This window comes from Crinia signifera, chromosome 2 (assembly GCF_055691185.1).
Source record: "Crinia signifera chromosome 2, ASM5569118v1, whole genome shotgun sequence".
Taxonomy (NCBI): Eukaryota; Metazoa; Chordata; class Amphibia; order Anura; family Myobatrachidae; genus Crinia; species Crinia signifera.
In genome coordinates this window covers 36486920-36631098 of record NC_139218.1, presented here as the reverse complement: position 1 = coordinate 36631098, position 144179 = coordinate 36486920, and the positions used below count along the sequence as shown (strand labels likewise).

Sequence of the window (144179 nt, the reverse complement as noted above, 5' to 3'; positions counted from 1 at the left end):
TTTTCAATCTGAGGATCCCATTCTTAAGAATCTCCCAGCATTCAGTGATGCTGTAGTGAAAAAAATTTGGTCCCAATAAAAGTGGTTCAGATGCCTCTGGGCCGACCATCTTGTCTGCAGAGACTCCATCATGTTTAAGAGAGTCAATACAAAGGGCCCAGCCCATAGCTATTACCACTGGGTGTACCTTTTTGTCTCCCTCTTACAGAGGTCTTCCTGAATTATTACCACCCAGAGCGCTGGTATCCAGGTTTGATGCTTTCTCAGATTCAGACTCAGAATTTGTGTCTGAGATTGATGGGTATCCGGTGTATACAGGCCCTATGGTTTATGAAGAAGCCTGTTTAAAACCAGGGACATCTTCTCGTACCAAACATTCTAAGAGAAGGAAAAAGAAGTATATGCACTGACCTTTTGTTTTGTCCTGTTTGTCATATTTGTTTGTCTGGTTTTGTTGTGTCCGTAGGCCACCTTTGAGAGGGGGGCACTGTTACAAGCTGCAGTCACAGCTTGTTCCTGTTTGTTGGTTGATACCCCCATTCCAGGGTTTGGTATTCTCCATGTAGTGGAGAACCTGGTATTGGGGTCCCTTGACCCCTCTTCAAGGGGGGGGTACTGTTAGGATCCGCCTCCAGCGGATCTGTGTTATGCGCAGATGTACATATTCTGTGTGTAGTTTCATGTTCTCCCTGGATTCTGCTCCCTGGGTTTATCCCAGCCTGTGTGTGTGTGTTTACTCGCTGGTGGCATCCAGTGGTCAGCCTGGGCCATTGCAGCTCACTTTCAGTGCTGTGTGTTCTGGACTCAGGTGTCTTGATTAGGCTCCTAGCCTGCAGTGCACACCTTTAGGCAATGTGTAATCAGCACCACATTGTGCTCACTATAAAGACTCTCTGCTCACACACTCCGGTGCCAGTTATAGTATTCAGTTGCATTGTTCAGTTCGTTGTAGTCCACTCTGTCCTGCTTCAGTCAGCGTTCTGTCAGCCTATGTCAGTGTGTTCCTGGTCCTGGTTCCTGTTGGGAGCCTTCCTATTGCTCCACGCCTGTCCTGCCCTGCCCTGCCCGGTTTGGTCCTGCTGTGTCTGGGATTCAGCTTGTCTGCCCGGCTGTACACTCATCTGCCCAAGAGATCTGCAAGTGGTGGTCTGGGACTCCGTCATCTTCTCAGATAAGTCAGGGGTTACCCTGTCTTTCTCCTTACGCAGTTTTGACACACGGTGTCACTGGGCATGATAGTCATTTCTTTATATAACATCTCATTAGCATTGTTGCCATTTCATTATATAACCTCTCATTAGCATTGTTGCCATTTCATTGTATATCATCCCACTTGCATTGTTACCAGTCAGTGTCACCTGCTCAGCCCGTATTTCTTTTGGGTTTCTGGGAGTTCCCCGACATAGGGTATTAGTTAGCTTGTCCCCTTGCTCTCTCCTGGTCTTGGTGGGCGCGTTGTCACTCTTAAGACCAGGTGGCATCGGGGTTGGAGACAGACTAACTGTCTCCTTCGAACGCGGCTATTATTGGCGAAGCCTAGTTCTGCACGCGCCCGCCAACTCCAGTCTGAGGCAACGGAGGTAGGTCGGCGGGGACACTCCCAGAACCCTTACACTCTATCCCCGTCTACAGCCCCTGCACTGTTCCCCTGTCATCCTCCTACAAGAGACTACTGCAGCTGGCTGCCGGCGACACCGACACCTCTACACCGGAGTCCATGGCACAGGTACCGCCAGACATCTGTATGAGCAGGAGCCTCACCTGACACAGGTCACTATGCTCCGGGTCTCTACAGGCAACTGTGCAAGGGATGATGTCAGTGCTGCCGCTGCCCACTCAGCCATCCAATGCTGCTGTCTGTAGCAATGCGGAGCTAGTGACCTGCGCATGTCCTCTCAACCCTTTGAGTGCCAAGGGAATTTGTAAAAATAGGTCTGAAAATTGCCAAGCAAACTGTTTAATTAACCCTTTGAGTGTCAACGTTGCTGTGCGAGATCCTGAAAATATTCGTTAAAAAAGCCAGCGCCGTTCATTTTTGGGTGCAATATTTATCTAATATTGAATTAATTGACTTGGTTGTACATGTAGCTATTTATACTATAAGACCAGTAGCTGTGAGCGGGGCTGGCATTGTTTATGTGATTGGTTGCTATGGTCCCTCCCTGCGATGTGCCGTCACCACTGAAATTGCAATCTCCTGTTTCAGGGCCAAGTCAGGAAAATGACAAAAAGCGGTTTCCGCACTTCTACTAATGGGTCTGAATCAGCTCCTATACAGAGGAGTAACTCTGGGAGGCAATGGAGTCGTCTGCCACCGGGTACCTGCTCCCAATGGGGCACCTCTCCTCCCTGTGAGTTTAAATCAGTTCATTGAAAGCCGTCAATATCGCATATGTGACTGACCCACTCCTAGCAACATTTTTGCAAGTATAACACCCTGTATTAGAACACATGACCTGTCTTAATGGAGCTTCAAAAAGTGATCAAATGGACAGTGATAATAAGCCAGCCAATCAGATCCTCACTGCCATGAGTTTGAAAAATTACAGGTAGTAGCTGATTGGCTGGCTATTTATAACTCTCCATTTTATCACTTTTTGAAGCTTGATATATCTAGTCCAGACACCTTACTGATTGAGATATATATATGGGGCACCAATATTTAACCATAATGCTGACACGTGCTTTTGTGATATATTTATAGAAATGTCATAATTCTAAAACCTCCTGATCCACTCCTACTATGAACAAATTAGTACAAGATGATACCTAAGAAGTTCCGTATTCAATACAAAATTATTTTACACACACACAAAACCATAAACCAAACTACACAGTGGCGTAACTATAGAGGGTGCAGGCGGTGCGGTTGCAATGGGGACCAGCCATTTCGGGGGGCGCAAATCCGCAAGCTACCCCACTGCACCCTGCTCATTTATGTTTTTTCCTGTGCACACAGGGTCCTGTGACATGGCAGGATCCTGTGTGCAGCGCTGTACAGAAGTATACAGCAGTTGCCACTCCCCGCCCTGCAGCAGCACCACCGGGCGCCGAGCATATCATATGGAACCGGGAGTCTGTTTGCGGAGCAGTTCCCCAATGGCGGAAGCAGGGAGAAAGTGGCATGCAGCAATCTGCTAGAGCAGCGGTAAGGACCCGGAGTACTGTAGTGGGTGACCAAAGTTGATCTCAGCGTAAATGTGGCGGCGGGGGTTAGGGGGGAGAAGAGAGAGAGATTTGTATTTTTGCACAGAGCCGCACTAGGGTAGTATTGTGGGGAGATTTGTATATATGAACAGTATGTAGTCGCACTAGGGTTATATTTTGAAGGGGGGGGGGGGCAAGTGGGACGTATATTTGATTTGATCATATAAGAGAGGCAGTGTGCTGTATGTAGAAATGCAAAGTATGAGAGTGGTGGTAGGTGCATGATGTATATATGAAAGAGACCAGCAGTGTGTGTATATATATATATATATATATCTCTTATATATTTAGCCAGATCTGTCACTCAACCCCTGTGGAGAACGTTCCTGTGTAGAACAGTTTCACTTTCATGTGTCTAACGTTCCACCCCCTTGACATCACCTCCCCCCGCCCAGCCAGGGCTACAGTACACGCCCACCATCCACCATTACTCCACAGCCACCATCCACCATTACTCCTGCACATCCCTACCCTCTGCCAGGACCCCCGTGACCCCCCCCTCCCGCGATTCGCGGGACCCCCCGTGACCCCCCCCTCCCGCGATTTGCGGGACCCCCCCGCGACCACCCCTCCCGCGAATCGTGGGACCCCCGCCCCCCCCCTCCCGCGAATCGCGGGACCCCCGCGACCCCCCCCCCCTCCCGCGATTCACGGGACCCCCGTGACCCCCCCTCCCGCGATTTGCGGAACCCCCGTGACCCCCCCTCCCGCCATTCGCGGGACCCCCGTGACCCCCCCTCCCGCCATTCGCGGGACCCCGCTTTCCACCCTCCCGCGATTTGCGGGACCCCCGCTTTCCACCCTCCCGCGAGTCGCGGGACCCCCGCGACCCCCCCTCCCGTGATTCGCGGGACCCCCGCGAACCCCCCCTCCCGCGATTCGCGGGACTCCCGCGATTCGCGGGACCCCCGCGACCCCCCTCCCGCGATTCGCGGGACCCCCGCGACCACCCCGGTATCCGGACTATTGTTAGACAGCACTTACATCGACAGCCATTACATCGACACCATTAAATCGACAGCTCAAAAGGTCGACATGGTTTTAGGTCGACAGCTCATTAGGTCGACAGCTCATTAGGTCGACAGCTCATTAGGTCGACATGTTTTAGGTCGACACTGCCATCAGGCCGCGACCACCCCGGTATCCGGACTATTGTTAGACAGCACTTACATCGACAGCCATTACATCGACACCATTAAATCGACAGCTCAAAAGGTCGACATGGTTTTAGGTCGACATACCATTAGGTCGACATGTCATTAGGTCGACATGTCATTAGGTCGACATGTCATTAGGTCGACATGTCATTAGGTCGACAGCTCATTAGGTCGACAGCTCATTAGGTCGACAGCTCATTAGGTCGACATGTTTTAGGTCGACACTGCCATCAGGTCGACAGTGTCTATGTCGACAGTCAAAAGGTCGACATGGTTTTTTTCACTGTTTATTGAGCCAACATGTGCCGACAGGCGGTATTTCATGCCCTACTATCCACTAGGGCGTGGTGGGAGAATAAAATAGTGTGCCGAGCGCAGCGAAGCACCGTGCCCGAAGCATAGCGAGCGGCTGCGGTACACTTCAAACTGTGTCCATGTCGACTGTGTCGACATTTCGGCCAAAAAAAACAGTGAAAAAACCCATGTCGACCTTTTAACTGTCGACATAGACTCTGTCGACCTAATGGCAGTGTCGACCTAAAAACATGTCGACCTAATGAGCTGTAGGCCTAATGAGCTGTCGACATAATGACATGTCGACCTAATGGTATGTCGACCTAAAACCATGTCGACCTATTGAGCTGTCGAACTAATGGTGTCGATGTAATGGCTGTCGATGTAAGTGCTGTCTAATATCCGTCCCAGACCCGCCACCCCCTCCCGCGATTCGCTGGACCTCCGCGACCACCCCCTCCCGCGAAACGCGGGACCCCAGCGACCCTCCCGCAAATCGCTGGACCCCAGCGACCCCTCCCTCCCGCGAGCCCCCTCCCGCGATTCGCAGGTCCCCTGCATCCTCCCCTCCCGCGATTCGCGGGACCCCTGCGACCCCCCCTCCCGTGATTCGCGGCACCCCCCCCCCCTACTGTGATTTGCGACCCCCCCTCCCGCAATTCGCGCCGCCCCCTCCCGCGATTTGCGGGCCCCCTCGGCACTTCTCGCGATTTGCGACCGCCCCCTTATTCACACATTCGGGGACCCCACCTCCCGCGATTCATGCCCCCCTCACGCAATTCACGGCACCCCCCACACCCCCCTTCCTGCGATTCACGAAACCCCCCGTAGCGCCCCCCTCCCGCGATTTGCGGGCCCCCTCGGCACCTCTCGCGATTTGCGACCGCCCCGTAATTCACACGTTCGGGGACCCCCCCCTCCCGCGATTCATGCCCCCCTCACGCAATTCACGGCACCCCCCATACCCCCTTATTGCGATTCGGAACCCCCCACGACCCCCCCTCCCGTGATTCATGCCCCCTCCCGCGATTTACGGACCCCCGCACCACCCCCCTGCGCCCACCCTCCCTTGATTCACGCCCCCCTCATGCAATTCACGGCAACCCCCCACACCCCCCTCCTGCGATTCGCAGCCCCCCCACGACCCCCCCCTCCTGCGATTCATGATCCCTCCCGTGATTCACGGACCCCCGCACCACCCCCCCCTTGACTCACGGCACCCCACGCGCCCCTCCCGCAATTCACGGACCTCCGCAACCCCCCTCCCGCAATTCACTAACCCCGACAACCCCCCTCCCGCAATTTGCGGACCCCCCTTCCCACGATTCAAGCCCCCCCGCGCCCCCGCCCACGATTTGCGGACCCCCGCCCCCTCCCGCTAACCGCGGATCCCCACACACCACCCCCCCTCCCGCAATTTGCAGACCCCCCAGACCCCCTTCCGGCAATTCCACCCCCCAGCGGACCACCGCGGCCCCCGCTCCCGCATTTCACGTACCCCCGTGACAATGGGGGATCCTGTACCACCACAAGCAGGTACCGCCCCTAGGTGGGAAATCTGGCCCTGGCTGCCGCACTGCAGGTTTCCCCACTGCCCTCTGCACCAGCGCCACAACTTTTATCAATGTCTTGCCCACATACCACTATTATACAGCCTCCTGCTCTCATGCACGCTCACTCCCTCCCAGTGGGAGGAGACGCTCACCCACTGCCGGGAGCTGCATACTGTACCCCACCCTCCTCCAGTTCTAGGGATGCCCATCGACCATCAATGATTTTCAAATAATCGATGGTTTATGGCCGATGTTGAATACTTTTGCCATCAATGTGGGAGGACACTGCCCTGCCTCCTGTTCTCCTGCCCCGTAACTTCCGCCAGTGGAGACCCGCTCACCCTGTGTTGCCCACATTCCCCTATCATGCTTTACCACCCAGCCTCCTGCTCTCATGCACCCTAACTCCCACCCAGTCGGAGGAGACACTGACTCCTGTATTTCTGTGCTGCCACGCTGGACCCTCACCCACTGGCAGAAGCTGCACAGTGTCCACCACCCTCTTTAGTCCCCCGTATGCCCACACACCCCTATCACTACCCAGCTTCCTGCTCTCCTGAACCGTAACTTCCACCACTGGGTAATCGCTGACGCTGTGTTGCCCACATACCCCTATCATGCCTCATATCCCAGCCTCCTGCTCTCATGCACCCTAACTCCCACCCAGTAGGAGGAGACACTACCGTCCTGTACTCCTGTGCTGCCACGCTGGACCCTCACCCACTGCCAGAAGCTGCAATACAGGGCATCTTTCATACAATTCTAACCATATTTCTCACAATACAAATGTTCACAAATTAAGGGGCGTAGCCCCTTACGCCGGTGTGAAGAGCGCCCGTAGGGCGCGATGAATCACCTAGTATATATATATATCACAAACAATAGTGTTAACAAGCGCCCAAATGATAATAGTCCTTCCCCTAATTTATACAAACATGATCAACCAAGTTTTCATCAGAAATAAAACATTTATTAAAACAATGATATAAAACAAACGTATTGAATTTTGGAATGGTAATATTCTCCAATATGTATCATAACAAGTACCCGACGCGTTTCGTCTCTTTACGAGACTTCATCAGGGGTGCAGTACTTTTTATGAATCTTTAAAGACTCTGTAGGAATTAAACAAGGGTGGAGATGCGATGTAATCTCAACCACAACTGTCCAAAATATATTAATAATTTACTGTAGATCTTTTAGGTATTAATTTGTAATCTACTAACAATACATATGTTAATATTCTTCTTATGGGTTGGTGGTGTGAACCATTTTAGATGAATAATGAATAATGCAGCTATCAGTCTTGTCATGCGTAAGCCATGAGTTGGTGGAGAGGGATCACTCAGATCCCTCTCTGGCGATCTCTGCTGTTGTATGCAAGCATTGGAAATTTACAATTTCCAGAGACTGCTGCATACAGGGACATTGCAGCCCCATAAAATTCCTATGGGGACGGCTGTGATGCTGTCTGTAACAGATATCTCGGTACTTATATGTTAGTTGGGCGCCTTGTAGTGTAATACGTGCAATGCGATAGTAGAAATGTATGCATTTTTTGGACAGTATATTTTTTCCCGCTAGTATCGCATCGCATTGTTAACCACACATTGTATGACACAAAAACTTGTAATGTTGCAATATGAACAATGAATGTATTCCCTTCTATTTTAGGTACCCCCCATTATCCATACGACCCCATATTAACCCCCCCCCCAGTATGCACACCACCCCATACCGTTGCAAGCGCAGTGTTGGCCCACTATCCACGTGAACCCGAAGCGTGGCGAGGGGCAGCGGAACGCGTCCTCCCAACTTTTTCATACCCCCACTATCCACGTCGGCATGGAGTTGATATTATATAGTGCGGCGAGCGCAGCGAGCCACTGAGCCCGAAGCGTGGCGAACACAGTGAGCCCCGTGAGGGGACATGGAAAACATATAAAGTAATCCACAGCCCCTCGCTGCGCTCGCCGTGCTTCGGGCTCGTAATCCGCAGGGCTCGCTGCTCTCGCCACGCTTTGGGCTCGGTGGCTCGATGCGCTCGCCACACTATATAAGATCAACTCCATGCCGACGTGGATAGTGGGGGGATGAAAAAGTCGGGAGTACGCGTTCCAACGACCCGCGCGGGGCTCGCTGCGCTCGCCACGCTTCGGGTTTACGTTGATACTGGTGTTGTTTTCTTATTTAACTATCCCTACACAGTTCCAATGTTAACACATGACTGAGTAGAACACTCAGAGGTAAATTTACTAAAGCTTCTACAAATGAAAAATTCTGTATATCAGTACTCTACTGCATTCTAGAAAATGATCATCAGAATCTGATTGGATGTGATTGGCAACATTACAGGTGAAATTTAATAGGATGAGAGATTCAGAAAGTGAGAGATTTGGTAAGACATCTCCAGTTTTTTTAAAGCTGCAATCATTTACACTGCAAAATCAAACTGGTTTTGCAGTGTAAATGATTGCCGCTTTAAAAAAATAAACTGGAGATGTATTACCAAATCTCTCACTTTCTGAACCTCTCACCCTATTACATTTCACCCTACTTCTTTTTATTTTTATACACTTTAGTAAATTTACACCTCAGACTTAAAACGATGAAAAAGTAACAATTTACCTCCACAGACTGCATGTATTATATAATACTAAATAACCTGTGACTAATACAAATCAGAGAACAAACACGCTACAATCTACAATTTCCTACTTTCGATTAAACAACGCATTAATGGAGTTTATCATTTATTACTGCACTTAATTCTTTTTTATGGATTAAAGCAAATCAATTTCCCCTATACACAGATAAATAAAACATAACACAAAATACATGTTTATATATTATGCGTTAAGGAGATGCAACTCTGGGATTTCATTTTCACATGAATAAGTATGTGATCTTGGACATGATTAAATGATAAGAATGGAAACATTAATACGTGATACATTGATTTGCTTGTAATGAATTGAAGATTGAAACACTGAATTGCATATGAACAGTATACATATATATTTTACAGACTTGTGTAAACAAGACAACTTCTAAAGAAACTAAACAGCTCCACCTAGTGGAATACTGAGAGTTTGACATGGACTAAACATTTACCAGTGCACAAGAGGTTAGGTTTAAGATAAAGATTTATACAAACAAATATTTGGACACACTTGCTCTCACCATGAAATGGTTGGAAATCTGTGTGGCTATGTGAATGGGTATGGATGACAGGGGACATGTATCAAGCTTTGGAAAAAGATTTTTTTTTAAAAGAGAGAGTTGTCCAAAGCAAATAAACAGCTTCTAATAATGGCCCTTATTTTGATTCGTGCGGTACGGCCCGCGTGCGGCCGTACCGCCGATGTTTTTCTTCTGCACATGCGCAGAGGTCAATCTGCGCATGTGCAGCCCCCTTCGCCGCAGACGGATTTCGTCCGCCGCAAAGGGGGCGTATAGGGGCGTGAGGGGCTTCATCCCCTCATTTCCCTATGTGTACGCCCCGCGTTTCATGGGCGTTCCCATGCAAACGCGGGGCGTACGCATGGTAATGAGGGCATGACGCCACTCATGGGGGCGGAAAGCTGACGTCGGCGGATGTCAGCTTTCAGCCCCCATACAAGCTACCACACGGACGATTGTCCGTGTGGTCTCAGCTTGCGGGAGCTGCCGCGGCGTGCGGCCCTGCCTTCGATGGTCGTCGACCATCGAATGCAGGGGGCAGCTCCCACCATGGTGGAGGCGTACGCCTCCACCATTTTCGTGCGGATCGCCAGCCGTCCGTGTACGGACGGCCGTGGCGATCCGTAGTGTGGGCGGGGATACGTCTGGTGCGGTCGGAGCCGCATATGCGGCTCGACCGCACCAACCAGAATAAGGGCCAATATCTAGCACAGTCTAGGTTGTTATAGGCAACTTCTCTATTTGATATCTCTCTCTCTCTCTCTCTCTCAAAGGTTGATAAATCTCCCCCATGTGGGGGGGTACTTGGTAAAACAAAAAAAATGGCAGGTCTTGATCCCTTAACGAACTGAGGAGAGCCGCAGAAATCTTTGTTTACTTTCTGCGACTCCTCCCCCCGAATAGCTCTGTTGGCTGCCTAGTAACCATTCAGGAGTCGCTTGGCCACTGGCGGCCAATAGCACTATTTGGGGGGAGGAGCCGCAAAAAGTAAAGAAAGATTTCTGCGGCTCTTTTCAGTTCGTTAAGGGATCGTGACCTGATGTTTTTTTTGTTTTGCCAAGTACCCAGGATGCCTACATGGAATGAAGAGGATATCAACTACGCCGGAGGACCCTGGTGAGTATGGTTTCCTTCACAGGCACCCCATATGGATTACTACTGGACCAGTGAATGGACGGATACCTACCTACGTGTCAAGGTAGGTAAGTATCAGTATGAATGGGCTCTGTATGTAATAAAGTTTTACTTTAATTGTGTCAGTGTGTGCTTATTTCCCTATTTGTACTGTTGTGGAACTACAAGTTCCAGTGGGCCCTTTAATGCCCTACATGCTGGGACTTTTGGTTCTCCAAGTCCCTACATGCGGTGCAGGCTTGCTGGGACTCATAGTTCCACAGCAATACACAATAGTCTATTCTATTTTTAACACTACCATGAGCCAGGTGCCCACCACCCAAGGACACCAGGGACAGCCCCAGGCTACAGCCTGGGCAGGTAAATTCTGGAGTGGGGGATCCCTTCCCAGGCTGACCGGTCAGGGGATAAATGCTTTGGCTATGGGAACTTGTATATAAAATCCCCCCTCTGCTGTGGCATTACCCTGCTGGCTGGTTGGGCCTGGTGCTGGTTCTTGAAATAGAGGGGACTCTACTTGTTTTGAACCAGGACTGGCCCTTGAGCCTGGTGCTGGTTTAAAAAAATCCAGGGGATCCCTACATCTTTTGTTCCCTGATTTTTTAAAACCAGGACTGGCTGTTTGAGCCTGGGGCTGGTTATGGCCATGGGGGGGGGGGACCCCACGCAATTTTTTTTTGACTGATCCGTGCAGGCTTCTGCCAAATTTGGATGGAAAATGAGGTGTATTTTCCAGCCGTATTTGACCGGCAGTTATCGGCTGTTTCCAGCTAATTAGCGGCCATATGCTATAGTAAATTAGAAACCACCATTCGAATGATTTGTGTCGTATTCTGTCGATGGTTTATACATTTGTATTCGTAAATACAAATACAAATGTGCCATGAGTAAAAGTGTATATATTTTCGGCATAGTGAATGCTGAAAATACGTATAGGCAGGGCCGGCGCCACCACTAGGCAGTGCTAGGCATTTGCCTAGGGCGCCGGCCACTGGGGCGTGGTAGTTTGGAGCAGGGTCCTCCAGAGCAGCCTCCCTTCCGCCCTGGATCAGCGCCCCGGCCGGGCGGCACATGTTAATGCTGGGCAGCGCTGAGCACTTGGCTCACCCTCAGACGCTGCCCAGCTGTACGCGGAAGATGTCTGCGCCTGTCTGTGCCGGGACTGAACACACAGCACAGTGAACCCTGCTCCCTCCTGCCCGGTAAGCGAGACCTCCTCACTCCCGCCTGCTGAGCTAGCCAGCACGCACGCCACGCCCCCCCAAAGAAGCACAGCAGCCGTATTAACCGTCCACCCACCCATGGAGTGGGTGAGCGCCGAGGCGCCCCCCTGCCTGGGGCACTCTGGTGCCTGGCACCAGCACTGCGTATAGGCAGTCATATTTGCATATGACTGCCAACGAATATGCCTAAAATAGGGGTATGTGGCTTAGTAAATTTCCCCCATCATGTATAGCTACCACTGACTGCTAATTAAGCCTATTTACTCAAAGCACATTGAGACAGATGTATTAAGCCTGATAAAGGGGAAGGCATACCCTCCGGCATACCCTCCGACATTTTGGGATAAAAAATCGGTAAAGATGTGAAAAGGGGTGTGGCCATGAGAAAAGGGGGTGTATCCCAGCAGAACTGGTATAGAAATCTATATCATTCTGGTGAGAGGCGACTCACCATCTTGCATAGTGCACACATAAGTGAGGAGATTTAAAATAATATTATTGAATAAGTGCAGCCACCTACTTGCTGCAGTGTAGTGATTGCTTCAATGTGCTTCAGGCTCCGATGAGATCCGATCCCCCCCCCCCCCATCACGCGCTGGCCACCAGTTCATATAATCGCATCGCATGCCATACACCCGATGCACAGCGATGCGATTTAAAATTGTATAAGCCCTCTATACGATGTTTAATTGTATAAGCACCCTAATGGGGGCTTACAATGTTAAATGCACCCCCATGCCACCCCCAGTATGAACGCGAACTCAAAGCGTGGTGAGCGTGGGGGTATGTAAAGGTCGTAGGACGCGTACCGCCGCCCCTCGCAGGCTCGCTGCGCTCGCCACACTTCGGGTTCCAGGTCGTAGTGGGGGTGGTGTGGGGGTGCATTTAACATTGTAAGCCCCCATTAGTGTACAATTTAAAATCGCATCGCATCGCATTGTATGGCATTGTATGCCATATACAATGCTATACAATTTTAACATTGTATAACATCGCGGAACATCGTATCGCATACCATCGCATGCCTTATTGTCTGCGATGCGATGGGCGCCGTGATAATACACAAGTACCGCGATTTCATGCAAATTCCTCACCAACAACTGTCATAGATGTCCAATTCAGAGCTGTTTGTTAGGCAGCATATACTCGCAGCTTAGCGAACAGGTCGCTGCCACCCCACCATACGCCCGCCCCAGCCATCTGTACGAGAACACATCCCCTCGCGTGCTGCCGAAGGGGAGAGAAATCAATGATTACCCACCTACCTGTGAAATATTAATAAAACTTTTATGTTTAAAAGACCCCCTAATGTAACCAACATTAATGATAATGGCCCTCATTCAGATCTGATCGCAGTACAAATTTGTTCTCAAAATGGGCAAAACCATGTGCGCTGCATGTGGGGCAGATGTAACAAGTAAAGTGAAAGTTACATTTGGGTGGGGTGTGTTGAAACTGAAATCTAAATAGCAGTATAAAAATAATGCAGCCAGTATTTACCCTGCACAGAAACAAAATAACTCACATAAATCTAACGCTCTACATGTTACACCTGCCCCACCTGCAGTGCACATGGTTTTGCCCATTTTGAGAACAAATTTGTACTGCGATCAGATCTGAATAAGGGCCATACTGTATCTGTTGACATATTTGGGGGTTAAATACTTAAGCAAGAAATTGCATATCATTTTACTATGTTTTCAACCCCAGTGTACATCCTAGTTACTAGAGATGTGCATTTACTGTATGTATATAAGAGATAATGTTCTATGACTAATTCATGTACTAAAAATGAAAGATATGATTCATTTTAAACTGCGGCTATTTTATTTAGAATTTCCCTATTCATAATACATTTACGCTGACAGCTCAGCACAAGCTTATAATACGTTGCTGATGTGATATATCTTGTGTACAATTTCTACGAGGCACGGTAATCTATTGTCTTGAAAGCGGCATAAAACACAGGCCACTCTTTAGACAGTTTACCTTAGATCAACAAGAAATGTGACAGGAAATATACCTTCCCCTGACAGGTGATGAAGATGTTGTAGTGAGACTGCTGGGAAACTCTCCACATCTAGGGCGTAACTGCCATAGGTGCAGGGAGTGCAGCTGCTATGGGGCCCAGAGCTCAGAGGGGCCCACTTTCTCAGTCAAAGTAACATGTGCAATATACATTTTTCACCATTGGAAGGTAAATAGGGGCCCTTACAAACTGTTGCTATGGGGCCTACATATAGTTACGCCGCTGCTCCACATTACTGACCACAACTACCTGACCTGCACCAATATGGTCAAGACAGCTTCAAAAGGATCTGCCCGCTGGTGCAGGGGTAGCGTACACTTATGCCATGCTCTACATCAGGGCGGCCATTAGGAATTTTGGGGTCTGGGACTGATTTCCAGTCTGGGGCCCCACTCCCTACTCACTCCACTTATCGCCCCTGGCTCCTGCTCCTCCATCCCCTCTTCCACTGTGCTGCCTGCACTGCGCTCAGTGCGCTGAACAATGCAGGTCCCAGAGCTCAGGCTTTTTCAACTCAGGACTCCGGTGGGCAATTAAAATGCAGCACTAGCTGGTGAGCCAATCAGAGCTCGCGTACTGGCAGACGCTCTGATTGGCTAACGTACACAAGCTCTGATTGGCTTAAAAGCTGGTGCAGCATTTTACTTGGCTGCCGGCGTCCTGGGAGGGTGTTGTGGTGGGCAAAATGAGCTGCCCGGGCCCTTCCATCTTTCTCAGAGAGCATACCCTCCAACTGTACCGATTTAGCCGGTACAGTACCGTTTTTTTACGGTCTGTACCGGCTAAATAAACGTGCACCGAATGTACCGATTTTTGAGGATCAAGCACTGCCTCAGACCGTCGCCCGTAAACAGACAATCACAAGCGAAGGTGGCGCCGGGAGAAGAGGGGCTGGCTGCAGAGCGAGGCTTGCAGCCAATAAAAGTGAAGGAGCTGGGAGGCGGTGGTTGTATGCAAAGAAGGGCAGTCCGGTCTCTTGATACTCTGCATCTGCAGCTCAGGAAGCCGGAGGCGCGCCGGTCCGCACACACAGCACACAGCAGTAACTGCAGCCCACTTACTTCCATCTACGGGCACATGCTGCAAGCATTTGAGACTGGCCGCAAGAGAACAAAGGGTGACTTGAATCACACGCAGTGCCGTTATCTCACAACACCAGCCCGGCTGCCGAGCACAACAAATAGAAGCTTGTTCCGTCTATCAATGTGCCTGTATTCTCCCAGTCTATTTGGGAACACTGGGGTGAGCTCACCTTAAACATATAAACATTCTACTTCTCTGTTTAAAACATCATCTCTTCTGCCCCAATAGCTAATCAGCCCCCACCAAAGCCATCCCCCTCATTCAATATATATTTTAGTTGTATTATTATTATTATTCCTGTCAGTGACACGCCCTTTTAACAATGGGCACGCCCCCTTTTACCATTGGACACGCCCCCTTTGGAACATGTACCGATTTCAGTCTCTCAGAAGTTGGAGGGTATGAGAGAGGCCGGACCCGGCACAGCTATACCCACAGCACCCCACCAATGCCAAATAGTGAATGGGTGCATAATTAATAACCGAGCCTCTGGGGACAGGACCAAGATCACGTGATCCAGCATTAGTTGTTTCATCAATCCACCCTCACTGATTCGGCCTCTTGGTGACTTATCCACTTTCCTGGGCTTCCAGGAGAGATCCCCGTGATTCCAAAGTGTCCTGAGTGTTCTAGAAGAGCAGGCAAGCGTGGATGACTGTAAGGTGCACATACAGTCAGAAAATGGCTTTTTTGGGGGTTTGGCCACATTTTTTACTTTCCTGCATCCCGCCTTAAGTATAAAAAAAACCCATAAAAGACCTATAGGACAGGAGCAGTTGCATGTTACTTGCATAGTTTCACGAGTATACTGTTAAGGCCCCAAACACAAGTCCAATTTGACCTGTTTTCATCCAATTTCATTGGATAAGGCCAATATATATTGATATATTGGACATCCGATCTGATGCGCGTCCAGGGTGATCGGGGCATACAGATTATATATGCACATATGTGATTGTTAGAGGCCGCATTAGCGGCACTTGCCCAGCGCAGCCGGGTCCTGCAGCACTGATCCTGGCCATGATGCATCACTGCCGATCCCGAACTTCCGGTCCGGGACGGCCCCACGGCAACAGTTGCTAGACGCGTCTCTCCCTGCCAGCAGCACCTCTTCCTCAGAGGTTGCCTAGGCGACGGGGAAGCCAAGCAGCAGCAGGGAGGTAATTAGCCAGTATACCTGTGGCAGCATGCAGCTGCTCCCTGTTACTAATCAGGGGTGGACACACAGGAAGCAGCCTTTATAAGGGATTAATTTGGTCTGCTCCAACGCCGGTTATAGAAGTGTTTGGAGACTGCTCTCACTTTGCTGGTTATCATTTGATTCCTAAATCCGGTCCTGCTGTTTTATCCCTTGATAACTGAATCCCGGGAAGTTACCTCTGGCTACCTCCAGGCTGCTTATTCCCTTTCCCCTGCAAAGCAAGTACAATATCGTTTTTTGTTATACTCTTTATTGGCAGGGAGATTAGCAGACATTTCTTATTAGCTGTGTGAGGTTAGCTTCCCAGTTAGGGCCTGTGCTTAGGCCGTGGCATTAGGCCACACTATTCAGTGTATGTATATACCTTAGTTATCACTGTTAGTCCGTGTCTTGATTTCCTGTATTTGCATTTATTATTGTTATTAGTCATTGCACCTTCCTTGTCAGAGTTTATGTATCCCAGTCCTTGCTTCTTGTACCCCTTCTTGCCTCTAAGTCCTGTTGTTTAGTTTTAGGTTAATTTTTGTAGGCAGTGTAGTTCCAAGCTTGCTGTTCCCTACCGGTAGCTGCCCGGGGCCCTTGGGGTTAAGGCTACACTGCCACTTGCCGACGTAAGACCAGGCGGCATACAAGTACCGGTAGACGTACACAGTCTTATGGGAAAAGGGCTGTTATTGACAAGAAGGTTCGCTTGTATGCTCTGTGAACTTAGGACTGGGTGTCGTGGGTGGCTACCCAGAAGACCTCCAGAGGCCCCTCGGCTGAAGACCTGCTGTCCGGTATCCATAGTGGTCCTTCCCTTTCATCTGTTCCTACACACTCCAGGAGTTCCCCAGGAAAACTCTGCTAGGGTTCATCAACGCTCCCTGGTGAGTGCAATAGTGATCTGTTGGATCAGATGCATCAGTGACACATTGCGGGTGCTTTTTGGCACCCGTGATGTATCGCATCCAATCTGTAAGTGTGTGTCAGCCACCTGCACAACGGGGAAGTGCCCTCCCTGCTCTGCCCCACCGAGAACCCCCACCACGGTGGTTAGCGCATAGCGGGCTGGCAGAAGATTTTAAAACTCCCATTCAAAAGAATGAGTGCCACTGATTGGCTGACAGCGTTTTTTCAGCCAATCAGCAGCCCCCATTCTTTTGAATGGGAGTTTGCATTGGAGTTCATTACATGCGATAAATCACATGCGATTTATCACATGTAAAAAATGGCACATCAATCGCATGCAACCCTCCCGGGAGCTGCCTGGGAGTTGAAGGGAAATCAGGTCTGACTCATATTTTTCATATTAACATACATCCCAACTGCCCCGATTTTCACGGAACAGTCCCATTTTTTTGGGACTGTCCCCCATCCCCACCCATGGCCAGCAATGTACTGTGGTGTGGGGGGATAGTTGGGAGTCTCCGTTTTCCTGCTAAGCTAAACAGCGAGTAGACGCTGCGCAAATGTGGCACCCAACCCTTGGTTGCTCTTTCCATACTTCTTATTTTAGTGCCATGATCAGTGGTGATTGGTAAAGGAATATTTACAAACAATATCCTGTTCCTACATTGTTTTGTACTGTAAGTCAGAGTTTCTTGATTTGCTCATTTGTTTAATTACCATGTAAGGTGCAGAATCTATCACAGCACAGTATTTATTCACTGAAGAGTGGGACAGGGGGCATTACCAGCTGCTCTTTCAGTGCTGGGCATGACCCCTACAGCTGCGAAAATGGCTTACAGACTTACATCTTCTCCCTTCTATATGTGATATCCTGTGACATGTTAATTACTGCCACCTTTGGACACTATAGAAAGAAGCACCAATTACTGCATTACTAATGTATAATCACCTTTAGGACTGAGACTTCTGAAGAAATCAAATTCTGCAAAACACGTAGGTTTCCTTGTATTGTTATTCATTTCTTATCTTCATTCTACACCTGGGTAGTTTTATCTGACTTCCAATAGGTTTCCAGTAAGACATGAGCTGCACTTGTACCACTCCTGATCCACCTTATTATTATTTAATGGTAATACAGATAAGCCACATATTTGTATATGTTTTAAGCATGTACTGTACATACAGTCAGGTCCATAAATATTGGAACATTGACACAATTCTCATATTTTGGGGCGCTATACACCACCACAATGGATTGAACCAAACAATACGTGCTTTAACTGCAGACTTTTAGCTTTAATTTCAGGGCATATACATCCAAATAAGGTGACCGGTGTAGGAATTACACCGGTTTCTATATGTGCCTCCCACTTTTTAAGGGAGCAAAAGTAATGGGACAATCGACTCAAAAGCTATTTCATGGAATGGTGTGGGCTATTCCCTCATTATTTAATTATCAATTAAGCAGAAAATTACTTCCCTGGTGAGGAAAAACCCCTCCACGACAGTTGGCCTGATCAAGAACACTCTCCAGGAGGTAGGTGTATACTGCATGTGTCAAAGCCAACAATCAAGATAAGACTTCACAAGAGTGAATATAGAGGGTTCACCACAAGATGTAAACCATCGGTGAGCCTCAAAAACAGGAAGACCAGATTAGAGTGCAAAACAACATCTACAAAAACCTTTACATTTCTGGAACAACATCCTATGGACAGAGAAGATTATGGAGAAGGAAAGGAACTGCTCATGATCAAAAAACATACCACCTCATCAGTGAAGCATGGTGGTGATCATGGCGTGGGCATGTATGGCTGTCAATGGAACTGGCTTCCTTGAATTTATTGATAATGTGACTGCTGACAAAATCAGGAGGGTAAAGTCTGAAGTGTTTCGGGCAATAATATCTGCTCATATTCAGTCAAATGCTTCAGAACTCATCGGAAGGCGCTTCACAGTGCAGATGGACAATGACCTGAAGCATACTGCAAAAGGAACCAAAGAGTTTTTTAAGGCAAATAAGAGGAATGTTATGCAATGGCCAAGTCACTCATTCACCTGACCTGAATCCGATTGAGCATGTATTTCACTTGATGAAGACAAAACTGAAGGGAGTAAAGGCCTGGCAGAGATCACCAGGGATGAAACCAAGCATCTAGTGATGTCTATGCATTCCAGACTTCAGGTTGCAATTGAATGCAAAGGATTTGCAACAAAGTTAAAAAGTGCAAGTTTGATTTAGGATTGTTTAGTTTGTCCCATTACTTTGATCCCTTAAAAAGTGGGAGGCACATACTGTATATAAACCATTGTCATTCCTACACCGTTGTTCACCTGATTTGGATGTAAAGACCCTCAAATTAAAGCTGAACGTCTGCAGTTAAAGCACATTTTGTTTGGTTCATTTAAATCAATTGTGGTGGTGTATAGAGCCCAAAATATGAGAATTGTGTTGATGTCCCAATATTTATGGACCTGACTGTATATCACATACTGTATATAAACATTTCACTATATATAATTCGCATTACTCCATCATAATGTACAGTACAGTATATCGTATTGCTTTTGTGTAGGACTTCTTTTCACAATTGAAAGAAGTATGGTCCTAGGGACTCCGCACAGTTCATGTTTTCCAGGTCATTTGGCAGGTGCAAAGGTTCCCCTTATTACTCACTGGGCAGTATTCAATGACAATAATCGTGATGTGCAGCGAATCCTGTTTAGGATTCGCTGCACAGTTGCCGTGTTCCGGAGGGCGGGAGCCTTCGCTGCCTGCCCTAGCTGTCACAGTATTCAATGCCGCAGGGGCTCGCTGCCCCTGACGGCGATTCTTAACTGCCGCAGGGAGCCGGGGGACGGCGGCAGGCAGGGAGATGGAAGTCTCCCTGCCTGCCCCAGAATGTATGTGGGGGGGAAGGAGGGCTCCCAGGGACCCAGGCAGCACAAGCTGCCCCCCGGGAGAGCTACCAAAGGACCGGGTAGGGAGCTGCTTGCACTGCTCCCAATCGTGCATATGTAATGATCGGGAGCAGTGAATATATGAATATCTAATGAGCGGCTCTTGGCCCCCTGCTGGCTGTTATGTGTAAAAAAATATATATTTTTTTTTAAATTAAATATATATTCATGTGCTGTAAGAATAATAATACATACATAATAATAAAAATAGCATGCCCCCTCACATAATAAAATTCCAGATTTTTTTACACCAAATAAAAAAAAAAAAACTTTATTTTAAAACTTCACCATAAAAAGATGGCGATTGCTACACGGTGACACACAGCGAAAATCACTTAGAAAGCAATTCGCCATCTGATCATTGAATACACTCACGGCGAATCACATTGAAAAACCCATTGAAAAACCACAGCGAATTGCGGAGACTATCAGACGGCGAATTGTCCATCATTCACTGGTCGCCGTTGGCAAATATTGCACGTTGAATAGGGTGATTCACTTTTTCAGTAAATAGATTCACCTTAGAGTATAAAAATAGCACACATTTGCCGTAGAACATGGCGAATCAGTCTCATTGAATACTGCCCATTGGCACATTTGAAATGATGAGGTGGAGCTAATTATTTCACTTTTGATTCTGTGAGGAGACCTGCAAAACATGTACTGTGTGGAGTCCTGTGGACCAAGTTTGAGAACCTGTTTTCTAAGCCTTGAGAGCTACCAACAGTTAATGTTTTTCAGATCTCCTCACAGAGTCACAAGTGAAGTAATTAGCTCCACCTGTGTATTTTTTAAAATGTTAGTGAGTAATGAGTGCACCTGTGCAGCAGCAAGGGTTGTCTGGAAAACGTGCACTGTTGGGGGTACTTGAGGACCAGGGTTGGGAAACAGTGACTTAGAAAATGCCCCTACACCGCTCCGTGTGTAGGGGCTATAGCAGTGGCGTAACTAGAAATTTTGCGCCCCCGGCCTGCCAAAACAGTTTCTGGCGCCCCCCCCCCCCCCCCCCGCAATATATTAATTACATTTTTTTACCTATATGCTCGTTGGCGGGGGTTTCCATGCTCATTGCCATGGGTTGCAGGCACTGTGCCAACTGAACTCCCCTGACAGAGAAGGGGGAGAGATGAAGGGGCAAGGAGAGGGGAGCAGATGGTGGGCAGGGAGAGGGGGATAGATGCTGGGCAGGGAGAGGATGATAGATGCTGGGCAGGGAGAGGGTGGTACATATGTGTGGAGAGAGAGTGGTGCAGATATGGGCAGAGGGTGGGGAGGAGACAGATGCTGGGAAGGCGGGGACAGGTGCTGGACAGAGGGGGATTGGGGGACAGATAATGGTCAGAAAGAGGAGGACAGATCCTGGGCAGAGAGGGATGGGGGACAGATAATGGGCAGTGAGAGGGGGACAGATGCTGGGCAGGGAGAGTTAGGGTAAGGTGGTGAGGTACAGGGGTTAGGCAGTATTTGGGAGGGTTAGGACTAGACACATAGAAGGGGGCACTTAAATTTAGGATGCCCAGGCGGGGGTGGGGGGTTAGGTTTAGGCAGCAGGTACAGGGGTTAGGGGAAGAATTAGGCTTTGGGGACAAGATTCCCTCCTTTGGGATGCTGGTGTCGGTATTCTGACCACCGGCATCCCAACTGCCGACCATCTGTATGTATACTGAATTCCGCCCATAGTCTACACATATTCTAAGCAAAATGACACCCCACACCAGCAAAGCTTTCATATGTCACAATGACACATATATTGTGATAGATAGATCCTGGGGTTCATCAAAACTTCATACTTCAGCTCCTCTGGCCAGCACAGAGCAGCACTCCTCCGTTAGGCCCCGCCCCCTTTTCCTCTCTCTACCCGGCTCTAGTGTTTCTATGAAATGGCTGCTGATTGGAGGACGGCGGACATCTTTTTGTAGCCCTATGGGGGCAGCCATTTTTGTTAGCTCCGGCTACAGCAGCTACAGGAGTCGGACCAGCCTCTGCCTACGGCAGCAGCCACGATGGGGGGGAAGAGGTTTTTTTTAGATTGACATACACACTGTCACACTCACTCAGTGTGCCAGCTCCCGGCGCCCACGCAGCCCCTGCTCCTCCAAGCAGCAGCGGGGGCTGCCTTACAGTATCTACGCCACTGGGCTATAGCAATAGCAATGTATGGCCCCACACGTCACTATTGCCGAATAAATCTAGTCATCGCCGGTGTCAGGGCTATTTCACACACTCCGGCTCCTGCCTGGCTGTGAAATCCCGCACGGCCAGAACCGTGCTGTGCATAGTAGTTACTAATGGACACGATTGTGTCCATTCAGACAGGACGGCCACGGCCCCGCCGCCCGGTTGCAGCCGGATCCCACCACTGGCAGGGACGGCTGCCGGGCTGTGGCCATCCCCTCCATTCTAAACTGCTGTGTGCTGCACGGCTTCCTGGCCATGCGGGGTTTCGCCTCTCGGCAGGAGCCGGAGTGTGTGAAATAGCCCTCAGGGCCAGTGTTCTCGCCAGAGAACACTGGTCCTGACAGATTGCTCAGTGCACATCGCTAGTACATCGCTGTGTGCTGAGTGATCATCCTGAGCGATCTAGCATCACTCAGAATGCTCAGCATATCTCCCTGTGTGTAGGCCCCATAACCTTAACAGTTATCTGTGGAACTTGTTGCTAAGCTTTAGTTTCTACATACCTCCCCACTGTCCCACTTTCCACAGGAATGTCCTGGTTTTGGGGACGTTCCCGTGTCCCGCGGTGTGCGGGGAACAGTTGGGAGTCCCCCCAGCCTGAAAGGAATAGACGCTGTGCACATGCGCACAGCGTCTATTCAGCTATGCAGAAGGGCGAAAAATGGCCCTTTCTATAGGCCACGCCCCCTTTCCGGGTGTGCGGATCCTAATTATCAAGACACAGATGTTGGGAGGTATGGTTTCTAGGTGACTAAATGTTGGAATTTTTATGGACTCATCACTATCAATCTAGATCAGTGATGGCTACCCTTGACACTCCAACTGTTGTTGAACTACACATCCCAGCATGCCCTGCATCAGTTTTAGCATGGTCAAATAGCAAAACTGTAGCAGGGCATGCTGGGATGTGTAGTTCAACGACATCTGGAGTGTCAAGGTTAGCCATCACTGATCTAGACCAACTTCCTCTAAGAAAGTATCAAGATCTAAGCAACAGAAAAAAGCATACAACTCTAATCTGGTGTAGTTAAACAAAGGGGACATTAAAGCACCATTTAACATGCATAACCCTGATATTTACACAAGGCATCTGGTGCCGTTTAAAGGCTCGTTTCCATCCGTCTGAGGAATGTGAGGGCAAAGTAACCTTGCAGTCTACAGCCTAAACTTGGCACAGTACAAGAATATTGAGAATGTGATTTTATTTTCACTCCATTTATTTACAAATGAAGCCTCATTTTACTGCAATCATTGCATGGAACATATTACTTAAAGTTACTTGGAAACTATTGGGATGACAAAATCTAAGCTCTATTCATCGTTAATAAAAAAATAAAAGTTGAAATGCATCTGTTGAGAGTATAAACACCTTGTAAAACCACATTGGAAAGATGCCAAGAATATCACATATTTATCCACTCTACCTCAGAAGGCTGCCAGCAGAGTTGGAGACAGTGAGGCAGATGCATTGCAGCAGTGATAAGAAAGAAGTGAATCAACCAATCAGCACTGAAGTAACATCTATAATTTGCATAGTATAAAATTATACAGAGCAGCTGATTGGTTGCCATGGACTTCTCCTCCCATCTCTTGCAATCTGTACCATGGGCCCTCCAGAGAAGCTAAAACTTTATCTTTCATTGGGTTCCATTAGTGGTGGTTTTTACCAGTGGGCTGCAGGCCTCCGCCTCCCCCCTGCCCCACCAGTTAAATTCTGCCACTGTGTGAAGCCAGATGCAGTCTGTGAGACTGCATCGGCTTCACTGTGACTGGCAGTGGCTTCCAATTGGAAGTCCGACCTGCCAGTCACCCAAGGCAGTTCCATTGGGAGGTGTTCCCTCTCTCTGTAATGCCTCTAGGGGCTGCTGTGGGGGCAGCAGCCCATAAAAAAAAAAAAAAAACAGCGTGGGGTCCCCCCCACTGCTGTAACCAGCACCAGGCTGAAAGAGCCGTGGGCCGGTAATTAAAAATCAGGGAACCCGACAAATAGGGGTTCCCCGATTTTTAACAACCAGCCCCAGGCTCCAGGTCCGGGGCTGGTTCCCAAAATACGGGGGACAAAATGACTAGGGGTCCCCCGTATTTTAACAACCAGCCCCAGGCCAAACCAGCCAGCAGGGTAATGTCACAGCCAGGGGACACTTATTATATAAGGTCCCGCGGCCAAAACATTAACCCCCTGACCGGTCAGCCTGGCCAGGGGCCCTGGGGGAGTGGGGACCCCCCCAATGAAGGGGTCCCCCCCCCATCCAGGACTTACCTGACCAGGCTGAAGCCTGGTGCTGTCCCCGGTGACCCTGGGCTGTGGTCACCGGGCTGATCTTGGTGTAAAAAAAAGAATAAACTATTGTCTAATACTGGTGAACTATGAGTCCCAGCAAGCCTCCCCCGCAAGCTGGGACTTGGAGAACCACAAGTCCCAGCCTGCGGGGCATTAAAGGGCCCGCTGGCACTTGTAGTTCCACAGTATTGAAAATAGTAAAATAAAACACACTGACACACACTTAAAATAAAACTTTAATACATCCAAAGCCCTTACATACTGATACTTACCTATCTTCTTCCCGTAGGTAGCCCTGGTCCTGATGTCCTGGTCTTCTGGTCCTGTGTCGGCGTTCTGCTCCATGTCGACCGTCGCTGTCCATGTCGACGTCGCTGTCGGTGTCCGGGTCCGACGAAATCCATGGTGGAAGCTGTGGAAGGAAACTATACTCACCTGTCCCAGGGCGACGTAGTCCAAGGGGGTCTTTGCAAAATAACAAACCGAGAACGCGAACCAGACCGAACAGCTGAGCCGCATGGTACTCTGTGTACATCGTGCGGCTCCGCCCCCGAATGCTGCTATTGGCCGCCTAGCGGCTCCTGATTGGCCGCTAGGGACCCCCTAGTCATTTTGTCCCCCGTATTTTGGGAACCAGCCCCGGACCTGGAGCCTGGGGCTGGTTGTTAAAAATCGGGGAACCCCTATTTGTCGGGTTCCCTGATTTTATTTTTTCAATTTTTTTACACCTTGCAGCCTGCACGGATCTGACTGATCCGTGCAGACTGCCTGTACGAATTTGTATTAGCGGCCGTATATACTGTATGGCCAGCTAATACGAATCATTACACCATCGGAGGGTTACAAAGCAGTCGTATCTGACTGCTTTGTACATTCCCCTCCGGAACACGACTTTGCATACGACTGAAACAGTCGTATGCAGTCGTAGGGGAAATACTAATACGAAAAACTAGGTTTTTCATATTGGTAAATTTCCCCCTATATGTCCAAATATATGCCACAATGTATACTAAGACCAGGGCTGGCAATAGAAATCTTGAGACCCTGTACAATGATATTTCTGGGGCCCCCACCTAATCCCAAATCCACACATTTAACCTTTCGCTGCTCCAGATCCTGCTTCCAAGTGTGGACTTCTCTCATTCTCAGTCCTGCTGGCCTGGCTCTTGGCTGCTGCCTTCTGCTGGCCTATCACTTTCACAAAAGAATGCCGAGCATCACGAGCAGGCACGGAACAGACGACCTGCGCATGCGCTATAAAGTACAGGAGCCAGAGATTGAGGCCACAGTGCCAGCAGCGGTGGGTACTGCTGTGCGGCTGCAGCCCCAGGCCGTGTGCACACACAGAGTAGATGGCTCTAAGTGCTGAACGGCAGGGCGCGCACACAGTAGACAGCAGTGGCACACAGTGAGTCAGTTTCAGCCACACACAGATGGTACACAGTAGACGGCTGGGCCGCGAGGGTCACTGACAGGCCAGCTAGAACAGACGGTGGGTGTGATGGGGCATGGAAGCTCTGGGGCCCTTCAGATCGCTGGGGCCCGTCTCACTTGTCCCCCTTGACCCCCCCTGTCGCCTGCCCTGACTAAGACACTCTCCCCTTTGTTAAATTATTGGTTGATATTGAAGCTGTCCTGATAATGCTAGTTTCATTTCCCACATCAGATAGAGCTTCCAGACTCAAAGGGCTCCCAAATACGAATATCCTGACAACAGTTGTCTTCTGTTAGAAGGCATCAAACACCTTGCTCTGTCCGTATATGGGCCCCCTTCTAATCATGTCCGTTCTCCTGCCTCTGCGTGTCATGGTGATCTTGTATAGCTTCCAGTTGCAATTCCTGATAAAGGACTACCTCTAGGGTACACGGCTTCTGCCATAAGTTAAAAAGTCATTGAGATGACCTCTCATTTCAGGAGGGGGTGAAGCCTGAACTGGATGTTACCTATGTAAGCCCTACTTTGGCTTTAGGGCTCTAGTTCCTCTAACTATCCCAGAGATGGGTGTGTATCATTAGGTCGACACTCAAAAGTTTGACACATGAAAAAGGTTGACATGCATTTGGTCAACATGGTCAAAATGTCCACATGAGTTTCTCACTTTCTTTGGTGTCTATTTTGACATAGGTCAACATGGAAACCATGTTAGTGTACCGCAGCCCCTTCGATGCGCTTGCCATGCTTTGGGCACACTATTATATTCTCCCTCTGTGCCCACTGGGATGGTAAAGGATGAACAAGTCGGTTTTAAAAAAAAATCATGAAACGCTCATGTCAACCGTTTTCCATTTCAGCCTTTTTCATGTTTTCATGCCGACCGTTTGCTTGTGTCAACCTTTTGTCCACATCGACCTAATGCATGTCAAACTTTTTCATGTGTTGACCTTCTGACTGTAGACCAATAGTGGTGGACCTTTTTATTGTCGACACTGCCGACCTAATGACTGCATACAAATACCATGGACCCACATGACTATTGTTTTTGTCACATATTTGCCACTCATATATCTCCACCTGTCCCCTTTATAAAGATTGATACATATCCCCATAATCACATATGATCACATGTATGATTATTATAATCCTTTATTTATATGGTGCCACAAGGGTTCTGCAGTGCCTTACACGGGATCTAAACAAATGAGCAAAACAAGAAAACTCTGACTTAACGAACAACTCAACGTAGGACAAGGATTCTGTTTGTAAACATTGCTGCATCCAGTGAACATGACACTGAGATAAGCAGTAGGGTGGCAATATCCAAGGGTATGGTGCCATTGACACAGAAGGCTGCGGTATTCAAGGGTATGGTGCCATTGACACAGAAGGCTGCAATATCCAAGGGTATGGTGCCATTGACACAGAAGGCTGCGGTATCCAAGGGTATGGTGCCATTGACACAGAAGGCTGCGGTATCCAAGGGTATGGTGCCATTGACACAGAAGGCTGCGGTATCCAAGGGTATGGTGCCATTGACACAGAAGGCTGCGGTATCCAAGGGTATGGTGCCATTGACACAGAAGGCTGCGGTATCCAAGGGTATGGTGCCATTGACACAGAAGGCTGCGGTATCCAAGGGTATGGTGCCATTGACACAGAAGGCTGCGGTATCCAAGGGTATGGTGCCATTGACACAGAAGGCTGTAGTATCCAAGGGTATGGTGCCATTGACACAGAAGGCTGCGGTATCCAAGGGTATGGTGCCATTGACACAGAAGGCTGCGGTATCCAAGGGTATGGTGCCATTGACACAGAAGGCTGCAGTATCCAAGGGTATGATGCCATTGACACAGAAGACTGCGGTATCCAAGGGTATGGTGCCATTGACACAGAAGGCTGCAGTATCCAAGGGTATGATGCCATTGACACAGAAGACTGCGGTATCCAAGGGTAGGGTGCCATTGACACAGAAGGCTGCGGTATCTAAGGGTATGGTGCCATTGACACAGAAGGCTGCGGTATCCAAGGGTATGGTGCCATTGACACAGAAGGCTGCAGTATCCAAGGGTATGGTGCCAATGACACAGAAGGCTGCAGTATCCAAGGGTATGGTGCCATTGACACAGAAGGCTGCAATATCCAAGGGTATGGTGCCATTGACACAGAAGGCTGCAATATCCAAGGGTATGGTGCCATTGTAGCAATAATAGACTACATAATAGTAAGATAAGGGAAGGCGAAATACAAAATGGAAGAGGGCCCTACTTGTAAGAGCTTACATTCTATGGGGGAGGAGCAGACAGACAGTGGTGACATAAATGGGGTAAACTGAGGAAGGAGCAAAGGGCAGTGGGTTAGGATGACACCTGGGTGGCACTGATGAAGTGGGTCTTAAGAGCACGTTTGAAGTTTTGTAGAGAGGTGGAGTGTCTGAAGGTGAGAGAATTACAGAGATAGGGAGCAGCACGGGTGGGAGTGGACGGAAGATATCAGTAGGTAGGAGAGGCGGCCTGCATTTGTGGAGCCAAGTGGGCAGGTGGAAGTGGCTAGGTCGATTAGGTCAGAAATATAAATAGGTTATGATTGGGTTAGGGCTTTGTAAGTGGTGTGTGAAGCTTCAGTTGGGTTCTAAGGCAGAATGGGTACCAGTGTAAGGTTTGTAAGAGATGGAAGGCAGACGTGGTACTTTAGATCCAAGTATCAAAAATCTGGTACATGTCATCATGCAAATTAATCTATAATTGGCCACATGTGGTATGACTTGTTTGCAGTTATCATGTCAAGAGTTATTAGGTCAACATGAAAATGTCAACACATCCGTATACACCGCATGCCAACATTGACCATGTTGACATTTATCATGCCTACTCAGAAAATATGTGGTCATGACAAACAGTCAATAGACCTTCTCCCAGCAGAAGATCAAGATACTTCTTCTGGGTCCATGTGGTGCTGTCAGAGCCATTTCTGGTGCGTATGACGCTGCAGTGTTCCATCAAGTATTTCTCCCCCCAATGCCTATCTCTAATATAACTCCCCCCCCCCCCCCCTTTTCCATAGCCTAACCATAAGCCTCCTGGAGATGCCACTGCCTATCCATAATCCTAAAGCTGTCAACATTTCTCATAGCAACATTTCTGATATTAACAATGTGACCCTGTGAACAGTTTAAGGCTGTTGACCTAGTCCTTGTTGACAGTTTAACCACTGTCGACGTTCTGATGTTGACATTGTGGTGTCATCTTTATGAACCTCAGCATGGTTACCGTATTCCTAATTGGTCAGTCTCCTCCTGACCCTGCACAATATAAATATTATATACAGTAGATGGCCAGTGTGATGCGGTGCAGGTGGAGACGTCGGTCATAGTGGAAGATCATTTTGTTAAAGTATCTCATTTACTAAAAAGACTGAAAGAACAAAAATTTAGGTATCAAAATCATTTGACGTTTAAACGTGATCTTATATAAAGACTGGATTGCAGTAAAAAAAAACAACATGTCAATTAAAATGTAAAAAATAATTTATTGGTATGTACAATGATATTTTGTAATAAAAATATTATAAAATATATACATATAATATATACAACATATGTACAGTTAAATACATTTCTCTTCATACAGAGGGGATGCGGTCATTTGGTCTACAGCTTTATGGTAGACACCATAAGGTCGACATGGTTAAGGGTCGACATGGGTCTAGGTCGACAGCCAAAAGGTCGACATGGGGTTTTTCACAGATTTTTGAGCCGACATGTGCCGACAGGCGGTATTTCATGCCCTACCATCCACTAGCGCGTGGTGGGAGAATAAAATGGTGTGCCCGACGCATAGTGAGCGCAGCGAGCGATGCGAAGGGATGCGGTGCACTTTAAACTGTGTCCATGTTGACTGTGTTGACATTCAGGCCAAAAAACTGTGAAAAACCCCATGTCGACCTTTTCACTGTTGACCGAGACATTGTCGACCTAGACATTGTTGAACTAATGACCTTTCGACCTAGAACCATGTTGACATTTTCCCATGTCGACCTAGACCCATGTCGACCTAATGGTGTCGACCTAATGACTGTTGACCATCATGCTGTAGACCAAGTGATCCCAACCCATTCAGAGACTCATTTAGCATAACAATACGTATTAACATTGCAGCCAAACCACTGGCTTATTGCGGCTTTGGCATACAGATTCTTATGACATATGACTGGACATGAAAAGGGCTGACGCAAGGTTGGACGGAAATCAGCCATAGTGTGTATGTTCTTCTGCATTGCATGCATGGGAAAAATGCGCATATTCACAAAACCATATTTATACTTATATACTATACGAGTTAAAAGCCTGACAGCTTCTGCAATGTACTTTTACTTCAAAAGTGATAAAATGGAGAGTGATAAAACGCCAGCCAACCAGATCCTACCTGACATGTCACAGACTGTGTTTGAAAAATGACAGGCAGGAGCTGATTGTCTGGTTGTTTATCACTCTCCATTTTATCACTTTTGAAGCTTAGTGCATCTGGCACCTGGTCTGTTCAGTGGACTCTAGTGGTAATTGGCGGTACTTCACCTCATAGAGGTAAAGAATAGTCAGCCCTATATATAACTATATGCCCTTCTGACGGCTGGCGGCGGGTGGCGAATGGCGATACAATCGCCAGGAGAAGCTCAAATGAGAGCTGCTCCGTCTGTGGTGCTTTACAGCAGCTCAACATCAGAGGTCTTGTAACTATAACTGTGCCAGGCAGCCAGAGGTTTAACGACACCCATCAAGGACTTTAAAATGGCTGCTCACTGGCCTATGGTAGTGCACCTGTATTACTCCACCTACCTGCCATAGATAGTTATAATCATTCAAGGAAAAAATATATAAACTAAAATGAAACAAATTCTCTCTAATTGGACTGTAATGTATACTTGCCTACTTTTGAAAACTAGTTTCAGGGAGATTATAGTTGGTAGTAGTAATTTGCAAAGTGCCCCATGGTATGATCCACCCAAAGGTCGTGTCTAGTTCCATACTGTATATGGAGAGATTGTGAAATGGGATTGTGAACGTGGCACCTAGAAGTATGTGTGTACTGCTACATCTGAGAGGAATCTTTTAAAATGACTTATATACAAATGTAGATGAGCCCCAAAGCAGTTAGTAAGAGCTACTATACTTGGTAATGTACTGAGAAATGGCGCTGATGGTTCAATGTAAATGTATCTATCTCTCATTCCATTTTACCCCAAAAAATGTAACAGTGTAATGTGGACTAGGTGAAATGAGGGAGATTGCTAGACTAATGAGGGAGAGAGGGAGATTGCTGCTATTTCAGGGAGTCTCCTGCGGGATGCAGGAGGGTAGGCAACTATGCTGTAATGCAGTGGTAATATATGCTACCTAAGCATATTTAACTTTTTTACTTTTAATAAACTGTGTCTCCTATAATCATATAAGGCAGCCATTTTATGGCTTGAGACCAAGGCTACTACCTGCACCCCTGCTGGTGTCTGGTAGAATGGCGCAGCAGCTAAACAAAAGCTATCTTCCAATAGTATGTGTAGATAGCAAATCTGCAATTCCGTGCAATTTCAAGTACAGGTTGAGTATCCCGTATCCGAGTATCCGTTATCCGAATTATTCCGAAAACCATACATTACAGAAAGTGAATAAAAAATATTTTTTTTGCTAAAAACTCACTGGGGACATTTGTAACAGCACTACTGGTGACATGATATGTAACTGGCACTACATATGTGCAAGAAAATGATTGCTTGGCATTCAAATTCAATATCTGAGATAGTACACACATTTTGTTTCATGTTTTGAAACCTTGTTTTTTGAACAAATAAAATATATTTGTGTGTATTTTATGTGGTAATAAAATATATTTGTGTGTATTTTATGTGTTTATAAAGCATACATGCAAGATACTTCAAAATACATAATTGAAATATTAAAATATTCCGAAATACGGAATAATCCGTTATCCAAAATTCTCCTGGTCCCGAGCATTTTGGATACGGGATACTCAACCTGTAATTGCACAATTATTTCAGTGGGTCTGGATATAATGAACTACTAATGCACCTGAATCAATGCAGCACCAACCGTAACTACAGTACAGTTTTCATAAAATGATATGCTCAGCTTCACATAATAATGTAAATGTAAACATAGGCAATATTTAAAATGAATTAAATGCCAAATGAGTTCGTTTGTAAAGCGATTGCTTCCATCTCTCTTGTAGAGATAACATACATTATACAGTTCACCATTACTGAGATGTATTGGGACTTGCAATGAATCTCATATGCAGCCAGTCCATCGTCTGATATACGAGATCCTTCAGCAGTACAGGTTACCCTTATACAGGACACTGTGGGGTGTTGTCGCTGCAGCATGAGGTAAAGAAGTTGGAGTTTTCACACGGGACGGGCTGAAAGTCCATTTCCACGTTCTCCGTTAGTACAAAGTCATAACGGCAAAATATTGCTCTGAATAAAACATAACATAATACACTGGTATAAGGACATTTTATAATAAAAAAAAACAAGTTTACACAACTTTTATCAGAAAACATGTATTTGCCAGGAAAACCGCATTATCAACAGTACTTTACACACACTAAGGGGTTTATTCTGCTCGGTACGGTGGGACGGTATACGGGCGGATCGGGGTTTTTTTTCATCTGCCCATGCGTAGCTTTTGCAATGCGCATGTGAGGCGACCGCACACCGCTCACAGACGGGTCTCTCCGTGCAAAAAAACCTGTTCACAAGAGCACTGTCATTGTGGGCGGCATGGGGGCGTTTTTATGGGAGCGGCCGGAATAATGAGGAAAACTGGGCGTAAACATGGGCGTACACGGGGGTGTGCACACAAAATGCACGGTCCCACAACCGCCTCGATCGGCGAACGCACCGTGCATTTTGGACCAAAAACAGGCGGACGCCAAAGATAGCTCCAGACCACCCCTAGAGATACCGTATGAGAGCGGACGCCTGGGTCTGCTAATTAACGCTGATTACTAGTCAAACACATACACCTGAATGTAATAAGCAATGCTGCAGCCTATTAAGTGAAAACCATGATTTCACTACGTGCAAGCCACACACAGCCCTCAAACACATTGGAACCTTATCTTTCTACACTTCTCTACATGTAAAGGTTGGTTTAATTTTAGGTAAGATTCATTCTAAGACCTGCTTATATATGTCCAGGTAGTTATTTTATAACCATCTACAACCAATCAGAAAGTGTTTTGGTATACTTTAAAAAGCAGGACACTAAATTCACAGGAGTCCACATGTGTCAACTTTTTCACTGTAACACAAACATACCAGTTTTTTATATGGGAAAAGACATAAACCACATCTAAGAGCAACAAGGATGTTTTTGGACTCAATTTCTACTTGCACTGTGACGTACGCTCAGATATACGGAAGGTGTCAGTGTGAAAACGGACGAGACCCGTCCGTACACGGTGGCGTACGCTCTGATGTACGCCAGGTATCGGTGGCTAAGAGGGAGATCCGTCCATACACGGTGGCGTACGCTCTGATGTACGCCAGGTATCGGTGGCTAAGAGGGAGATCCGTCCGTACACGGTGGCGTACGCTCAAGTGTACGCCACTCCCCATTGTCGGTGTTTGAGACCGTCCGTGTGCGGCTGTTCTGTGGGCGGACTTTCACTCACCGCGAGCGTATGGGAAACGTACGGTGAAACGGACCTTACGTACATTTCACCGACCTAACCAGAATAAGGCCCTTAATGAAAGACATTCACCAAATGTAGTGTTTTTATTTTAGTTTTAAATGACAGAACTTCCTTTCTCATTGGTTGACAAAAGGAAACAAGAATCATATTTAGTTTTTTTTTTATGTTTTATGCCTGGCCCCTCCCTTCCCATGCGGCATCCCACTATGTAGAGCACAGAGGAGGGGAAGTCAGGGTCAGTCAGTGTTATCGCAAGAGCTGTCTCTTGCGTTAATGATCGCATATGTTATTATTATTATTTTATTTATAAGGCGCCACAGGTGTTTCGCAGCGCCGTACAAAGGAAGGAACAATACAGGGAGACAAGACTTGAATTACATTGCATAAATAACAAAAATAGAGTATAGGTAAGGAGTGCCACAGTTCAATACACATTACAGCTTAAATATAAGTAGTGAGGACTCAATCAACGTACTACTAGAGGCTTGTGTCCAATGATGGAGTATGTGGTCAAATATGGTCACTGAGTGTTTGAGTATAGGAGAGCTGTAAGTGAAATGTGAAGAGAAGTGGGCTTTGACTACAGGAGGGAAGAGGGCCCTGCTCTGAGATGCTTACAATCTAGTAGGAAGGGGAGACAGACAGATTACATGAGGTGCAAGAAAGTGGGAGGTGGCTTAATAGCAGGATGTAAGCAGGAAGGGGTCGGAGAACCAGCCTCCGGACTGTTAGAGCATATGCGATCATTAACAATGCGGTACCCAGCGAAGGGGGGCGTTAGAGGGCCGCGGATGCTAGAACATCCTACCCACAGTCTGTGAGACTGCACTGGCTTCACTGTGACTGGCAATGACTTGCTTTTGGAAGGCTGACCTGCCAGTCTCCCAAGGCAGTCCCATTGGGAAGTGTTCCTTCCCTCCAGGATGCCTCTATAGGCTACTGCGTCTGCAGCCCATAAAAATGGGTTCTGTGCATGCGCAGTACTGAGGATGGTACTGTGCCTGCGCCAGACCCGGGACCGTGAATATTCTTTTATGGACTGTTGGGGGCCAGCGCATGCACGGTACCAAAGAAGCTACTGCGTATGCACCGGTCCCGTGACTGGGGTCAGAACTGGCAGCGTGGACAAGCAGACACCGTCGGCAGTGTTGGGCACCAGTGGGCACTGACGGCGGGGACCAGCGGCAGCAAAGAGGGGGTGGCATCGCGGCCAGCGGCAGCCCCCTCCTCCACAGAATTAAGAGCCACCACTGGCATCAGTGGTCATGTGATCATTGCTTACGGATCCCCTGCACCTGTGATAGGCTGGGAGTACTGTATGGTGCTGCACTGTGATGTCACCATATAGAGCCATACTTCCTGCCACTGACACGAGGAGCAGCAGTAGTATCTGTGTGATTACATCACAATATAGTGGGAACCCCAGAGCTGGTGATAATGAACAATAAAAACAATGACTAAAGCATATATATTTAATAATCAATCCCATAGATACTGCGTCCATACTGTATGCATGAACAAATATGCTTACCTGTTCGCAAGGCTGCGACTATATGCATCCTAGCAAACAGGTCTGAATCAGGCCCAATATGCTATAGACCTAGTTTGGTAAGCAAAGGACTAAACCAAAAAAAAAATGTATTTGAAAAGAAAATAGGTCTATATGTTAATACCCGGATGTAGATGAATCTTGTAAATCGGTCATTTCTATCAATGTTGATTTCATCTGGTAGAAAAACATAAAGTTTCACCTGTTTGATTCGAAAGTAGATCTGAGCCTCATTCTTTGGACTCGCAATTTGTATTTCGGTCCAATTATGGAGCCAGTGGTAAATTTCACAAATATTTGGGAAATTTGCTCCAAATCTTGATCAAACTTGGCCAGCAGACTGACTTCTGTATTCTGCTCAAACGTTGCTGGATCTCTGCAGGTAAATAACACGTACAGTACAGTGAGCACAGCTGGAAAAATATCTTCACACAATACAATACAATGTAGCCTAAATAGCCAGAAATAAATAGGTACAAAAGACAACACAGTTATCAGATACTCTCCATGTCTTTTCTGTTATATAGAACTGTGTGGAAGGTGGTGTGACATAGATACAGTATATAGTGTTACCATATATAATTTTGTTTGCATAGAAATTGAATATTATTTTGATACTATAAAGTAATGTAGCTATAAATTGAATATGTATATCATTTAAATGTTTACAGAATGTAGCAATATTTGTATTTAGGTAGTCTGTGCTGTAAGGCAGAATTGTGGGACAGTGTATATTAGACAGACTGTATTGTAGACAGAAGGCCAAATGCTTAATACAGTATACATGAAACGGATTAATCCCATGTTTTATTAATGAAGTAAGCAATATTATATAGACACTATAGATAATAAGACTATACATAAAATACAGGTATTGGGGCATATTCCCTATAGTCCTAGTTACAGTAATACAGATGGATGAAGGGGGTTAACTACAAATGTAGTTCTACAGTAGGTGTCGATCCAATTAGCTGCGATGATCTAGTGGCTGCGAGGCAGCGGCCACACTTAATTGCTGTCAGAATTACTTTTGTGAAAATCCGTGCTGAAACCAGCCCGAGAAGGGTGTGAGATCTGATGCCGTTGCCGGTTTTGAAACACAGCTGTCATGGTGCATCGCACCCTTCACAGTTAATAGGAATTACCCCATGCTATAAAAGGCAATATTCCCAGGAACAAAGTGGGTTGTGAGAAGGTGCAGTGTGGGTTATCCTAGGTTAGTTCGGGAGATTGAACGAGAAAGGAAAACTGGAACCCTGTATCATGGGGATCAGCAGAGGCAGAACTCTGGAAGGCAATGGAGTCATCTGCCGCCGGGCTCCTGCTCCCAAAGGGGCATCTCTCCCTGGAAGTTTAAATCAGTTATTTAAAAGCCAACGATATTGCTTCTGTGGCTGAGTTCTGAAATATATATACATGTTCTATCTACATATCTATCGATCGATCTATCTATATGCTGAACAAAATATATATATTTTATATAAGGTTATACAGGGATGTGTGTGTGTGTGTGTGGGGGGGGGGCACCAATATATATCTTGCCTCCGGGCAACTGGAACGAACTTACGCCATTGGGGATCAGTATTGAATCCCAACAGTTGAAATACCGACGCCGGAATCCCGACCGCCGCAATGCCGACAAGGGGGGCCGTGGGTCGCTGACCACTTGCAGGCCCGGTGCCTCGCTACGCTTGGCACACTATTTTATTCTCCCTCTATGGGTGTCGTGGACACCCACAGAGGGACAAAGTGCCGGCATTGCGGCGGTCGGGATACCGGCGTCGATATTTCAATAGTCAGGATTCCAACCGCCGGGATTTTGACCGCATCCCATATCATGTACTCACAATATGATCAAATGTAAAGATAACATCAGAATATATCAACAATACTGTACAGTGTGAACATAAAGCTCGCTAAGATCTTATACCCAAGACCAAGAATAGAAAAGCGCTGCATCAAATTTGAGTTTTTTTCCTTTTTACTTCCTCTCTGTAATAAGATTTACTCTTGCTAATAGACAAACTAACTAATTAAAAATAAAGCACCACTTCAAACTGGGTCACAGCGCTCTATGTTTACACTGAGATGTTTAAACACGCCGGTGCAGGCCTTAAATATGCGATGGCACCTCTGGAGTCAGGAGGATTGTGTAAGTAAAGTAATTGCACGTTTAACCCCGAAAAATGCGGCACACTAAATTACCCTCTGCACCATGCCATACAGCAGGGCTCTCGAGCACTCTCATGCTGGGACATGCCGGCCGGCAAACCTCAAGAACAACATTTCTTAGAAAAAGAAACAGACCAGGCAGGAAGGAACGAGTAGATAGTGAGCAGAGAGACTTACTGATTTAGATTTGATTCTGTAACATTTCCTGATTTAGACACCAGTTTAATGGTAATGTAACCCCTCCGTGTTATAGTGTTCGATGTAATGAAGTCCAAGTAATAATGGAATACTAAGAAAAAAAATAGACATAAAAAGTTGCATTAGCGATCAAACATCATATCACATTTCTACTGCAGAGATTCCCAAGCAAACTGGGAGTGGGTCATATGTAACCCACTCCCACTTATTAATGTCAACATATACGGTTGACATTAATAAGGTGTCGAAATGCATTGAGTTGACCACTGAAGGTTGACGGGGCTTAAGTTGACACGTGAAAAAGGTCAACATGGCTAAGGTCAACAATCAAAAAGTCAACATGAGTTTTTCACTTTTTTTTGAGCCAATGTGTGGTGACATGCAGTATTTCATGCCCGACCATCCACTAGGAGGGAGAAGCCTGAAGCATGGCAAGGTGCAGGGATGCTGTGCACTTTTTCATTGTGTCAACTGTGTCAACATTCGGGACAAAAAAGTGAATATTCATGTAGACCTTTTGACTGTCGAATATCTCATTGTCGGCCTAATGCTTGTGTCATCCTTTTGACCCTGTCGATCTTAGCCGTGTCAACCTTTTCCATGTGTCAACTTAAGCCTTACAACCTTCGACCAAATAACAGATACATGTCAACCTTAATTTGGTTGACCAATGGACTCATACCCGTCATATATGCTCAGATACAGATACAGAACTTTGCTTTTTAACTCTACTTATTCGAACACAGAGCTGAATTATAACAATGGATACATTCTGTACTACACCTTATCTCAAGCTCAGTCCTTGAGACACACTAATCTAAAAAATAACCATTCTTGAGCACAGGTGATTTAATTAGTTGCAAGCATGGATATCCTTCAAACCTGGACCAGGGTCATAAGTAGAGAATGGCTGGGGCGGCACTCGCTGGGAGGACTGGTCAAAGGGTGGGAGCCCTCCTCATTTGATGGTCTGCATGGCAATAATAAAGTGTCAATTGAAAAAAGTGACAGGACCTGAACCATTGCGGCAATCATAGAAGCTGAGATCAGCAGTTTAGCAAAGAAGGGGGAGGAGGGGAAGTCAGTTACATTCACTTTGCCATGTGTGCCCAGACTTCCAGCTACAGCACAGGCCTGGACTATTAGGAGGAAATTTACTACGAATATGAATGCATACGGCTGTAATAACCGTATGCAAATTTGTATTCCGGAGGGTAATTTACAAAGCAAAGGAAAAAGTTACCGTGGAAACGAAACGTGTCGAAGTCACTTCCACCCGTCACTTCCGCCTGTGGGAAACCTCTGTGGTCACATCACCAAGCTGTGCAGCTACGCTCCTTCTTCCCCCTTTGGGAGCCGTCTACAGCCAGCCAAACCAAGCTCCCCAAGCCAGCAGAAAACGGTTACACTGCTCTAACTCCGCCGTCCACACAGGACCTGCTCCATGCGGCGGACCCTCACCTAAAGGCTACCAACAATCTGCCTTGTTGGGTTGAGCCGTGGAAAAAAACGTCTCCCCGTCCCCTGCTGTCTACCAACTCAAGCGGAGGGTGAGATAACATATCCACTAACACTGGACTGTACATGTTTGCTGATAACAGACATTTTGGCGTTTACTGCATACTCGCTTACTAAAGCTCCATGTGCACCATTGACTGCTTTATACTAACCATCTGCTTGCTTGACCAAATACGCTGGAATTAACCCCTTATTAACCCGCACAGTGACTGACACAGAGTCAGTCACCACATTAAGCCACTATTGCAAAGTGCTTTATTAATGCCATTTTGCATATTTCAACCAATATATATTAATTTTAGATTTTATTTATGTTTTTTTTACTTTTCTGTCTATGTCATATATGTAATGTGTGCTATTTAAATTGTATACCCTTTATTTTTACATAAAAATGTTCAATATATAGTGTGTCCAGTGTTCATTTTCCTTAGTGGGCTTCACACAACAGAGTATACACCTGGCAGCGCAAAGTGTTTATCTTCTTGATTCCCTATTTTACAGAGCAGTCAAATACAACTGCTTTGTATTTACCGATGGCGTATTGATTCATATTAGTGGCCGTATATATTGCCGTTAATACGAATTCGTACAGGCAGCCTGCATGGATCAGTCAGATCCGTGCATGCTGCAGTGTAAAAAAAAAAAAAAAAAGATAAATTAATTTAAAAAACGGCGTGGGGTCCCCCCCCCACAGCCGTAACCAGCCCCAGGCTCAAAGAGCTGGTCCTGGTTGTAAAAAATCAGGGACAAATTTGAGTAGGGTTCCCCTTATTTTTTACAACGAACACCAGGTACAAGGGCCGGTCCTGGTTCCCAAAATACGTGGGACAAAATAACTAGGGATCCCCCGTATTTTAAGAACCAGCACCGGGTCCAAACAGCCAGCATGTTAATGCCACAGCCGCGGGGAGACTTTTTATACAAGTCTCCCGGCCAAAGCATTAACCCCTTGACCGGTCAGCATGGGCAGGGGTCCTGGGGAAGTGGGGACCCCCAAAGAAGGGGTCCCCCCCTCCCCTCCAGAACTTACCTGTCCATGCTGAAGCCTGGAGCTGTCCTCGATGCCCTTGGGCGATGGGCATTGAGCTAATTAATTGTGTAAAAATAGATTAAAACTATTGTATATTGCTGGTGAACTATGAGTCCCAGCAAGCCTCCCCGCATGCAGGACTTGGAAAACCAAAAGTGCCAGCATGTGGGACATTAGTAGTCCATCAACTAGTCCCCATCATCATCCAGTTCTAATCCGGTCTCCAGTCTCCTTCTTCTTTACCTTGGTCCTAGAGTCTTCTTCAGTACTAGCTTCATTAATGCTCTTAGCTATCTCATTACAGATGCATTTACATAGCCATTCCAGTATACTGGTCTGTGATACTGACCACCTACAGATACCTTACATCCTATTCACCAAAGCCCACTACTATTTACTCAACACTGATGTCTGTACTGTGCCTTAGTAATGGCATTGAAATACCAGCAATGGCCCTAAAATTATTGTGACTGCATGTGAGAGACTGGCCCACTCTTTCCATAGTCTGGAAAGTTGTGAGCCGCCCAGACATTCTGGGACAGATGGCAAGCATTCCACAAGCCTGGCAGATCATAAATGGAATAGGTTACACGGTCATACAATGTGGTAGACATTCCTCTCTTGTGACCAAAAGGGGTGTGTCCTCCAAAGGTGGGGGCATGGCCTCATGGGAAGAGAACATTTACTATAAGATAAGGGTGTGGCTTAACTGGATGGGAGCATGACTTCATAGAAGACCCTGATACATCATCCCGGGGGGGCGTACCCAACATTCCTGGAGGAGATGCTGGGCTGCCCCTCGAGACTATGGCTGCACTGCACTGAGAATGTCACATAGAGAAGCCTGCATTTTGGTGTTACCCCCTGAAAGTGTGTTACCCCGGTGCGGTCAGCTTTCCCCTTATGACACATCTACCTACTCCAAACTGCCCACTGTGCCACCAATTCTCCTCAATCATTACAGTACCGTACAACGGATAGGTCTTCTATTGTCTCCTGTTTTGTATAATACATTGTCATTCTGACAGTGACATAATGTAATTATCCTTTTGTTGAATGATTAATTCCTGTGTTTTAGCGTCTTAACTTTCACTCAGAGGTTTACCGTACGTCTGCCCGGCCTACTTCCTGGCTTGCGCTAATCGTATTTGTATGTTTATCACATATTTACTGTATTTACACAAAATCAAGGTCAAGTTGTTCACTTTGTTCTCCTTTGTTGTGAGAGAGACGAGGGTTTAGTGGATCCCTCGAGTGGCGGGGGATGAATTCTGTTTAATACGCCCCTGCAGCACAGAAAAAAGATTAAAGATCGCTACACAGCAAGAAGTACAAAAGCGGCTCTGTGCTGTGACCACACAACAATATTTAAATAGGTCCCACGGTGAAAAGAAATCCATGTCTGAAGAGCCTGGATCAGCCTTAATTCTACTACAACAAAGAAGTAGGCCAGAGAGGAAGACAAAACCTCTACCCTGTGCTGCCTCTTTCTCATCGTTATTATTCACAGTTCGCATTATTCAGTCTGAAGCAATTAGTGTTCCAAGCAAAATGTTGCCAACTTCCCCAAGCCACTATTATCTCAGCCTGACAGCTTCTATTTTATGCAAATTTAATTTCACTCACTGCAAAATGGTTTCACCGACGCAGTGTCAAAAAAAGCTTTCGTCACTGGAGGATTCTTCGCCACCAGATATTCCTTCCACTTATCGGCATAGAAGCCTGTAACACACACACACATGAATTACGAGAGTCGAGATCTAGAAAATGTTATTACACTGCGTCACATTGATCGCTCTTGCAAAAATAAAAGTGAATACTTCATGAAGATAATTTAGCTCTGTTACTGTACGTATCTTTATACAGGTAGTGAGGATTATTTACTCGCATTGCTTAAAAGGTGTGAATCTGCATTAAAAACAGAGGGGTAGATTTATCAAGCTCGGTGAAGTGATAAAGTGTCTGGTTTTTATCACCGGCCAATCAGCTCCTTCCTGTCATTTTTCAAACCAAGCCTGTAACTTCATAGTTAGGAGCTGATTGGCCGGTGAAAAAAAACAGACACTATGGGGGAAATTTACTAATATGAAAAACATAGTTTTTCGTATTAGTATTTTCCCTACGACTGCATACGACTGTTTCAGCCGTATGCACAGTCGTGTTCCGGAGGGGAATTTACAAAGCAGTCATACACGACTGCTTTGTAACCCTCCGATGTCGTACTAATTCGTATTAGCTGGCCATATATACGGCCGCTAATACGAATTAGTGTAGGCAGTCTGTACGGATCAGTCAGATCCGTGCAGGCTGCACTGTGCAAAAAAAATAGAAAAAATAAATAAATAAATAAAAAACCAGCGTGGGGTCCCCCCCACAGCCGCAACCAGCACCAGGCTGAAGGAGCCAGGGCCGGTAATAAAAAATCAGGGAACCCGACAAATAGGGGTTCTCCGATTTTTTACAACCAGCCCCAGGCTCCAGGTCCGGGGCTGGTTCCCAAAATACAGGGGACAAAATAACTAGGGGTCCCCCGTATTTTAAGAACCAGCCCCAGGCCAAACCAGCCAGCAGGGTAATGTCACAGCTGGGGGACACTTATTATATAAGGTCCCGTTGCCAAAACATCACCCTACTGACCAGTCAGCCTGGCCAGGGGCCCTGGGGAAGTGGGGACCCCCCCAATAAAGGGGTCCCCCTCCAGGACTTACCTGACCAGGTTGAAGCCTGGTGCTGTCCCCGGTGGCCCTGTGCGGTGGCCACCGGGCTGATTTCAGTGTAAAAAAATAGATGAAAAACTATTGTTTAAAACTGTGGAACTATGAGTCCCAGCAAGCCTCCCCGCAAGCTGGGACTTGGAGAACCACAAGTCCCAGCCTGCAGGGCATTAAAGGGCTCGCTGGCACTTATAGTTCCACAGTAATAAAAATAGTACAATAAATACACACTGACACAATGAAAATAAAACTTTAATACATCCATTACACACATTGGCCCTTATTCAGATCTGTGCGGCCGGAGCCGCACACGGTGCTCCGGCCGCACAAACCAATCCCCGCCCACGATACGGATCGCCACGGCCGTCCGTACACGGACGGCTGGCGATCCGCAAGAAAATGGTGGGGCGTACGCCTCCACCATGGTGGGAGCTGCCCCTTGCATTCGATGGTCGGCGACCATCGAAGGCAGGGCCGCACGCCCCACCAGGTCCCGCAAGCTGAGACCACACGGACAATCGTCCGTGTGATAGCTTGTATGGGGGCTGAGAGCTGACATCCGGCGACGTCAGCTTCCCGCCCCCATCACTGGCGTCATACCCTCATTAGCATGCATACGCCCCGCGTTTGCATGGGAACGCCCATGAAACGCGGGGCGTATGCATAGGGAAATGAGGGTATGAAGCCCCTCACGCCCCTATACGCCCCCTTTGCGGCGGACGAACTACGTCTGCGGCGAATTGGGCTGCACATGCGCAGATTGACCTCTGCGCATGTGCAGACTGAAAACATCGGCGGTACGGCCGCACGCGGGCCGTACCGCACGATTCAGAATAAGGGCCATACTGATACTTACCTATCTTGAGCCCGTAGGTAGCCCTCGGTCCTGGTGTCCGGTGTCCTGTGTCGTCCTCCATGTCCATGTCGGCGGTCCGTGTCGTCCTCCAGATCCATGGCGGTGTCCGGGTCCGAAGTAATCCATGGTGGAGCTGTGGAAGGAAATCCTACTCGCCTGGTCCTGTGGTGAAGAGGTCTTCTCTTGATCCGCCGTAGTTCAGGTATTCTTCAAGCTGCCGGCGCTCCCCGCACTCTCCGCATCGGACTGAGAAGACACGCAGAGATATTTCATACTCTGCGCCTCTTCTCAGAATGATTTCAATTGGCCGCCTAGTGGCCAATCAGGAGCCGCAATCTTGTGATGTGGCATTGTGGCATTGCATTGGGATTAGGGTGGCCAATCCCGGGATCGCCAGGATTTCAATCCCGGGATTGGAGTTTCCAATCCTGGGATTTTCGGGATTAGACTGCGCATGAGCAGTCTAATGCCGGGCAGCGTCTGAGCGGGTGCTCAGCAGCTGCCCGGCTTCTCCCTTCCCGAGCAGCGTGGCTCTGCACAGCGTGCCGACGTCAGAGGTCAGGCTGCGCAGGCCACACAGGCTGCCTCCATGCTGTCCCTGGCCCAAACACCCACCCAGCAACAGACCAGACCAGCAGCGGTCAAGGCTGACCAGCGGACCAGCCCGCTCACCATCAACCCAGCTCGTCCTCCCACCCTGGCTCCATCTCCCCTGCTCGAGCACCCACCCACCCGGCTCCCGGCCGCACCATGCATCTGTAAGTAAATATGCGGAGACGCAATTTTTATATTAGGGAAGCCAATCCCGGCAATCCCGGGATTGGGCATTTTTCAATCCCGAATTCCGGGATTGAAAAAATGATCTGGGATTGGCATCCCTAATTGGGAATAATGGGGCCCATATACCTGCAGCGTATTGGGGCAATCCCAGGACCCCCTGATGGTCACGATGGGGGCATATTAAACATGTGTAAAAATCCTGATTTCCCGATCCTAACAGGGATTGTGGGATCAGAATTATTTTCACAGTACATGCTTAATTTCCCCAATCAACCGACAGATCACGAACGGCGGCCATTGATGATCGGCGATCCGTCGGTTGAGTGGGAAAATTAAGCATGTAAATAGAATTTGGATCCCACCATCCCCACTAGCATCTGGTCGGCGGATCTCACAGCTTCCAGTGGGTCCGCTGATTGGAGGATGGGCCCCTCTGGTGTATGGGCCCCTTTGAATGCACATTTCAGAAAAAGAGAAGCTTGGTGCAAGGACACACAAGACCTGACACATGGTGTGACTGCAGCAATAGCATCTGTAGATTGGGAAGCAGATGCCAGATCGACAATCTAAATTGCAATTTTAAAATATAGCTGTGCAGTTTGTCTGAACTACATGCAAAATCAGCCATTATTTACCCTGCATGCACAAAAAATAAAATGTGTGTTGCAACATTGTTTGTTCCAGATATAAAATTATCTTGATGGCTTCCAACAAAGATCCAGCCCCAAAGCATTATTTGTTTGCCAAAAAATAAACTACTTACTGTACCTAAAACTGGACAGGTGAGGGGTGCGTACTCTTTGCAATCCAAGCATTTTCCTATCCTGTAATCTCTGTAATTTCCGCATGGAAAAGTTAAAACGCTACAAGTCTCGTGTAATGATGAGATGTACAGAAACACTGACCGCTGGTGATCACACTTGAAGTATTCAGATCCTGCAACAAAAAAAAAAATGCAAAGTATGTCACATAAACAGAGAGAGAGAGAGAGAGAGAGAGAGAGCATTGGGAGAGAGCATTGGGATGTTGCAACAAATGTACAGTGTGGTTTTTGTAAGGAAAAAAGTTAACAACTCATTATAGAACAAGGGCCGCATAGGCTTGAGTGTATTTAAGAGCCTGTGAATTTGTGATTGTTAAATAAAGCTATTGAAAAGATAGGATAAGGCCAAAAGAAATCTCAGGTGAGTAGCAGTTAGATCTTCCAATCAGGTAGCATAGGGGCGGCAGCTTAGAGAGGGGCATATAGGCAAGTGGATAGGAAGGACTTCCTCTTTGAGTCTGGATTCCCACCCTCCCTTCCCTTTCTCTGTGCTACCTGGCTTACAGGCCTTTCACCAAATTTGATTTGATAGCTTTAATTATAAATCGGCGAGAAGGCGCTCTCAACCAGCACTCAGGTGGGGTGTCAGGTGGTCTCTGTGCGGTGTGCCCCCCCCCCCTCTGCCAGGATGGCGGGCGAGTCCCGACTCAACGCGGTGGGGTGTTGGGCATTTCCTGGAGGTGTTCTCGTCAGGCCATAGGAGGGGTGTGGCATGTCCGTCACAGCACAGGCTGTACCCACAATTGAGGGATGTTAGCGGATTGGGGCGCCCTGGGCACTGCCATGAGGAACATCCGTGGGGGATGCTGGTCTCAAGTGCTTTTCTTGGCCATCCCTTAACAAATAGGGTCATACCAGTTACAATAAATATTACATGACCTTTAAACTTACGCAGTTGGTGTCCGTGTCTTATTTTTAGTATAAGGTGTTTCAGTGTGAGTTATTTCTAGGCTTAAGAGTTAAGTAAAGGTATAGGCCAAACAGCATAATTCACTAGGCGCCTTATACATTCCCCTGTCATGGTTACAGTGGCGTAGCTTGGTTTTGGACGCCCCCCCGACGTTAATGGGGGGGCGCCTCACACCCCCCCCCCCCTACCCGCCCCTCTCCCCCCACCGGCCGCCCGTGCCCCCACACCGCCGCAGGCTTACCTGTCTGCGCGTCCCGGCTCCTCTCCTGGTTAAACCAATTCTATGGAGACGGGCCACGATAAAATGGCCGCCCCATAAAGCAGACAGTTCTCTGAAAACTGTCTGTGGTATGGGGGCGGCCATTTTATCGTGGTCCGTCTGCATAGAATTAATTGAAGCCAGGAGGGGAGCCGGGACGCGCAGACAGGTAAGCCTACGGCGGTGTGGGGGCACGGGCGGCCGGTGGGGGGAGAGGGGCGGGGAGGGTGAGGCGCCCCCCCCCCCATTAACGGCAGGGGGGGGCGTCCAAAACCAAGCTACGCCACTGTAACCATGACAGGTCATTATGACGAATACAAATGTTTGCTGGGCAATTTTGACACCTACTGTATGCAGAGCCAGATTAAGGTCTAAATGGGCCTGGAGCTAAAAATTATCAATGGCCTAATATGCGCAATAATAGGGGTTGCAGCCAGCACCTAATAATGTGGGAGGCGTAACCAGTGTTCTGTTTGGGTGGTCTGCTCATGGGTGTGTCTGTATTTGTGTAAATACTTTCAACTAATTATATATATCTGGAAAAGGCAGGGGGCTGGCATAGGAAAAATGCAGGGAGATATATTGGCGGGTGCCCTCCAAAGGTGCACCCGCAGGATGCCGATGTCCAAAGATACTTGCGGGGTGAGGCGACACTCCAGTCATAAAAAAAAATACTGAAAACCGAAACTTGGTAGACAACATTTCAGCACCTTTTATGTGGTCACCTAAGTTTACCACACCATATACCCCTTATACTCATAAATCATGCAACACAATAGTAACCCCCTTATACTGTACTTGCCTCTTACACATTATGCCACATGGAATGAGCCAAAATTCACACTGACTGAGCCAAAATTCACACTATGGCACAGATTGAGTCAAAATTCACATTATGCCACACAGATTAAGGCAAAATACACATTTTGCCACATGGATTGAGCCAAAATACACATTATTATAGCAAACAGATTGAGCAATAATGCACAATATGCTTCATAAATAGGGGCATTGCGCGCTGAAGGCGTGCATTAAAAATTTACACCAAATTTACACCATAATGCCCATTACATGTTAAGCCAAACACCATATTCTCCATTACGTATTATGCCAAACACCGTAATGCCTATGAAAAATGATGCTACTTAAGTGTTGCTTACCAACATGTTCATTGCCAGGGGTTCCATGCTTATTGCCAGGGGTTCCATGCTCATTGCCATGTGGGATTACATGCTCATTGCCAAGGGGCAATACATGCTTGCAGTAACTGGGGGATAGCCGCCGCCGGGCAGAAATGACAGCCATTGACAGCTTGGCAGAGAGCAGGGGGCTGCCTGGCTGTATTCAGAGCACTGCATGTCCCGGCTATTTGAAATAATACCCCTTTTTACACCAGAAAATGCAGGGATTTACCCGGAAATATGACCCCAAGATCATGCAGGGACATTCCCGGACTGGACCGTTTTACACCAGCCTAGTCCCTGCATTTTTTTATGTGAGGGGGAGAGAAAACAACCCCCGCCCCCCTTTAAACAACCAGCTAGATCTTCGGAACCAACTGACCGATTTACATGTAGGCTTCAAATGATTTTGGTCCCATGAAACTGGGCCATTTGGTTCCAGAGAAATCTGTCAAACAACATGAACAGCCATGAAATGACATTTCAGAAATAAAAAAAAATTGGTTTACCCGCAATATCTCTAGAACCAATGAACCCATATGGACAAGGTATCAGATTGAAGGCCCAGCGATTTGGGTTTGACTGAGATCAACCTCAAGCTTCTGTGATGCCGGAGGGGGAACTGGCAGCCGTTGGAACCGGGTGGAGGTCGGAATTAGCGGGTCCCATGTTATCCTATGGGGAAAACGTTCCAGGTTTGCCTGTCGGTATCTCCGGTTCCCGGGGGGCTACCGACACGGGGCTGGGCTCGTTGAAAAGCTCTGGCCCTCAGTTACAGAATGGGCCTATTTGAAGAATGGGCCTGGAGCTGTAGCTCCATCAGCCCCATTGTTAATCCGGCCCTGACTGTATGTTGACAAATTAATTTGGCACACAAAGGGTTGATATTTGCAGGTACTCCTCATTAACAAGTATTTTGGAGGATATATCGCAAATACGATAAAATATAAATATTTCCATCAGTAGGGTACTTGGGAGACTTTTACAGCCTATTGGTATTACTCTCAAAACCTAGGAGTCAGGGAGGAGGGAAGGTTGACCATAGAGCAGGGAGAGTAAAGTTCCCCATACATTTATGCAATTTGGGACGATTTTACCCGATTCCGATGGATCGGGACGAGAAATCGTCCCAAACCGTATGCTCGTCCTGTGCGGATCGGAGTCGGAGGTCGGTCCGACCTCTGACTCTGACCCCCTCCTGGCAGCAGAGAATAGGGTCGCATCTGATACATCGCTTGCGGTCCTTCTGCTTGTGATATATTGCATGCTATCCTGCCGCCCAGGAAGTTCCTAGATGACTCAGGGGATTAGATGGCTATAGGCTGCTGTGACAAGTCACTATAGTGTATGGCCACCTTAAGCCTGGGTAGGGAGGAACCACCCACAGAACATCGAATGACCATATTCAGGGTGTTTGCTGCCAACGCTTGGTGCAGAGCAGCTTGCAACCCATAGATGTCTCAGGGAACACAGGTAATATTCTCAGGACAATTCTCTCCTCTGCCATCCAGGGCAGTTACAGGTCTCATATCAAATTTTGCTCTTATGGCCTAGAAGTAATTAACATTTATAAATGACATTACCTGCTAATATGGTTCTAGGACAACCTGGCTGATCAGTTCCTCCATTTGGGTAGAAATCAATATGACCTAAAGTTTCCTTATAGCCAAGGCCTAAAATTTAGAAAATAACACGTTTAACTTACAAACTTATATATAGCCTAAATTACACAAGCTGAATTAATGTTTCTTTTAGCACCCTGTACCTGTCACAGTTTGTTTTTCTGCCTGTGCTTCTAACACATCCTGGCCTGTATCACAGTGCTTAGATACAGACCAGAGTGTGATAGAAGCACCAGAGCAGAGAGCTAAACCTCAGGTAGGAAAGAAGAACTTTATGGGTTGTGACAGGAGCAGAGTACATACTTACATAAACAGTATTTACATATATTACAATTGCCTTATAGCAGTGGCAGTAATGGATTCAGTATTGAATCCCGGCGGTCGGGATCCCGGCGTTCAGAATCCCGACGCCGGAATCCCGACAGCCGAAATGCCGACAAGGGGGGGACGTGGATGGCCCCCCCTTGCGGGCTCACTGTGCTCGCCACGCAGCGGGCCCGGTGCCTCGCTACGCTCGGCACACTAATTTATTCTCCCTCCAGGGGTGTCGTGGACACCCACGGAGGGAGAATGTGTCGGCATTTCGGCGGTCGGGATTCCGGCGTCGGGATTCTAAACGCCGGGATCCCGACCGCCGGGATTGTAACTGCATCCTGGCAGTAACATGTGGGAATGGCAAATCATTGAAATTATTGTTTGGTTATTACATATATTAGAAACGTTTGACTTTGTGATGTTGTCTGCTTGCATACAGCACTATGGCTATTCAGGTAATCAGGGAAAGTGCACAAGAACAAGGGCTGCCATAGGCAAATGCATGGGAGGGGGGGGGGGGGGTCTGGCTGCCCAGAAACCCCCCTCCTCTTGGCAAGTTCCTTAAATAATTATAACAATAGCACTGGTATATAATATGATCAATAGAGCTGCCACCACACCATGCAGTGTACGGGACAGAGCAGAGCTGCTGCACATGCCCAGTGTACCAGCTTCTTCTACCACATTTACTGTATTTGTGGCTCTGAGCCCTCAAACATTGCAATAAACCAGAGAGCAGCTGCCAGGAGGAAGAGACAGGAGCCTTACCATGAAGTAGGAGACTGTGAGCTTAGAAAGTGCAGTACTGGTTCTATTATGTTTATGTATTTATGATATGTTTTACCTTTTCCTGACCACTTATTTTTTTTTAATGTTTGAAACAGCCCATACTATAGACCAGTGTTTCCCAACCCTGGTCGTCAAGTACCCCCAACAGCGCACGTTTTCCTGGTCTCCACACAGAATCACAAGTGACATAATTAGCTCCACCTGAGGATCTTTTAAAATGTGCCTGAATAATCTGTGCACCTGCTGGTGACCTGGAAAACGTGCACTGTTGGGGGTACTTGAGGACCATGGTTGGGAACCACTGCTATAGACCATCTGTGCTGTTAAATATTAATACTGTATTTCATACAGTATCCAGTGTATAAAAATACCAATTTTTAGGGCTTTTACCATTCCCCCAGATTCCCATTCTTACTCCAATGCAGACTGGGAAATTTTGGATTACATTTGGAAACCCCCCTCTAAAAAACATGCAGCAGGATTCCATCCCTATGTAAAGTGGCTTTGGAAAGAGGGTTCTGTGCAGTTATAGCAAAAGTGCATGGTTCTTCTGAGCCAGAGCCTTTTGCCATCTTCTGTCCATGCATCATCTTCCCACACATCAATGCATAAGATACTGGGTGACCTTTCTGCATTAACAAGGTTTAAATACAGAAGATGGACATTGGATATACAGACATGGATCTGGTCATTAGGTAGACAGTGTCTATTTAGGTCAACGAGGTTATAATGTCATCAAATTCAAAAGGTCGACATTTAAACTGTCAACACAAAAATGTTCATTTTTAGAGTAACAGGTCTGGGGTAAAGTTTAAGGATAAAGGGGGCATTTCAGACCTGATCAATCAGGGATGAATTCGATCCCGTCTGCCAGGGTTCCATCCGCGAACATGCGCATGTACAAACCCCCTGTGCGAACATCTTTGATGAGTATCACACTCGCCGACGCATTCGTTCTGTCAGGGGAGGGAAGGGGGCGGGCATGGCACTGGAGCAGGGAACACCCAACGTTCTATAGGCGTTCCACTACGAACGCAGGCAACCTTACCCATGTTGGCCCAATGACCCATACCCAATCCAACAATTCTGATGAGCACGTATATTTACCATCGGTGTCTGAGTGAACAACATCCACAAACTTGGCGTCCGTGTAGTGCAATCTGTCCTCCGGAGGCTTCCCATTGTACAGCGGACCAGCGGGATCCAGACCTAACCACCAATGGAGAACAACGAACAAAAGATAGAGTAATACAATGGTCTTCACTGTGATACAATATTGTTCATTTATAACTGCATAGAAATACAATTACAATCTGCATGGTGACAGCAATACATTATTTCATGTTTTATGGATTTGTTATGTTTCCAGCTTAGGCTGGGTGCACACTGGGCCTAATTCAGCTTGTTACACGCAGCCGCTGCATTACGGAATGGGTATGGACCGTTAGGTCAACCCAAGAAAGGTTGATAGGGACTTAAAGTCGACAGGGTCCTTAAATCGAACCGACGGAAGGTTGACAATGCAGAAGGCCGACACGTTCTTTTTTGTTTTTTTAAGTCGTCTAGAACTAGACGTTTAGTTCTGGACACTGTCTAATTGTGTGCGGCAGCCCCTTCTGCATTGTCGACCTTCCGCCGGTCTTAAGGACCCGGTCAACCTTCCGGTGTCGACCTAAGGAGTGTTGACCTTTCTTGGGCCGACCTAATGACCGTATTCCCACAAAACACATACCTCATAACTATCCCGATTTTTGCGTGACTGTGGTACAGAGTAAGGTACAGAGGGACGAACACAGGCTTTTCATCTGGTCTATATATTTATTTACATTATTACCCCCCCCCCCCACCCCCCCTCGCAGCTACCCATTGACCAAGTTTATACTGCCTTTACTCTGTGTTTTGACAGTGCAATATTCTCCCGTGCAGTTTGCAGCCAGTAATGACAAGAGGGAGGGGTCCCCCTGTCTGAAGTGACCCGGGCCCAATGTTCCCTCTAATTCTAGGAAGGCTGTGTGCGGCAAAAGATTTTGGCTGTGCAACTTTGGAAGGAAATTTACATTTTTGTCCGTCACTTATATATAACTGGAAAATGACATTCAGCATTTGTGTTAACTTTACTTCAAAATGATATTAAACATTTAAACATTCAAAACACAGCACACAATGTAGTTAATGGGTGAAACACACATTAAATGAGTCCACAACTGCAAAAAGGGACCACTGCTGCTTTGTGCGCTCTGTTGTAATGTCTGTGCGCACACTCGTTGAGTTGTGTGCGCGCGCACGTGCGCACAGCTTAGAGGGAACACTGCCCGGGCCCCCCAAAGGCTTAATCCAGCCCTGCATCCGGGTGCTAAGGGTATGTAACAGTGAGTACAGCTGTACAAGCACATACTGCTCAATAAACCACACTACCGGATAAGTCCCGGGCTGTGACTTAGGTGGATCTGCTATTTACTCTGCTTATTTCTACCACCAAATAGTACACGCAACAGACAGAAGAGACCACTTCACCAGCAAGTCCCATGTACACATTGACGTGTCATGTGCACTGCACTTGAAGCCAAGACTTGTGCTCTCTGTTGGCGGGATGTATCAACATACATCCGCGCCCTTCGCACGGCAGCCGCCGCGATGCTACCGCATATGTACTAACATATGCGGCCGGCATCGGGCTGCGGTAACGGAGACCCCCGCGATACCTGTGATGTGGGCTGCGGGGGTCTCCGTCACCTCCCGGCGGCTGCCAGCGTCCCCCTGCGTCTCCTCCTCCCCCCTGAAGCCGGATGTCCTCCCGGCTGTCACACCAGGGGGAGGAGGAGGTTAAAGGAGGACGGGAGGGGGGGCGGCGCGCGGACGGCGTACGTCGGGCGGCGAAAGAAGCCCATAGGCTTCTATAGGGTATCGCCACCCTCTGGGTGGCGATACCCTGGCCTGCGAAAACGGGGCGAACCGGTGATAGTACATAGGAAAATGCGGTAAAACGGGGGTTTTACCGCATTTTCCCTTTAGTACATCCCGCCGTGTAGCAGTTACTTACCACAAATGCATAAAAAGTAATTATGCATAGAAAACAGCAATTATTTGAATGTAACAAGGAAATAAATAATGCATTATTTCAATAAATGTGCGTATGGTCTCTGCTATCGCCATCTATAGGTGATAATAGTAATTGCAGGACCAGTGTGAGACTGAAGCAGCATTCAATCAAAAAACTTCTCCATAAAACAGTATTAGTGTTGTAATGGAACCCAAAGACGCACCAGTTATTCTGCCGATAGAACCGTTGTACATTTTTCCAACGAACCCAGAGATATGCGCCCCAAGGCTGACTCCTATCATATAGATGGAGTCCAGGGACCCCCCTTGGCTCTGTAAATATAAAACAACAATAATATAGTAATTAGTTACCGGAACACATTTAATTCCATGTACGCAAACCCAGGTTTAGTGGTAATTTCGTAATTTTTAAAGAATATTTTTCCTCCCCATATAAGGCAGGAAAAACCATCGGCAGAAACATTTTTCTACCTTACGAGAAACCTGTAATGAGATATGATGTACAGGAGAAGAGTGGCACCGTGGTTAGTATTGCTGTCTCAGAGTGCTGGGGCCATGGGTTAAAATTAATTTGTTTAAACGTTCAAACTCACACAAAAATGGACTCTGGTATGAGGAAGTAGCTGTAAGCTCCGACAGGGGGGGGATGGGTACTGAAAAAATTCTCTGTATGCCTTGTGTAATGCAGAGGCGTAAGGAGGATGGCGAGGCCCAGGTCAGATCTGCCAAGAGAGGAGGGGAAGGGGGAACTAATTACCCAGGTCCAAATTAAGGGGTGAAGTGCAGCCCCTGTTGCCTCACAGCAACAGCTGCATCAGCTCTTTTCAACCCAGCACATGCTGCTGTGTTCTGGGCTGCAGTGTGGCCAGGGAGGTGCTAAGAGCATTATTATTTTCTGTATTTTATTCTAAGTGTGCATGACCACGCCTCCCACACACCCTGAAAAATAGCTGGGGCGCACCCAGGCGCTCTGCTGCCCTGGCCCCGGTACTTTGAATGTGTGACCTAACAGAAGATGATGTGACCACATCTCCTTTTTTTGGTACTTGTGTATTATCACGGCGTCTATCGCATCGCATACCATAAGGCATGCGATGGTATTCGATGTGATACGATATTGCGCAATGTTCTACAATGTCATACAATTTTAAAATTGTATGGCATTGTATATGGCATACAATGCCATACAATGCGATGGGATGCGATTATAACTTGTATAAGCACCCTAATGGGTGCTTACAATGTTAAATGCACCCCACCGCCACCCCCCAGTATAAACTTGAACCGGAGCGCAGCGAGCCCGCGAGGGGCGGCGGTACACGTCCTCCGACCTTTTCATACCCCCACTATCCGTGTCGGCATGGAGTTGATTTTATAAAGTGTGGCGAGCACAGCGAGCCACCGAGCCCGAAGCGAGGGGCCGCACATAACTTCACAGGTATACGCGTTCGCTCGCCACGATTCGGGCTCGGTGGCTCGCCACACTTTATAAAACCAACTCCACGCAGACGTGGATAGTGGGGGTATGAAAAGGTCGTAAGACGCGTACTGCCGCCCCTCGCGGGCTCGCTGCGCTCGCCATGCTTCGGGTTCACGTTTATACTGGGGGGGTGGCGTGGGGGTGCATTTAACATTGTAAGCACCCATTAGGGTGCTTATACAATTTTTCATCGCATAGGGGGCTAAAATCGCATCGCAATGAAAAAATCGCACGATCACAAAAACAGGAAAATTAGGTTTCGTGGTGTCTCAACGCCAAAGGATCTACAGGGTTTAGGGGTTGCCACTGTGCCCCTCATGCACAAGAATATCAAAAGGGAGGGACAGCAATCCATGCGATTACTCTTCCCTCAGAGAAGACTGTTGCTGCTCAGTGGCATCCCAGCACATGGCAACGTGTGCTCGGCTGACTGCCAGAAGCCACAACACTGTCAGGTAAGGGGCAGGATAAGCAGGGCCATTATAAGGCTTCTCAGCACCCTAGGCAAAACTTCAATACTATTAGGCAGCTTTAGGCAGTTGCCTAGGGCGACGGGATCTGGGGGGGTGCCACCAAGTCTGATTATCAAAAATTCAAGGATGTCTTTGAGGATCCTTGTACTTAATGCAGATGGCTGCTGTGGAACTTTTAAGACCTCACTTCCATACTTTCCCTTGCATAATGCCTTCCTTTGCTGCCCCCTCCTCCTTGTACTCTGTCCAGGGAAAGCAGTGGACTTGCCCACCTTCCCAGGGTGCTGGGATGACCACCTGATATTTGGAAGCCTCCCTGCCATTCCGGAATGTCAGGCAAGTATGCCTTAAGGGGTTGGAATGTGGTAATTGGTGGCAGTAAGGGGGGGGGGGCATTAGGTTTTGCTTAGGGTGCTAAGAAGCCTTACACCGGCCATGCATACTTGCCTAACATTCCAGAATGGCAGGGAGGCTCCCAAAAGTCAAGTGGTCCTCCCAGGCCCCTGGGAAGGTGGGCAAGTCCCCTTCTTTCCATGGAGGCCTACCTTTGCCACCCACAACAGAGTGCAAGGAGGAGGGGGCAGCAAGTAGGGAAGTAAGCCTCAAGGGAAGGTATGGAGGTGAGGTCTTAGAAGTTCCACAGCAGCCACCTGCATTAGGTACAACAAGGAGACATCCTTCACTTTTTGATAGGCAGACTTGGTGGCGCCTCCCCCCCCCCCCCCAGATCCTGGCACCCCAGGCAGCTGCCTAAAGCTGCCTAATGGTAGAGCCGGCCCTGGGGATGAGCAGCCCATGTGTGCAGCTGCCAGGCTCCTACAAGTGAATATGTATCTTATACAATGGGTGCAGGACAAGTCGCATAGAAGGGCCCCTTGGCAAAGGGGGCCCCACACTGCCCAGCCTGCACCCAGAGCAGACCCCAAAAGTGCCATGCAGCAGGTTTCCTGATTTGTAATCTGTGGGAGCTGTCTTGTTTTGGGTGATAGCAAAAACTCTGAAACTGCATTACAGCCTTTGATATCTTCTGAACATGTGATGGTGGTGGTGGTGGTGGGGGGGGGGGGGGGGGGGGGAGTGATACAGTATATAAACATATGAGAGAGTGGAGAAGACTCACGGACCCAACCACTTTCTCAGTCATGTTATTAATGCTTAGTACAGGTGGCATGAAACCATTAATGGTTGGTGGTTTTAATATGTGGACATCCCGTCATGTGCTACACAGTGAGATAATAAGGGATCGGGCTTAGCGCTGTGTCAGGGGCGGGGCTAAGCTCCATGGCCCCTGTGCTGGAAGGAAAAATATCTTTGCTTCCTCTGTGCCATTAATAAAACTGTGAGAACATTGTCATTGATGTAAAAACAATCAACCATTGGCAGCCAACCATCAGTGGTCGATGTCCATCCCTAATGACTGCTGACTGACAGATACTGATGTTAGATTTTATATGATACTGAGGTTATTTCTGGTGCATGACTCAGGATTTATCAGTGAGAACCTTTTACACAGTGTAGTACATGATCACATAAGCAAGGGAACCTGTTTGTGATTCAGAAAATACTGTACATTCCTCCACAGTCAGTGGAGGGAAAGTGACTCATTCTAAATCGAAAGTTACACACTGCTTATGTCAGAGATTTCAGGAGAGAACGAAAGGAGAGACAGACGAGAGAGAGAGAGATAAGAGAGAGAGAGAGAGAGAGAGAGAGAGAGAGAGAGAGAGAGATGGAAGGGGTGGGGGTAGAGAAAAGGAGGGAGACAGAGAGAAAGAAAGAGGTAATAGCATACTTGCCTCCTTTTGAAAACTATTTTCAGGGAGATTATAGTTGGTACTAGAATTTTGCAAAGCGCCCAATAGAGGGGGCGTGTCATGCTCCACCCACAGGGCATGCTAGTCCCACATATGGAGACCATGCCCCTTGCCACTAGTCCACCCCCCTGAAATTTCGTTCATGTGCCATCGGAGCTTGCTGTGTCCCTCTTTCCTTCTCTTCAATGTTGGGAGATATGCAACAGTACCATCGTCTAGATCATGGGTCCTCAAACTGCGGCCCTCCAGATGTTGTGGAACTACAAATCCCAGCATGCCTTGCCACAGTTTTGCTATAAGGGAGTGTTAAAACTGTGGCAAGGCATGCTGGGATTTGTAGTTTCACAACATCTGGAGGGCCGCAGTTTGAGGACCCATCGTCTAGATGCACGGTACCTCATGTACACTCCTATTTATGGCCTTGTAAACTTATATGGAATCCAGATGCCAGGACGCCGCTTATTTACCCGCGTAAAGATCGGCTGTGGCTGCCAGTGCGGCAGTAATGCTAGTTAGACACCGGCGGCTGATCGGCAGCACCATGGTCAGGATTTCAGGATTTTGATAAAGTGGAGAGTGATAAAATACCAGCCAATGAGCTCCTAACTGCCATGCTACAGGCCGTGTTTTAAATATCACAGGAGCTGATTGGTTGGTAATTTATCTCTCCACTTTATCGCTTTTTGAAGCTTAGCACATGTGGCCCAAATTACCAACCAATCAGTTATTAACTGTCATTATTCTAGTTCACTCTTTCTGACAAAATCCTTCTTAACTGGACAAAACCATGTGTGCTGCAGGTGGGGCAGATGTAAAAAGTGCAGAGAGAATTAGATTTGGGTGAGTTATTTTGTTTCTGTGCAGGGTAAATACTGGCTGCTTTATTTTTACACTGCAATATAGATCTCACTTTGAAGTAGAACCCCACCCAAATCTAACTCTCTCTGCACAAGTAACATCTGCCCCACCTGCAGTGCACATGGTTTTGTCCATCTAAGAAGGATTTTGTCAGAAAGAGTGAACTAGAATAAGGCCCATTATCTCAGTCTACTTTATCTCCATCCAAGGCTTATTAAATAGGCCTCATTATACCATATTGGCCATCCCACGGTGCTGTACATGGATCTGCAATGACATGCAGCGGATTTATGGGACCGATTCAGATTTGATTGGTAATCTTCAAAATTGCAGTTGACTGAGAGTAGATAGCTGCCTACCAAACAGAAAGAGAATGATTTGCAAAATGATCCCTAACCGCTACCCAATCGCACAACCTTGCGCAATTCCCCAACCATTGAAAGGGCTTTGCTATCTGTGCAAATGCGAGTAATTCTGAGGCTTCCACTAATCTGCGGCTCATAACGGCTGAACGAGGCCGGCGCTGATGTCACAGACCATCCCTGTAACGGATTGGGAACACCTGTTTTTTTCTGCCACACCCAAAAAGCGGCAGGTTATCACCCCCAAATGCCGGCTTCCTGTCAGTCATCCTCAGAACCAGAGGCAGAACTCTAGGAGGCAATGGAGTCATCTGCCGCCGGGCTCCTGCTCTCAAGGGGGCACCTCTCCACTACTGCCAGTTTAAATCCATTAATTGAAAGCCATCAAAATCGCTTCTGTGGCTGAGTTCTGAAATATATATGTGTTCTCCCTCTCTTTCTGTACCTACATACAGTTATAATATATATTTCAAAACAGACTATATATAGTTTGAATAACGTTGTGTGTGTGTGTGTGTGTGTGTGTGTGTGTGTGGGGGGGCACCAATATTCATCTTGCCACCGGGCAACTGGGACAAACTTACGCCACTGCTCCGAACGCATTGCGTTTACAATCCATAAGCATTTTCAGTCACTATTCACCCTTGTTTGATAATTGTCCAATTTGCAAATTCTCTAAACAGTAATCAACTCAGAATCGGGCCCTTAGACAACCAGTGAATGTGGTGTTGTGGAACTGCAAGTCTCAGCAAGTGTTCCTAGCCACAGTCTAGTTCAGCAATAGTTGCCTACGTCATGCAGTTATGTCAGTACATACAATATAAAATATAGGCAGGACAAACATTCTGCCAGGACATCTGTGTAGCTTATGACCTTACCAGCATATTGTCAATAAGGGATTTCAGTATAAGTGCAACATCCCGGCTTTTGGCGGCAGCATTGTGATACAACAGTGTCGTGGCTCCCCGGTTCCAATCCACTAAGATAATATTGAAGTCATTGATTGCGAGCAGTTTCTGTACAATCTCATCTAACCATACCGGAGGGGACCCTGTGGGCCTGTACCCGTGGGTGATAAATATCGTCTTCCGGGTTACATTCAGATACTGGAAAGCCGTTGTGTTCTCCTTGTTGAGATCCCCAGCACAGTTTGCGTTTTCTCTGGTGTAAAGCAACAATTTCACCTCTAGCTCTGTGCCGACAACTGCGTGTTGTAAACTGAGGTCTGTAAAAAGGTGGCATGTTCCTTCCGCCTCTGCAAACAACAAGAAGGTAAGATACAATAAGGTTTATCGCCAATAACACAGGAATGGGTATAAATGGTCAAAAAAGTTGCGCAGCCAAACACAAGCGCTGCCTGTCAACACACTAGGGCTAGGCATTCACCCACAGAACCTCAGGGTGCGTGCAAATCACAACAAAGTTTGTGCCACAGTGGTGCTTAGGTGTTAAGCAAACAGGAATGATACAACCTTCACTATGGTGTCAGATTTTCAATGGAAGTTTGTTCAAAGAGCATCACATTTTTCAATGGCAAATTTCTCCACACACACAAACTTAAATCCTGTTCACAGGATTAAGGTCGCCATCACAGTGTAATATTGCTGATTTTAAATAACAATTTATTGTTCATACATCACACTCACATAGAAACATATAAAACTAGTAAGCCTGCTCAAAGCAAAAGCTTCGAAAGCTAGTTGCTTCTGTGTGTGAGAGAGAGAGAGAGAGAAGGAGAGAGAGAAAGAGAGAGAGAGAGAGAGAGAAAGAGATGTAGGGTGACATTTTATAGGATGAGAGATCCAGAAAGTGAGAGATTTGGTAAGAAATCTCCAGTTTTCTTTAAAGTGGCAATCATTTACACTTTAATATCAAACTGGTTTTGCAGTGTAAATGATTGCCGCTTTAAGAAAACTGGAGATTTTTTACCAAATCTCTCACTTTCTGAATCTCTCATCCTATTAAATTTCCCCCGTAGTTTCACTCACTGCCAACAGATGGCAGTGTTTCGGAGACACACAGACACTAGACATATATATATTTACACATTTTATGTAATCAGGGCACTCACTTAACAGCAGTAAATCAATGCTTTTTATTCCATCAGATCCGTAGGTAGCAAACCGACGTTTCGGACCTATCTAGGCCGTTAATCATCGCAGTCTAGATCCCACACAGAGCAACTGATCTCATACCACAAGTCACACACTTAAATAGGGCTCTAACCAAATTGATATTATGCACCTCTTTGACCAGGAAATACCCGACATTTACCATCTGTTCCTATCACTCAGTTACAAATGGATTAAAACAAATATCTATATCCATGTGATCATAAGTCAATATTCACATGAAAAAATCACATGGAAAAATTTCACACATAAGAATAATAGCATAAGAAGCGCTCACCATGAAACTGTTCCAAATGCAGTGGAACGCAAACCCCTTCCTGTGGGCATTTCCATATGCATCCCAATAGCCCAACATCCTGAGGGGTAGGCGTGTATCAATACTGTCAACACAGTGCCTGCCTTTCCGGGGGAGGATGTTTTGTAACCGTGAGTGCATACCTCCCAACTGTCCCGCTAAATGCGGGAACGTACTGGTTTTTGGGGACGTTCCCGCTCCCTCCTGCGGTTGGCAGTGTCCCGCTGCGGGGGGAGGGGCAGCGGGACACTGCCGGCCGCGGGAGGGACACACTGCTCCTGTTGCTGAAGAGGAGTCACCCCTCGGCCGGTTACACCCATGTGTAGCCCACACTCCCACTGGTACTAATTACGTCACCTGTGTATATTCTTAAAACCTGGACTGTGATGGCAGAGTTTGGGAACCTCTAGATTATGGTGTAGTTCTTACTGTGCTGTCATGGGGGCATCATGGACAGTGTAATGTTTAGCATTACTGCCTCACAGCGATGAGGTCATGGGTTCGATCCCCACCACGGTCCTAACTGTGCGGAGTTTGTATATTCTCCCCGTACTTGCGTGGGTTTCCTCCGGGTACTCCGGTTTCCTCCCACAATCTAAAAATATACTGGTAGGTCAAATGGCTTCCAACAAAATGAACCCTAGAATGTCTGTGTGCGTGTACATGTGGAATATAGATTGTAAGCTCCACTGGGGCAGGGACTGATGTGAATGTTTAACTATACTCTGTAAAACGTTGCAGAATATGTATGCCCTATATAAGAAACTGTTAAATAAAATAAATAAATATACATAAGTGATGTCACGGATACAGCGCTGAGATATAAGCAGTTACTGTATGTGAAGATTAGATATGACAGTTTGGGATATCGCATAATGTATGGAGAATGTACTGAGTTTGCATTCGATAATATAGTCGCATACTGTATATGGCAATATATAAAAGTGGGCTATATGCTGTGTAGTGGCATATACGAGTTAATATAATAGTAATATTGTACATTTACAGTTGCACTTGGAGCATAAAGTCAGTGGCAGCAGCGGCTACTGCCTTATGCTGGGTACACACCAGGACGACTAGGGCCCGATCCCCTCAATCTAGATCCAATTCCGACCAATTGGATGTAGATTGTGTGGTGATTGGGGCCTTTTCTGACCTGCTGTGGACCGATACCGATCCGATGGTCCTGCGGGTCGGTCGGTCGTTATTCAGATCCTACCTGCTGCAGGTAGGATCTGAAGAACGACCATACAGCCGGGTGCGGCTCGCCATTGGATCGGACCCGCTCACGGTGCACATCGTGAGCGGGTCGTGCCCCCCCGCATCATCGTGAGCGGGTCTAAAGAAACACTGACGACCCGCTCACAATGTGCATCGTGAGCGGGTCGTCGTGGTGTGTACCCTACATTAGTGTAGCAGGGAGGCTGCCACTGGCCTCGCTGTCAGCTTTCTGTTGTCAAGGGTCTCCTTCGCTGTCCAGGGTCCTGGCACCTGTACTCTGCCTGTCATGCGGGTGACTGCATCGAAAGATCTAGGCTTCTATGTGCTGTACAATAACCTTTTTACTACGCTGTATTTATTGTGGTATCATTTCTACAACACGTGTGAAAGAGAAAGAAGGAGTAGTTGTGGTTCCCTGTTTTCACTACACAATAACCACGGGGCATGCTGGGAGGGATCCGTGTCGGATCCCTAACACAGTAGTGCTGCGAAGAGAAGCACATAGGCTTCTATGTGGTTATGCGTAACCGTAACTCCCGCAGCAGAGCCTCGCTGGGAGGGTCATTAGTGAATTTGAAAAATCGGTTATAAACCCCCAAAAAGTGTCAGCACTCACTCTACAGCCACCACGGGCAGTGGCGTTGAGAGGGGTTGCTGATTACTTTTTACCCAGGCCCAGGTCTTCTGGAGGGCCCGGGTCCCTTTACCCACTCCCCCGCTGCATGGAGCCAGGCAATAGTGAGAGAGATGACAGGCTGCAGCCGCAGCACAGCCACTCTCCCCAGCTCAGCACAAGCTGCTCAGTGCCATGTGGTGAGCTGGGGAGAGAGACCGATGCAGTGGCAGCCTGTCATCTCTCTACCGCTCATTTAATTTTTATGGGGCGTGGCCTCGCCCCCACTGCAGGCCCCATCCCCACCCAATGGCCACGCCCCCACTGGTTTACTGGAGCCCGGTCGACCTGTCAGCGCTCCTGACCACGGGGCCAATTGGCTGGAGGAGGGAGTGACTGATGATAGTGCCAACCCATTACTAGCAAGGCCTGAATTGTGGCAGCGATCCAGCATGTGCAATTCTGTGTTTTTTATAAGAAGGAACAAAATTTTGGCCTCTGCTTCCCACAGAAGATATTAACCAAGCGAGCTAAAATTTTTAACATGTGTTATTGGTACAAAGAGGTATCTTTCTGCGCTTTCTTCAGAATTCGATCCTCAAAAAAAAAAAAATTCCACCCACCCTTCCCCCTACCTCTTATTCCATATTATAGAATGAATAGTGGCCTCCGCTACATATCTGGCTTCCCACAGAGGAGTTGCATTGAAGCCACCACTACTGGAAACATAGGGGGTACAGACATCAACTCCTTTTAAGCTATATCTGAAATGTGTGGTAGGTATCATTGGTGGTAGAGGGCTCAGAACTCTCTATCATCGGGAAGCGGTCATCTATTAGAATGAACTTAGGTCTACAGTCATTAGGTCGACCCCACTAGGTCGACTGGCAGGAAGGTCGACCTGACTTAAGGTCGACATGGGCCAAGATCGACATGACTTAAGGTCGAATTTGCATAAAGGTCGACATGAGGAAGGTCGACTGGTCATAAGGTCGACATGGGTTTTTCACTGTTTTTTGAGCCGACATGTGCCGACAGGCGGTATTTCATGCCCTACCATCCACTAGGGCGTGGTGGGAGAATAAAATAGTGTGCCGAGCGCAGCGAGGCACCGTGCCCGAAGCATTGCGAGCGATGCGAGGGTCCGATTCTCATTGCCAACTGTGTCCATGTCGACTGTGTCGACATTCGGATAAAAAAACAGTGAAAAACCCATGTCGACCTTATGACCAGTCGACCTTCCTCATGTCGACCTTTATGCAAATTCGACCTTAAGTTATGTCGACCTTGGCCCATGTCGACCTTAGGTCAGGTCGACCTTCCTGCCAGTCGACCTAGTGGGGTCGACCTAATGACTGTAGACCTAAGTTCACTCTGACAGATGTACCGCTTCCCTATCATCCATGTGTCCTGTGTATTTGTGTGGCGGAGCCCCAAGGCTGTGGTTAGCAATTCCTTTGTAGAACCTCCAGGCTACAGTGGGTACTACTGTATGTTGCCGTCACGTAAATTTTTCTCACTGATAACATTCCAGAACAAACACAGATTCTGAGCACACCCTGTCTTAGATGAATGAGGTATTGGGCAAGGGCAATGGCCAGTACAGTAAATATTCAAAAGAATGTCATAAGCAAAACTTATGTCTTTGTTTGCTATGTGTCCATACATACGCACCCTTTTATAATCCCCTATGCACAGGTACATTTTTACTGCACACAGAATTTTGTACTTCACCATTTAAAAAAAAAAAACTATTTGCAAGAAACGACAAGTACTGTACATATAATCTATAGCACCATACAGACATGGTAACTGCTCTGCCGCACCATACACAGGGGTAACTGCTCTGCAGCACCATACACAGGGGTAACTGTTCTGCAGCACCATACACAGGGGTAACTGCTCTGCAGCACCATACACAGGGGTAACTGCTCTGCAGCACTATGCATGCATGGGTTCCTGCTCTGCAGTGCCATACACAGGGGTAACTACTCTGCAGCACCATACATAGGGGGTAACTGCTCTGCAGCACCATACACAGGGTTAACTGCTCTGTAGCACCATACAGACATGGGTAACTGCTCTGCAGCAACATACAGACATGGGTAACTGCTCTGCAGCACCATACAGACATGGGTAACTGCTCTGCAGCACCATAGATAGAGGTACCTGCTCTGGAGCAACATGCATGCATGGGTAACTGCTCTGCAGCACCATGCATGAATGGGTACCTGCTCTGCAGCGCCCTACACAGGAGTAACTGCTTTGCAGCACCATACACAGGGGCAACTGCTCTTCAGCACCTTACACAGAGTAACTGCTCTGCAGCACCATACATAGGGGTAACTGCTCTGCAGCACCATACACAGGGGCAACTGCTCTGCAGCACCATACATAGGGGTAACTGCTCTGCAGCACCATACACAGGGGCAACTGCTCTTCAGCACCATACACAGAGTAACTGCTCTGCAGCACCATACATAGGGGTAACTGCTCTGCAGCACCATACACAGGGGCAACTGCTCTGCAGAACCATGCATGCATTGGTAATCTGCTTGCTAGAATTTACAATCTAAAGTAAGAGAGGTCTTGGATGCCCTGATTGGCTGTTGTAGGGCAATACAAAATGGCTCTGTTCAGCCATATTGTATTACACCTATTCTGCTGTGTTGTCCCATAGACACCTGGAAAGGATGGTATCCCTCACAATTCCCACCCACTTTGTAGTAAAATATTGGAGGGGGGTGTGATTACGCTATTCTCAGAGAATGACAGGAAGCACCGGCTCTGATTACAGGGCTAAGAAGATCAGAGAAATCCCCATTCTGATTGACTCAATAAGCTGCGAAGCTTGTAACTTACCCAGTCCCTGTGATGCCGCCCCAGCAAATACCCACCGCTGTATCCCCTTACAACCATGCAGCGACCAGACTACCCTGGCAGGCATCGGCCCACCCTTGTACCCATGGGAACGCCAAGCATTTTCATGGAGACGCCCATGAAACGCTGGGCATTCCCATGACACAGCACCACCACCGCCCCCATCTGCCCCCGTCCCTCCCTCCTCTCTTTGAACTGCCCAATGAGTGAGCAACTCAGCCACAGGCGTTCGCAGCTGGGGTTTGCACATGTGTAAATCCAACCGTCCGGGCAGGGGCCGAATTCAATTCACTACGTGTGAACCAGAGTCGGACCCCTAGTTTGCCTAATAAGACGTCCTTGAGACTTGCACAGCCTCCGCTGGTACTGAAATTCTCTAGGTCAGGGGTCAGGAAACTTTTGTACCTTTTAACCCAAAATATATTTAGATGCCCCTTTTATTTGAAAGGAAGGAAATCATATAATTGTAATACACACTGTACCCCAGAAATTGATGATATATGGCTGCCTTGTACACAGCCCAGCAGCCATTGATGATGATGATGGTTACCATGTATGGCTGTGTGTGGTACAAAATGTGTACCACATACAGCCATACATGGTAATCATCATCATCATCATCATCATCAATGGCTGCCGGGCTGTGTGTGGTATAGCCACTGATAATGTGACGTCCAGGCAACTGTTAGTGTCAGAATTACAAGATGATATAGTGACAGTCTGTGCAATGTTATTCCCTAGGCTAGAGATGGGTATACCTTGACAGGAGCCTATAACCAGGCAAAGAAACTTGGCGCTGTAGCGGCAGTACGGACTGCTCACTGCTGAGATGGTGCAGCAACTAGTCCACTCTACTGAAGAAGCGGGCGGACTTGGAGGCGGGGCCCAGGGCATCAAGCAGGGAAGCGTGTTATACACAAGGGCCTGATGCACTGCACTGCACCAGGTCCTTGTACACTACAGTACTGTAACACACACAGCCGGGAAGAAATGACTGGCACTCCAGGGTCTTGGTAAAAAAGCAATGTATTCACAGCAGGTGATAAAACAACCAACGTTTCGGGGCGATGCCCCTTTGTCAAGGTGTGTGTGGTACCCCTATTATTATTATTATTATTATTATTATTATTATTATTATTATTATTATTATTATTATGTTGTTGTAATATAATAAAATATAAAAGCAAAATATAAAAAAGATTCATAAAGTCTAATGACCCCAAACTGACACAAACCACTGGTATGTGGAGCTTGAGAAGTGCCATTTAGTGTACTATTATTGTTTTCACATTTTAACTTGTTGTTTTACAGTATGTGCAGTATTCAATGAGGCTGATTCGCCATGTTTTATGGCGATTTTGTGCTATTTTCGTGCTGTACGGCGATTTTTTGACTAAAACAGTGAATCACCCTATTCAATGACCAGATGGTGAATACATTTCAAGGTTTTTATCGCCATGATTCACCGAGTAGCAATCGCTATCTTTTTATGGTGAAGTGGAATGTGAACTTTTAAAATAAAGTGTTTTGTTTTTTACATTTGGTGTAAAAAAATCAGGAATTTTATTCTGAGCAGGGGCATGCTATTTTTATTCATGTGCTGTAAGCACATGAATATATATTTAATTAAAAAAAAATATATATATATATTTTTTTCTTTTTTACACAGCAGCCAGCAGGGGGCCGGGAGGCGAGCCGCTCATTAGATATTCATATATTCACTGCACCCAAGCATTACATATGCACGATCGGGTGTAGTGAACACCCGGTCCCCTGTTGGCTATCCCGGGGGGCAGCCTGTGCTGCCTGGCTCCCGGGAAGCCCACCTCCCCCCGACAAACGTTCTGGGGCAGGCAGGGAGACTTCCATCTCCCTGACTGCCGTCGTCCTCAGGCTCCCTGCGGCATCGCCGCAGGAGTTAAAATTCGCCGGTCAGGGGCAGTGAGCCCCTGACTCGTTGAATACTGGAGCCGGCGAGGCTCCAGAACGCGGCGGGCAGTGGCGAATGTGCAGCGAATCCTAAACAGGATTCGCTGCACATCGTCAAAATTCTCATTGAATACTGCCCATTATGTCTAATATTATTTTACAGTTGGTGAAGTACAGTTACTGCCTGCCAGCCCTTACGCACAGAACCCAACCACGTCCACAGAGCCCAACCATTTCCCTATATAAGGGAAATCACAGGATGTGCAACAGTGTAACATGATATGGAGCTAAGCCAGGCCACTCGCGGAAAAGACTGTATTTTGTACAATTATTCCACCACGTCACAGCCCGAAGCCTACACTGTTAGTGAGTTATTAACCAACATGGTAATATCTCTCGTATCCAGGACATGTAGAGCAAAGTCCGCCATTCATTCACACTATATGATCATTTATCCAGCCACACTAAACAAACACACGATACATAAAATACAACCCAAATATACTCTACACTGTAAATGAAAACTAATATACTGTTTAAAAGCACCAACAAAAACTTCACATTAGAGCAGTGGTTGTCAAACATTTTAGAATCACGGCACAGAACTTTTTGCACAGCAAAGCCTGGCCAAAAGCTTCTTATTGCGAAATTCGGAAAAAAAATATTAATTTAAGTAAATACTGTTTATGAGCGGTCTTCAATCCCGGGTTCCGACTGTTGGATTGTCCAGTTTGAATCATCTGCCGTTTTCGCCCAGCTCGACTGAAACTCGACAGCCGGAATTCAATGTTCAATGCTCTTGAGTGCGGAAAGTGGGCGTGCTGGCGAAACCGTCCGCGGATTGTGTAAACAACATCCATGAATTCGACAATCCATGGCCATTTCTGACAAAACAGATCCGGCTTGTTTTAAAGTCAGATCTCCGGAATCTGCCTTCAGCGCTGTCGGAAACGCAGCATTAAATAGGTGTCGGACACTATTTTCCTGGGTGGAAATAGCGGCTGCGATTGAATACCCCCCTATTTGTCATACCTGGGTTTAGTTATGTGAGGGGGATATGATTCACTTCTGTTTGCCCACATATTTTATGATTGGAAGACAAAAACACTTGTTTTGCCTTTTACAGTGACTATAAATAATTTGAATTGGTTCTGGACCACCAACCCAGGGCCCCCCTGCAAAGTGTCCCCAGGGGGCCACCACGGAGCACAGTTTGGGAACTTCTGCAATAGAGAGTGAAAAATGACATGGTTAATAAACTTACCAGGTTTCACCGAGTACATCAGACATAAGAGAATCCAATACAGGATCAGGCACAATTTCAGTGGCATCGGTACAGATGAGTCTGTCAGAGTTCATGAAACAGATGGTACCCACACAGGGGCAGCTGTGGTTATCTCCCTGTTCTCCCGGGTCCTGCCTCGCTGACAGCAGTAAGGAAGCTCTCGGTGTGCTAGTTACACCTTGCCACTGGGTCTCCTCCCATCTAGGGATAGGCAGTTTCTAGACAGCTGATTTCATTTTTCTTTCCCAATTAACTATAAAGTTACTGGAACCACTCAGTTAATGTTCAGACAGTAACCTGCGGAACCAGTATTTCCACAGTAAATTACATTTTTTCTCACTTGGCTTTCATACGTATGTGATTGTGGCACACTCCGCAGGAGTCAGAGAAAAAATGCAAACAATTCAGGGTGTAATAGATGTTCCGGAGATGAAGCTTATTACGTACCATTATTCATTAACTATTATAGTAGATCCGCATTCCAGAACCGAAAGTTCCTTATTCACAAAACAATGCAGACTGACAACCGCTCTACAGAAAATGAATGATAACTTTATTTGCTAGCATCTCATATTCAAAACGCCTAGGGGGGAAATTTACTAAGAAGGCTGATTACTGCCGGGTACAACAAGGTTCACCCGAAAATACAAAACGGAGAATACGGCTAATTTACAAAGCTGCCGTATTCTCCGGATTCGTATTTTCCGGCGGTGAAGTGATTTGTTTTTGGCCATCGAGTGTACCGGCAGCCGATATGGACGAGCAGTCAGATCTGTTCGATGCTTCTCTGTGTAGAAATAAGGAAAATAAATGATTAAAATAAAACAGCGTGACATCCCCCCATCCCTGTATTTCTATAATCTTGACCCAGGCGTGGTTCCCAAAATATGGGGGACAAAAGAAGTAGGGGTTCCCCGTATTTTGGAAACCAGTGACAGCCAGTGGTGTCATGCCACAGCCAAGGGACACTTTTTACATAAGGTCCCCCATCCAGAGCATGAGCAACTTGGCTGGGTCCCTGGGGGAGTTGGGAGCCCCCCTCCAATAAAGGGGACCCATCCTCAAGGGAAACCCAAGCCTGGACTAAAGCCTGGGGCTGTCCCTGCCACCCCAGGGCTGATGTTGAAAAAAATTGTAAAAATAAAATTGTTACAATTGATATTGGGTTCTGTAGTAGAACTACAGGGCCCAGCAAGCCTCCCCCGCATGCTGGAACTTGAAGAATCACATGTTCCAGCATGCAGGGCATTAATGGGCCCACTGGGACTTGGAAGTCTACTACAGACCCAATACCCTAATGCTGGGTACACACCAGGACGACAAGGGTCCGATCCCATCAATCTAGATCCAATGCCGACCGATTGGATGTAGATTGTGTGGTGATTGGGCCCTTTTCTGTCCTGGTGTGGACCGATACCGATCCGATGCGCGGTCCGGCGGGTCGGTCGGTCGTTATTCAGATCCTACCTGCAGCAGGTAGGATCTGGAAACAACCATACTCCCGGGTGCGGGTCGCCATCGGATCGGACCCGTTCACGTGCACATCGTGAGCGGGTCGTGCCCCCCTCGTCATCTTGAGCGGGTCGGAAGAAACACAGACGACCCGCTCACGATGTGCATCGTGAGCGGGTCGTCCTGGTGTGTACCCCGCATAAGAACATACACATGCACACCTGTAAAAAATAAAACTTTAATGCATACTACATACTGTATATTCATAAATACTTACCTATAGGGTCCAAGGTAGGCCTGTCCTCTTGTCCAGTAGAATCGACATCGTTCCTGTGAAATAAATCTTACTCACCATCCGATCCAGCGAAGATTGCGTCTTCTTCGCTTCAAGGACGTGAACAGGCGAATTGGAGAAAATTTGCTCAAGCATCCAAAAATGAAAACTTGTGATATTGCCCATATCGACCAATCAGATTCTGTCTATTGTTTCTCTAGCGCATCCTAGAATATGATTGACAGCATCTGATTGGTTGCTATGGGCAATATCACCTCTTTTAAGTTTTAGAAGTTTTAGTAACTTTACCCCTAGCTTCATTTACATCTGAGTAGTTATATTGCAGCTTGTACAGTAAGACGATACACCTGTAGTTGTAGGACATCGCTAGGCAGATTTACATAATTGGGGACCTGTGGAGTCACGGCATGTGTGGAATGGGTTCCCGCAGCAGGGCGCAATGGGACATATAGGCCTTTATTCTGGTTCACTCGCAAAGGCAAATTCCTTCTCAAATGGACAAAACCATGTGCACTGCAGGGGGGCAGATGTAACTTGTGCAGAGAGAATTAGATTTGGGTGGAGTTTTACTTCAAAGTGAGATCTATATTGCAGTGTAAAAATAAAGCAGTCAGTAATTTCCCTGCACAGAAACAAAATAACTCACCCAAATCTAATTCTCTCTGCACATTTACATCTGCCCCCCTGCAGTGCACATGGTTTTGTCCATTTGAGAAGGAATTTGCCTTTGCGAGTGAACCAGAATAATCGCCAAAGTGAGAGGCACAGGATGCCGCCCAAGGCTAATTTTAAGACATAACACAGTCTAACCACATTTTGCAGCTACTTCAGCCATAGGAAAATGTTCCTGTACAAGGGAATCCGCCCTTATTCTACAAGGTGGAAAGCTTAGAAATAGCCCAAAGTTTTGTTAACCGTCTCACGACCACACACTGTAGGAAATGTCAGGCTGGAGAAGGACGACTATGGACACTGAGAAGGCCCATGTAATAATTATGTATTCACAACCGTATGCTGAGTCAGAGGCATCTGAAGGTACAATAGGCAATACTTACACCCACATACCCTTATATACACTATCCAGTCATAAGCACAGGAAACATAGGATTAGTATAAAGCTGTGTACACACGGGGGCGATAGGGGCTGAAATCGCTGGAAATATGGTCGTAGGCGACCATATTTAGGTGCTAAGCGTTAAATCGCCGGGTGCGCGCTCCCGTTTTCAGCCCCATTCTAATCGCTGGTCGCAGCTAATTACCTCTGCAGCACCGCTGATGAAAAGGAGAAACTGAGCAATATATTGCTCAGCCATATATTGCTAGCAATATATGGCTGAGCAACAGTGGCAGATTCAGGGGGGGGGGGCACCTGGGCACGTGCCCCCCCTGTCATTCATTTTGTAGATGAGGACCAGAGCTTTCCAACGAGCCCAGCCCTGTGTCTCTAGCCCCCCGGAAACCGGAGATATCACCTGGCAAAACTGTAACATTTTTTCACCATAGGATAATATGGGACCCGTCAATTCCGACCCCCACCCAGTTCCGACAGCTGCCAGTTCCCCCCCTGGCATCAACTTGTAATTGATGTTATTCAATTCCAAATCGCTGGTCCTTCAATATGATACCAGGATGGTCCATATCGGTCAATCGGTTCCAGAGATATAGCGTTTAAATCGATTTTTTTTATTTTTGAAATGTAATTTCATGGCTGTTCATTTTCTTTGAGGGCAGATTGCTCTGGAACCAAACGTTCCAGTTTTACTGGACCAAAATCATTCAAAGCCCACTCAAAAGTTCTTCAATATGATACTTGTCTCATGTAAATGGGTCAGTTAGTTCCGAAGATATAGCCGGTTAAATAAGATAACTGGTTAAAGGGGGGGAGGGGTGGTTTTCTCTCCCCCTCACACCAGAAAATGCAGGGACTAGGCTGGTGTAAAAGGGGCCAACCTGGGAATGCATTTTCTGGTGTGAAATGGGTATTATTTCAAATAGCTGGGACCTGCAGTGCTCGGAATACAGCCAGGCTCTGCCACTGTCAGTGGCTATCACTTCTGCCTGGCGGCGGCTGTCCCCCATTTACCACGAGCATGTATTCCCCGTTGGCAATGAGCATGTAATCCCACATGGCAACGAGCATGGAACCTCTGGCAATGAGCATGGAACCCTTGGCAATGAGCATGTAGATAAGTAGCACTTACTGTATGTAGCATAAATTTTAATAGGCATTATGGTGTTTGGCATAATACATAATGGACATCATGCCGTGTAACTTAACGTGCAATGGACATTATGGTGTAAATGTTTAATGCGCGCCTTTGGTGGACAATGTCCCTGTTTATGAAGCGTATTGTGAATTTTGTCTTAATCTGTGTGGCATTATGTGAATTCTGGCTCAATCCGTGTGGCATTATGTGAATTTTGGCTCAATCCGTGTGGCATTATGTGAATTATGGCTCAATCTGTGTGGCATTATGTGAATTTTGGCTCAATCCATGTGGCATTATGTGAATTTTGGCTCAATCCATATGGCATTTTATGAATTTGGCTCAATCCGTGAGGCATTATGTGAATTTTGGCTCAATCCATTTGGCATTATGTGAATTTTGGCTCAATCCGTGTGGCATTATGTGAATTTTGACACAATCCATGTAGCATTATGTGAATTTTGACACAATCCATGTGGCATTATGTGAATTTTGGCTCAATCCATTTGGCATTATGTGAATTTTGGCTCAATCCGTGTGGCATTATGTGAATTTTGAAACAATCCATGTGGCATTATGTGAATTTTGACACAATCCATGTGGCATTATGTGAATTTTGGCTCAATCCATTTGGCATTATGTGAATTTTGGCTCAATCCATTTGGCATTATGTGAATTTTGGCTCAATCCATGTGTTATTATGTAAATTTTGGCTCAATCCATGTGGCATTATGTGAATTTTGACACAATCCGTGTGGCATTATGTGAATTTTGGCTCATTCAATTTGGCATCATGTGTAGGGGCCAAGTATAATGGGGTCTAGTATTTTGTTGCATAATGTCTAGAAGTTGTATATGGTGTTGTACACTACACTCAAGGACATGCCCCCTGTTGAGTGGCCACACCCCCTTTTCCAGAGTGCGCCTTCGGCGCGCGCACAACTACATCCTTCACTTTTGTTGCCATGGTGGGCCTGCGTACTTTAAATGCCAGGGCCTATTTTTAATCCCATTCCCACCCTCTCTCTGCCGCTCTCTTAGCATGTACACTGGCACCACTAACACTGGCCCTCCCCCACCTAAACCCTCTTTTATCATGGTGCCCCCCCTGTCATTTTATCCTGGATCCGCCCCTGCTGAGCAATATATCTCCCCCGTGTGTACGGGGCTTAACCTTCACATACAAAGGAGAGCAGCAAAAAATGAACTCTATAATACATCCACAAAATAATATAAAATAGCAACGAGCATCAGCGGTAACTTGCCGGACAGCCAGTAGGAAATGTCATTTATAGAGAATAAACATCTGTGCATATATACAGTACACTACCGTTCAAAAGTTTGGGGTCACAAAGGCAATGTTGTGTTTTACATTTATTTATCAAATGAGTTGCAAAATGATTAGAACATATGGTCAAGACATTGGCAAGGTTAGAAATAATAAATCTTGTCCTTCAAACTATGCTTTCGTCCAAGAATGTTCCTTTTGCAGCAATGACAGCATTGCAGACCTTTGGCATTATAGGTGATAATTTGGGTACTTGTGTATTATCACCCCATCGCATCGCATACCACTTAATAGGGTATGCGATGGTATGCGATACGATGCAATTTTCGCGTGAAAAAGCCTGAATGTACAATTAAATATCGCATTGCATGCCAGCAAATGGCATGCGATGGGATGGCATGCGATTTTTAATTGTACAAGCACCCTGATACAATGTTAAATGCCCCCAGAATGTTAAATGCCCATCCATTGTCAACGCGACCCCCACTATTAACGCCAACCCGAAGCGTGGCGAGCGCAGCGGTGCGATTCCTCCGACCTTTTCATCCCCCCACTATCCGCGACTGCGTGGAGTTGATTTTAGATAGTGTGCCGAGCGCAGCGAGCCCTGCGAGGGGACGGGGAATACATGTAAAGTAATTTGCGGCCCATCACGGGGCTCGCTGCGCTCGCCATGCTTCAGGCACTATCTAAGATCAACTCCATGCCGACGTGGATAGTGGGGGTATGAAAAGGTCGGAGGACGCGTACCGCCGCCCCTCGCTGGCTCGCTGCACTCGCCACGCTTCGGGTTGGCGTTGATAGTGGGGGTGGCGTTGACAATGGGGGTGCATTTAACATTGTAAGCACCCATCAGGGTGCTTGTACAATAAAAAATCGCATCGCATCGCATGCCGCTATATTGCATACGATGCGATGTGCTGCCTTACGATCAATATTGTGGGTGCCGTGGGTACCATAATTTGTTGCATTGCTGCATTGAGCAACATGGCCCTTGTTCCGAGATAGTAGAAGTAGACTGTACTGCACAGCAGGGAAGTGCGGTGAGTTAAATGGCTGAGGAGACCCTGGCAAGTACCAGAGCCAGATTTGCACACATTATATGAGCCATCGGGTACATGCCGGCATTATACACAATTACACTTGTGCAGCAGCATAAACTGCTAGAGCAGTGATTTTGAACCGTTTTCAACTCATGGCACAAACAAGACTTTACATTTGACAAGGCACACCATCAGTCTCCCACAGGGAAAAACACACACATTGGTCCCCATAGGAAAACAAACAAACAAAATCATTAGTACCCATATAAAAAAAAGAAAACCACACTGGTCTCCATAGGAAATAAAAATCTCACATGAAAACAAGATACAGATGGAGCCGGGCTTATTATTGCTGGCGGAGCGCCAGGACCGTGTCCCTGGCGATCCGCCAGCAATCTGGCGCTCTGGCTGAATGAGACGCTCGTGCGTTTCCCACGCACGAGCGTCTCAATAGCCGGGCGGCGAGGCGGCGCGGCGGGTGCAGTCCTGCCCGTCTAAAGCTTCAGGGAGACGGGCAGGGCTGCGGGGGGCTGCGGGGGGGCGGTGTGGACCGGCGGGGACCCCGGGAAGCCGGCGGGGGACCCGGGGAAAAGCACCGTCGGAACGGGACGCGCGTGCACCTCGTGCACGCGCGTCCCCTTCCGACATACAGATGGCGCGGGGCGGGGGATGGCGGGTGGCGAGTCCTCCGCCATCCCCAGCAAAGACAAGCCCGGCGCCATCTGTACCAGTAAATAACATCTGACCTGGTGGCAGTGGCTGTAGACTAGTAGGGGCAACTCTAGCTATGCTGGCACACTTGAGAACAGCTCAAGGCACACTAGTGCCACAGGAGTTTTGATAAGAGATGTACAGAAAAGGTAGCCAGGTGAGGCACTGCCTCACCTGCCATACACTTTTTACTCCAGTGTTTTGACTATAAAATTTTTTAGAATAATAAAAATAAGATTTTTTGGTACTTGTTTCCTAGAACGGCGCCTGTCGTAGATGTATGCAACTGACGCGATTTTAGGGCTATTTTTAGCCTTTTCCCCGACAATGAAAAAATTGCGTCCATCGCATGCCTTAAGTTAAGGCATGCGATGCGACCGATGCGATGGACGCGATTTTTCATAGGGAACAATGTTAAATGGGCCAATGGACCCGATTTTTCATTGTATACCCACCCTTATGGGTATTTTACATGACAAATGCCCCCCCATTGTTAACGCCACCTTACGATGAACGCCAACCCGAAGCGTGGCGAGCACAGCGAGCCCGTGAGGGGCGGCGGTACGCGTCCACCGACTTTTTCATACCCCACTATCCACGTCGGCGTGGAGTTGATTTTATATAGTGTGTCGAGCTCAGCGAGCCACCGAGCCCAAAGCGAGTCGAGCGCAGCGAGCCCCGAGAGGGGACTCGTAATATATGTGAAGTAATGCGCGTCCCCTCGTAGGGCTCGCTACGCTCGCCATGCTTCGGGCTCGGTGGCTCGCTGCGCTCACCACAGTATATAAATTCGACTCCACGCCGACGTGGATAGTGGGCGTATGAAAAGGTCGGATCACGCGCTCGCCACGCTTCGGGTTGGTGTTCATCGTGGGGTGGCGTTAACAATGGGGGGGCATTTGACCCATCAGGGTTGGGAAACAATAAAAATTGGGGTCTGGGGGGCAATTAACATTGGGGCCAATGTAAAATCGGGACTCAGGGACCATTTTACATTGATTCCAATGTTAAAATCACATCGATGGCGTCGATCGCATCGCATGCGATTTGGTTGCATGCGATGTGATCGACGCGATTTTTGTGGTCCCGATGGATACAATTTTTATCGCTGGCGCCGTGCTAGGAAACAAGTACCGATTTTTATATATATATATATATATATATATATATATATATATATATATATATGTATTTTTGACATACTTTATAAACTCAAAACTCCGGCGTATACTGTACTATGACAGGAAAGGCTGTGCCTCACCTGCCTCACCCAACCGCATGCTGTACACAAGGGAAGTGCATGTAGCGGCCTCTGCATAAAGTCACAGATGTGAGACCGGCAAAAGACATCATGCTTTATTAACTATCCCTCTATGAAGTAAGCATACCTCACAATTTTGAGGAGAGAGGTAAAGTACCAGCCAATCAGCTCCTAACTATGATGTTACAAGCTGCATTTGAAAAATAACAGAAGCTGATTGGTTGGTAGTTTACAGCCCCATACACACTAGAGGGCGTACATCATTAACAAACCCCTTTCCTCATCCTGCATGTTCAGGCAAAGGAGGTGTTGTGTGTGTGTTGTCCACCCCACCGTCACTCCCTTCCCAGCCAGCATCAGAAAGTGTGTATGCCAGGGTTGCCTACCCTCCCGGAATGGCCAGGAGGCCCCCAGAAAACCGGAAAGGTGAGCAACTCTCCCAGATACCAGTGCCCCCCCCCGCATGTCCCTGGCCACAGCGGTAAATTGCCAGGGGAGGGGCTAAAGATGCAAATGGTGTCATTTAGCCCCACCCCCTCCTCGAAGACCCGCAAATTGCGGGATTTGCCGTACTGGGGGCTTGATTACATGTACATCAGGCCCCTCCCCCAAAGTGCTACTAACAGTCTCCTCTCCAGGCTTTTACCGGAGAGGAGACTTTAATAGTAGGCAACTATGTATGGCGTATGCACTTGCCGATGCTGGCACTACCACCGTGTGCCCGCCGCCACCACCACCAACATCGGCGTCAGCGGGTATCACTTTTAAAAACAGTACATCTGCCCCAAAGAGGACCATTGTCGCATACTGAATGCACAAAGATAGGGAGTGTAACCTTGCAGCTAGGGGGCGTGACATCACAGGAAATGTCATGCCTAAGTCATGCCCCCATTTGTCGTCACCACGGAGGCAGACCCAGAGCTGCTGAACATGGCACCAGTGTTTCCTGGATGTGAATATTTTAAACTGGCAATCATTTAAAAGGAAACTCCACAGGATCTAATCGATGCTTGAAAACAGGTTATTATATTAACTTGTCCCCACCAGATCTAACTAGACGACTATTATTATTAGTAGTAGTAGTAGTATCTTTATTAGGTACTACAAAGTGTATACAGCAGTCGAACATGTGGCTCAAGCAAAAACAAATACACCTTCAGTACAATACACAGCACCTATGCATCTCATAAGTACACAGCACAAAAACAAGACACTACAGCGAAACCACCAGCATGGAGGCACAGAGGTAAGAGAAGGACAACTCGCTGTAGCTTGTACGAGCCGGTGGCATTGAGCAACTCCTGAGACGCAGAGAGATGTCATTCCCACGCTTCTACAACAACCTGCTGGGAACTACTTGCATGGAGCTTCGTTTCAGCAGGGGACCTTTTAATAATGCACAGGTGAATTTGTATATTCCCCTGTCTGTAATTATTATTTCATCTTTTGTCCAATGCCGCAGAAAGAAATCCTGAATACATAACCTTTTAGGATAAAGGAACCTAATATTCGAAACAAATACACACTGCAGACATTTTTAAAAATTAAATAAGAAGTTATTGCTTATTAATAGAAAGAATGGTTGATGATTTCATGGCTCTTTGGTCACTAGGTGGCAGCGTACTGTACAATTAGTGCTGGAACATGCAGAACAGCTGCAGATGTCAGAGAGAAGAAAACACAGTGTATAGATCGTGTATCTACAGTATCTCCATGTCTGACGTTCATGTTGTAACTTGACTAAGGATTTACAATGCGGATTCTGTAGATGGGAAGTGTGTATTGTGAGCATAGCTCTGTTGTAACTTGTCACGGGTCTGGCCTATCGGGGAGATAGCAGTGACATGAGCTCCAGAGGTAAGGGGAAAATAACAGTGGAATTCTTCTCTGCAGCGATGTCATTGAGGGTCTGCAGGTAACGGAGCTGGAGGGCGGCCGGACATTCAGACATGATAAGTGCGGCTTCCTTCAGGGACTGAGAGGCGTTCATCTCCCCCTCTGCTGCAATTACCTGCATGGAGCACACATTATACATAGGTTCATATTGACATTTGTTCTTATTACCTACAGTCAAAATACTGACACGTTCAAAGTGCCGACATTCATTATGTAGATGTGGCCAAATTGCCGTCTGCACAGTACCCCCGCACAGCCTCCCCCGCCAAGGCGACACAGCTGCATAGTACCCCATGCGTCACTGCTCTGCGTCACTACTCCAACCCTCCCTCCCTGCTCCGCGTCACTACTCCAACCCTCCCTCCCTGCTCCGCGTCACTACTCCAACCCTCCCTCCCTGCTCCACATCACTACTCCAACCCTCCCTCCCTGCTCCGCATCACTACTCCAACCCTCCCTCCCTGCTCCACATCACTACTCCAACCCTCCCTCCCTGCTCCGCGTCACTACTCCCACCCTATCAGCCCGACACAGGTGCATAGTACCTCATGCGTCACTGCTCTGCGTCACTACTCCAACCCTCCCTCCCTGCTCCGCGTCACTACTCCAACCCTCCCTCCCTGCTCCGCGTCACTACTCCAACCCTCCCTCCCTGCTCCACATCACTACTCCAACCCTCCCTCCCTGCTCCGCATCACTACTCCAACCCTCCCTCCCTGCTCCACATCACTACTCCAACCCTCCCTCCCTGCTCCGAGTCACTACTCCCACCCTATCTCCCTGCTCCGCATCACTACTCCCACCCTCCCTCCCTGCTCCGCATCACTACTCCTACCCTCCCTCCCTGCTCCGCATCACTACTCCAACCCTCCCTCCCTGCTCCGCATCACTACTCCCACCCTCCCTGCTCCGCATCACTACTCCCACCCTCCCTCCCTGCTCCGCATCACTACTCCCACCCTCCCTCCCTGCTCGGCATCACTACTCCCACCCTCCCTCCGTCCTTGCTTTGCATCACTACTCCAACCCTCCCTCCCTGCTCCGCATCACTACTCCAACCCATCCTCCCTGCTCCGCATCACTACTCCAACCCTCCCTCCCTGCTCCGCATCACTACTCCCACCCTCCCTCCCTGCTCCGCATCACTACTCCCACCCTCCCTCCCTGCTCCGCATCACTACTCCCACCCTCCCTCCCTGCTCCGCATCACTACTCCCACCCTCCCTCCCTGCTCCGCATCACTACTCCCACCCTCCCTCCCTGCTCCGCATCACTACTCCAACCCTCCCTGCTCCGCATCACTACTCCTACCCTCCCTCCCTGCTCCGCATCACTACTCCAACCCTCCCTCCCTGCTCCGCATCACTACTCCCACCCTCCCTCCCTGCTCCGCATCACTACTCCCACCCTCCCTCCCTGCTCCGCATCACTACTCCCACCCTCCCTCCCTGCTCCGCATCACTACTCCAACCCTCCCTCCCTGCTCCGCATCACTACTCCCACCCTTCCTCCCTGCTCCGCATCACTACTCCCACCCTCCCTCCCTGCTCCGCATCACTACTCCAATCTTCCCTTCCTGCTCTGCATCACTACTCTAACCCTCCCTCCCTGCTCCGCATCACTACTCCAACCCTCCCTTCTCCGCATCACTACTCCAATCTTCCCTCCCTGCTCCACTTCACTACTCCCACCCTCTCTCCCTGCTCCGAATCACTACTCCCACCCTCCCTCCCTGCTCCGCATCACTACTCCCACCCTCCCTCCCTGCTCCGCATCACTACTCCAACCCTCCCTTCTCCGCATTACTACTCCCACCCTCCCTCCCTGCTCCGCATCACTACTCCCACCCTCTCTCCCTGCTCCGCATCACTACTCCCACCCTCTCTCCCTGCTCCGCATCACTACTCCCACCCTCCCTCCCTGCTCCGCATCACTACTCCCACCCTCTCTCCCTGCTCCGCATCACTACTCCCACCCTCTCTCCCTGCTCCGCATCACTACTCCCACCCTCCCTCCCTGCTCCGCATCACTACTCCAACCCTCCCTTCTCCGCATCACTACTCCAATCTTCCCTCCCTGCTCCGCATCACTACTCTAACCCTCCCTCCCTGCTCCACATCACTACTGCAACCCTCCCTCCCTACTCCACATAACTACTCCAACCCTCCCTCCCTGCTCCGCATCACTACCCCAATCACTTATCACAAATACCACCCGTGGCGGCTCCAGAGGTGGAGCTACAGCACAGTTCAAATTCAAATAGGGGAACCACACCCACTGCCACCAACTGCTATTCCAAACTGACTCACTGGCAGTGGGTGTGGCTCTTCTGTTTGAATTTTGAACTGTGCTGCAGCCCCTCCTCTGGAACCGCCACTGAATACCACTTAAATATATGAGAAGAAAACTCAGCGATACCTTTGCCCTGGCTTCCCGCGATGCTTCTGCCTCAGCAGCCATTGCCCTTTGCAGGGATACTGGTAACTTGACATCCTTTATCTCCACGCGTTCCACTCTAATTCCCCATTCTTTTGTAGCATCGTATAAGAGTCTCTGATGATAGAAGGGTGACAATCGTACACAAATAAATAATTCCAAAGCAGTCAGGTTTATTGGCAGCCAAACACACCCCTAACACTAGCCAAGCACAGCCCTGTAGCCCTGATGGCTAGGAATCCATGTACAGGCCGCAATGAACTCACACAAAGAATACTTTTATTTAGACACAACGAGGAGGTCTCCTTTGACTGATGATGTGGCGTGACATAAGGACGGCACTAGGTAACGGGATGCGGTCGACAGGTCATTGGTTGACTGAAAATGGTCGACATAGCTTAGGTCAACATGGTCAAAAGGTAAACAAAAGCAAGAGGTCAACATGGAAAAGGTTGACACAAGTTCTTTAAAAAAAACTCATGTCAACCTTTTCCATGTTGATCTATTGTTTGCGTCGACCTTCTGACCATGTCGACCTCAGCTATGTTGAATTTTTCCATTTTTCAACCAATAGTGACTGTCGGCCTTATTAGTGTCGACCCTGTGACTCAGATGGCCACCTGCAGACTTCCTCTACACAAAGGATCATGATCACCTGATATTGCGCCATCTTCCAGTTTAAACCTTGGCATTCTGGGTAAATCATGATCCAATAACCAGCACATTCAGTGGTTTCGGTATAAAAGATAGACAATGTCTACAGTACATTGACAGTTACTAGGATGACCAATAATGGTTGACAGTGACTTGAAATGATCGACATACCCAAGGTCGACATTGACAAAAAAAAGTCGACACAAGCTTATGGTCGACATAGACATGGTCAACATGAATAAAGTGCGGTTTTGTGTCTATGTTGACATGGACAGCGTCGCCCTTTTTCATGTCCATATCTACGTCAACCATAAGCTTGTGCCCTTTTGTCAATGCTGACATTGTGTATGTCGACCATTTCAAGGTGTCGACCTAGTCAATGTTGAACATTAGTGGTCTACCCAGTGACCACAAACCCATTCAGTACAGTGAGGCGGACTGCTAGTGAAGTTCTACAGAGTTTACAGCCAGCAATATGAACCACCAGTGAGTTAGAGACCAAATGGAAAATGTACTGACCACAGCAGCAAACGCAGGATTATTAGAGGAGGGTTTCCAACGATAACCCAAAGTCTCCCACTCTGCAGCACATTGGAGTAAGGCCCTTATTCTGATTGGCTCGGTCGGATGCGTGTGCGTTCGGACAGCCGATGTTTGGTGTTTACGCATGTGGAGAGGCATTTCTGCGCATGTGCGAACGCCTCGCACGTCCGAACACGGAGTGAGGTCCGTGCAGAAAATGATCGGTCGGACCCATCCGAGCAGGGGGTGGAGAGGGGCGTGAAGGGATGTTTTGGCTCAGTACCATATGCGTATGCCCCGCGTTTCTTGGGCGTTCCCAGGAAACCGCTGGGCGTACGTATGGTAAGGCAACCGTGACGCACGTGTGGGGGGCGGACAGCTGACATAGCCGGATGTCAGCTGGCCGCCCATATCCCTGATTTCATACGGAGAAATGTCCAAGTGGTCTGGAGCAACCATTGGAGGATGGGGGAGGTTTCCACAGATAAGGGAGGTGTTTGCATGAAACATCCGCTCGTGGTCCGTTTGCTCTGCATTTTACCGCGTTGGGGCGGTGTGAGCGATCCGTACGGTAGGCGGGGCTAAGAACACTCGGTGGCCGTCTGAAAATATGCATCCGACCGAGTCAATCAGAATAAGGCCTTAAGTACTGGAGTCTGGGGGATTGGTAACAGCCCTGAAAATTGTTATTTTTATACACTGGATACAGTATGGAATACAGTATTAATATTTATCAGTACAGATGGTCTATAGTATGGGCTGTTTCAAACATTTAAATAAGATAAGTGGTCAGGAAAAGGTTAAATATATCATAATAAATAAATATACAAACATAATAGAACCTGTACTGTATTTTCTAAGCTCACAGTCTCCCACTTCATGGTAAGGCTCCTGTCTCTTCCTCCTGGCAGCTGCTCTCTGGTCCATTGCAATGTTTGAGGGCTCAGATCCACACATACAGTAAATGTGGTAGAAGAAGCTGGTACACTGGGCATGTGCAGCAGCTCTGCTCTGTCCCTTACACCGCATGGTGTGGTGGCAGCTCTATTGATCATATTATATACCAGCAGCGGCGTAACTATAGCACCGCAGCCCCCGGGGGCGCTGTGCATGTACACACACGGTACTTATGTAGTATCTGGGCTGCCGATTTCTAAATCGGGTCGGATCGGGAGATCGCATCGCATCGCATGCGACCATGCGATTCGATGCGATGCGATGCGATGCGATGACCCGATTTTTCCATAGGAATCAATGTTAAAATGGACTGAGTCCATTTTAACATGGAATTCAATGGGAAAAATGGGTCCTTTTCATACCCCTACTATCCAAGTGGGCATGGAGTTGGATATAAACCTGTGGCGAGCGTAGCGAGCCACCGAGCCCGAAGCGTGGCGAGCGAAGCGAGCCCCGCGAGGGGACGAATACCGTCCCCTCGCGGGGCTCGCTTCGCTCGCCACGCTTCGGGCTCGGTGGCTCGCTACGCTCGCCACAGGTTTATATCCAACTCCATGCCCACTTGGATAGTAGGGGTATGAAAAGGACCCATTTTTCCATAGGAATCATTTTAACATTGATTCCTATGGAAAAATCGGGTCATCGCATCCGATATCGGATGCGATGCGATGCGATGCGATATCGCATCGCATCGCATCTGATTGTATGCCTTAACTTAAGGCATACAATCAAAAAATCGGCAGCCCAGATACTACATAAGTACCACACACACACACCCCCCCCCCCCCAATCTCCCGCAGACTTACCTATCTCGCTGGTCCCGGCGGCTCTGTTCTTCTGCTGAGGACCACAACAAAATGGCCGCCCCCATATAGCACATAGTTCTCTGAAACTGTCTGCTGTGGTAGGGGGGCGGCCATTTTGTGGTGGTCCTCAGCAGAAGAACGGAGCCGCCGGGACCAGCGCGATAGGTAAGGCTGCAGGGGATTGGAGGGGGGGGGGGGTTTGCATGGGCGGCGGGGCAGCGTGGGATTGGGGGTGCTTGGCGGGGGGGGGGCGCCCAAAACTTAGTTACGCCACTGTATACCAGCTAGTGTTGTCATATTTAAGGCACGTGCCAAGAAGAGGGGAGTTTCCGGGAAACCCTCCCCCCCCCCTGCATTTGCCTATGGACCATTTGCTGTGTTGTATGCTGATAATACTTTGTAGAATTCAATATTATGCTGTGATAGAATAAAAGCCGATGATGTAAAAACAGCGTTATCTCTTATATATTTGGCTACATCTGTCACTCAAAGTGTGTGAGTGTGTGTATAACATTGCTCTGTTTCTGGACTTCTCCCTTAATTAATGATTGCCAGCACCTGTGTTGAAGCACCTTTCTAATCAATTAATAACATGTGTGAAACAGGTGATGGCAATCATACATTATGAGGGAAGTCCAGAAACAGAGCAATGTGTCCCTCCTGGAGAGGGTCATGTTGGGAGGTATGTGACTGACTCACATGATAGAGAACCAGCCCAGTGAGCCCACAGTGCCAGACATCCTCTGCCTCCCCATGTTGCCCAGCAAAGACACTGCACCAGGTGAGCGCCCCCCGCCGCCCCACCCACGATTCGCGGCAACCCCCGCGACCCACCCCTCCCGCGATTCGCGGCAACCCCCCACGCCCTCCCTCCTGCGATTCGCGGCAACCCCCCTGCCCCCGCGACCCCCCCCCCCTCCTGCAATTCGCTGCAACCCCCCGCGCCCCCCCTCCCGCGATTCACGGCACCCACCCCCCAACCCCCGCGACCCCCCCCTCCCGCAATTCACGGCACCTCCCGCGACCCCCCCTCCCGCAATTTGCAACCCCCCCCTTGCGCGATTCACGCCCCACTCCTGCGCTTTGCAGACCCCCGCCCCCACCCGAGATTCACCGACATCTGCGCCCCCCCCTCCAGCAATTCTGCCCCCTCCCTCGATTCACGGCACCCCCCGCGCCCTCCCACAATTCAAGGCACCCCTGCTCCCCTCTTTAGTCACCCGTATGCCCACACACCCCTATCACTACCCAGTTTCCTGCTCTCCTGAACCATAACTTCCACCAATGGGGAGTCGCTGACGCTGTGTTGCCTCATAGCCCAGCCTCCTGCTCTCATGCACCCTTATTCCCACCCTGTAGGAGGAGACACTGACTCAGGGCCACCGTCCTGTACTCCTGTACTGCCACGCTGGACCCTCACCCACTGGCAGAAGCTGCACTGTGTCTCCCACCCTCCTCTTTAGTCCCCCTTATGCCCACACACCCCTATCACTACCCAGCCTCCTGTTTTCCTGTGTTGTGACCTCCGCCAGTGGGGAGCCGCTGACTCAAAAACACCCTACTATACTATTGCACACACACACACACACACAAATGTCACTGTACCATCCACACTATCAATGTACATCTTACTCTGTAATTGCTTTTTAATTAAACAAAACAATACACACCCCTTTCCAAATCATATGCTCTCTATCTAACACATTTCACCTATAACTCAAGTTGCAATACAGGCATCTTTCATACAATTCTAACCATATTTCTCACAATACAAACAGTGGCGGAACTCCCAGAGGCAATGGAGTCATCTGCCGCCGGGCTCCAGCCTTTAAGGGGGCACTGGCTCCATTGCCTCCTAATGTTCCGCTCACACACACACACTAATGCACTTAGAGCCTGGTGCTGGCCGGCGGTACCTTGAATGTGGTACCTTGAATGCAGCATTGCGATGCGCCCTCTTCCCTCTGTCACTTGGCTGGCTGACGCTGTACTCACTTCTCTCAGTGAGCCAGCCAACAGTGACTGGTCGGGCCGGGCGGGAGACAGCGCAGCCAGTTCGGGAGCACTGACTGAGATTGATGCAGCTGCGGTAGTGCGAGGAGCCGACAGCCGGGCGGGAGACGCTGCAGCATGTGAGGCCAGCAGTCAGCAAGGAGCCGGCAGCCGGCAGACGAGTGGGACACGATGCAGCCAGCAGAATCAGCAGTCAGCGAGGAGACGGGTAACCGGGTTTGGGGGGACAGTCACAACTATGTGTGTGTAATCCAGAGACAAGATATATATATATATATATATATATATATATATATACACACACTGTATATTCATCAGGCATTGGAGGGGGGGGGCACCAACATTTGTCTTGCCTCCGGGCAACCGAGAAGAACTTACGCCACTGAATACAAACGTTCACAAATTAAGGGGGCGCAGCCCCTTACGACGGTGTGAAGAGCGCCCGTAGGGCGCGATGAATCACCTAGTGTATCATACTTGCTCAATAAAAAAATCAGCAGAATCCCCCCCAGAACATGACCTGCTAAAGCCCTGGGTTAGCCACTTTTTTTATTCTGTTGGGTTTTGGGTGTACAGAATTAGGAGAATAGGCGATTCACGGAAATGCTTCTTGACATTAACTCATTCATCTATGGTGTCCTTTGGTATAATATAAATGGATATACTTACACCTATCTGTTCGGCCATCTCTTCTCGATCTGTCAGAATTTCCGTCAGACTCTTAGTCCCCAGCATGTTTCGGAGCATGGACTGAGCCAGCATTTGGGTTGCTTTATTGGCGTCGTCCACTTTGACTACTGTAACAATCGGATTGAAAACACGGTAGAAGACGACAGCGTCAACCATGATGGTTACAGAGTCTTTGGTGAGAACCTGCAAGGAAAATACAGTTACTCCTGCAATAAAGGCACCGTCCGTCTGTACCAGATAGAGGAGGAACAATGGTCGGCAGTGGTGGACATTAGCACCTTACTTTGTACAGGAGATTCATTGATTTGAGGAATGGTCAAGCTGGGCACTATGCAGTGGACCTTCTTCTCGTTAATGCCAGTGCAGGAAAGTGAACAGAATAGCAATTCTTGCAAGGCTGTATTATACTATGTGACCAGAAGATGGCAGTCAAGGACCACCGCATATTACTAAATTGATCAGAGAGTGAATATAAATCAACTTCTAGAGAGTGTACTGTAGGGGATACTGTCCCTAGGTGTACAAGCATTTAGGTCAACAAGCATTAGGTCGACACCATTAGGTTGACATGGCTGAATGTTGACATCGGCTTAGCCAGCGCGCGGGCAGCGGCAGCAGTGGCACAGTCAATCACAGTCAGATTGTGATTGATTGTTAGTGCACCGGGTTGCTGCCGGTGCCCGGCACCCACACAGACCCCGCTGTTGCTCGCTCCCCCAAGCGGCAGCGGGGGCTGCCTTACACAAATTACGCCACTGTGCACATATACTGTATAGGCACAGGAATCACTGGGATATAGAATTCTCATCCAGGTCCACACTCTGTATTTAATCATGTAAAGGCCCATACACACTAAACCATTTTCAGCTCATTTTAGCTGTTTTGAGCAATTTTCAGCTGAAAATCACCTAGTGTGTATGCCCCATATATTGCTGACTAGCGTTGATGGACGCTCCCATGCGCGGATTTAGGGGGGGGGGGCACCCGGGCACGTGCCCCCCCCCCCCTGTTACACATTAGAAGAAGGTCCCCCCGGCTGTGCCACAGAGGTATCCGAGGCGTACGCCGCCACGAGCCGATTGCCGGTATCAGCAACATTGGCGGCGATCCAGCTGCCGAGCACGACGCAAGTCGCGTATTATCACGTGACCGCGCCTGTTGCCCGGCAACGCAATTGTTGTGCCCGGAACTCCGTGTGTGGATCGCCGCCAATGTTGCTGATACCGGCAATCGGCTCGTGGCGGCGGTACGCCTCGGATACCTCTGTGGCACAGCCGGGGGGACCTTCTTCTAATGTGTAATTACACACTTTGATTGTGTTTCCTTATACTGAAATAGAATCAATTTGTCGTGGGTCACGTGACCCAAACAAAGGGACCTCCCATATATTTCTATTTGCCTTAAAAAACTATTTTATGTGTATAAAATACATTTATAATTATATGACTGCCTCGTTTATGAATGTGATTATCTTATATACTATTGAAATACACGGTTCTCTTAGTAGAAATGTTTTTAGCACTCAATTGAGTACACAGGTGAATCTCCTAGATGATTAGCAATCAGGTATAAAACCATGTCCTGAATCCAACACAAATATACTTGCTCCTGATGAAGCCGGTGATACCGGGGAAACGCGTTGAGCACCTGTGAATACCGCTGTTCATATACCACCCTCCATTCTGCCAAGTGACCTGTCCACCTCTCCCAAAAGGACCCTCGTTTTTTCCTGGACTACAAATACCTGTGGGATAACTGCATGATCCCTAATTGTTCCAGACGTATGCAAGAGGATATCATTGGGAACCTTGAGTCCTTGAAATCATAGGACATTTACGGGACATCGTGTCACAGCATCAGGCCATTTCAAATCGGGCCAAATGGGATGGTAATATACAGCTCAAAACCTTTTGTTTCACAATTGAACTCACCCTTAGCCGACCAGCTAAAACAACCTGATTATCCCCGAGATAGCTAGCTTCAAATATGTTACATTACTAGAGTGATTCACCATTTTATATATTTTATATTGTTTTATTGTTGTTGATAATAATAAATTGTTATAATATTTTGAGAACCGTGCATTGTACTTTTCTTAAAACAGCCAGTGCTGGCACAACCTTCTTCTTTTTTGTTCTACCTTTCTGGGCCTGACAACCCAAGTGCCAGCAGCTGTTGATAGCACACCATACACCAACCCTATTTTTTCAAGTTTTAAAATAGCCGGGAGTCAGGAGGACGGGACCTAGGGCTGCTGCAGTGTCACTGTCCTCTTGATCTTGACAATACAGCCGGGCAGCTCTCTGCTCTCTGCCCAGCTGTGAAGACACTAGCACAGGCAGGGCAGGTGGAAGATTTATTAGCACCCGTCCCCAGCCCTAGGCAAAAATTCTACAACTGTGCGAGGCCCCTGCATCCCCCCACAGCCTGAACCCCTCACCCTGCGCCCCCACAACCTCCACACCCCTAACTCCCCACACACTGTGCCCCTTACACCCCTCATTCCCCACACCCTGCCCTCCACACCTCTCACTCCTCACCCCCTGCAACTCCACACCCCTCACTGCATTGACAAAAGAACTAGTTTCCTCTGTGGGGACCGTTGTCAGTAGCAATGCTGCCTGTACACCATGTAGGCGACCATACAAAACATTGCTGTATAGTCACACCATTAGAATGTGGCACCTGCTGGGGCATTGCACTGTGCAGCCTCTAATGGAGCCGGACACCACTGCGGGGGAAAGATAACGTTTAGCTATAAGCCACCCACCTGCAGCAGCAGGGAACAAAGGAGCACTTGTGGCTACTCCAGCTATTCACTGCTAAGTCAGCACTGATCCAGCAATCCATCTGTTCTCTGCCACTGTGCCAGCTAAGCTGCACAAATACTGGGTGCCCACTATGCTGCACCAATACTGGGTGCCCCCTGTGCCCACTATGCTGCACCAATATTGGGTGCCCCCTGTGCCAACTATGATGCACCAATACTGGGTGCCAGTGTGCCCACCCCCGCACACACACTCACCAGGAGTCCAGGACCCACTATTCCTTTCTGCATAAGCATCATTGGCCGGGACAAAAAAAAAAAAAAAATTTCCCACATGGCAACAAGCATGGAATCCCACATGGCAATGAGCATAGAATCCCACATGGCAATGAGCATGGAACCCCACATGGAAACGAGCATGGAACCCCTGGCAACGAGCATGAAGGTAAGCAGCACTTATGTAGCATAATTTGTAATTGGCATTATGGTGTTTGGCATAATACGTAATGGACATATTGGCGTAATCTGTGTAGCATTATGTGAATTTTGGCACCATCTGTGTTGCATCATGTGTAAGTGGCGGGTATAATGAGGTCTACTATTTTGTTGCATAATATGTAGAAATGGTATATGGTGTGGTACACTACACTCAAGATTATGCCCCCTTTTGAGTGGCCCCATCCCCTTTTTCGGCGTGCGCACAACTACATACTGTACTTCACTATTAACGCCAAGTTAGGCCTGCGTACTTTCAATGCCAGGGCCTATTTTTAATCCCATTCCCACTCTCTATCTGCTCTCCTCCTCTCTCTCTCTCTCTCTCTCTCTCTCTCTCTGCTCTCTTCCTCTCTCTCTCTCTGCTCTCCTCCTCTCTCTCTCTGCTCTCTGAGCATGCACACTGGCACCACTAACACCCCCCCCCCCTCCCCTATGTTGGTGCCCCCCCTGTGATTTTTTCCTGGATCCGCCCCTGGACGCTCCTGCATTATCGCTAGTGAGGTCCCTCATCGGCTGGTTGTACCAGCATGTCTAGCGATGGCAGATGGTTTCTCAGCCATCATCGCTGAGTGTGTACACACGGCTGACGGGCTGAAAGATCATACACTTTCAGCCCGGGTGACCATCCCGCCTCGTTCCCCTGCTCCCCACCCTGAGTCCCACCCTGCAGTGTGCGCTATGTATGTCAGCCTGGCTGGGCTCACCCTGCTCCCTATGGACACTGCACAGAGCAGGGAAAAGAGGCTGCACAATCCATCCGCCCCGCCCCCTACCCCTGCTCTCCCGCCCTGCAGTGTGCTCTAATGCCCGACAGCCTGGCTGACCTCCCTGTGCTCCCTCCCTCCTGTCCCGCTCCCTCCCCCTGCTCCACTTTGTGACACTGACTGTGTGTCTGCATTGAGCAGGGAGGAGAAAAGGCTGCACACGCTGTCCCCTCCCGACCTCTCCTGCTACATTGCTGGCCTGTGCCACTGCCACCAATGTATATTTATTTAAGCACCACTGCCCACCAATGTATATTTATTTAAGCACCACTGCCCACCAATATTTTATAATAATAGGCAGGAGCATATACATTGCTTTGGACACCAGCAATGTATACGTTACCATTGGCACTGACCACCAATGTATATTTTGTAATGGCAGTAACGTATACAATGCTGGCACAGGCCAGCAATGTATATGTTACCGCCAACACTGCCTACCAATGTTTATTAATAATAGTCAGTAACATATTCATTGCTGGCGCAGGCCAGCAGTGTATACCTTACTGCCGACACTGCTCACCAATGTATATTTTCTAATGGCAAATGAAATCGCATCCGGCACCTAAACATCTACCATGTACACATTTAGCTAATCAGGAGTGTAAATGTATGACCTTGTAGGGGGACTGGACCCATCTCAGCTATTGGATTATACTGTAAACTGTTCTATGCTGTTACTTACCGTGAATTGCTAATCCACTTTAAATATTGCCTTCTGTTTGTACTATATTATCATATGAAACAAAACTATCATTTGTATGGTCAACACACCTCATGGTTTCTGCTACAAAGCTAACATCTTCTGGTCTCCTCCAATCATATTTCACTCATTACCCTGACTCTCCGGGATTTCAGTCAATAATACTCAAGCCCTCTGGGCTAGGGATGGCCGTCGGAGAACACCATCAATGGTACCGTTTGTGAAGAACATTGACTAGATGGCCCGGCAAAAAATTCTCATGCAAATAAAATACGATTAATTTTATAGGGAGGTTGCTAGGATGGAATAAAAATAAGATGCTCAATGGGAGCAAAGGACAATCAGAAATGTGCTCACAAACCCAGGAAATGGACAAAAACTTTCAGTCAAATTGTTTAAATCAAACAGGTTCAACTACAGTACCGTGTCTGAGCGACAGTTTTTGTCCTTTTCCAGATTTTGGGAGCAAATTTTTTAAGTAAATATTAAATTTGCTCCCATCCAGTTCCATATATTTTTATTCCATTCAAGCAACTAGTTGGATGGTTGGAGGAAAGTTGGTCTGATGTGTGGCCAGCAGTAGGAAGAAAGAACAACCGGATAATTTGTAGCCATTTCGCGCAGCCGATCAAAACTGATCATCTTATCCTGTGCTGTATCGAGAGATCCTGGGAAAGAACTCTAGGGCCAAAAGTAAAATTTTAACTTCGATTTTTAAACAAATAATACAATGTGAAATTCTAAATTAAGAATTTGTCAGAATCTTTAAAATGGTATCTCATTTATTGATTTTTAAGTATGAAGGGAGAAAAAAGGAATTGCCACCAAAAATCACGTTCTAGTAATAATAATAATTGCTCTCTAATTGGCTGGCCTGTGGGAGTGGTGGAATGTGTGCACCCGTCACAGAAAGAGGGCACCCCCATGCTCCTTACAGGGGACATTAATACTTGCTTTTATTATACTGCTGTGCACCATCAGCTCCAATGATAAACTTGGGTGGTAACAGCCAGGGCAAAAACAAAAGTGTAAGAATAAAATGTGATGTAGGACACATGGATATTTCACTTATGTTTCTTATACATTAAACAATTAGATATCTGTATGAAAATGCACATGATGACTGTATTACCAAACATGTATTGTTTTCTATCACTAGAGGCCATGTTGCATTTCCTACTGTACAGTTCATATAGATTATTATAACTTACTTCTTGGGGAGGGACTGAAAACGACACGGTTCTCAGATCAAGGCGGCAAAAGTCATCAGTGCATGGGATAATCCAGAAAATACCTATACAAGAGAAAACAGTGTATGAATGATAATATATATATATATATATATATATATATATATATATATAGCTGGCGAAGGTGCGGCATTCAGAGCTTATTCAAAGAATTCAAACAGAGACGTATCTTTTATCAACGTTTCAATTTCTTTATCGAAATTTTCATCGATAAAGAAATTGAAACGTTGATAAAAGATGCGTCTCTGTTTGAATTCTTTGAATAAGCTCTGAGTGCCGCACCTTCGCCAGCTATCAATTCATTCCTGTGAAGACACCAGCTGCAGTACTCTACAACGTTGGGAGTGCCGGATCCTTTGGACAATATATATATATATATATATATATATATATATATATATATATATATATATATATATATATATAAAGTTTTATTGTTCCTCAGTGAGAAAAACAAAATAGCAATCTAGCAAATATGATACCTTTTAATGGCTAACAAAAATAGATGTTGTTAAAATGCAAGCTTTCGAGACTACTTAGGTCTCTTCCTCAGGCATGGTATAACAAGGTGTGTGAAGAAACACACATATATATATACACAGCAGAGTAGGAACAAGGGGCCTTATTCTGGTTGGAGCGGCCGGGCCGTACGCGTACGTCCCGGGGTTTTTCACGATCTGCGCATGTGCAGATACGCTAATGCGCCGGCGCGAACACTCCACAACGCTTACGGCCGGGGTCTCAACGTGCGAAAAAACCTGTACGCGAGTGTACGGGTAATGGGGCGGCATAGGGGCGTGTTGATGGGAGCGGCCGAAATAATGAGGGAAAATGGGCGTAAATATGGGCGTACACGGGGGTGTGCACAAAAAATGAGCGGTGCTACTACCGCACGATCGACTAAGGCACCGTTCATTTCGGACACCAAACAGGCGGCCGCCAACCGCCAGCTCAAACCACCCCTACAGATACCGCATGCCAGCGTGCGCCTGGGTTGGCTAATTAACGCTGATTACTACTCAAACACATACACCTGAATGTAATAAGCAATGCTGCAGTCTATTAAGTCCAAACCATGATTTCACTGCCTGCAAGCCACACATGCAGCACGCAAACACATTGGAAGCTTATGTTTCTATACTTCTCCACAATTAAAGGTTTGTTTAATTTAAGGTAAGAATCTTTTTATATGCTAAGGTAGGTATTTGCTAAACAGACACATTCACTACCTGCTTTCATAGACTTTACGCAGTAGCACACTCAATCTACACAAGTCGACATGTGTCAACGTGTTCACTCTAATACTAACATAGGTTTTGTATTTAGGATACAATAACATAAACCACATCTAACACCTACAAAGGATGTTTCAGCAATGTTTGAAGCCCATGACCACTATTTTCCACACAATCTTTGTATAGTACCCAAAATAATGACCTGTACCACTATCTCATCTGCTATGATTTGGATTTGACTACACTCTGGATGTAAGATGCCACCAATCACATTATTGCACTCTCATCTCTCTAACAAAGGATTCCTACATCTGCTTATGACACTGTAAAATCATATATATTTAAAAAGTTATGCATGTTTGTTCACAAGCTAATTTATCATGTTTGGCCCATTCACACATCTTTTTTTAGGGAGGACACATATGCATTCCTACACAAATGTACCTTTTCACCCTTGTTTGTCTGCCTCACCCACTCCATGAGGAAAGCATTGTTCTGGACCTGCTTTTACCTACTACTGTAGGAGCTACCTCACCTGCACACAAACTGCTTTCTCACCTATTAAGTTGCTCTGCACATGTGCTGACACAAACTAATTAGCAGGGAAAAGTTGGATAGGAACATGGGAATGGCCATGGAGAGGGTTACACATGGGAAACTTCGACCACACTTCAACAAATGTTCAAAAATACCCTGGTCAGTAAGTACACATAAATCTAGTATTTGTTTCACACAAGAAATTACACATACCAAATTTAGATTTAATTAGTAAAATAAATGTATTTGCTGTTCAGCATCACAGCTTGACACTTTAATGTGAGAAATCAAATAAACAAATAAAATAGACACACAAATAATAAAACAGCCAGAACAAGAGGTTGCATATCTCCAAACATGTGTTACCCTGCAAATGCAATGGTGAAAGAAATGGGGACACCAGAATACATACTGCAACAACCAGGGTGAATACTAAGCAAGATACACACCACCAAAAAAAAATATCCTGCATTTGTAGAGGTCAAAATACGAACTTTCATGCCCATGGCACGCAAATGGATCGATGGCCAACTCAGGAAGCGGATGTCCAGTGCAATTTAAACCTTTGGCCTCCAACCACAGAGGAAGTGAACCAGGTCTCATTTGGGCCCTTTTTTGCCCCTTTTAGATGGGGCCTTGGGGACAGGGGCCTTTGGCTCAGCTGGCTTTCGGCGTCTTCCCCTAGTCGACACAGGAGGGTCAGCCGAGGTGGAAGGTTGGGGAGCAGCTTGGGGTGGGGCAGCAGATGGGGGATTGTCCCTTAGGGACCTGGCGGTGGACAGCTGCTCCGCAAGAAGTTCATTCTGGCGGCTGAGGTGTTGGCCAATGCTTACTATGCCAGCCGCCAGAGTTTCATTAATGCGGTTCAAGGCCTCAACCTGCAGCTTGTTTGTGGCCTTCCACTCCGCCAGAAAATCCGCCACCTGCTGCTGACGGATTGCAGCATCCACCCCTTGCTGCTCGATCCTGTCCAGCGTCACCAACAGGCTCTCATCCCATGTCTCCTGTGGCTGGGGGCGACGTCTTGGTGGAGGCTGGACCACTGGCTCCACCTGTGGCTCTGCAGAGGAAGATGCTGCCGGTACATCCTGGCTTTCTGCTTCTGCTAGGATAAGAATTGAAAACAATGTCACCATCACATACGCAATAAAAAATATCTTTCTAAATACAATGCATTACTGTGACTTACCATCAAAAGCAGCATCAAAGACCTCCGCCGGGAGCTCACTGTCCATATTGGAGATCCCCCTGATCTCCCCCACATCAATCACGTCACAGGAGTCCTGCTCCAGGGGGGTATACTCCAAATGGTCAGGCATAGGACCTCTCCCGGTGGACATGCTGTGGTTGTACCGGTCAGTCATCTTCCTCTTCAGTGTACTTTTGAAGTCAGTCCACCTACAAGTTTAAAAATACAAATATCACCATGAGATATGTGCACCACTGTGCTACGTGTAGGGTTACCACCTAGTCCCTTAAATTCCGGACACATGTTAATTACACAGGTTCTGTGGCAGTTTAAAATTAGGTGAAGTGGAGTCTTGAAGTCAGCCAGCCACAGAACCTGTGTAATTAATATGTGTCCGGAATTAAAGGGACTATGTGGTACCCCTAGCTACGTGACATTTCCTAGTGTGGGTGATCTTATGTTTTTTTGCCATATGTGTCCCACACACACATTCATGTCTCAATTAGGAGGCATTTCAGTGTCTCATCTCATTCATTAGGCCACTAAATGCACATACATACATCACTATGCAGAAATGACATCATCCATGGCCAAATTAGGCACCTCCACCTGGTGTGAAACTACACATTCCACCATAGCTTGACAATGTGGTTATTATGGAGTAATTTAACTATGGAATGGCATACTGGGATGTGTAGTTTCTCACCAGCTACATGTGCACAGTTTGCTCATTCTTGTTTCAGTAGCATCATATGGAACATGTTACAACAACTCTTTACAAAACACACTTTCTCTTGTCCCATCACATACTTCACATGAGCAGAACTGTGCCCATAACCTCACATCACACCAATGGTGCATGTTTCATATATCAATGTGGGTTATTAGACATGGTTGTGTTCACATGGGACATTGAAGTGTAGCACTATCTACAAACACACCTTTCTATTAGTCTCAAAACATACATGTAACATATGTACACACATATGACATTATCAGGGGGACAAAGACCAGGGCAATTTTTCAGCAGTCTCCAGCAGGAACTGAGGCCCTTATTCTAGTTCACTCTTTCTGCCCAAATATTTCTTTGATGGACAAAACCATGTGCACTGCAGGTGAGGCAGGTGTAAACCCCCCCCCCCCCCAAATCTGATTATCTCTGCACAAGTAACACCTGCCTCACCTGCAGTGCACATGGTTTTGTCCATCTAAGAAATATTTGGGCAGAAAGAGTGAACTAGAATAAGGGCCTCAGTTTCTGCTGGAGACTGCTGAAAAATTGCCCTGACAAACACACTAACCTTTTCTTCACCGCGTCCCAAGTTCTGACCACTTATGCCACCTGGTTCACTTCCTCTGTGATCTTCTCCAAAGGTTTCTCCTTGCACTGGCACCCGGCTTCCTGGTTGCCAATTCAATCCATTCGCGTGCCCTGGGCACTAGAATTCGCATTTCGGCCTCTACAAATGCAGGGTTTCTCTTTCTGGTGGTGGTATCCTGCTCAGTCCTCACCCTAGATGTTGCAGCCTGTTTTCTGGTGGCCCCAGTTCTCTCACCATGCACCTGCTGGGTCACACCTGTTTGGAGAGATGCAACCTCTTGTTCTGGCTGGTTGCTTGGCCCTTGTGGAGCTGGTGGAGGTTCACCAGGGCCTGTTACTGAGGGGCCCGCTTGATCTTGCAGGCTACTCCTCTCTTGGGCCCTCCTTCTCCGCTCCTGTTCCCTCTTGTTCAGTGCATCAAGCAGGGATTGTGCTGTAGCTCTCTGCAGAGCGTCCTCAGCTGCGGAATCGTCTGAGTCAGACATGTTTGCAGCAATTGTGGGCTGCATCTGACTGAATATTTATATGTTAATCTCCCGCCATGAACAAGGGGGCGTATATTTTTTTCCGCAAGGTAGATGCAAATTTACGCCGATATTTGCCGCCGATAATTCCCGCTTAAATTACGCAGGTCTCAACGCACCTGATCAATCACCTGTATATGCATATACACAGGTTGTGGAGCATTGTGGGCTACATCGTGAAATGTGTGCACCTGTCATTCCAATGATGAGTGTTGTCAGCTGGTATCTGTTGGAGTTCGTGTATGCCTTGTGAGTCACATTTCAAAACATCACGTTACAATGCTTTCCTTACATATGTAATGTGTATGACATTGTCATACAGCAACATGTCGCATTGTGCCCCCTTTAAGCAGCGTAGTTATAAGTAGAGGGTTGCGTGTATTATTTTCCGCACACTGTAAATACAGTACTTCTCTCTTCATTGAATGCATGCTGTTGGTTGTGGTGTGTGTATATCGGAACGGTCCGCGTAAGTTTCTATTCGCATCCAGTTTGTTAATGTAAGAGGGATTAATAAAGTTAATACCAAACAAACAATTTTTTCGACCAATCAGCAAGTACCAAAAGTGATATATGTACCTGCAATTAATAACTGCGCCATTGCCACTATGACTTGTCCTCGAGCTAGGCCCTTTTCCACCTCTGAGCTTTTGGCCCTGGTCGAAGTTATGGACCGTCACCTGGGGCCCAGGGGCCCATATGTTTGTAATGCGGACAAGCGGCGGGCGTATACTGCTGCCCGCCGCCTGATCTTCTCGACGACCGGCGTCCGCAGAAGCCTGGGGCAGGTTGAGCGGCGCTGGTCAGACCTGCGCAGGCGGCAGCCAGTGTTACTCAGCAGCCTTCGCCGCCATATTGCCCGATGTAAGTTTTGATTACTAGTATGTCAGCGTTTTTTAGCAATGTTTTGTGTACTTTTTATAAATATGTTCCTGAGTATGGGGGTGTATATGGGTGTATATGGGGGTATATGGGGTGTATATGGGGTGTATATGGGGGGTATATGGGGGTATATGGGGTGTATATGGGGGGTATATGGGGTGTATATGGGGGGTATATGGGTGTATATGGGGGGTATATGGGGGTATATGGGGTGTATATGGGGGGTATATGGGGGGTATATGGGGGTATATGGGGTGTATATGGGGGTATATGGGGGGTATATGGGGTGTATATGGGGGGTATATGGGGTGTATATGGGTGTATAGGGGGTGTATAGGGGGGGTTTAAGTAGTTGCTCAGTTTTGGGGTGTAGGATATCAATTAGTTTGCATGATAAATGTCTGAAATATCACAGCAATGATAATTTTGAAGGTTATGAGCATGACTAATGTGAATTTTTCTTTCCCCCTTTTTTATGAAATCCAATCTTCGATTTCTATGCCATCAACATGAACATTTCAGCACGGGCAAGGGCACGTATGGAAGCCCGGGAGCAGGCAGCCCGGGACCAGGCAGCCCGGGACCAGGCAGCCCTGGACCAGGCAGCCCTGGAGGAGGAAGAGGAGGAGGAGAGAAGAAGAGGAGGAGGAAGAGGAGAAGGAGGAAGAGGAGGAGGAAGAGGAGGAGGAGGAAGAAGAGGAGGAGGAAGAGGAGAAGGAGGAAGAGGAGGAGGAAGAGGAGAAGGAGGAAGAGGAGGAGGAAGAGGAGAAGGAGGAAGAGGAGGAGGAAGAGGAGGAGGAGGAAGAAGAGGAGGAGGAAGAGGAGAAGGAGGAAGAGGAGGCCGAGCCAATGGCTCATGCTTGGTCCCACACAATTTCCCCATCCCCTTCCCCCACCCCCTCCCCAACCCCCACCCCAACCCCCACCCCCACCCCCACCCCCTCCCCACCCCATTTCCTACCCCCCTACACCTCTCCACCACCCACCCCCAAACCTCTCCAATCCCCACTCACACCCACTACCTCTATCCAAATTCCCATCCCATCCCCCTTGCTCCTGATCCCCCAACCAACGCACAGCCAACCAGCGGCGACCAGGATGGCTCAAGTAGCCGTAAGTAAATAATGTGTCTAATGTTTACCTACACATTTCTACACATAAACAATCACAACAACCACATATGTGTATCCAACATCAACATTAGTTGCAACATATCACTGCAGGGCGACCATGAGGTGTGTCCAGTGGCGTAACTATACCTCCGCAGCCCCCGCGGTGGCGGGGGGTGCAGAGAAATTGGGGGCGCGCCGGGGGGGCTGCGGAGGTATAGTTACCTGTGGTCTTCGTCTCGCCCGGCTCTCTGCCGGGACCTGCCTGACGTCACGGTCCCGGCCGGCTCCTGCTGCAATGAAAACTGACTATTATAAAATGGCTGCCCCCATACTGCAGACAGTTTTCTGTCTGCAGTATGGGGGCAGCCATTTTCTAAGAGTCAGTTTTCATTGCAGGAGCCGGCCGGGACCGTGACGTCAGGCAGGTCCCGGCAGAGAGCCGGGCGAGATGCAGACTGCGGGGACAGGTAAGTGTGAGAAGGGGGGTCAGGTTAGGTGGGGGGTGGCGGGTGGCGGGTGGCGGGCGGGCGGGGGGGGGGGGGCGCCGAAAAAACATCTGGCGGGGGGGCGCTGAAAACCTAGTTAAGCCCCCTGGGTGTGTCCCCTTGGTGGTTTTTTGGAGTGTGGCCATGCCTCACCCCTTGAATAATTGACATAACAGTACATCCAATGAGATATCCGACATTAGTGGTGTGGTAGTAATGTGGCTCCAGGTGTTGGGTAACTCCAGTTCCCAGCATGATGTGCAACATAAATGTAGATATTGTTTTGTTAATAGTGTGTGAGGCCATGCGGATGCATGCTTTACAAACATAGCTGGAGGCCTATAATTTGTACAGCAATGTCCTAAATTTTAAATAGTAAGGAGTGCTTAAGCCAGTGGTTCCCAAACTGTGTGCCGTGGCTCCCTGGGGTGCCTCAGGACACATGTAGGGGTGCCACGGCTTGGTGGTCTAGGACCAACTCAAATTATTAGTGGTTAATTATTTATGAGCAAAACCAGTGCTGGTAGTTGGCAATCATAGATTGTGTACCAACAGAAGCAAATCCTGCCCTTTACCACATAACTGCCACTAAGAATCGCATATAAACCCAATCAAAATTAAAAAAAATTGACCTAGGGGTGCCGTGAAAAAAAGTCTGATTTTCTAGGGTGCCGTGAATCAAAAAAGATTGGGAACCCCTGGCTTAAGCCACAACAATGTCATAACCCTTAAATAGCACAGCCTAATTGTGAGGTTAGAGGACAGTCCCCCAAAACCAAACTACCAATTGGGTCTCAGCATACATACATTCAAGAAGGAGTAATTGAATTAATGTTATTTACTATGTACAGTATGTGTGTGTTAACATATTATTTTTTAGTACTGTGTTTACAGCAGACCCATCTTCAATGTAGTTTAAAAATGTATGTGGCCTTCACACATAACTCTGAACTTTTTATTATGTACAAATACAACAAACATTTGTGTATGTTATATATTAATTTATTTTTTTTATCCCTTCACTACAGACACTGAACAGCAGCAGGAGGAGGTGGCAGCCCTAATGCGGGAGATCGTTCTCACCCTCCTGTACCTCCAGATCCTGTTTGGCCTTCTGGAGGCCCGCATTTAATTTTTTTTTATCCCCCCCCCCTTATTATTTGTGTTATAAATAAAAGTTTATGTACAGTTCGAAATTGCCTGTGTTTTTAATCAGAAATATGTTAGAGGGCTTGTAAGGGTAGGTACATACACATACCCTCCAACATTTTAGCTATGGATTTCGGTACAGGGGGCGTGGTCACTGATATAGGGGGTGTGGCCATGCCCCCACCTGAACGGAGTTAATTTTAAATGTGTACTGTACCCGGGCCCAGAGGACAAGACACGACACTGGCTGCACGGCCGGCCGCTCCACTCACCACCAGGTGCTCCCCTCACCACCACTGGCTGCACGGCTGGCCGCTCCCCTCACCACCAGGTGCTGCCTTGTCATCCGAGTCTCGCCGCGCTGGCATCTTCCAGATATGAAAGGGATGCATGCGTCAGGCGGTCTTTACTGTGCGGGCAGCCCCTGAGTACGGGAGCGGGGCCGCACGCTGACCTCATGTGATGCAAGCACGCTGGCTGCCGGGATAGCGCGCAAGGCACCACTGGGAACGGGGGCAGCTGCACTGGGACAAAATTACCCCCGCTGGGATCCATCCATCGCAGCCCGAAGCCATCACCTGCGGGTCGAAGGAGGAAACCGGTACATCGGTACTTTTATTTTTTAGCCGGTACAGCCCGTTATAAAACGGTACTGTACCGGCAAAAACGGTACAGTTGGAGGGTATGCATACAGATGTGTACTGTAAGTTATACTTGTAATTTGAGGTGAGGGGTAATGATTGATGTGTGAATGTGTGTGTTTTTGAGTAAAATAACACATAGTGAAAATGCATGCATGTTTATTGTTGTTAGATTAAAACATCACACATAACATCAGGGTAGGTATACATGTTACACATTGTGGACAAAGTAATTATGGACATAATTTAGGACATATACAGAAACACCAACATAACTTGATGTAAAAGTAACAGCAATATGGGGACACATAGATAGTGATTAAAATGCCACATTAGAACATAACAAATATACATGTAATGAGGGTTCAAATGTAGTTTTATTAGGTCTTTATTAAGGTAGACAATTTAGTTAATAGAAAACAATAATTGAATAACAAATAGATTAATGAATCAATTGTCAGATTAGTAGTTGAGAGGCAAGATTTGCAGGTCCATATATGTGAAGGGTATGCCAGCGTGCACGGACGTACGCTCACTCTCACGAGCGGTGACATAAGCTGAGTTTTCCATTGAAAACAATAGGGACCCGTCCGTGCAAGCTGGCGTACGCTCAGATCTCCGCAAGAAGTCGGTGGGAAGACGGACGAAAGACGTCCGTAAACGGCGCCGTACGCTCAGTTGTACGCCAGTTGTCGGAGTGCAAGGGCTGAGCCGTCCGCGTACGTTGCCGTACGCTCATTTGTACGCCACTCCCCTTCTACGGTATTTCTGCCCGTACGTAAGCGGCTGATTTGTGGGTGGACCTAACCCTAATGGCCGCGTACGGCTAGCATGCGGTAATGGCGAACGTACGCACGTTTGGCCGCTCCGATCAGAATAAGGCCCAGGATGTGATAGATAGACATTCTTAAGATCAAAACAAAACAAAATAACAGAATGAGCTTGTAAATTGAGTCCTTAATTAGTTTGTAGATAAGTAGTGTGAAAGTTTTATTGTCTCTAAGTTGATGACAAACTATCTACAAACTAATTAAGGACTCAATTTACAAGCTCATTCTGTTATTTTGTTTTGTTTTGATCTTAAGAATGTCCATCTATCACATCTTGTTCCTACTCTGCTGTGTATATATATATGTGTGTTTCTTCACACACCTTGTTATACCATGCCTGAGGAAGAGACCTAAGTAGTCTCGAAAGCTTGCATTTTAACAACATCTATTTTTGTTAGCCATTAAAAGGTATCATATTTGCTAGATTGCTATTTTGTTTTTCTCACTGAGGAACAATAAAACTTTTCTTTTCAACTGGCTAACACGGTACCAAACTTTTTTCTTTTGAATATATATATATACACACACACACAAACCAATGTAATACATCAAATACAGTATATAGTACACATGTAATAAAGACAGTCCTGGTATCCTTTTGTTCTAATGACAGATTTAGAACATAGAGGTATCCAATTAGATTTTTTTTTCGTGCATTCACAAACGAGCGGGCACTGGACCACCAACATCGATCAGAAGGAAACCAGGGATGACCAGCCCTGCTTCTTACACCGTAACTAAGCCCAACCCAAAATCAGTCGCTTATATTATTCTTTGATCCCCACACACCATCCTCAACCCCATCACGATCAGCGGGTGTGGATCAGTTGGTCACCAGCAATTTGTTAGACAGTCATTAGGTAGACACCATTAGGTCGACATGCATTTAGGTCGACATATGTCTAGGTCGACATGCAGGAATGTCGACATGAGTCTAGGTCGACGTAGGTTAGGTCGACAGGGTCATAAGGTCTATATGGGGTTTTTCACAGTTTTTTTACCCGAATATCGACACAGTCAACATGGACACAGGTTAAAGTGCAGCGTGTCGCCATGCGTGTCGCCATGCTTCGGGCTCGGTGCCTCGCTACGCACGTCCCACTAATTTATTCTCCCACCACGCCCTAGTGGATGTCGGCTCAAAAAACAGTGAAAAACCCTATGTTGACCTTTTGACTGTCGACCTAACCCTTATCGACCTAATGACCCTGTTGACCTAAGGACCCTGTCGACGTAAACCATGTCGACCTTGACTCATGTCGACCTTACTGTATGTTGACCTAGACACATGTCAACCTAAATGCATGTCGACCTAATGGTGTCAACCTAATGACTAACAACTTGCAGGTGACCCAATGACCGTATCTCCGATCAGCAATATCCCACCCTGCATTCACCTATGAATCAGATCCTTAATCCACTTCCCTTAAAAGAGAAATGATCCAAGCGAGGAAAGGTCTCTGCGATAATTGCATGTATTTTGGTCCCGATCGCATCGTACCCGCAAATTGCAGTGTGTATGGGCACCTTTAGAATGACAGCAGTAAACCTCACAAACGATGTAAGACATGATTGTGTGCAGCTGCTGATGCAGGAACGTGAGGTATGTATCCAATTACGGCTAATTACACTGGTGGTTTGAAGGAGGATATCATGTCTACAATTAATGACACCTCCCAGTCTTTCTAATACAGTTTACCTGCCTCAAATTACAATAATGGTCCTGATTCAGTGGGGAACCAAGTGCCAATGATTGCACAGTTGAGTGGTTTTCTTTGTAGGGCACACACCGCAGTAACACTGCGCACACATTGACTGTACAGCACACATCCCACACCACACTAACACTGCTCACACATTGCTTATACAGCACACACACCGCAGTAACACTGCGCACATATTGATTGTACGGCACACATCACACACCACACTAACACTGCGCACACATTGCTTATACGGCACACACACCGCAGTAACACTGCGCACATATTGATTGTACGGCACACATCACACACCACAGTATCATTACGCACACATTGATTGTACAGCACACGCACCACAGTAACACTGCACACACAGTGATTGTATGGCACACATCACACACCACAGTAACACTGCGCACACATTGATTGTACGGCACACGCACCACAGTAACAATGTGCACACATTGATTGTACGGCACACGCACCACAGTAACACTGCGCACACAGTGATTGTACGGCACACGCACCACAGTAACACTGCGCACACAGTGATTGTACGGCACACGCACCACAGTAACACTGCGCACACAGTGATTGTACGGCACACGCACCACAGTAACATTGCGCACACATTGATTGTATGGCACACACAACACAGTAAACTGTGCATACATTGACTGATTGACAATAGCAGATTTATTAGCAGTAAGTGACAGGAAGTGAGATTTTGGGAGAGGTAATAAAGGGTGGCTTAAAAAAACGTAGGCCTATCGCGATCAATTTCTGGGCGTGTCTGCAGATTCGCATACAGGGGTTTCTTCAAACCACAGAGTAAAGGCAGTGTAAACTTGGACAATGGGCAACTGCAGGGGGGGGGGGGGGAGTTAATATAAACACAAATACATTATATATATATATTTTTATATATATATATATATATATATAAAATACCACATGAAAATCCTGTGTTTGTCCCTCTGTACCTTACTCTGTAGGAGCCCTGACATGCTCAGCGCTACCTGTGATTAAAAATCCTCCTATGACGAGGCCGCTGCTGCTGCTGTCCTCCATGTGCCTGAGAAGCATATGATGAGCTCCACCAAGCAGAGCTCATCTCAGCACAAGCCTCTCAGCCTCTGACCTCTTGTGCAAAGTCTCATGGGACTTGGTCAACTCCCAGTAATGCACTGCACACTTGCAGTCAGTGTTCCTCAGCTCCCGCACCATTAATTATTGTCACATTGGCAGATAAGTGAAGCTGCAGCACTATCCCACTCCCATGCACAAAACCTTTAGCTAAAAAAATATATATATATTTTTTCCATACATGCCAACCACAGGGGGTAGATAGAGGGGGGCCCAGGGGTACTGATCCCCCCTTTAATCCGGCCCTACCAGACAGAGTGAAAACCTGCCCAGAGCAAGTCTGTGAATGGCTTGCGAAAATTACGCTTTGCTGCAAATCCATACACAACTCACTCACCATCGAAGTGTGTGCTCGGAGTACCGATGGTGTGTGTCTGCGCATGTGCAGGCACGTTTCTGCACATATGCAGACGTAGGGTGCGTGCACCAATGGCGAACTTTCGGTTCGCCGGGTGCACGCACCCATGATGGCGTGCGGGGGGCGGAGATGGGTGGGGGCGCTGGGCTGCCCCATTACCATATGGGAACGCTGCATTCCATGAGAACCCTGGGCTTTCTCATGGTAAGGAGGAGGTGACGCAGGTGCGGGGGGGCTGGCAGCTGACATCACCGGATGTCAGCTGCCCACCCATATCCATGCCAGCGTGCACGCATATGGAAGTGACTTAAAAGTTTATACAAAACATCCATTCGCAGCCTGCGCGGGTGAACCCCCACTGCGAGGGGGGATGGTGGGTGTTCATTCGTCGGGAGGGGCCTTACGAATCAACCAGAATAACCCCCTCTGTGCGTAACCCAGGGACCTACTCAGCCTGAGCACTTCTGCATTTTTCTGACACTCCAAACGTCTGGGTGACACCCACAAATGGCGGCTTCCTGTTCGGGTGGCCAATCCCGTGATCCTCGGGATCCCAGAATTTGGGCCTAAAATCAACGGGATTTGAATCCCATGATTGGAACTTCGAATCCTGGGATTCCGGGATTAGCCTAGGTATGGGCAATCTAATGCCGGGCACCCACTCAGATGCTGCCTGGCTGCTCCTGTTCATGGCTGCGCGTCTCTGTGCAGTATGACGTGATCAGAGGTCCACGGCACCTCTACGCTCTACGCTGGCTACACCTCTTCATACATGGCACTGCTGTGCACACAGCACCACTCCCAGATTCCCAGATGCACCTCACAGACCACTCCTGGGATTAAGCATTTTTCAATAAAAAAAAATCCCTAAGATTGGCCACCCTACTTCCTGGGATTTGCCACTCTACTTCCGGTCAATCAACTTGCAAACAGCTTGCAATCAGAAAAGACACAGGATTTTTTTTGCTGAATGGCCTTGTGTGTGGGATGCTGAATAAACTTTATGGTTGTTACTGGAAGCTCTCTGTAATGTATAAAGGTCATGTGGTTGCTGTCTGTATTGTGCAAAGGACTAACCCCACCTACTTCTACTCTAAGGCAACTTTCATAATTTTTTCAAGGTTCAAGGCAGTGGCGTGAAGGCGCTAGGCAGGTGTGGGCGACTGGGGGGTCTGCGGGACTATAGTTACCACCTGGTCCCGGCTCCCGACTCCTGCCCTCCCCCTCCTTACCCCATTGCCGCCGGCGCCGCTGCCTCTAACCCGACATGCAGATCTGTGTCGGGTGACGGGCGGTCCCCGGCTCCGGCTGCAGTGCTAATATAATAAGAGACACTCGGAAAATGGCTGCCCCCATAATGCTGTATGGGGGCAGCCATTTTCCGAGTGTCTGTTATTATATTAGCACTGCAGCCGGAGCCGGGGACCGCCCGTCACCCGACACAGATCTGCGTGTCGGGTTAGAGGCAGAGGCGCCGGTGGCAATGGGGACGGGTAAGGAGGGGGTTAATATTTCGGGGGGGGGCGCCCGAATTGTCCGGCGGGGGGGCGCAAAAAAAGTAGTTACGCCTCTGGTTCAAGGGCTGTTATTATTACCCTATACAGACCTGACTTCTAGTGTTCATAAAGTTCCAAATGAATTTGAACATTTATATAAGGTTTACTACTGTAGGTGGTACATAACTCACAAATAAACAACCACATACCTGGTCCTTTAGCTCCAGATCTTACTCTCCCCAGTCGAAAGATTACTGCTCTCTCGTATTCCTGAACAATCTAGAAAAAGTAGGTCTTTTGTTAAGATTTGTCCTATTGTCCTGTGCAACCAGCCACTCACAAAAACATGATATATCCTAATAATATACAAGTTCAATGTAGTATTGCACAATACAAAAATATGTAAATAATGGATGATATTTACCTTGATGCAGAACCATATTGAAATAGGAAAAGTTACCATAACCAACAAAAAAGAAAAAGCGATGATTACAAATCCGAAGCAGTCAAAACCTTTGTTTCCTAAAACACAGAAACATGTCACTCAAGAAGACCGAAATAAAGCATCACTAGAGTGATATCAGCATATTACAGTATGTCACTTTGAGGCAAATTGGAAGGGCATATCATTCACACAGCACAGTGTCTATGCTAAATTGTGCGATCCCGTGCTGCATGGTCAATCGGAAGATATTGTGAACAATGTGGTGCAGTGTGTACGGCCAACTGGATGACTAGGTTGACATGTCATACCGAAGACATCACCTCTTGCCAGTGATATTACAGTATGGAAGTGCACCTTCAAGTTTTGTATTTTGGTTTTGGTCTGGATTCCCGTTCATGTTTTGGATCTGGATTGGTTTTGCCAAAATTAACCTTTTGGGTTTCATTTTGGATCAGTATTTTTTGGAAAAAAAATCATAAAAACTGCTAAAATTACAGAATTTTTTTTTTATTTTTTTTTGTTTTGTTCCTGTGCTATTATTAACCTCAATAACATTAATTTACACTCATTGTCAGTCTATTTTGAACAACTCATAGCTCACATTATTGTTTTTAGCCCAAAAGGTAGTAAAGAGGTAACTGGATGACTAAGCTAAGCCACACAAGTGGGTGGCACAAACACTGGACTGATACTGCACACTTAGCAGCAACCCTGGACTGATACTGCACACTGAGAGGCACCCCCGGACTGATATGGCACACCTGGACTTATACGGCACCCTTGCAGTAAAAGAGTTATTTTAATAAAAGAGGGCAGCTCCCCTGGACTGATATGGCACACCTGGTGGCACCCCTGGAATTATATGGCACACCTGGCAGCACCCCTGGAATTATATGGCACACCTGGCGGCACCCCTGGAATTATATGGCACACATGGCGGAACCCCTGGTTTTAGATGCAACACATGGTGCCCCCCCCCCCCCCCTGGAATCATACAGCACACATGGCAGCACACCTGGATTTATACGGCACACATGGTGGCACCCCTGAAATTAAATGGCACACCCGGCGTCATCACTGGAATTATATGGCACACATGGCAGATGAGAAAAAGAAGAAAGGTGGAGCTCTAAAGATTGGATCAATATGGTATTAAAAGGTATATATGTAGTTTTATTTGCTTATTGCACAATAATATGTGGATTCAAAGCCACTTGATAGGTATAAAATATTTTACACAGTAATAATACATATAAACATATTTGAGCAAAATACAAAAAGGTTTAGAAATAAAAAATGTTGTAAAGGTACATATAATAAAAGAATTGGGGTTATACTTATGGCATGGATTCCCGTGATATTGTCTTTGTTTGGAGGTGCTTGTGAAGGCTGGATTTTAGCGTCCTAAGGCTGAATTATTGTGGGGTCCATAAACCTTGCCGGATGGAAAAGCGCTGGAGGGAGATGGTAAACCCAATAGATTATGGGTGTCCTCAACTATGTAATATGCACCTTTGTAATCCTTATTGTGCAGGTGGTGGTGTCCCAAGTTTGAAGTAGATCAGAATTTTTGCCCAGTGGACGATCCAGGTGTAAATCTCCTGCTGATTTTATTGGGTTTACTGGCTGCAATCTGGATACCCTGCCTTGGAGCATTAGCTTGATTTACACCTGGATCGTCCACTGGGCAAAAATTCTAATCTATTAGGCGCTTGTAAACTCTTAGCCGCAAGGCTATTAGTTTACCTTGTACATCCACACATGGCAAAACCCCTGGAATTATAAGGAACACATGGCGGCACCCATGTTCACGAATCCCCCCATTTGCATGCTCTGAAAATGATTGTTTTCCCGTTCGCAGATAATAGTCAGCTACTGTATGGCCGAATTCAGGGTGGGCTCTGATGCCATGTGATGTCAGCCGCCTGCCCCGAGAAGACATCGACACGCCTGCGTTCACTGTGCAACTATCAGTGTTTTTATGGGCTCGACCCATAAAATGCTGGGGGTTCTCCTGTTCCAGACCCTTCCCACATCAAATCGAATAGAAAAATAGACTGTGCAAGCAAGACTACATATATATAGTACAGAGCTGTACCATTTAGTCCAAATCGAATGCGGTTGCCTTGCCGTGAGATTCAATCCCGATTTAATATTTTCACAGCAATTGTTATTAAAGATTTGGGCAGATGAGACCTCACCTGATGAGGCTTCAGGATCATCCTTGGATCTTCCAGGCTTACTTTGATCATAGCTGTCCTCCATTTCCGGTTGTACTTTATTAGGCGGAATACCGGTCAGACTGTGAGGCCCGGGCTCACCGTACATCCAGCCGGGATATCAGAGTGACTTCAGTATGGACTCATATTCTCCGGTGGAAATCCTGTAATCTTCATGAAGGATACCTTTATCTGTGAACAGTGGAGTGTGCGAAAGCCAACATGAGAGAACCATCACCACTGCCGTGTCCGGGTAAACAATAAACTGTAACCAAGATATCATATTTATTCCACTTACTACTTATGTAACATAAGCCCCGGCATGACATCCTCGCAGTAACAGGATCACTCACCACAATGACTAAGATTATCTCACTGGGAGTTGGGTTTCCACGTGGAAGACTCAAATGTTATGATGTACAGTATGTCAGTGTGCTGTCAGGAGGATTGCAAGCTTATGGGACAAGGGAGGGATTATGACCATTTTACTACATTTTCTGCAGGAACAATTGCTGAGCACATCAAGAAAACTTATTGACTTTTTTGACTTGGTGATTAAAGTAACAGGTAAAGGAGGGGCCGTCGACAGTGCAGTCGAGGTGGGGGAGAGCGGGTACTTTTTACCTGAGGCCAGGTCTGATGGATGGGCCCGGGTCCCGCTCCCCCGTTGTAGTGAGCACGACAGTAAAGAGAGAGATGACAGGCTGCCGCCGCAGCACAGCCTCTCTCCCCAGCTCAGCACAAGCTGCTCAGTGCAGTGAGCTGAGATGGGGAGAACGACAGCTGCAGCAGCAGCAGCCTGTCCTCTCGCTCTACCCCCCTCTTGTTTATATTTTTCATGGGGCATGGCCATGTCTCCTCCCGTAGGCCCTGCCCCCACCCATTGGTCACGCCCCCGCCATTTTATCTGGGCCTGTTGGTGCCACTGGCCGTAGATATAGCTTATCTAGACTTTAGTAAGGCCGGAGCAGACGTCACACACCCTCCCTGAAAATGCTTGGGCACAGCTGCGTTTTTCCTGACACTCCCAGAAAACATCTGGGTGACACCCATAAATGCTCACTTCCTGTCCATCAACTTGCTAACGGCTTGCGTTCAGAAAACACGCTGGATTTTTTTTGCGGTACTTGTTACCTAGCACAGCGCCCGTCGGGTCCCTTCACATACTTTAACTTAAGGTATGCGATGGGACCCGACCGACCCGATTTTGGGCGTTTTAACAGCTTTCCCGAAAAAGTTAAAATCGGGTCCATCGCATGCCATCATAATGGCATGCGATGCGACTGACCCGATTTAACATTGTATGTAATGTTAAATGGCCATTTAAAATCAGGTCCATCGCATGCCATTATAATGGCATGCAATGCGACCAATGCGATGGACCCGATTTTACATAGGAACAATGTTAAATGGCCCCCCATGCCCAATTTTTGATTGTATACCCACCCTGATGGGTAATTTGTATGTGAAATGCCCCCCCCCCCATTGTTAACGCCAACCCGAAGCGTGGCGAGCGGTGTGTTACGCGTCCTCCGACCTTTTCATACCCCCATTATCTACGTCGGCGTGGAGTTGATTTTATATAGTGACGAGCCTGAACCGTGGTGAGCACATCGAGCCCCGCGAGGGGACGCGTTATACCTGTGAAGTAATGCGCGTCCCCTCGCCACGCTTCGGGCTCGCCACCATAGGCGAATCTAGAATTATGGTAATGGGTGGTCCCAGATGTAGACACAACAGCAGGGGAACCTTTGCGCGGCTATGCCGCGTGGCAAAAAGGGGGCGTGGCCTCATGGGAAGGAGGCGTGGCATCACAAAAAGGGGTGTGGTATTACACTTTAGACCACCCACAGTAATGCCCATTACACATTTTAGCAAACTCCGTAATACCCATTACACATAAAGCCACACGTCGTAATGCCAATTACACATAAGGCCACACACCGTAATGCCCATTACACATTGTGCCACACATCATGATGCCCATTACATAAATATCAAACTGTAATGCCCATTACATATTTGCCACATAAGTGCTGCTTACCTACATGCTCATTGCTAGGGGGTTCTTGCTTGATGGCACCACAGTACCCATTACACATGATGCCGCACACCATAGTACCCATTACACATGATGCCGCACACCATAGTACCCATTACACATGATGCCGCACACCATAGTACCCATTACACATGATGCCGCACACCATAGTACCCATTACACATGATGCCGCACACCATAGTACCCATTACACATGATGCCGCACACCATAGTACCCATTACACATGATGCCGCACATGATTAAAGGGGGGGCGGGCTGAGGTGAAAGCATGGAGAAGAATTGGAGCGGAAACTGCAGGGGTGACAGTCATTGACAGCTGGGCAGAGAGCAGGGGGCTGCCCGGCTGTATTCAGAGCACTGCAGGGCACGGCTGTTTGAAATAATACCCCTTTCACAATAGAAAATGCAGGGATTTTCCCGGGAATATGGTCCCAGGATCATGCAGGGACATTCCCAGGCTGACCCCTTATACACCAGCCTAGTCCCTGCATTTTCTGGTATGAGGGGGAGAGACAACCACTCCCCTCTTTCTACACCCCTTAAACCAACCAGCTATATCTTCGGAACCAACTGACCCATTTACATGAGACCAGTATCATATTGAAGAACTTTTGAGATGGCTTTGAATGATTTTGGTCCCGTGAAACTGGGCTGTTTGGTTCCAGAGAAATCTGCCCTCAAAAAACATAAATAGTCATGAAATTACATTTAAGAAATGAAAAAAAAGAAAAAAAAAAAAACCCGGTTTAACCTCAATATCCCTGGAACCAATTAACCCATATGGATCCAGCCTGGTATCAGATTGAAGGCCCAGCGATTTGGGTTCGACTGAGATCAACCTCGAGCTTCATTGATGCCGAAGGGGGAACTGGCAGCCATTGAACTAGGTGGGGGTCGGAATTAGTGGGTCCCATGTTATTCTATAGGGAAAACGTTCCATATTTGCCTGGCCGTATCTCTGGTTCCCAGGGGGCTAGAGACACGGGGCTGGGCTCGTTGGTAAGCCCCTTCCCTCAGCTACAAAATGGGCTAATGGGTGGTCCTGTGCACCCCCGGACCACCCCCTAGATTCGCCTATGCTCGCCACACTATATAAAATCAACTCCACACCGACGTGGATAGTGGGGGTATGAAAAGGTCAGAGGACGCGTACCACTGCGCTCGCCACGCTTCCATTTGGCGTTGATCGTGGGGTGGCGTTAACAATGGGGGGGGGGGGCATTTCACATATAATTAACCATTAGGGTGGGTATACAAAAAAAAATGGGGTCTCAGGGACCATTTAACATTGGATCCAATGCGATTTGGTTGCATGCGATGCGATCGACCCGATTTTTCCGACCCGATCACATACAATTAAAGTCAGTGGCGCCGTGCTAGGAAACAAGTACCTTTTTTGCTGAATGACTGCATGCTACGATCCATGCACATTTATAATTGGCCACCTTGCAAAATACTGAATACCCCCCCCCCCCCAACAGCTTAGCATATGTGATTCTTAACCCTTTGAGTGCCAAGTGAATTTGTCAAAATAGGTGTGAAAATTGCCAAGCAAACACTTGTATTCATCATAATGACCTATAATGTTTACCTCATATAGAAAATATAATCTTTTACACATTTTGTATTTGAATTTACATAACAAATGTGAGTGACGCTGGAATTTTTAGAGGATTTTTAAGCAATTCAAGAGGAGGAGGCTTGCTTCATCTGTATGTCCGAATTTTTTATCTACCCAAATAATCCGGACAACATTGAGTACCCCCCCCCCCCCCCCAGGAGTAAATTTACTAAAACTTCGGAAAATTAAATGAAATGATGTTGCCCTTAGCAACCAATCAAATTTTGTGTATCATTTCTCTATTGCATCCTAAAAAAATATAGACAGTGCCTGATTGGTTGCTATGGGCAGGACAGCCGAAAAGTACGAAGGGCCCCATGTTAAATTTTTACCCCATGGTAAAATGTTTAGAGGGGGTTGAAAAAAACACTCTAGTGTCGAGGAGGGGGGGTCGGGTGTTATTGCCCCTACCTTAGCAGCAGCAGCAAACACCTGCAGCATATGCTGTACTGATTGCAGGTACATCATGACCTCTCATGCTGTAGGGGATGCAGTTTAAATCCCGGCGGTCGGGATCCCAGCGTTCAAAATTCCGACGCCAGAATCCCGAACGCCGAAATCCCAACACTTTCTCCCCCCGTGGGTGTCCACGACACCCTCAGAGAGAGAATAAATTAGTGTGCCGAGCGCAGCGAGGCACCGGGCACGCTGCGTGGCGAGCGCAGCGAGCCCGCAAGGGGGGGGGGCGATCCATGTCCCCCCTTGTCGGGATTTTGGCGTTCGGGATTCCGGCGTCGGGATTTTGAATGCCGGGATCCCGACCGCTGGCTTTTCATGCAGAATCCTGCTGTAGAGGTGTGTGCTGCTACTGCTGCCCGGGAGGGATGGAGGGGGAGGTTCGGACCAGGGCCCGCAAACGCGTGGAAAGGGGTTTTCCCGTCACAAATTTGAAAGGAGGGACTCCCAATTGCCCCCTCCCCACCATGGGACAGTGCCAGCCCTGGGAATGGCACGAGAAAGTCCCCCAAAAAAACAGTTGGAAAGTATGTCTTAGTACATTTACCCCAAAGTATCTTGAAACAAGCATGGGTGCAGTCGCGTACATTGTATAATAAGCAAGAGAAGCTGCAATCACTATAACTACAGCCCCAGAGAATCAGTCCCTCAGCTGGCACTGTGTGGTTAGTATAACCAGGTGTGCAATGCAGGCCACACAGCCAGATGTACAGCATGAAGAAGCAAACATACATTACAATAGCACACTGTGACTTTGCAGATAAAGAAAAATGAATACAGTTAAACAAACAACACACACACAAATGTTTAAATTAAAGGTCCTCCAATGCATTTGTATACGGATTATATACTGTATATCTATCTATAGAGAGACAGATTATGTATATCGAGAGAGATCATTTGTTTACAAATGCATGAAAGAAACCAGCATAAGAGTGACAATGAATGGATATATATGGCACCATCACTCCTCAGAGGACCTGTTAATAGGTAACAAACATGTGTACCAGAATAGACCCACACCTGGAGCCTATGTCACACACAAAATGGCTGCCGCCCCAGTGACAAGGCTGCCTCTGTGAAGTCATGTGAACAGTTGGTCTCCTAGTGACCGGCATCCTTCTCTTGCACTTGCTGCTGGAGCAGCAGCAGCACGGAGGAGACATGCAGGGAGGATAGCCCTGCAGCTGCCGGCATCTGATCATGCTAAGGAGTCAGGCTGACGCTGACAGGACTGTCTTCGTAGGGAACTTGGACTGCCATGTAAGGGAGGAGATCCTATATGAGCTCTTCCTACAGGTAATGAATGATGGCACAGGCATGCTGAGTAATCAGTGCTCTGAGTGTGCAGGCATTTGCTGGATGCACTATAATAATGATCTGTTCAATGCAACTTATTTGCATTATGCTGTCTCAGAATCTGCTGTACATGCAACCCTCTCCTGGGGGTAACACACCTTATGGGATGTGAGTTTTACCTGGGTGTATGGGAAAACTTCAATTAAGTCACAATAAACCTTTCCAAAGTCAATTTAAAGCAGGGCTGCCAATATCTTTTATTTTGATTTTTAATTTTTTTTATACTTCGTGAATTTAGGGTGCCTATGATCTATTCTGTATTTCTAGGTGCCTTCTAATAACTTTGATTATTGCTTTATTTTATTCATTATTTTTTACTTATGAGCACACCCTTCAACATGTTCCCTTCCACCAGGTAGAAAGTACTCTGCTTCTGCTTTTCCCACTTGATTTGTAATTGTAGCCACCTGTGTCCAAGTCCAGAATGAATAAAGTCCATTGAATCTGTAACATATTGTACATTTTCTTTATGAGCTATGACATAATTGTGAACACTTGTTTTTAGTTAAGACCACTTGTAGTTGTGGTTTGTTAAATGCATACGCTTCCAATATGAACCTATTTGTAACTGTCCATATACTGATGGGACTTGTAGTTTCACAACAGCTGGAGGGCATAGTTTGGACATGCCTGGCTTAATACATCAACCTCTAAATATTGTGAAGCTCATTTATCAACTAGTGATAACATTGCGATTGGTAAAACTCCTTGCATAATTGATAAATGATGCTGCAGTCAAATTGGCTCATAACTGTCACTTGTTTGAAAAATAACAGTTGGGAGATGATTGTCCGGAGAACCATTTATGATATAAGTGTTATCACTCGTTGGTACATAAGCCCCAGTTGTATCTGGCTACTTGTTCTCCATGCACGCTGCCCGATCTGTCGGAACTGACATCACAAATGCCCACTGAGCTGTCGATCATCAGCGGCTGTACAGGCAGTCGGCGGATCACCGTACACAGATGCAGTGATATATCTGACATCGACTGTGTTGCACAGCCAGCTCGATATATGTGTGGACGATTCTGTTCACAGATATATATCGATGGTACACACCAATGGCGCATCAATATATTTGGCCAGAAAGTATGCACCTTTTATACCTGTTTTGAAACAGCCTTCTCCTCTATTAATTTGTCTGCACGTGACAGAAATCCTACATTGAAGCTGTGATCAGACAGGGCCGAATTTGTTCCGTCTGTGCATGCGCGTATTTGCACAGAGATGGCGGGCGGGGGCAAAAACCTGAGCAAGGGAACGCCCATCGTTTTGTGATGCCTGCTCAGGGCGGGCGGCTGTTGTCACATGACACCTCACCACCCGCCTTTGAATTCGCCCATGTCCGTGGCAAATAAAAGACAGTTGTAACTTACTTATTTTTTTTTTTTTTTTTGGGAACGGGTAAACAATAATTTGTTACTGTACACATCCATTCGCTTGAAGCCACAGCCATTTGTGTGGCGGGGTGGCCACTTGCTCATCCGACGGGTGGCGTTTACCTGCTCTTTAAGCAGCAAAAGAACTCTGCGAGCTGACCTGAATCAGGCCCTGAGAGTGAAGTCCTGTGTGAAAGCTTCATGTACCTGGTGAAAGGGGTTATGTTAACACTTTGAGCGCCAAGTGAATTTGCCAAAATAGGTGTGAAATCTGGCCAGCACACATTTCTATTCATCATAATGACCTCTAATGGTTGCTATATATAGGTTTAATTTAGAGGAGGAAATATAATCTTTTTTTTTTCTGACACATTTTTTTAATTTGAATTTATATAACAAATGTGAGCGACGCTGGCATTTTTAGCGGATATTTTGTGCGTCTCTCAAAGAGTTAATATATTTTTATGTGTTCTCAGTGACCAATTGATTTATTTTTGTAGCATAATCATTTAATTTGGATTTTGCACTGGAAAATAGAAAAATGAAGACCATTTGGCATGGTATTATACTTTTCTTGTTATTATTACTGTCAAATAGTGTGCATATATATATATTTAATATCTATATCCACTGTGAGATCAAATGTTTCACTGAAACGGTGCGTTTGAGTTTTTTTCTTTTTGTTAAATATGCTTTAATCCCCTACGGAGAAATCCTTATTTTATTTTTAAATAACCAGTTTTTCCCAGTACATCGTAGAGAGCCCCTGTGGATCTTTTTAGAGACCCAGGGGCGCTCTCTCCTGCACTGAATCTCTGTTGATCATGTCAACATTGTTTTTCCAGGGGGAGATGGGTAGGATTTGTTTTTCAGGTGTATAATACATACTGTGTAGGAGTGATAATGGTTTCTAGCCATAAAATAAGAGTCCCCAGCTGTCGGTGCTTACAGGAGCCTGACATGCAAAGGCATTGCATGGCTGGGCATAATACGGGTAAATGTGAATTCACAGCCATGATGCTTGGATGATGTGTACTACATGGGTGGCCAAACCTGTCCCCAAGTTCTACCAACAGATCATGTGTCTCAGGCCACCTGTGGAATGCAGAAAGTTTGAAAATGTGACAGTTAGTAATGACTACAGCTGTGCACCAGCTAGGTGGTCTGGGTCATGTGACAGTTAGTAATGACTACAGCTGTGCACCAGCTAGGTGGTCTGGGTCATGTGACAGTTAGTAATGGCTACAGCTGTGCACCAGCTAGGTGGTCTGGGTCATGTGACCGTTAGTAATGGCTACAGCTGTGCACCAGCTAGGTGGTCTGGGTCATGTGACAGTTAGTAATGACTACAGCTGTGCACCAGCTAGGTGGTCTGGGTCATGTGACAGTTAGTAATGACTACAGCTGTGCACCAGCTAGGTGGTCTGGGTCATGTGACAGTTAGTAATGGCTACAGCTGTGCACCAGCTAGGTGGTCTGGGTCATGTGACCGTTAGTAATGGCTACAGCTGTGCACCAGCTAGGTGGTCTGGGTCATGTGACAGTTAGTAATGACTACAGCTGTGCACCAGCTACAGATGAAGCCGGCTTTATGCTTGCAGGGGCTGGCGATAGAATCGCGCCCCAGTCTTAATGAATTGCCTCTCCGCCAGCGGGGACAGTCTGGGGAGCGCTGGCAGTGAATGAGAGGGGGCTCCATCTGTAGGTTATTTGGAAAACATGGACAGTTGGTAGATCTCGAGGATCGGTTTGGCCAGCCTTGATGTAGGCGCTAGATTTAAAGTGGCAATAATTTGAAAGGCAAATCCCCACCTGGTGTTTTTTTTTAATTATTGCCACTTTAAAAATAGGGGCTTAGTTGCTGAAATCTCGCAACTTTAAGCCTATTTTATTTACCCCATAGACTGGAGTTAAATCCAGCTGCGCAAACGTGTTCAATTTCATGCATTGTCTAATTTCAGGCATCGCTATCTTTTTGTAAATGCATTCACTTTGCTACTTCCTGTATAGTAAAAGACTAACGCTACTCCTCACCTCTATGAGGGGAATTCAAGTGTAATGCACGCCAGCAACCGATAGATGGCACCTGGCAGAGAAATTCAGGTGTTGCTTTGTGTGGCCACTCAGTCACTGATATTACTGTTCTGATATTCCGTCATTTTGACGGGAAGTAGCGTGTAAATAGTACTCCTTTTACACTGCACAAATAACCCGGGACAACGGTCCCTGTATGGTGTTTGGACCCGATGTCTGGCACACACTAACCTAAATACCTCGTTAGGACTCCAACGGTTTACAGGATTGCTGCAGCTGAAAACAGAATAATAACTGACCCAGGTAAGTGGACATCTTAGCATGTTTAAAGAAATCCTGAAAACCTGACCCATCGGGGAGTGCAAGGACTGGCTTTGTAAAATGCTGCTTTAGAGGATTTCTTCCCTGGTGTTGTGGATATCTATCAGGTTTTTCTGCGTAGTTCTGATTGTTACTTCTTGTGTTTGCAGGCAGGACCACTGACCGATGTGACTATTGCAAAAGATAAAGAAGGCAATTTGAAGTCCTTTGGTTTTGTATGCTTTAAGCATGCGGAATCTGTGCCATATGCCATATCCTTGCTGAACGGGACACGTTTGTATGGAAAGCCCATTAAACTTCACTATCGATTTGGTAAGTCTAAACGTTAAACAGATTATTTTAGCACATACGTAATATTTTGTTTATTTTATTCACCAGGTCACGAACCCACCAAAACGTGACCTGCAGGGCTATCTGTAGCCACTGCGAGCAAACAATAGATTTATTAAATTCGGTGAAGTGATAGTGTCTGGTTTTTATCACCGGCCAATCAGCTCCTTCCTGTCATTTTTCAAACCAAGCCTGTAACTTCACAGCTAGGAGCTGATTGGCCGGTGATAAAAACCAGACTCGTTCTCACTTCACCGAGCTTAATAAATCTGCCCCCGAGTAACACAATTTACACCGTATTTACAATTGGAAGTGTTATCATCATTGGGTGTCATCCGCCGGTTAGCAGAAGATATAAGATATATCCTGAAGATAAATGGGGGAATTCAATCCCAGCCGCTATTTCCGCCTGCGACAGCATTGAAGGCCGTTTCCGACAAAACAGATCCGACTAAAATAAGTCGGATTTGGTTTGTCGAAATCAGCCATCGATTGTCGAATTCATGACTCATTCATGAGTTTCCGACACTCGACAGCCAGAACATTGAATTCCGCCAGAACATTGAAGTCGAACAGAACGAAATCGACCCAGGATTCCGACTGTCCAGACGTTCCGACAGTCGGAATCCTGGATTGAATAACCCCCCATAGGCTCTGACATTTGTATAGACATCAGGGGTCCATTTACTATTGAATATGAATTTGCAGCTAATTCCCTGAATTTTCATTGTAGGGCATTGTACAACCAAAAATCGCAATTGTACAGGCACCCAGATGCCCGATTTTTTTTTTTTTTTTTTATTGTACACCCACCCTGATGGGTGATTACTATGTGAAATGGCCCCCCATTGTTAACGCCACCCCAGTATCAACGCCAACCCCAAGCTTGGCGAGCACGTCCTCCGACCTTTTTATACCCCCACTATCCACGTCGGCGTGTAGTTGATTTAAGTTAGTAAGGCGAGCGCAGCGAGCCACCAAGCCCGAAGCGTGGCGAGCGCAGTGGATTACTTATATATTCCGCGTCCCCTCGCCACACTATATAAAATCAACTCCACGCCGATGTGGATAGTGGGGGCATGAAAAGGTTGGAGGACGCGTACCGCCGCTCCTCGCGGGCTCGCTGCATTGATACTGGGGTGGTGTTAACAATGGGGGGGGGAGGTCATTTCACATAGTAATCACCCATCGGGGAGGTGTACAATAAAAAATCGGGTCTGGGGGGGGCATTTAACATTGGAATCAGGCATCAGGGTGCCTGTACAATCTAATATCGGGTATAATCGCATTGCATCGCATGCCATTATAATGGCATGCGATGCGACGCGATATTAAAATTGTATACTCTGCTCGGGAAAGCCTCAAATCGGGTCCCATCGCATCGCATGCCTTAATTAGTGGCATGCGATGCGATATACCGGCGCCCAGATAATACACAAGTACCGATATTTGAGATCCCTCCTGCCCGTCAGCAACTGTATCCTCCATAGGTTTCTATGGGGGATGTCCTATATTTTGACTGTCTGTAAATACCCTGTTTTGTTGTATCACTGTCCCCTATGTAAAGCGCAATGGAATATGCTGCGCTATATAAGAAACTGTTAATAAATAAATAAATGTAATGCTGCCCTATGTATCAATATCAGGCAGCATCGCATCAGGTCCCCAAGCTACTGCCATTCTGAGATGGCGCTAGCCCATTTTAGGCTATGTCATACCATCGGCCGAGCAGCGCTGAATGCACATGCACAGACCCTGGGCAGCCGGAGTCTGCAGGGACATACATCCCGCCGATAGCGTCGCCTATTGCAATGCAATCCTGGACAGTAGATCCCGTCTTGTCTGCACACAATCCATGTAACAATCCATTGAGATTGTATGATTGGGTGCAATGTCTTTCTGATGTATGTCCACCTTAAGGATTCAGAAGCCCTTCAATTTCTGGTGCCCAAACTAATAGCCTACCGTTGATTGTCTTCTGTATTCATTTGGGGTTGCATCTTAAAATTTCCCCCAATATTTCCTCTTTTTTGTGGATTTCTAGAACCATAGTCCTCAGCAAGTCCATAGACATCAGATGATGTGTCCTCAACTGTATTTCGTAATGTACAGAGAAAAAAAGAGAACTAGCAATCGCACAGGAAATCAAATCTAATCGACAGGTGACCCCTCAATGGATGTGGTATTATAAATTCACGTTTTTGGCTGAGGTTGTGCTACCACGGGACATCAGTTTATGATAGACATTAGAGACAGAAAGATATGCCATTATGTGGTGCACCAATGAGGAATTCTTATTAAAATTTAACCTTTATTATAATTGGTTAAAAGTAGCGAAATAAAAGGACACAAGACATGAAAACACACATAAACGTTTTTTAAAAAAGGATATAAATTATCCTTGCAACGTGTGGCCCCACACTCCTTGTATATGATTTTCACTGTAATCAGATTTTATGATCAGTCTAGTATTTTATTAAACAGGTAATCTGAGTATGCGGCGGTGCGGTGAGCTAATAAGACTTTACCTAAGTCACCCTGTTCCCTTTCTCATAGATAGGTGAACCTTACGGGTACTGGTGCAGCCCTGATAATTGAACAGTGGAATTAACTCACTGAGGGTACAATAGGTGGCGCATAGCTAGTGTGAATATATAGATACGGCTAATAAATTTCACCACTCTGGATAGCGTGTGCACCCGAGATTGCTGTGCTTAGGTGGCAGCAGCTATCTGTGCAAAATACTGACACGCTACACGGCGTTCCGACACTGCCACTCACCCCCGAGTGTCCCGGAGCACGGTGCGCTCATTAGTGACACGCCGTCCCACAGATGCAGGACAAGGAGGTAGCGGTATTGCGCTCACGGCTTTCAGGGTGCACAACACAGCCAACGGGCTGCGAGCTAGACGCACCGCTCGATAATTACAAACTTAAACTAAACAGATCAAAATCAATACATTTCAATAGGGGTCATTAGCGAAGCGTAAGCCGACCGTACACTTCGTGGGCTACCCCCACTCCCCCACCCCTATTGAAATGTATTGATTTTGATCAATCGAGTTTGTAATTATCGAGCGGTGCGTCTAGCTCGCAGCCCGTTGGCTGTGTTGTGCACCCTGAAAGCCGTGAGCGTAATACCGCTACCTCCTTGTCCTGCATCTGTGGGACGGCGTGTCACTACTGAGCGCACCGTGCTCCGGGACACTCGGGGGTGAGCGGCAGTGTCGGAACGCCGTGTAGCGTGTCAGTATTTTGCACAGAGAACTGCTGCCAGCTAAGCACAGCAATCTCGGGTGCACACGCTATCCAGAGTGGTGACATTTATTAGCCGTATCTATATATTCACACTAGCTATGCGCCACCTATTGTACCCTCAGTGAGTTAATTCCACTGTTCAATTATCAGGGCTGCACCAGTACCCGTAAGGTTCACCTATCTATGAGAAAGGGAACAGGGTGACTTTTGTAAAGTCTTATTAGCTCACCGCACCGCCGCATACTCAGATTACCTGTTTAATAAAATACTAGACTGATCATAAAATCTGATTACAGTGAAAATCATATACAAGGAGTGTGGGGTCCCGCGTTGCAAGGATAATTTATATCCTTTTTTAAAAAATGTTTATGTGTGTTTTCATGTCTTGTGTCCTTTTATTTCGCTACTTTTAACCAATTATAATAAAGGTTACATTTTAATAAGAATTCCTCATTGGTGCACCACATAGTGGCATATCTTTCTGTCTCTAATGTCTGTATTTCGTAATGTACTTTGTGTTTGCAGGATTTATTCAAATGGCAATCAGAAGCTATCCTGCGGAACCGAGGTCGTTTAATTCTGTATTGTAACAGCAATATTATATTCTTTCACATAGGAAGTTCTCATTTCGATGAACCAAACAAGGACTTCCAAGGACCTGACAATGGTTTAGTCAGGAATCGAGCAGATTGTGGGTGAGCACCTTCCTGTCCATTACTTATGTGCGGGTATGGAATGGGATCATTGGGTCGACTTAAAGATGATTGACAGTCATTAGGTCGACACCACTAGGTCGACAAACTGGAAGGTCTAGGTCGACAGTTAAAAGGTCGACATGGGGTTTTTCACTGTTTTGTACCCGAATGTTGACACAGTTTAAAGTGCAGCGCTCGCTATGCGTCAGGCACAGTACCTCGCTGTGCTCGGCACACTATTTTATTCTCCCGCCATGCCCTAGTGGATGGTAGGGCATGAAATACCGCCTGTCGGCATATGTCGGCTCAAAAAACAGTGAAAAACCCCATGTCGACCTTTTGACTGTCGTCCCAGACCATGTCGACTTTATGCTTGTGTCGACCGAACTACCAGTCAACCTTGTGCCATGTTGACCTAGACACCTGTCGACCATCCTTAGGTCGACCAACCGACCATGGGGCAGATGTATTATAGCGGCGCTTATTGCGCCACTATAATACTTCCTGCTTCGCCTCATTAGCGAGGCGAAGCAGGAGGGGAGACCGACAAGATGTATCAACATCTTATCCGCCAAAGCGGGGGAGCGCTAACTCCCCCCTCCGACGATGTCCCCTCCTGGAGATAGCGCATCATTTTACACTGATGCGCTGTCTCCTGACCCCGGCCGGCTGCACTGGGAATGCGCGGGATCTCGCTGCTCATGCAAGATCCCCAGCGCAGTCCAGCCAAAAGCAGTAGCGGGCGGTATGGTCAGCGATGCTGACTGTTCATACATCCGGCCTGCTATCATTTGGATAGCAGCGCCGATATGGACAGGGCTGCCCCTGTCCATTACCGCACGCTGGCGCCGTCATACATTGGGGAGAATCGGTATCAGTGCACATAACGTGCGCTGATACCCCTTCTCCCCCATATCGTCTGATCATACATCTGCCCCCATATCCCGTGGGTATAGGGATTCTAACCTCATATCTTTTGTTGTGTATTATACATAGACATTTTCTGCTATTGCTTTTATACAGGACCAATCGTAGCAGGTAGCAATTTGCAGACTATAATCTAGTTCAAGGTTTGTTTCTCATGGTCTGAGGGTCCTTCAGGTGCATTTTGGCAAACTCCAGGCAGGCTGCTATGTGCTTCTCCAGGAGTGGCTTCTGTCGGGCTACTCTACCATACCATAGTTACATAGTAGGTGAGGCTGAATAAAGACTTGCGTCCATCTAGTTCAACCTATGTTTATAGTAGCTTATCCCTTGTTGTATAGTATGTTCTGATATTTTAAAGACGGATTATATTACTTATTCGTACCCATGGATGTTTTTAACCAATAAATGTTTATCCAACCTTATTTTAAACGTATTTATAGTGTCTGCCGACACCACTTCTCCAGGAAGAGAGTTCTAAAGTTTGACTGCTCTGACTGTAAAGAATTTTTTTCTTCTAGATGAACAAAATCTTTTTTCTTCTAATCCAGGGGTGGCCAACCGGTCAGAGGTAAAGAGCCGAAAAATATCGGTAGTCAAGCTAAAGAGCCGACGTCATGCGCGCGCCAAAAAAAGGGGCACAGTTTATTTTGACCCCTTGGGTGGGTGTGATACAAATATGCCTCCAATAGTGCAGTGCCATATATACATATGCCCCCCACGGTGCCGGGTATGCTACTATGGTGCCAGAAAGCTGGTATGCCCCCACAGTGCCACAAACTGCTATGCCCCCACAGTGCAAATTTCCCAGCAGCAGCACTCACCGTTGTTGCTGCTGCTGCTGGGCGGGGAGAGGACATTCTGGTGTCCCCCTGCAGTCGTCCTGCCATGTCACTGATGGGAGGAGAGCACAGCACACCGTGCGTCTCCTTCCCCCTCACTTCCCTGTGACTGGGCTGTCCACCAATCAAAGCTCGCTGGCCGGCTCCTGATTGGCTGCTGGCCCGCGAGCTCTGATTGGCGGACGGCCCAGTCACAAGGATGAACAGTAAGGGGTAGGAGAGATGCGCGATGCGTGCTCTCCTCCCCTCAGAAGGAGAAGGGATTCAGGGAACCGGCAGCAGGGGGGACTGGGACGGACAGTAGGCGGCGGGCAGCAGTGGGAGCAGGAGCCTCACTTTACAAGGGGGAGAGCCGCATGAGGGAGTGGCCACCACTGTTCTAATCTAAACTTGTGCCCTCGCGTCCTAAATTCCTTTCTAGTAGAAAAAAGGGTGTTTGACAGTTCCTTATATTGGCCCCTAATATATTTGTACATGTTGAGCATGTCCCCCCTTAAACGTCTTTTCTCTAGTGTAAATAGTCCCAAATTGTTTAATCTTTCCTTATAGCTTAAATTCTCCATTCCAAGCTTTGTTGCTCTTCTAATTCTATGATGTCTTTTTTTTTATAGTGCGGTGCCCAGAATTGCACTGCGTATTCGAGGTGCGGTCTAACCAATGATTTGTAGAGAGGCATAATTACTTTTGAGTCCCTTTTAATACATGCTAGAATTTTGTGGGCCTTTTTTGTTGCATTGAGCACTACACCACAGTTTGTTGTCTATATGGACTTTCAGATCTTTTCGAGTACTGATTTACCCAATTCATCCCCGCTTAGGTTATAACTAGCACACCGGTTATGTCTCCCAAGGTGCATGACCTTGCATTTGTCCACATTGAACCTCATCTTCCACTTTTTTGCCCACTCATCTAGATTGTCAAGATCATTTTGAAGCATGGTGACATCTTCTGATGATTTAATAACTCTGCTAAGTTTTGTATCGTCCGCAAAGATGGATACATTGCTGAGTAACCCCATCCCAATATCGTTAATAAAAATGTTAAACAAAATGGGCCCAAGAACCGAACCCTGTGGCACTCCACTTAGTACTGCTATCATATTTGATACGGCACTGTTCACGACCACTCTTTTTTCTCTATTACACAGCCAGTTCCCTACCCATCTACAGATATTTGCCCCTAATCCCATGTCCTCCATTTTATTTATCAACCTCTTATGTGGTACTGTGTCGAAGTCTTTAGCAAAATCTAGGAAAATCACATCTACAGCGTTTCCATTATCAAGGTTTTTGCTAACCTCTTCATAGAACCCTAGTAGATTAGTTTGGCATGAACGACTTTTCACGAACCCATGCTGGTTATTACTGAGTAAACTATGAAGGTCTAAATATTCCTGGATACCATCTCTTAAAAATCCTTCAAATAGTTTATTGATGTTAAACTAACAGGTCTGTAATTAGCGGGATCCTCCTTTTTTCCTTTTTTGAATAATGGCACTACCTCTGCTATTCTCCAGTCTTTTGGTACCTTTCCTGATGATAGTGAATTATCAAAGATATAATGTAGAGGGGAAGCTAATTCCTCCCTTAATTCCATTAGTACCCTATGATGAATTCCATATGGCCCAGGTGATTTATTTGTTTTGATTTTGCTGAGCCTCAATATTTCCTCGGTAGAGAATTCAATATTGAGGTCCGGCTTGTTCATCCCATTTGTGGTATGTGTGCATTCCACAGTCTGCTCTCCCGTTGTAAACACTGATGAGAAGGACTAATTTAACAGTTCTGCTTTTTCCTTGTCCTCCGTAAAACTTTTTCCATTGATATCGGTTAGTGGGTCTATGTTGTCCTTAATTATACGTTTACTATTTATGTATTTGAAAAAACTTCTTGGGGTTAGTTTTACTTTCAGTGGCTATGCGCTCTTCATAATCCCTTTTAGCTACTTTGATTGCCCCTTTGCAAATTTTGTTTGATTCTTTGTATTTGGTGAATGCCTGCTCATTTAAGTTATTTTTATAGAATTTAAATGCTCTTGTTTTATTGTTTTTTTTTTTATTGAATTTACCCTTAGTTACTTTAGGAATGTATTTAATAGTTAATGATTCGAGTACATTTTTTAGAGTATCTCACATTTCCTCAGCATTTATCCCCTCAAAAACTGTTTCCCACACAATTCTTTTTAGGGCTTTTCTGAATAATTCGAAGTTCGCTTTTCTTAAGTTTAGTATTTTTGTCGATCCTTTATGATGTAATTCACTGAAGTTGATTTCCAGCGAAACCATATTGTGGTCACTGTTCCCTAGGTGTTCAATTACTTTTGTGTTTGAAACTAAATCTATATTATTTGTTAAAACCAAATCCAATAATGCCTTATTACGAGTTTGAGCTTCTACCGTTTGTGTGATAAACTGGTCTTTAAGTAAGCTTAGGAACCCACTGCTTCTTGCTGATTTACCTGTTTCGTTTTTCCAATCAATATCCGGTAAATTAAAATCACCCATAATTAATACCTGACCCTGATCTGATGATTGTTTGATTTGGTTTAATGTGTGGACCTATTGCATGTTGACCTTTTGGTGTCGACCCATTGACTGTCTACCTAGACATTGTAGACCGTTCAACCACTTCCCAGTGTGTATGGGTGTACCCAACTGTTTTGGGTTTGATTCAGTCAATGAATATGAATTCTTTGTGGAAGGTAATAGCAAAATTGATTGTTGAATCCTGCGTAACCCCTCGAATCTGGCTGTAACAGCCAGCCAGTCAGTTCCTAACTGCCATGTTACAGGCTGGGTTTGAAAAATGACAGTTATGAGTTAACTAGCTGGCTCTTTAGCACTCTCCGTTTTATCACTTTTTGAAGCGTAATACACCTGGCCCTATAACTTCAAAAGGTTCAGTAAGTTAGTTTGAATGGCTTCCTCTTATGGCGACTGAAACCTGGTCATTAACTTTTCATTGTGTTTCTGTTGTTATGCAGAATGCCGGTAATGGGAGGAAATTATGCATATCCTGTTCCGATGGCCCCCATGGACAGCAGCTATTTCCAGCCCTATTTGTATTTCCATGGCATGGTAAGCATGGTGATCACTGTATACTAGAGGAAAGCCCTGTTTGAGAAACCTGTATATTTCCTTTTTTTTGCTTTGTTTTGTTTTTTTGGGGGTGGGGGGGGACAAATAAACAAAATCCTATTGTATCCGCTTTTGTTCTATGGGGGAATTCAATTAGGTGTGAAGGGGTGGATAAGCTGTAACAATGGCGTTTCTATAGCAGCCCAATTTGAAGTGCCAGGCGTTCGTGGAACTCGCCTTAAATTGCTTGCATTTTATGGAGCAGCGAGCACCTTTGAGCGAGCTCCCCACTGCCGTAACGTGCTGCAGGGTCATGTGTACAAATCCACCGGCACCTAATTGAATACCCCTTATGTGTCATTGTGCACCAAGGTAACCGCTTTGCAATCCTGATCCATGGAGACTCGGGTTCACTCCAATTTCTGCAGATTTGCTCATGGAGTTTAAAATGGCAATAACATTAAATGCAATGGTTACTGTATTGCAGTGGTTCTCAAACACGGCCCTCAGGGCCCCACACAGTTCACGTTTTCCAGGTCACCCAGCAGGTGCACAGGTGCACTCCTTACTCACTGACACATTTTAAAAGATCCACAGCTGGAGCTAATTATTTCACTTGATTCTGTGAGGAGACCTGCAACGCATGCACTGTGTGGGGTCCTGAGGACCGACTTTGAGAACTTCCATGTGTACACTGACCCACTGCTTATTGAATAAACTCATAAATTGTATTTAATTTATTATTTTGTTTCTCCTGAGCACTTCTTGGGAGAGATTTACCAAAACTTGGACAGAAAGCACCAGCCATGATACAGGCTATGTATGAAATGTCCGTCCAAGCAGCATCGGTGGCTAGGAGCCTGTAGCAGCATTTTGCCGGGCGACGGGGCGGGATGAATTCTACCAGATGGGAGGCCAGTCATTTCAAAATAATCAGCAGCCGCATCCCGTCCCGCTGCCCAGCAAAATGCCGCTACATGCTCCCAGGCGCCGCTGCTGCTCGGATGGACCCTGCCGCCCGCCACTAGGAGCTTCCGACCACCGCCACCACCAGCTGACTTGACTCCGCCGCCGCCGCAGTGCATGCAATTTATTGCATGTACTGCGATTTATTGCATGTAAAAATTGCACATCAAGTGCCAAATCGTATGTGAGCCGGGGTGGCTCTCAAGGGCAAACTGGTCTGACTTGTTCTTAGGACAAATCAGCCGAGTGTATGGTGGCCTTAAGTGTCCATGCCAAACCCCCCTCCCCCTTTTTTTTTTAAAGGGTAGATTTACTGTATATTCAATACCAATAAATGAAAGCATCTAAAAACGAAGAGGCAATGTTGTCCATAGCAACCAATCCAATTTGTTCTATCATTTTCTAGGTTGCAATAGAGAAAAGATAGACCGAACCTGATTGGTTGCTGAAATATTACGTTGTCCAAGGCAGTCATGTGTCTTGCAGAGTGCACTTGGGCTGAAGTCAACATATACAGCAACCTCTGTGCACTGGTGTTAGTTACAGGATTGCACCACCAGCTGACCTGAGAATCAGAGGGATCTTGAGAAAGATTATTGGAGCCTGAGAAGGGCTGTCTAGTGGGAGCAGCTGCAACAGGGCTCTCTCTGAGTTTACACTTTGTGGACAGTAAAGCGAATGCCACCAGGATCTACCTGCAGTACGAATGGTGTAGTGGTTAGCATGACTGCCACACAGCACTGAGGTCATGGGTTCAATTCCTACAATTCCCATTCTCCCATATGCTTGCATGAGTTCTCTCTGTACTCTGGTTTTCTCCCACATGGGGGCTGTCAGGGGTGGCCAAACCAGTCCTGGGGATTTACAAACAGTCTATGTTTTCCAGGTCACCTGTGGATTCGTAGAATGAGTTGGTTAGGATTATGAATGTGACCATTATCAATGACTGCACCTGTGCACCATGAGGTGGTCTGGGAAAACATGAACTGCTGGTAGATCTCGAGGCCCGGAGTGGCCAGCCCAGTGGTCTCCCATGGTAGTAGGAGTTCAGGTAGATTTTGGTTTCTGACGCTGGAGCGGTTTCGTTGTCAGCGATAAAATCAAGAGGTCCCCTCTGATTTCAGGAGGCCTGAATTTGCATTAGGAGAGTGACTCCTGGTGGCGGTGAAGGGACGATGTTGTTGGCCTGGTGGTCACACAGCCATGCGTCCCAGGTGGAAGCTGGTGTCTTCTGACCAGTGGCTCACAGTCAATAGGTTGACCCCAAAAGGTGGAGATTGACAAAAAGCTGACACAAGCAAAATGTTGAAAGGGCAATTGCAGACACATGAAAAGATGGACATGGGTTTTTTAACCAAAACATTTTTATTACAGCTTTAGGACGTTTTAAAAATGTTATTTATAATATATCTTCTACATGGACTCCGATTGTAAATATGTCCCAAAGCAAGGTGAGCGGAGCAAGCCATACAAAGGTACGCGCTACACTAACTGTGGGTCCACATGCTCAGATGTCGGCACGGACACCATGAAAAACCTTTTGTCTCTGTCAATCTAGTGCGTGTCATCCCATTGACTGTCTATTTAGACCTGGTTAGATTTTGGGGGGGGGGGGGTGCTTCGAACTCATATCTATATTGTAGTGTAAGAATAATGCAGCCAGTATTTACCCTGCACAGAAACAAAATAACTCACCCAAATCTAACTACAGTATCTTGACGTTACATCAGCCCCACCGGCAGTGCACATGGTTTTGTCCATTTGCAAACCAACCTGAATCACCCCCATACACTATGCGATTTGGGCACGATATCACCCAATTCTTATGAATCAGGCCAAATCGCAATTGTAGACATCCCGGCCGACCTGATTGCGTGATCCTGTGCGCATCGGGTGGTCAGAGTCAGGAGGTCGGACGGGCTGCACATAAGATTTGCTAAATCTTATGTGCAGCCCGGAGCAGGGAGAGGCTGCGTAGGGAGCCGGGCAGGCAAGGAAGCTGTTGCGGTGCCAGCGGGAGCAGAGAGAGGTCTCAGCCAATCAATGGCTTTCTAGTCATCTGTATGGGCGTTTTTTTTTTTTTCAAGTTCTCTGCTCCTCCAGCCGCTGCCCAGCAGCCAGCGTCTTCTACTGCCCGGCGCCCTGCTCCCGCTGGCACCGCAACAGCTTCCTTGCCTGCCCGGCTCCCTACGCAGCCTCCCCCTGCTCCCTCTGCCTGGCTCTCTATTAGCCGGCATCCCCCGCCCGCTGACATCCCCCGCACGGCTCCCACCTGCAGCTCCCCGGGGACTGCATATGATAAATCCATGCGATTTTAACATCATATGCAAAACTTGCCACATCAAGTGCCTAATCGTGTGTCCCCCCTCCCGGGGAGCTGCAGGGGAAGTCAGGTCCGACTTGTCCCTAGGACAAGTTGAACTAATGTATGGGGGCCTTATGTCTTGTGAGATACATAATATATGTTTGTATGAAAAGTTTCAGTTCCGTCTTTTATCCAGAGCAATGTTTATACTTTTCTTGTTTTCTTTTTTGTTTTGTTTTAGATGAACCAGTTTTTAGCTTTTCAGCAACCCGCATATGGTTGGGGGAATCCAGAGGAACAAGGTGGCATGCCAGCCCAGCTATGGAACGGTGAGGCTTCCTATGCCCCGTACAATGAACCCAGAGCAAACTGCGTAGCAGGCCCAAGTTCTGCCAGCTGGAATTCACATGGCTGCAAAGTGAACCAAAACAATAAATTATCTTATAAGCGCAGCCGAGTCGCCGAGAAGACCAGCGACACGGACAGTGATGAGCCAGAAACTAGTGTCAAAAAAACAAAGCCTGCCAAAAAACGCAAATCTAAGAGAAGGAAGTTCTAGATCGGAACCATGGGCTGCAAGACAGTCCAGTCAACGGACATGGCTTTACACGGAAAAACTCTACAGAATGTACTGTTAATGTTATTCTTGCTTCAGTATGTAAATATTTAAATTATTAAAATGAAATCTGTGCCTTGCAGATGTCTCCGTTCTTACGTAGAGAATGAGAACGTAACGGGGCAGTCATTCCGGTGTTGGATTCAGAAATGCGTATGGAATTGCAGTGGGATCTGGTCGATTTTTGGTGACAGTCAATACTATAGGTCCACACATGAAAAAGATCAACAGGCTTTAGGTCTGAACTGACTTCACAATCCAAGTGGGCATAGAGTTGTAATGTATCGCAGCAGTGTATGGCCATCCAAACCCCCCCCCCCCCCCCCCCCCCCCCCCGGAGGACCTTCCCGGGCGGCAGGATCGTATGCAGTCCTTTCACATCCCCTCTGGGAGGGGAGCCAGATTGACGGCCAGATGTGCAGCAGGTCCGACCTTCGGCTCGGGTCTGATGCATCGGACCCAAGGGCGACCTCAAACAAGTCCGTTGGAATTGGTTGAAATCGTCCCAAATAGGACTAGTGAATGGGCAGATGTATTGAGTCTGGTGAAGAGAGCGTGGCGAGCACAGGGGTACGCTTATACAGTGTCCATGTCGGAATGTTTTGACATAGACTCCCCAAAAAAGTTTAAAAAAACTCATGTCGGCCATTTTAATGTCAACTTTTTGTCAACATCCTCATTTTCATGTGTCAACTAGGATTTTGGTGGCCCCCAATTACAACTTTGTGAACTGACCCCCTGTTTCTAATGAAGTGCGAGCTTGAATGTTGGCTGCATTGCTGGGATACAGACCATTTTTTTTGGGGGGGGGGAGGAGGAGGAGGAGAACAGGGAACTCCAGTGAGTTGTACGGAGGCGGTTTTGTCAGTTTCCTGGGGCAGACATGTATTATATAACAGGGTAAAGTATATAATATAACAGGAAAGGATCCTGGTGTAGGAAAGCAGAGGTAAAATGGGGTCATAGTTTGGAATTTGTATACTAGGGGGGGCACAGATTGAATTTTTGGAAATTCTGTAGTCTCCTCATGTGATTTTATTAAGTGTAGGATATTGGGAGTGTTATGCTGCTTTCACATTGCAACCCGGCTTTCAACCCATTTTTGTAAACGTTTCATAAAATGGGTCAAAAGCCAGTTAAACCTCCTTCACATTGCATGTTGTAACCAGTATATTACTGTTTATATACCGTTTTCGTACCTTTCACATTTCACACCCATTTCACCCATAAAAAAAAAAAATGCTTCTTTGCAATAAAACTGCAATTCCTGCTTGTGGGCAGTGACCACATGCAGGGAGAAAACCAATAACCCTTGTGCAGATTATCATATGTAGTTTAAACCGGTTCTGGGCCATTCAGACTGTAGGAAAAATGGCTCAGAACTGTGTAGGATCCTGCTTTTAAAACGTTTTTCAAATGCCGGTATTCTGTAACCGGTAAATTGACTGGGGACCTTTCACATTGCAGCTGGTACCGTTTCAAAATGCAAAAAAAAGGCAATATACTGGCTTACAAGTGCAATGTGAAAGGGGTATTATTGTATTATTGTGGGCATATCATTGATTCAGGGGTGAGCTATTGGTAATGCGGGGTGTTTGATGAGTTATTGATACAGTATATACAGGTGAGATAACCGCAAAGGAAAATGCTGGTGCTATATAAGTAACTAGTATTAAATATCCAAAGAACCCTATTTAGTGGAATAAACGGCCTCATTTAGATGCGCATGCAAACTGTTTGATGTTTTCTTACTCTACATGCATCTGAGCCCCAGAACAAGCGCTCAGGGATTGAACATGTCATGGGAAATTAGTCGTAAAGGGAGTGACGGGAAGACAGCGTTCGGAGGGTGGTAACAGGGAGTGGTCAGGTCAACCCAAACGTGTCATGGCTGTCAGATGCCGTTTTCTGGGTATGCATAAATTAGCAGTAGTGATCTTGCTACTGGAAACCCTAGGCATCCTGGGAGAGCAGCACAGCCTGCGAGTCAACAGAGGCACTCAGACGCTGCAAAATGCCCCAATCTGCAACAATGGTACCAATTGTATCAGCGGTTGTATGCTGCCGGATGTAAATGAGGAGGCAGCAGTTGGAGTCCCTATGCTCAAGTTAGCTTCTGCCTATGTTACTATATACTAGCAATTGCGATCGGCAAAAGATAGCAATTGCATCAGCAGCCAAATCTGAATCAGGCCACTACTGCCTCATACTCTATCAATGTGGCATTTTGCAGATGTATTGACCAAATGAAAGAACTGGGATTATTGAAAGTGATTATTGCACAATAATTCACCTGGCATAATGAAAGGCTGGCAAAGGTTCCCCTCTAGAGCTGATCACAGTGCCTGGGTTCAGTGGGGCTCACAGCCTGAAACCTCCACCCATAACTGTGTGCCTCCTCAGACTTCCCTACCTCCCCATCGTAGTGTGCCTCATATCCCACCCTACTCCCATCACTGTGTGCCTCACTCCCAGTCCCTCCCACCACTTTCCAGTGTTCCACCTGTTGGGAGCAAGCTGCTTCTTTGCCCCAGTGTACTCACACTGTTAATGCGAGTGTGCCTGTGGCAGGAGGTGGGATGAGGGCGAAGGGGAATCCGGAAGGGTGAATATGCGTGGTGGGGCACTTTTGGCGGTGTGGCAAGGCACAATGCTGTGCAGTACAGACCAGCACACTGCCTGCTATGTGACTAGTGCTGGATTATGGGTCATGCAGCTGCATGTATCCCTGCTCCTTGGTATAGTAGATAAAACTCCAAGGAATGATAGTGGAAGGTGCAGTAGTACTGGCGGGTGGCGTCAGGATAAACTCCGGGGAGGGGGGGTGGAAGGTGCAGGCGGCGGGACTGTTATCTTTAATGGTGGTGGCTGCAGGGATAACTCCAGGAGGGGGAGCAGCTGGCTGGGCTCCAGCAGGGAAGGTGAACGAGGATGGATAGAGAGCAGAGTCAGTGACCGGTGCCACACCACTTACTGTCAGTCAGCCAGGTGCAGCAATCCAGCAACAGCAGAAGGCTCAACCACCCGGTGGGGGAACCAGTGGCGGCCTGGAGAGCCACTTCACTGCATGGACGACGGAGACCACAGTGGCAGGCTGGCAGCACAAATAGGAGGGGCCGTACACTTGACTGACCAGTGGCGCCAATGCCAAAGGTGAGGGGATCCACCTATCACAGATTGCTGCTTCTAAGTGCAGTAGGATGGCCACTCCCCAGCCTCCTGCTGCACAGACTGCCTCTGAAGGCTAATCCGTGTTAAAAAAAAAAAGCATTTTTGGATCAGTGGAAGAAAGGTGCTGGTATGTCATACCGCCGCATACCGGCCCACTTTGACCACTGCCTATACATATACATACACTGCCATTCTTATACATGTATATATACATAGCACCCAGTTGTCATTTCAAAACTAAAAGACGTACATTTTGATTGGTTGCTATGGACTATAGCACCTCTATGGCTAATAACTTGTTCACAGGTTTCAATAAATGTCCCTGAATATCTGCAGTATGACTACAGATGTAGCCACACTCACCGTTACCACACCAATCACCATACTGTATGTGACTTCCGTGGCTAATGGTGCAATTCCTTGCATCTAATTAGCTACTACGGCTCATAGAAATGCATTGAGAAACAATATTGCAGAGTGGCAATTTCACACCCCAGGTGCAAATTTAGTATGCCAAACACACACACAAGTGGCCAAATTGCTTCAACGATGAGTGTGGCTACATCTATATGAGTCAAAAGAAAAAAGTTTGGTACCGTGTTAGCCAGTTGATAAGAAAAGTTTTATTGTTCCTCAGTGAGAAAAACAAAATAGCAATCTAGCAAATATGATACCTTTTAATGGCTAACAAAAATAAATGTTGTTAAAATGCAAGCTTTCGAGACTTCTTAGGTCTCTTCCTCAGGCATGGTATAACAAGGTGTGTGAAGAACCACATATATATACACAGCAGAGTAGGAACAAGATGTGATAGATGAACATTCTTAAGATCAAAACAAAACAAAATAACAGAATGAGCTTGTAAATTGAGTCCTTAATTGGTTTGTAGATAAGTAGTGTGAAAGTTTTATTGTCTCTAAGTTGATGACAGACCAGAGTTAGAGCTCCGATGCCCTCACTCTCTCTGGGCCAGTCTCCTCAGATGTTGTAGTGGGCCATAAATCCCTCGGATAGATTCAGTCCTGTGTTAAGGGTGTCAAACGTTGTCATTAATTTGTATTCCCAGACCCTCCTGTCTCTTTGTGATTTGAAATTTCCTTTTAGTATAATCACTTTCATATGATCCTGATTGTGTCCTGGGCTGCAGAAATGTTTGGCCACAGGAAAGTGTGTCTTTTTTTCTTTTATTGTCTGTCATCAACTTAGAGACAATAAAACTTTCACACTACTTATCTACAAACCAATTAAGGACTCAATTTACAAGCTCATTCTGTTATTTTGTTTTGTTTTGATCTTAAGAATGTTCATCTATCACATCTTGTTCCTACTCTGCTGTGTATATATATGTGGTTCTTCACACACCTTGTTATACCATGCCTGAGGAAGAGACCTAAGAAGTCTCGAAAGCTTGCATTTTAACAACATTTATTTTTGTTAGCCATTAAAAGGTATCATATTTGCTAGATTGCTATTTTGTTTTTCTCACTGAGGAACAATAAAACTTTTCTACATCTATATGAGACATACAAATGGGTACTTGTGTAGTTTCACGGCGGCAGCTTAAGCTACGCTTTTAGCGGCCACGGGAACACTACGCTGATTCTGACAGGGACCCTACACTAACTACGTAACTGCACACAAGTGTGTAGTTTCCCAGCTAGCCTAAGCTACGTTGTGCAGCTATGTCCCCGGCGTCCCTGGCAAGCTTAGAGAGCGCCTCACGCACAGAGCTGGTAACCGCCAGATCCCCTGCGCTGGCGGACGCTGGCAGAGAGGGGTCATGCGGGTGCTGGTGGAGAGGCGCTCCATCGCTTGTGCGTCTCAGTAATTCTTGCAGGTAGAGTACGGCAACCCTGCCCGTGTCAGCTTCAGGGAGATGGGGTTAAAAGGACGCATTTGCCAGTGCTCCATGTTACATACTGGCAAAAGCCTCCTTTTCAAACCCCCACTATCCATGCCAGCCCGAAGTGTGGTGAGCACAGCGAGCCCTGCGTCCTCCCGACCTGTTCATACCCCCACTATCCACGTCAGCGTGGAGTTGATTGTATAAAGTGTGGCGAGCCACCGAGCCTGAAGCGTGGCGAGGGGACGCGAATTACAGTTGGAGCCCCTGTCAACTTTGTTCCTTAGGTTGTGGGGCTCGCCACGCTTCGGGCATGGTGGCTCGCCACACTTTATAAAATCAACTCCACACCAATGTGGATAGTGGGGTTATGAACAGGGCGGGAGGACGCGTAACGCGTGGATAGTGGGGGTGTTTCAGGAACACATTCACACCTGTCATGTCAGGCAGGTTAAAATGGTCAATGGTTCCAACACAATGTAATAAACGCTGACTGACTACTCTAACTGCATAACGCTGAGTGACTATGCTAACTACGGAAGCTCCGGCTGGCCGCGAACGGGCAAGAACATGACACTGATACTAACAGGGACGCCTGACTGACTAATCTAACTACGGAAGCTTCGACTACCCGCGAATGGGCGGAAACACTACGCTGATACTGACGGGGACACTGACTATGCTGCCTACACTGGCCATGGGCACACTACGCTAATTCTGACAGGGACACTACGCTAACTACATAACTGCCGCCGTGAAACTACACAAGTACCCAAATGTACCTCGGAGATTCAATGGTCTTATAGAAACTAGTGTTTTTCCTAGTATACAAATCTTATTAATTCCAATGCATGGTTGGGATTTGCACACTTGAAAACTGATGTACAATGTTCTATCCATTTGTCTTCCTTTTGCCCAATGACATTGTTGCCAAATTTTGCTCATGCACAGGCAGTGTGGTGGAATTTCCCCTTTGCCTGTCAAGACTGCCACAGAGGACCAAGGTTTGGATGTGCCTGGCATCCAGAACACAGTATTAATGCATCTGTACAAGCTTTCTCATCTCCATTCATTTTTCTATTTCTTTTATTTTCTTTATTTTCTACTTTTTGTCTATCCAAACATTAATGTTACTCAGGCCCCAGCTGATAGGAGAGAGAGAGAGTGAATGGCATTACCTGAAACTCACCCTTCTATTTCCCATTTTGTTTCTACAGCATCATGCAGTGTTGCCTGGATTACCCAAGCATCAAACAGCGGCTGCCTGTGTTGGCGTCTGTCTCAGGTGTGAGCAAACGGGTGAGGAGAATTTTTCTTTGTTGCGTTTTTCACATTTTTTTCATTTCTCCGTTACTTGTCAACACTGTCCCAAGGAACCATGGTATCAATTTGCCTGGCACGTCCACTGTCTGTTGGCCTGCGGAATCTAGAGCACAGGTAAGTATTAGTGCATCTTTCTCAGCTTTGTCATCTCCATACACACTTCTATTGCTTTTATTTTCTTTATATTCTATTTGTCTTTCCAAATGTTAATGTTACACAGGCCCCAGCCGATAGGAAAGTGAATTGAATTACCTGAAAATAACCCTTTTATTTCCCATTTTGTATCTACAGCATCATGCAGTGTTGTCTGGATTCACCAACGCATCAAACATCCGCAGCCTGTGTTGGAGTCTGTATCGGCTGTGTGCACACAGGTGAGAATACTTCAGGAGAGTGTGAGTAATGCGGGTGGGTGGGTTGTTGGGTTTTTTCGCCTTTTTATTTCTCATTCCAGGTTGACATTAAGGCAGTGCAGCAGAGTCTTCTCTTCGCCTGTCAAGGCCACCCCAAATTACCTGAAGTTGGATGTGTCTGATATGCAGAGGGACTATGGGCTTGTGGAATCTAAAACATAGGTCAGTACATGTGCTCATATATGTTTTGTTTCTAAAACAAAGGGTTTGCCAGGGCCGGCGCCACCACTAGGCAGTGTTAGGCATTTGCCTAGGGCGCCGGCCACTGGGGGGCGGTAGTTGGGAGCAGGGCAGGAGGGATAGCTGGGGTATGGCTTAGCGGGCAGGAGGGAGGGCTCGCTGCGCTGTAGTTCAGTCCCGGTGCATGTTAACTGACATCTTCCTCCACCCGCACCGCGTACAACCGCTCAGCCGGGCAGCGTCTGAGGGTGAGCCAAGTGCTCAGCGCTGCCCGGCTGAGCGGCTGTACACGGTGCGGGTGGAGGAAGGTGTGGGTGGAGGAAGATGTCAGTCACACTGCGCCGGGACTGAACTGCGAGGCCTCCCTCCTGCCCGCTAAGCCAGACCTCCAGCTCTCCCTCCCTCCCGATGAGCTAGACCCGGGTGAGTAATTATATATGCACTGGAGGGAACAGCACGGCGGCCGTATCCCTCCCCCCCCCAGATCAGCGTGCCGGACGTATTCCTCCCCACCCCCCCCCCACCCCCCGCCTGGGGCGCTCCGGCACCTTGCACCGGCACTGGGGTTTGCAATAGCCGCAGCAGGCAGGTGAGTGAATTGCATTACCTAAAACTCACCCTTTTTTCCCCATTTTATTTCTACAGCGTCATGTAGTGTTGACTGGATTCCTCAAGCATCAAACAGCGGCTGTCTGTATTGGAGTCAATCTCGTCTGTGAGAAAACAGGTGAGGATCTTGCAGGAGAGTGTGTGGTGTGGGTGGATTTTAGCTTGTTGTGTCTTTCACATTTCTTTATCATTCCTGTTTGACATCCACAGGCAATGCTGTGGATTTTCCCCTTTGTCAACATTGCACCCAAGGGACCATGGTTTTATGGGGGCAGATGTATTAAGCCTCGTGAAGAGATAAACTGGAGATAAAGTGGAAGGAGATAACGCACCAGCCAATCAGATCCCAACTGTCATATTTCAAACACAGCTGATTGGCTGGTGCGTTATCTCTTCCAAGTTATCTCCACTTTATCTCCAGTTTATCTCTTCTCCAGGCTTAATACATCTGCCCCATTGTGCCTGGCACGTCAACAGTCTGTAGGCCTGTAGAATCCAGAACACAGGTGAGCATTAGTCCAACTGCTCCAGCTTTCCCATCTCCATACACTTTTCTACTTATTTTCTTTTATTTATATTCTACTTTTTTGTCTTTCCAAATGTTAATGTTACGCAGGTCCCAGCCGATGGGAAAGTGACTTGCATTACCTGAAACTAACCCAGCTTTGTAATCTCAGTCCAACTTTCTATTTATTATACAGTATTTTCTCTATATTCCACTTTTAAAAATGTTAATCTTACACAAGCCCCAGCAGACAGGTGGGTGAATGACGTACCTGAAACTAACCCTTCTATTTCCCATATTTTTTTTCTACAGCGTCATGCAGTGTTGTCTGGATTCCCCAAAGCATCAAACAGCCGCTGCTATGGGCTTGCAGAATCTAAAAAAACAGGTCAGTACATGTGCTCATATATGTTCTGTTCTGCAGGCAGGTGAGTGCATGGCATTACCTGAAACTCACCCTTTTATTTCCCATTTTGTTTCTACAGCATCATGCAGTGTTGACTGGATTCCTCAAGCATCAAACAGCGGCTGCCTGTGTTGGAGTCTGTCTCAGGTGTGAGCACACGGGTGAGAATCTTGCAGGAGAGTGTGTGGTGTGGGTGGTTGTTGTGTTTTTTAGATTTTCTCATACTGTTATACATCCACAGGCGCTGTATTGGCATTTTCTCTTTGCTTGTCAACACTGCCCTAGGGCCCATGGTTTGGATGTGCCTGGCATGCCGACTGTCTGTAGGCCTGCACAGTGCCAGATTAAGCCTTCGGGGGGCCCGGGGTACTTTAGCCAGGGGGGCCCCCTTGCACTTGTCATTACTGGCCGCACACTGCATGGGAGAATATTACACTGTCAAAACACAGAGTAAAGGCAGTATAAATACATACCATATGACAAGCCTGTGTTTGTCCCTCTGCACCTTACTCGTAGGAGACCTCACAGTCCTAGTGCTGCCTTTGATTAAAAACCCTCCCATGACTAAGCTGCTGCTGCTGTTCTCCATGGGCATGTAATGAGCTCCACCAATTAGAGCTCAGCACAAACCTCTCAGCCTCTGCCCTCTGGTTTAAAGTATCATGGGACTTAGTCAACTCCCAGTAATGCACTGCACACTTGTGCAACCAGTGTGCCTTGGCTTCCGATGATCAGCACCATTAATCATTGTCACATTGGCAGATAGGTGAAGCTGCAACACTACCCCACTCCCATGCCAACCACAGGGGGCCCCTAGCTAGTGGGGGGCCCAGGGGCACTGACCCCTTGTGCCTCCATTATAATCCGGCCCTGGCTGCGGAATCCAGAACACAGGTGAGTATTAGTCCCACTGCACCAGCTTTCTCATTGCCATTCACTTTCCTATTTATTTTAGCATCAAACAGCGGCTGCCTGTGTTGGAGGTTTTCTCGGTTGTGTGCACACAGGTGAAAATATTGCAGGAGACCGTGTCAAGTGGGTGGATTTAGGCTTGTTTTGTTTTTCGCATTTTATTCCAATTTTTGTTTGACATCCACAGGTATTGGGGTGCAATTTGTCCTTTGCTTGTCATAACTGCAACACCGGAGCCATGGTTTACGTGTGCCTGACACACCGACTGTCAGTAGGCCTGCGGAATCCAGAACACAGGTAAGTATAAGCCCAACTGCACCAGCTTTCTCATCTCCATGCACTTTTTATTTATATCCTTCTTTTTTTTATATTTTACTTTTTGTCTTTCCAAACTTGTTACACACTTCCCAGCTGATAGGAGAGTGAATGGCATTACCTGAAACTAACCCTTCCATTTTGTTTCTACAGCGTCATGCAGTGTTTTCTGGATTCCCCAAAGCATCAAACAGCCGCTGCCTGTGTCTCTGTTGTGTGCACACAGGTGAGAATCTTGCAGTAGAGTGTGTGGTTTGGGTGGATTTTCGTTTGTTGTTTTTTTTACATTTTTTTTCTAAATTCCTGTTTGATATCCACAGGCAATGTGGTGGATTTCCCCTTGGCTTGTCAACACTGCCCCAAGGGACCATGGTTTTAATGTGCCTGGCATGCCGCTTCTCTGTAGGCCTGTGGAATCCAGAACACAGATGAGTATTATTCCATCTTCACCAGCTTTCTCATCTCCATTCACTTTTCTGTTTTTGCCTTCTATATTCTATTTTTTGTCTTTCCAAACTTTAATCTTACACAGGCCCCAAGAGACAGGTGGGTAAAACTAACCCTTCTTTTTCCCATATTGTTTCTACAGCATCTTGCAGTGTTGTCTGAATTCCCTAAGCAACAAACAGCGGCTGCCTGTGTTGGAGTCTGTATCGGCTGTGTGCACACAGGCGAGTATCCTGCAGGAGAGTGTGGTGGGTTTGTTGCAGGGTTGCCGACCCCGCGTCATTTTAGCCCCGCCCCCTCCAAGGGCATCAGTCATTTCTACTATTTCCTGTAGTGGGGGCGGGGCTTAATGACGCCACCGTCAAGCCCCGCCCCCTGATCGGGTAAGGAAAGTCTCCTCTCCGGGCTTCTCCCGGAGAGGAGCATTAAAAAGTCGGCAACCCTGGTTTGTTGTGTTTTGTCTCCATTTTTTTTCTCATTCCAAATTGACATCAAGGCAGTGCAGCTGAGTCTTCTTTTCGCTATTCTCCCTTGTGGGACTCCACAACCCCAATAGAGGGAGAATAGAACCTGTGGTGCACGAAGCGAACCACCGAGTCTGCAGCTTGGCGAGTGAAGCGTGCTTGCAAGGGGCTTCTTTGCGCTTGCAGCCCCTGTCGGAGCATCAACAGTTGGGATTCCGATGTTGGGACACTAACCGTTGGTATCCCGATTGTCGGACCGCCTTAACACAGCCGGTCAGTACATGTGCTCATATATGGTCTGTTTCTTGCAATGCCCCATTTCTCAATCAAATGGGTTGCAATAGCCCCAGTGGCAGGTGAGTGAACTGCATTACCTGAAACTAACCCTTATATTTCCCATTTTGTTTCTACAGCGTCATGCAGTGTTGTCTGGATTCCCCTTTGCATCAAAGAGCAGCTGCTTGTGTTGGAGTCTATCTCGGCTGTGTGCACACAGGCGAGTATACTTTAGGAGAGGGTGTGTAATGTGTGTGGGTGGGTTTATTGTGTTTTTTCACCTTTTTTTTTTCATTCAGTGTTGACATCAAGGCCGTGCAGCAGAGTCTTCTCTTCGCCTGTCAAGGCCGCTCCGAATTTCCTGAAGATGGATGTGTCTGATATGCAGAGGGGCTATGGGCTTGTGGAATCTAAATCACAGGTCAGTACCTAATGGTTAGGGTAAGTCTGCAGCACCGGAGAGGTAGGGTGTAAGAGATACTGAATAATTGATTTAAGAAAGAAGGACAGTAGCTTATAGCAATAGGTTGGGCCTGGCACCTGTTTTACATGGGCTATGGTATTGCAGGGTGTGCGTCTTTGTTGTATCTGCTGTGTACCAAATTTTCATTGTTCCAGTCTTCCCACCCTAACAGTACCTATTAGTAACACACATTTTTAAGAATGTTAAAGTTGGGTTAGTCAAGATAGTAGGTCAAGTGGACAACTTTGTTGTTGTAAAGTGATGTTCTAGTTACACCTGGGCTGTATCTGCTGTTATTGTGTATTGCAGATTGGGCTGGTTTTAGACCTGTTTCAGTCCTAGTCGGTGATCTGGAACGTTGCAGATGACTGCTGTCAAGATATAAAGAAAACCTGTCCTGCGCAAATATGCAAGTGGATTCCTAAAAACATTGGTGTCTATCCACTATCCTGTCACACATCATACACAATTCACAAACCA

The 144179-nt window shown here is 47.1% G+C and overlaps 3 protein-coding genes across 3 annotated transcripts; 1 reads left to right on the top strand and 2 right to left on the bottom strand.

Annotated features, from left to right (window-relative positions):
• Nucleotides 1–29318: 29318 nt before the first annotated feature.
• On the bottom strand, nucleotides 29319–68763 carry LIPI (lipase I). The gene is made up of 10 exons (XM_083171908.1): nucleotides 68620–68763; nucleotides 59164–59540; nucleotides 53502–53610; nucleotides 51346–51447; nucleotides 49096–49185; nucleotides 45108–45275; nucleotides 41616–41711; nucleotides 37421–37532; nucleotides 35274–35447; nucleotides 29319–32299 (listed from the first exon to the last, which is right to left on the bottom strand). Exons 1-10 carry the CDS (start codon nucleotides 68684–68686, stop codon nucleotides 32170–32172), a joined length of 1425 nt encoding a protein of 474 aa, XP_083028034.1. The 5' UTR covers nucleotides 68687–68763; the 3' UTR covers nucleotides 29319–32169.
• Nucleotides 68764–77974: 9211 nt separating this feature from the next.
• LOC146059570 (stomatin-like) lies at nucleotides 77975–115494 on the bottom strand. Its single transcript, XM_083171906.1, has 8 exons — nucleotides 115273–115494; nucleotides 110108–110317; nucleotides 107886–107983; nucleotides 107671–107740; nucleotides 92815–92897; nucleotides 86851–87054; nucleotides 81212–81346; nucleotides 77975–78908 (listed from the first exon to the last, which is right to left on the bottom strand). The coding sequence occupies exons 2-8, from the start codon at nucleotides 110232–110234 to the stop codon at nucleotides 78720–78722; spliced, it is 906 nt and encodes a 301-aa protein (XP_083028032.1). The 5' UTR covers nucleotides 110235–110317; nucleotides 115273–115494; the 3' UTR covers nucleotides 77975–78719.
• Nucleotides 115348–132454, top strand: RBM11 (RNA binding motif protein 11). Its single transcript, XM_083171907.1, has 5 exons — nucleotides 115348–115564; nucleotides 119510–119672; nucleotides 123565–123643; nucleotides 128392–128485; nucleotides 131998–132454. The coding sequence occupies exons 1-5, from the start codon at nucleotides 115469–115471 to the stop codon at nucleotides 132313–132315; spliced, it is 750 nt and encodes a 249-aa protein (XP_083028033.1). The 5' UTR covers nucleotides 115348–115468; the 3' UTR covers nucleotides 132316–132454.
• The last annotated feature ends 11725 nt before the right edge of the window (nucleotides 132455–144179 follow it).

Excerpts from the sequence above, each read along its gene's own strand:
- LIPI (XM_083171908.1), bottom strand. The coding sequence starts at position 68,686 with ATGCCACTGAAATTGTGCCTGATCCTGTATTGGATTCTCTTATGTCTG. Across the intron at positions 53,611-59,163 it reads CCCTTATTGACAATATGCTG|AGCCAAGGGGGGTCCCTGGA; the intron begins GTAAGGTCATAA and ends TTATATTTACAG. Across the intron at positions 35,448-37,420 it reads ACAGAATCAAATCTAAATCA|AGATCCAGCAACGTTTGAGC; the intron begins GTAAGTCTCTCT and ends ATTTACCTGCAG.
- LOC146059570 (XM_083171906.1), bottom strand. The coding sequence starts at position 110,234 with ATGTACGGTGAGCCCGGGCCTCACAGTCTGACCGGTATTCCGCCTAAT. Across the intron at positions 107,984-110,107 it reads TGATCCTGAAGCCTCATCAG|GAAACAAAGGTTTTGACTGC; the intron begins GTGAGGTCTCAT and ends TCTGTGTTTTAG. Across the intron at positions 107,741-107,885 it reads CAATATGGTTCTGCATCAAG|ATTGTTCAGGAATACGAGAG; the intron begins GTAAATATCATC and ends TACTTTTTCTAG.
- RBM11 (XM_083171907.1), top strand. The coding sequence starts at position 115,469 with ATGCTAAGGAGTCAGGCTGACGCTGACAGGACTGTCTTCGTAGGGAAC. Across the intron at positions 115,565-119,509 it reads TATATGAGCTCTTCCTACAG|GCAGGACCACTGACCGATGT; the intron begins GTAATGAATGAT and ends TTGTGTTTGCAG. Across the intron at positions 123,644-128,391 it reads AGGAATCGAGCAGATTGTGG|AATGCCGGTAATGGGAGGAA; the intron begins GTGAGCACCTTC and ends GTTGTTATGCAG.